Source organism: Aethalodelphis obliquidens, unplaced genomic scaffold, assembly GCF_003676395.1.
Source record: "Aethalodelphis obliquidens isolate GAN/ISIS:26980383/991018 unplaced genomic scaffold, ASM367639v1 scaffold52, whole genome shotgun sequence".
NCBI classification, from domain to species: Eukaryota; Metazoa; Chordata; class Mammalia; order Artiodactyla; family Delphinidae; genus Aethalodelphis; species Aethalodelphis obliquidens.
In genome coordinates this window covers 13,285,285-13,429,463 of record NW_020837996.1, presented here as the reverse complement: position 1 = coordinate 13,429,463, position 144,179 = coordinate 13,285,285, and the positions used below count along the sequence as shown (strand labels likewise).

Below are 144,179 nucleotides of genomic sequence, written 5' to 3'. Positions count from 1 at the left end.
AGAGCTTAACAAGATATAAACAGATAAAGGGATTTTTAACAGGGAATTAGCCGTAAGCAATTGTGGAAGCTGGTTAAGCAGTCTCTGTGAAGACTGTTGTTTCTATGTTTGGCTGGAAGGGAAGATGGATGTAAAGCAGGGGGATCAAGAGCAACCTTGAAGACACAAGCTCAGCCTGAAACCCCACTGAAACCCTGTCAGTTTGTGCCTCTGAACTTGTTGACAACAGTGCCCTGTAGAAGCCAGTGTCCTTCATCACAAAAGTAATTACACATACCTCGCCCAGAAGCTGCAGAAGTTAAAAAGGATTCATGAAAAGGTAGAGCAATTTCAGATCCAACTCCTGCTTCATGAAAACAAAGTGTCCTCAGATCAGCAAATATGTACATGAACTAAATAATGGATGTTGCTTCCCTTTCATCCTCCAAATCTCTCAAGAATCTTCCCTGTAGCACAACCTAACCAGAAACGTACCAGAAAGTGAGTACTGAAAATGTACTTCGGTCTAGTAAAGTTGACTCACTACACAGTTATCACAGTCGGTTTATTTTTTAAAATAGGCTCATAGGACCATATTACTTTTTTTAGAGTATTTATCTTAGAACTTGGAAATATATTTCTCCTTCATTAGTCAATGAGGCTCATTAAAGCAGAAGATGTACTTGGTTTTGCCTGTCACTAAATTCATAGTGACCAGCCTAAAACACCACAATTAATAGACCCTCCTTTTTACTCAGGAATGAATGAATGAATGCATGGATGAATAAAAGGCAATAAAAATGTAGGAATAAAAATATATTTGGCTTATGTCAAGTTTCTGAAATGTGGAGGCCCTGGGCCCATGGGATGTTTGAAATAATATCCAAAAGGAATTCTTTTCAGATGTAAACTGATTCCAGTCAATATGGCATAGCAGGAATCATATTTACCCTCTTCCATGAAACATTTAAAAATAACCACAGAAATATATGAAACAGCAGTGTTCAAAACACTGAACAACAGTCAATGAGGAACAGTGATCCTTGGGAAACAAGAAACGAATGAGATGAACCAATAATTGCCTTAGCTTGTTGCCTTGGGAAAGTTTCTAGGCCATGGTGCAGTGGGGGAAAATACAAGCAGAACACAACAGATTCCCTGAGTTGAGGGAACAGAGCTGAGAGTCCAAGGAAACCAAGACAATTAGAGTTCACAGGACAGAGTACTGGAGAGGAGAAAACCTACAGAGAGATAATCACAGAGATTCGCATAGGGTCTTCATAGAGTATACAGCAGAGGACTGATCAGAGCATGAACATGAGAAAATTACCTGAGATGAGAGAAGGAACCATACAGAAGGATTAAAGTGCCTGGCACTCACACAGGGAGGGTAGTATTGACACAGAACTGACACAGATTTTTAAATTAGCAGACAAAGACATTAAAACAATAATTATAGTATAAAATTTCAAAAAGTTAAGCAGACATATAAGATACAAAAATCAATCAAATTAAATTTCTAGAAATAAAAACAATAGTAACTAAGATGAAAAATATGCTGAATTGATTTCACATCAGATCAAATAGATCAGTATGGGGTACAGAAATTGAAGATGTATCAATAGAACCTATCCACAATGAAACACAGTAAGAATAAAAAAATAGACTAGAAACAAAAAGAGTATTCGTGAGCAGTGGGAATACGTCAAGCAGCCTAATGTACTTGTAAGAGTATCCAAAGGAGATAAGGCACAGAAAAATTATACCAAGAAACAATGACTAACAACTTTCCAAATTTGATGGCAACTATAAACCAATGGATCTAAGAAACGACAAGAGATCTCAATTACAGGAAACATGATGAAAACTATACTGAGGCACATTATAATCAAATTGCTCAAAACTAATAATTGAGAAAAATCTTATGTACAAGGTAATAAAATTAAAGATAATAGCAGAATTCTCACCAGAAACAATAAAACTGTGCAAGTGAAAACATCTTTAAAGTACTGGAAGTAGGGCTTCCCTGGTGGTGCAGTGGTTGAGAGTCTGCCTGCTGATGCAGGGGATGCGGGTTCGTGCCCCGGTCTGGGAGGATCCCATGTGCCGCAGAGCGGCTGGGCCCGTGGGCCATGGCCACTGGGCCTGCGTGTCCAGAGCCTGTGCTCCGTGGCAGGAGAGGCCACAGCAGTGAGAGGCCCACATACCGCAAAAAAAAAAAAAAAAAAAAAAAAGTACTGGAAGTAAAAAGTGTCAGCTGATAAATTTACACCCAATGAAACTATCTTTCAAAAATGAAGGTGAGGGACTTCCCTGGTGGTTCAGTGGTTGAGACTTTGCCTTCCCATGCAGCGGGTGCAGGTTTGATCTCTGTTCAGGGAGCTAAGATCTCACATGCCTCGGGGCCAAAAAATCAAAACATAAAACAGAAGCAATATTGTAACAAACTCAATAAAGACTTCAAAAATGGTTCGCATCAAAAAATCTATTATAAGGGAGTACTAAGGATGACTGCATATCAACAAATTAAGTAACTTACAGAAAATGGACAAATTCTTAGAAAGACACAAACTATTAAAAAATAGTAAAGAAAAAAATCTGAATAGACCTATAATAAGAGACTGAATTGGTAATCAAATATTTTTCCACAAAGAAAAGCCTACAAATAGATGATTTCAATGGTAAATTCTGCCAAATATTGAAAAATGAATTAACAGTAGTCTATCACAAACTCATCCAAAAAAAATTTAAGAGAAGGAAACCTCCTTCCCACTTCCTTCTATGAAAAATTTCTACCCTGATACCAAAAGTAGACAATGACATTACAAGAAAACTACAGACCAATATCTCTCATGAATACAAACTCAAAAATAATAGAAACAGAATTTGGTAACATATACAAAAAACAAGAGCATATACCACCACCAAATGAGATTTATCCCAGAAATGCAAGATTGGATCAATATATGTAAATCGATCAATGTAATACAACATATTAATAAAAGACAAAAATGACATGATCATATCATTTGATGAAGAATAAGCATTTGAAAAAATACAACTCCCTTTCCTGATAAAGAACACTCAACAAACTAGGAATAGGAGTAAACTTCCTCAACCTGATAAAGGGCCCCTATTTTTAAAAAAAACCCAAAGACTGATAGCATCATTCTTAAAGGAGAAAGATTGAAAGCTTTCTCCCTTAGATCAGGAATACAGCAAGGATGCCCACTCTTGCCTCTTACACTTAAAACTGCAGTGGAGGTTCTAGCCACTGTAATTAGGAAACAAAAAGAAAAAAAGCATCAAGACTGGAAAGGAAGAAATAAAATGATTTCCATATAAAAGACCTGAGGAATAAACACAAAAATACTATTACATCTAATAAACAAGTTCAGCAAGTTTACAGAATACAAGATCAATACACAAAAATCAATTGTATATCTATACACTAGCAATAAGCTCTGAAAATAAAATTATGAAATAATTCCACTTAAATTCAAAAAGAATAAAATATTTAGGAATAAATTTAACTGAAGATGTGTACTGTGAAGACTTGTGCACTGAAAACTACAAAACATCACTGAGAGATACTAAAGAAAAACTGAATAAATTGAAAGACAGCCCATGTTCACAGATTGGCAGACCTAATATTGTTACAATGGCAATACTGCCCAAATTAATCTACAGATTTAACAAAATCCCTATCAAAATTTCTGGCTTTTTTGCAGAAAGTGACAAATTGATCCTAAAATTTGTATGGAAATTAAAGAGACCCAGAATAGCCAAACAATCTTGAAAAAGAAGAACAAAGTTGGAGGACTCAAACTTCACACTTTCAAAATTTACTACAAAGTTACAGTAATCGAGACTGCAGGGTACTGCCATAAGGCTAGACATACAGGTCAATGGAAGAGAAATAAGAGTACAGAAGTAACCTATTCATTTATAGTCAAATGATTTTTGAAAAGGATTCCAAATCAATTCAATTGGAAAAGAATATTCTTTTCAACACATGATGTTAGGACAAATGGATGGTGGCATGACAAATGGTTACTATGGACCTCCTTACCTCACATCACATTTAAAAATTACCTCAAAATGGAACGAAGACCTAAAAGTAAGTGCTAAAACTATGAAAGTCTCAGAAGAAAACATATAGGGATAAATCTTTGTGACCTTGGTATAGGTTTTGGTTTCTTAGATATGACACCCAAAGCACAAGCAATCAAAGAAAAAACAGGTAAATTGGACTTCATCAGGATTAAATAATGTATGCTTTAGAATGTATTATTAAAATAAAAAGGCAGCCCAAATAACAGGAGAAAATATTTGCAAACCATGTATCTATATATCTAAGGATTTAGCATCCAATATTCTTTTTTTGTTGTTTTTTTGTTTGTTGTTGTGTTCCAGGAATCTTGTGTGCACCATGAAGTTACTGTCCTCCACGTGGTAGGGAACTTTGTTCCTGCAGAAGTCAAAGATACATTGTTTTATATATCCCTTGAGGAGGAGGCAGGACCCTGCTTTATCACTGCACTATTGTTTCTTGATTGCTCTTTTGTTTCTGCATTCTTTCCTTTCCAGAATTAGAAACCGAATCTACCCTTTTGAACTCAGGGGAGGTCTAAGAGGCTGAAGACTTTTTCTTACAAACAAGAAATGGGGGGATACGGAAAGGCTTTTGTACTCAGGAGGGCCCCACAGGGTCCTGCTTGGTTCGAATTCCCCACTTTTCTTCAATATTCCTCAATCTTGAGGAGAACAAATGTTGGACAAGAAAGGGAATAATGTTTTGGGTAGACAGGTTAGTCATAAACCCTGCAGAGGAATTTGGTTTTAGGGGGACTCAGTTTCAGTCCCCAATCCTGTTTCAATCTTCTCCAAATCTTTCAGGGAATGGTATGATGCCCACTCTGGCTACGCCCTGCTGAAACAGGGGATAGTGCTGCCTCAATTTGGGGAATGGACACCAAGTTCGAGATATTCCAGAATTCCAAGACTTGGATCCACATCTTGTATGATTAAGATCTCAGTCCCTTAGTCCACCATTTTGGTGCAACAGACCCAATCAGAAGTAGTTCGAGTGAAAGCAGTTCTTTTGCCCCTTTCCTGTTTTCCCATTTCTGTTTCCCTCTAATGTTAAAAGAACCTGATTACAGGAATGAGATCATTAGGCAATTTAACCTAACTCCTGACTTACGCACACCCTGCCTTGCATAACCTGTTGATTCTTTTCCTAGATTAAAAGAAGTAAGAATGAAGAATTAAGTAGTTAAAGAATGACTAGCTCTCTACCCACAACAGCCCCCTTAGGAATCCTGCAGGCAGATCATGCAGGCAAGATAACTTCTGAAGCGAGAGTCAGCCAGTCTGCAGACAATGGAGAATGATGCAGAATCCAACTTCCTGCCTTGAGTATTCACTGAGATTCTTCCCCCCTTTTCCCCTTTAAAAACTGTCATGGCTGAGCAGAATCTTTGAAGCTGGTCTCGGGACATGAGTCTACCTTCTCCCCAGAAGGCTGGCTTTTCTGAATAAAGGATCTTTCCTTTCTACTGACACTTGCCTCTCAATTATTGGCTTTTGAGTGGGGAGCAGCCAAACTTGAGTTCAGTAACAAGAGAAGTGACAACCTGAACTTTAATAGACAAAACAGATCTCATTCCCTGCAGAATTCAGGAGAATAAACCTGAAAACCTGTCTGGATCTGGCACTTCGCGGGAGACTTGCTGTAGCCAGGTAACCAGAGGTCTAATTTTATCTAAGTAGGTTTTAACCTCAGATAGCTTCCAGTATTCTTACACCTCAACAATAAAAAGACAAATAACCATAAAAATGAGTGAATAATTTGAATAGACATTATTCCCAAGAATATATACAAATGATCAATAAGCACATCAGAAGTGCTCAAAATCAGTATCCAGTAGGGAAATGTAATTCCAAATCACAATGAGATACTACTTTATATTCACTAGGATGGCTATTAAAAAAAAAAGTCAAAAGCAAGTGTTAGTAAGGACATGGAGAGATTGGAAATGTCATACACCGCTGGTGGGATTACATAATGATGAAGCCACTGTGAAAACCAGTTTGATAGTTTTTCAAAATATTAAACATGGAGATACCTATAATGATGAACATAATTCTACTCTTATGTATATATCCAAAATAATTGAAACCATATATACACAAATGTTTGTGTGTTATTCATAATAACCTAGTAGTAGAAAGAAAAAATAAATGTCCATCAACTAATGAATGGATGAACAAAATATAGTATATTCATATAATGGTAGATTCTTCAGCCATAAAAAAGAATTAAATACTGCTACATGGAATGACCTTGATAACATTAAGCCAAGTGAAGGAAGCAAAAACAAAATGCCACATATTATAAAATTCCATTTATGTGTAAAGTCTAGAATAGGCAAACCTACAGGGGTAGGAAGTAGATCAGTAGGGACCTGGAACTGGGTGGAGGGGATAGTGGGCAGTTACTATTAATGGGAATGGATATTCTTTTCAAGGTGATGTAAATATTCTAACACCAAATACCTCTACCCAATGACCATCAATATTATTGGCGAAGTATTCTATGTATACATGAAAATATATGAATGTGTACCCTCTAATGTTTCACACAAATATTAACATGTTATAAACTTTGTTGATGACAAAAAAGCACAAGAAAAGATGTCAACATATTAGGCATTGGGGAATTGTAAATTAAAACCGTAATGATATATCTCTCCACACCTATTAGAATGACTAAAATTAGAAAAGACTTGACTATACCAATTGGCGGGGAAATTGTGGAGGAAATAAACTCTCATACGTTGCTGCTGGGATTGTAATATCATGCACACACCTTAGAAGAGATTTTGTCAGTGTTTTAAAGTGTTACAAACATGCTTACGATCTTGTATAACCATTTCACTCTCAGATATGAACCCAAGAGGAAAGAAAATACATATGTTTATGCAAAAATTTGTATATGAGTGCTCATAGCATGTTTGTTTGCAATAGCCAAAACCTGAACCCAAACCAGATGCCCATCAATAGGGGAAGAGATAAACAAATTGTGGTTATCCACACAATGGAATACTATTCCACAGTCCAAAGGAAAAAGATTACTGTTGTACACGTCAGATTACTCTCAAAATTACTATGCTAAGTTAAAGAAGCCAGACAAAAGTTCCATATAGTGGAATTCTAAATATATAGAACTCTAGAAAATATAAACTAATCCATTTTGATAGAAAGTGTGTGATGGGTTGCTTGGGGAATGAGGAGATATAGTGGTAAAGAGGATTAACTGGGGAGATGAGGAAACTTTTGAGGGTGACGGTTATGGTCAATATCATGATTGTGGTGGTGGTTTCCTGTGTGTATACATATGTCAAAATTTATTACACTGCATACCTTAAATTTATGTAGTTTATTGTAGGTCAGTTATTTACTAATGATAATAAATTATATAAATAATTTTTTATTTTAATGAAATACAAATTAAACAGTATAAAATGACAAACATAAACAGTTCACTTTGATGTTTTTTCAAAACTAATATTTTGAATGATTTGATGACAATAATTGATATTAAGTGTGTGAATTACTGAGATAAATCAATGATTAAAAAATCTTTGAATAAATATGAACAAATATGGTATCTTCTGCTTTATTTAAGCAGAAAAATAAATTTACACAGACATGCACACACACACACACTGAGTAGTGAATCTGAGGGTCAGTATTTTTGTAAGTAGGAGGAAAAAAATGAATAAATTTCTTGACATTTTGCTCTAAGTCCTGAGTGATCATGGATGACTAATATATACATATATTAATTACTAGCTCTTTTTGACTATTCATTTACTTGAATAAGTCCTCGATAAACATACTTTATAAATCAAAAGTTTCAAAAAGGCACCCAGTAAAAATTGTCTCCCTCCTAATCCCGGTCCCTGGTATCTACTACATCTACCTAATGATCATCAATGTTACTGGTAAGTTTGTCTATGTATAAAGAAAATAACCCTTTAATATTTAACATGAATTTTAATATAACTATAAACATTGCTCTTCACTTTGCTTTTCTTATTTATCATGAAGGTCATATATCAATACATGAAGATTGCTCAGTTCTTTTGTTTAAATTAGAAATATTGTGAAGTTTTCCTACATGTAGGTTGAACCAGTTTACCATCTCACCAGAGAAGAATGTCACTGTTGACCCATAACTTCACTAACAGTAATTTATTAACTCTGGTTTTTGTTAGTGTGACAAGTGAAGATGGTAGTTCATAGAATTAAATTCATTTCTTATATGATGAATATGGGTAAAAATTGTTTGAAATATTATATTTCTTTTCTGTGAACTGTATTCATGCCATTTCTTCATTTTTTTTTAAACCAGGATTTTATACAAAATTAGCTAGGAAATCAAAGAGGAGGCACTACTTCCCAACTCATTCTGTGAGACCAGTTACTAAAATCAGACAAAGACCTTTTTAAAAAAGAAACCTGGCAGTCCTGCCTCTGGGTCAAGACTGCGGCAGTTCAGGCTGTACTGAGGCTCTGGTTTTGCTGAGACTGGCATCATACAGGTGACCCCTTCGACCTGTTTTCCCCACTTGAATTCTCGATAACTTGCAAGAGCCAGGTGAGAAGAGGGCAGTGCTACAGGAGGAGAGACCACTGGAGTTATGCCAGCATTTAAAGTTATGTTCACCTTGGAGACCTTCAAGATGGTGGAGGAGTGAGACGTGGAGATTACGTACCTCCCCACAAATACATCAGAAATACATCTACATGTGGAACAACTACAGAACACCTACTGAATGCTGGCAGAAGACCTCAGACGTTCCAAAAAGAAAGAAACTCCCCACGTACCTGGGTATGGCAAAAGAAAAAAGAACAGAGACAAAAGAATAGGGATGGAACCTGCACCTCTGGGAGGGAGCTGTGAAGGAGGAAAAGTTTCCACACACTAGGAAGCCCCTTCACTGGTGGAGATGGAGGGGAGGGGTAGGCAGGGGGGAAGCTTTGGAGTCATGGGGGAGAGCAAAGCAACAGGGGTGCAGAGGGCAAAGTGGAGACACTCCTGCACGGAGGATCGGTGCTGACCAGCACTCACCAGCCTAAGAGGCTTGTCTGCTCACCCGCTGGTGCGGGTGGAGGCTGGGAGCTGAGGCTCTGGCTTCAGAGGTCAGACCCCAGGGAGAGGACTGGGGTTGGCTGCGTGAACACAGCCTGAAGGGGCCTAGTGTGACACAGCTAGCCTGGGGAGAGTCCAGGAAAAAGTCTGGAACTGCCTAAGAGGCAAGAGAACATTGTTTCGGGGTGCGTGAGGAGAGGGATTCAGAGCACCACCTAAATGAGCTCCAGAGACGGGCGTGAGCTGCAGCTTTCAGCGTGGACCCCAGAGATGGGCAGGAAATGCTAACGCTGCTGCTGCAGCCACCAAGAAGCCTGTGTGCAAGCACAGGTCACTATCTACAACTCCCCTCCCAGGATCCTGTGCAGCCCGCCACTGCCAGGGTCCACTGATACAGGGACAACTTCCCCAGGAGAACACATGGCATGCCACAGGCTGTTGCAACATCCCACTGGCCTCTGCGGCAGCAGGCTCACCCTACATTCCATACCCCTCCCAACCCCCCGCCTGAGTGACCAGAGCCCCCTAATCAGCTGCTACTTTAACCCCATCTTGTTTGAGAGAAGAACAGATGCCCTCAGGCGACCTACACACAGAGGCAGGGCCAAATCCAAACCTGAACCCCAGGTGCTGTGCGAACAAAGAATAGAAAGGGAAACGTCTCCCAGCAGCCTCAGGAGCAGTGGATTAAATATCCACAATCAACTTGATGTATCCTGCATCTTGGAATACTTGAATAGAAAACGAATCTTCCCAAAATTCAGGTGGTGGACTTTGGGAACAATGATATATATATATTTTTTTCCTTTTTCTCTTTCTGTGAGGGTGTATGTGTATGATTCTTTGTGTGATTTTGTCTCTATAGCTCTGCTTTTACCATTTGTCCTAGGGTTCTGTCTGTCCATTTTTTAAAATTACTTTTTAATTTTTTTTATTTTTAATAGTTAAAAAGAATTTATTTTAATAATTTTCTTTTCTTTTTTCTTTCTTTATTTCTTTTTTTCTCCCTTTCTTCTGAGCTGTGTGGTTGACAGTGTCTTGGTGCTCCGGCTGGGTATCAGGCCTGGGCCTCTCAGGTGGAAGAGCTGAGTTCAGGATATTGGTTCACCAGAGACCTCCCGGCTCCATGTAACATTAAACAGTGAAAGCTCTCCCAGAGATCTCTATCTCAATGTTAAGACCCAGCTCCACTCAACAACCAGCAAGCTAAAGTGATGGACACCCTATGCCAAACAACAAGCAAGACAGGAACACAACCTCACCCATTAGCAAAGAGGCTGCCTAAAATCATAACAAGGTCAAAGACACCCCAAAACACACCACTGAAAGTGGTCATGCCCATCAGAAAGACAACATCCAGCCTCGCTGTCCAGAAAACAGGCACCAGTCCCCTCCACCAGGAAGCTGACACAACCCACTGAACCAACCTTACCCACTGGGGCCAGACACTAAAAACAACAGCAAAGAAAAACCTGCAGCCTGTGAAAAGCAGACCCCAAATACAGTAACTTAAGCAAAATAAGAAGACAGAGAAACACACAGCACATGAAGGAGCAAGGTAAAAACCCACCAGACCAAACAAATAAGAGGAAATAGGCAGTCTACCTGTAAAAGAATTCAGAGTAATGATAGTAAAGATGATCCAAAAACTTGAAAATAGAATGGAGAAAATACAGGAAGCATTTAACGAGTACCTAGAAGAACTAAAGAGTAAACAAACAATGATGAACAAAACAATAAATGAAAATAAAAATTCTCTAGAAGGAATTAATAGAATAACTGAGGCAGAAGAATGGAAAAGTGACCTGGAAGATAAAAGAGTGGAAATAACTACTGTAGAGCAGAATAAAGAAAAAAGAAGGAAAAGATTTGAGGACAGTTTCAGAGACTACTGGGACAACAATAAATGCACCAACATTTGAATCATAGGGTTCCCAGAAGAAGAAGAGGAAAAGAAAGGGACTGAGAAAATATTTGAAGAGATTATAGTTGAAAACTTCCCTAATATGGGAAAGAAAAGAGTTAATCACATCCAGGAAGCGCAAAGAGTCCCATACAGGATAAATCCAAGGAGAAACATGCCAAGACACATATTAATCAAACTATCAAAAATTAAATACAAAGGAAAAATATTAAAAGAAGCAAGTGAAAACCAGAAAATAACATACAAGAGAATCCCCTTAAAGTAAATAGCTGATCTTTCAGCAGAAACTCTGTAGGCCAGAAGGGAGTGGCAGGACATATTGAAAGTGATGAAAGGGAAAAACCTACAACCAAGATTACTCTACCCAGCAAGGATCTCATTCAGATTCGACAGAGAAATTAAAACCTTTACAGATAAGCAAAAGCTAAGAGAATTCAGCACCACCAAACTAGCTTTACAACAAATGCTAAAGGAACTTCTCTAGGCTGGAAACACAAGAGAGGAAAAGACCTACAATAACAAACCCAAAACAATTAAGAAAATGGTAATAGGAACATACATATCAATAACTACCTTAAATGTAAATGGATTAAATGTTCCAACCAAAAGACATAGCCTGGCTGAATGGATACAACAACAAGACCCGTATATATGTTGTCTACAAGAGAACAACTTCAGATCCAGGGACACATACAGACTGAAAGTGAGGGGGTGGAAAAAGATATTCTATGCAAATGGAAATCAAAGGAAAGCTGGAGTAGCAATTCTCATATCAGACAAAATAGACTTTAAAACAAAGACTATTACAAGAGACAAAGAGGGACACTACATAATGATCAATGGATCAGTCCAAGAAGAAGAAAAAGCAATTTTAAATATTTATGCATTCAACATAGGAGCATCTCAATACATAAGGCAAATTCTAGCAGCCATCAAAGGGGAAATTGACAATAACACTATCCTAGTAGGGAACTTTAACACCCCACTTTCACCAATGGACAGATCATCCAAAATGAAAATAAATAAGGAAACACATGCTTTAAATGATACATTAAACAAGATGGACTTAATTGATACTTATGGGACATTCCATATGAAAACAACAGAGTACACTTTCTTCACAAGTGCTCATGGAACATTCTCTAGGAAGGATCATATCTTTGGAACAAATTAAGCCTTAGTAAATTTAAGAAAATTGAAATCATATCAAGTATCTTTTCTGACCACAACGCTATGAGACTAGGTATCAATTACAGGAAAAAAATACAAATACATGGAGGCTAAACAATACACTACTTAATAACCAAGAGATCACTGAAGAAGTAAAAGAGGAAATCAAAAAATACCTAGAAACAAATGACAAAGAAAACACAATGACCCAAAACCTACGGGATGCAGCAAAAGCAGTTCTAAGAGGGAAGTTTATAGCAATACAATCCTACTTCAAGAAACAAGAAACATCTCAAATAAACAAGCTAATATTAAACCTACAGCAATCAGAGAAAGAAGAACAAAAAACCCCAAAGTTAGCAGAAGGAAAGAAATCATAAAGATCAGGTCAAAAATAAAGAAATGAAGGAAACAATAGCAAAGATCAAAAAAACCTAAAAGCTGGTTCTTTAAGAAGATCAGGCTTCCCTGGTGACACAGTTGTTGAGAGTCTGCCTGCCAATGCAGGGGACTCAGGTTCGTGCCCCAGTCCGGGAAGATCCCACATGCTGTGGAGTGGCTGGGCCCGTGAGCCATGGCTGCTGAGCCTGCGCATCCGGAGCCTGTGATCCGCAATGGCAGAGGCCACAACAGTGAGAGGTCTGCATACAGCAAAAAAAAAAAAAAAAAAAGAAGAAGATAAACAAAATTGATAAGCCATTAGCCTGACTTATCAAGAAAAAAAGGGAGAAGACTCAAATCAATAGAATAAGAAATGAAAAAGGAGAAGTAACAACTGACACTGCAGAAATACAAAGGATCGTGAGAGATTACTACAAGGAACTATATTCCAATAAAATGGACAACCTGGAAGAAATGGACACATTCTTAGAAAAGCACAACCTTCTGAGACTGAACCAGGAAGAAATAGAAAATAGAAACAGACCAATCACAAGCAGTGAAATTGAGACTGTGATTGAAAATCTTCCAACAAAGAAAAGCCCAGGACCAGATGGCTTCACAGGCGAATTCTATCAAACATTTAGAGAGGAGCTAACACCTATCCTTCTCAAACTCTTCGAAAATACAGCAGAGGGAGGAACACTCCCAAACTCACTCTACGATGCCACCATCACCCCAATACCAAAACCAGACAAAGATGTCACAAAGAAAGAAAACTACAGGCCAATATCACTGATGAACATACATGCAAAAATCCTCAACAAAATACTAGCAAACAGAATCCAACACCACATTAAAAGGATCATACACCATGTTCAAGTGGAGTTTATCCCAGAAATGCAAGCATTCTTCAATATACACAAATCAATCAATGTGATACACCATATTAACAAAATGAAGGATAAAAACCATATGATCATCTCAATAGATGCAGAAAAAGCTTTCGACAAAATTCAACACTGATTTATGATAAAAACCCTGCAGAAAGTAGGCATAAAGCAAACTTACCTCAATATAATAAAGGCCATAAATGACAAACCCATAGCCAACATGGTTCTCAAAGTTGAAAAGCTGAAACTGTTTCCTTTAAGATCAAGAACAAGACAATGTTGCCCACTCTCACCGCTATTATTCAACATAGTTTTGGAAGTTGTAGCCACAGAAGTCAGAGAAGAAAAAGAAATAAAAGGAGTCCAAATTGGAAAAGAAGAAGTTATGCTGTCACTGTTTGCAGATGACATGATACTATACATAGAGAATCCTAAAGACACTACCAGAAAACTACTAGAGCTAATCAATGAATTTGGTAAAATAGTAGGATACTAAATTAATGCACAGAAATCTCTTGCATTCCTATACACTAATGATGAAAAATCTGAAAGAGAAATTAAGGAAACACTCTCATTTACCATTGCAACAAAAAGAATAAACTACCTAGGAATAAACCTACCTAAGGAGACAAAAGACCTGTATGCAGATAACTATAAGACACTGATGAAAGAAATTAAAGTTGACACGAACAGATGGTGAGATATACCATGTTCTTGCATTGGAAGAATAAACATTTTGAAAATGACTATACTACCCAAAGCAATCTACAGATTCAATGCAATCCCTATCAAACTACCAATGGCATTTTTCACAGAACTAGAACAAAAATATTCACAACTTGTATGGAAATATAAAAGATTGAACAGCCAAAGCAATCTTGAGAAAGAAATATGGAGCTGGAGGAATCCTGCTCCCTGATTTCAGACTATACTACAAAACTACAGTAATCAAGACAGTATGTCAAAATTTATGAAATCATACACTTTAAATATGTGTAGTGTATTGCATACAATTATCCCTCAATAAATCTGTTTCTTTTATTTTTAAGGATCAATTTCATCTTTCCAGGTACTGAACATTTTGAATGATTCTGTATTTGTCAGTCACAAAACTTCTAAATCAGCACTAGGACTGACACTATGGAAACAAAGGAGCTCAAAATGTTTGTGATGTCCCATAAATGCTCTACAGAAGCTATATGGCAGCTTCTCTTAGAGGTTTTTTATTCAGTTAAATGAATTTCCCTTACCTGATACAAGGAGTAAAACCTGGCAAGGATTTGAAAAGTTGTTAAATGTATTTCTGCAACTTCATTTGCAGTCGTCATGCTTATATGAAGTTCTTTCCCAGTTTACATTTAAATCCAAAGCTTTCAATATCAAAATTTGCACAATACCTATTAATTTCTCATATGCTATTATTTGAATGATTGGAGCATTACAAATATCATTAAAATAATGGAAAAAGTTGTCACTGCACAAGATTTGTATTTATATATATTTCAAACTTGGGCTTCTCATATTACTAAGCCAGTCTCAAACTTTTGTGATTTCAAAAATAATAATAATAAAGCAAAAACAACAAAATAAGCCATAATGATTCTGTTTTCTACAACAGCACATGTTCAACGAAGAGATGAACAGGTTGCTCGCTATAGAAATGACCGCAATGGTACCATTAGTCAACGTGCCAGCCTTTTATTTGATCTATGTTTATTACTTCCATACCTGGTCAAAATGATTTATTGTACAAGCTTCACTACTTATTATCTTGTCTCATACATTTTTCAATAAGGGATTGATCGTAATTCCTTCAGTTGTACTAAAAATAAAATAAAATAAAGGTATTAAAATAGTTTTCTCTGGAGACCATTTAAAGTTCATAATACATGGATAACTTAAGTGATTTGTGGATTGCAAGTTACGGAGGAAAACCTGAAGGTAAGTTCCCAATTTGAAATTTCAGTTGTGTGTGAGATTGTCTTGTTACCACACCATAAAATCAGCTAATTCACTGAGGCTTTGAAATAGGGATTGAAGGTAAGTTTGAAGCAGAGCAAGAAAAGTCCGTTTTGTAGTTGTACCAGTCTTATAGTTCAAGGCTTTATCTACTCTTTGTATCTTTATATGATTAAAATAAAAACAAGTCAGTAATTTCTTTACATATATAATTTTCATGATATGTACTCATTAATTCATCAAATAGTTACAAAGAATCTACATTGTACTAAGTGCTAGAGACATAGCAATGGACAAATCGGATAAAGTCCCTGTCAAGAAGTCACCAGAGTAAGACTGCTCAAGTATTTCTGTCTTGGAGAACAATTAAGAGAGTTATAGAGTAGTATGATTTTCAATATCTGTCTGTCTATCTCTCCATCTATTCTTCCTTCATTTTTCTTTCTTTCCTTCTCTTCCAGATAAATGGGAATCTCTTCTCAGTTCACATTCCCAATTGGATGTTATCTTTTTCTTCAATAAATCATGGAAATCAACCTTCCCTGTGAGAATCACAACATAGTTACTAGTTCTTCATATCAACAGGAAAAAGTTGCAGCATCAACCTGGAATCATTCCTGGGTAAGGAGGAATTAAACAGGGTTTTGCACAACAGATAGATAGGGAAAACCAAACAAAAATATTTGCCATATCCATGATAAAGAATATTACCTAAAGAGATTTTAAGCAATGTCATGAGTGTATGAACTTGGAGCAATATAGAATTGGATTCCAGTACTGGTTTGATCACTGACCCCATCCCACCACACTCCCCAAGCTGTGGGGCTATGGGCAATTACTTAACCTCTTAGAGTCTTGGTTTCCCTTCTATAATTTCATAGAATTATTGTAAGTATTGAATCAAATGACCCATGAAAACTGCTTAACACTGTGCCTAATAGTAAGACTCAGTAAATATTTACTGAATGAATGGTATCTGTTAGAATAATCACACAAAAATGAGTAATAAATATAGAATATCTGAACACCAATACTTTTGATTCTCACTGTCTCTCTCTCTCCATATATATATATACACACACACATACATACATACACACACACACACATCTATGTAGATAGATTTAACTGTTTTACTTTCAGGCTAAATGACCCAATAGTATTATAGATGTTCTTTTTTTCTTTCTTTATTTTGAATATCTTTCTACCTATTTTCATTTTAAATACCATTTAAAAAACACACAGCATCCTACTTGCTAACATTCAAAGTAATTTATGGGTAAGACCAAAAATCCCAGCCTAGTGTCAAGGTTTATCAAAAAGAAGCACTGAATTCAAACACAATACAGATAAGGAATAGAACCAGTGCTCAATGTGGAATGCCAAAGAAACTAAAGATGACCAGCAGGGCTCAACTCTTCTATTCAGAGAAAAGAAGGTGATTATTTCAAAAAGACAAGAGTAAACACTCAGCCAGGTATTCAATAGTGGGCTTACATGAAACCAAACAAATTTCTTACACTCAACAAATATTTACTGATCAATAACTCTTTGTCCAGGATTGAATTAGTCATTGTGAATTTGGCAGTGACCAAAACAAAACAGTTTGTTTTTGAAGCTTGTATTTTAGTGAGAAAGTAAAACAATACGCAATTAAACACACACATGTGTGTGAGTATGTGTGTGTATATATACATATATATGACATCAAATATAAGTGCAATAAAGAAGAAGAAAGCAGGGTGTTGGGTAGAGAGTGAATGTAGAATGATGTTAATTTACAAAGGTCAGTGAATGCTTCTCTGATACACCTGGGAATGCTTTTGCACAGCAAAGGAAACTACCAACAAAATGAAAAGGTAGCCTACTGAATGGGAGAAGATATTTGAAAATGATACACCCAATAAAAGATTAATATCCAAAATACAGAAGAAACTTATACAACTCAACATAAAACAAAACAAAACAAACGAACAGCCTAAAAATGGGCATAGGACTTAAATAGACATTTTCCAAAAACGACATACAGATGGCCAACAGACGCATGAAAAGGTGCTTAATGTCACTAATCATCAGGGAGATGCAAACTAAAACTACAATGCGATACCTGTCAGATGGCTATCATCAAAAAGACAAGAAATAACAAGTGTTGGTTAGAGTGTGGAGAAAAGGGAACCCTTGTGCACTGTTGGTGGGATTGTAGACTGGTGCATCCACTATGGAAAACAGTATGGAGGGTCCTCAAAAAGTTAAAAATAGAACTGCCATATGATCCAGAAATTTCACTTTGAGGTGTTTACCCAAAGAAAACAAAAGCACTGATTCTAAAAGATACATGCACTCCAATGTTCATTGCAGTATTTATCTACAATAGTCAAGATATGGAAGCATCAATAGATGAATGGATAAAGACTAAAGAATATTACTCAGCCATGTAAAGGAAATCTTGTCATTTGTGACAACATGGATGGATCTAGTGGATACTATGCTAAATGAAATAATTCAGACAGAAAGACAAATACCACATAATCTCACTTATATGTGTAATCTAAAAGACAAAATAAACAAACAAAACCAAATGAAAACAGATTTATAGATATAAGAGAACAAACCAGTGGTTGCCAGATGGGAAGGAGTTGAGGGGGGTGGGTGAAATAGGTGAATGGGATTAAGAGATACAAATTTCCAGTTATATAAATAAACAAGATAAATAAGTCATGGGACTATAATATACAGCACAAAAAATATGATCAATAATATTGTAATAACTTTGTGTGGAGACAGATGTTTACTAGATTTATTGTGATCATTTCATAATGCATGCAAATATCAAATCATTATTTAGTATACCTAAAACGAACATAATATTGTACATCAACTACATTTCAATAAAAACTGTAATTTTTTTCCTAAAGGAAAACTGTCTGACATTTGAATGGAAGCATCAGTGAAGTGAGGAAACTAGCCACATGGATATCAAGGGGAATATTGTTTAAGCAGAGGAAAGAGAAAGTGCAAAGACCCTGAGGCAGAAGCTGGGTTGACATATTCAAGGAACACTGAGAAAGCCAGTGTGGTTGGAATGGGGTAAACTCGGTGGAGAGTTGTAGGAAATAAGATAGGAGAGGTCGCGGGGAGAGGACTTAAGTCAACTCTAAGGTCTGAGCCTGTTACTACATGGATTTGGATGGAAGACTTCCAAATGCTATTTAAACACAGTAATACTTTTAATAAATAATAGCAAATACAGAATATTAAAAAATGAATTGAAGTGAGATTTTTAGGTTCATGGAGAAATTTTGAGTTATTTGCAATCTTTCACTATTATAAATTAATGCTTCCATGAGCCTAGCCCTATGGATACATTTTCTTTTTCTTGTTAACAGCTTAATATTACATTTTTTTTCTTTTGTAGGAGTTCACATATTAGCCTTAAATATTACTTTCTAATGGGGACAAAATAAAGGAGGTGTTTTTCAGGGAAGCCAAGCTTCTATATATTGAAGAGAAAAAAAATCTACATATGTCAACAGTATACCGTTTTTAAAGCTGAGGGATAGGATATCACTTGATTCAATTTATCACCTGAACAAGTATTTAATGAAAGTCTATTAGGCTCACAGATCTTTTGGAGATACAAATATGATCGAAAAACAGATGGCTCCTGAATCCTCAGTGTTTTACATAGTAGTAACCATTACTAAAGTGATCCCTGACTAGAAAGGGGAGCAAAATTATTTTAGGATTTTTACTAGGGTGATAAAATTAGGATCACATTAGAGTCTGAAGATCTGGGTTCCATCCCTGTCTCCATCACCTCCTAACTGCACGTGACCTTGAGCAACTCAGGTATCTTCTAAGTTTTCTCATCTGTAAAATGAGGCTAACGATACCTTCCATGATTAATTCACGAGGACTGGAAACACTGATCTAGCACTAGGATAGCATAAGGTAAAATGATTAGAAATAATAAAGTTTGTTAAGGAGTGAGGAAGTAGAGTAATATAATCAATGATGCTACTATTATTAATGGAAACAGTACAGTATGAGAATTAAAAGTGCTTGAATTGAGATCCTAGCGTTCATGCTTATTAACTTTGGCCAAATTCCTTAACTGCTTCAAGGTTCAGTTTTGTCAAAAGTAAAATGAGGACAATTATGGTACCTACCTCTCAGAACAGTTGAAAGACCATTTTTGTTGAAAGTGTTGTTTGGGATAATGCCCATGTAGTGTTTAGCAGAGTACCTGGGCACATCTTAAATGAACAGTAACCTTTAGCTATTCAGGATGAGGAAGATGATAACGGTGATGGTGACTGCCCTGCTCATGAGCCATAATTGTAAACAAGAGAAACAACTTCTGGCTGACTGAAGCTGGAAAGGAACTTATTGAAACAATACTGGTAGCTCACAAAGGCACAAGGTAAAAGACTGGAAAATCAGGTTCTGAAAACAGGCAAGAATCACCAGAATCCAGGTAGCTAACATCAAACTCATCATACAGAACCAGGTGGTAGGGACTGCAGTGAACATACAATGCCATGCCTTGCACTGAAGCTAAAAAGCAGAGTTAATGGTAATTTTGCCACCGGTGCCCATAGAAACCTGTTACTGCTACAGCTCCCTTGTCCCTCTTTCTTTGAGACACTAGTTTCTGTTTCAGGTTATTGCTTTTGCCAGACAAAGCCTACATCACCTTTATACCTAAGCTTCAAGGGGCCTGGGAAAGTCCTCACCTAGACCTTTTTTCTCCCACAAAGCCTCACAGGATGGAAAATCTCCTGTAACACAGGACAGGGTTTCCAATTATGGACAGCCCAAAGAGAAAATGACCAGTAAAATGCTGAGGTTTTGAAATAGCGAAGAGGACATTCAGAGATGGCCCTGAATGAGAGCATAAGTGAACCACTTGTTTGAACCTTGCTTGCTATTGTTTGTTCCACTGCCTGGCTGACGCTTTTAGCTCCCTGCTTCCCTCAGGACCATGTTGTAAATATTCAGCAGAGAGGCTTTTGGATACTGGGTGAACCCCGTACTATTTTCTTGTGGCAGCAGGTGGCATAGAAGGGGCTCCTCAATATAAATCGTAGTTTATGAAGAGTACAATCATTTGACAGAATTCAGGAGCAGCAGTCCAAATGGCACATCTATGTTTCATAGTTAATATTGATAGGAAATGACTTTAAATCAAATATTTAAAAAGTTAAAGATACTGCTTTAGCGTAATCTGAAGCAATAATTTTTGAAATCTTGGGTAAATTATTATATTTCCCACAAAATTCTCGTCTGGATCCGAGCACATAAACATTCCTTTTGTGGCTGCCTACAGTATTCCCTAGCCTTCAATTTCCACTTTTTGGAAGAGCAATACACAGTGGGTAACTCATCATTACCATTCAGAGGTGGCCATGGAGACCTCTTAGTTTCTGAATGAGTAAGCAGCAAAGTCTGTCACTCAGGGGAAAAAAAATGCCCGATAGCGTACAAATATCTTACTTGTCTAGAAAGAGAAAGACAAACTCAAGTCACACTTACCAAGAACATATCCTTAAAAAAACATACTTTACATACCCCAAATATATATGGTTTAAGTAATTAAAAGAATTTCAGGGGAATTCCCTGTTGGTCCAGTGATTAGGACTCCATGCTTTCACTGCCAAGGGCTGGGTTCAATCCCTGGTCAGGGAACTAAGACCCCACAGGTCATGTGGCATGGCCAATAAATAAATAAACAAACAACAAACATTTAAAAAAAATTTCAGAAGTTTTATTTGAACCGTGTTAACGCTTTTGCTACCAACATGTTTCCTCTATTAATCAGACTGGTGTTTGGGCCATTCTTCGTCTGTTTTGTTTTGTTTGGCTTTTTAAAATAAAAGTTGTTGTTTTTGAATTTGGTTTGCTTTGTTTTTCTGATTCCAGGGATGCCACTGAGATCCTAAAAACTGCTTCCTGATAGTCTAATAGGCTAGGAGAACAGTATCTGGAGTCCAAGGTCTCCCTAGTGTACACAGCTCTGCTGAACCCCCTCACTTTGAGTAGGGTCTCCAGAAGTCGGCAGACTTTCATAGCTTTTATAGATATTGCATCTCAAAATAGAATGATCTCAATTCCTGAAGTTAGATTGAGGTGAGCCCAGGGTGCCAATGCCCCTAGGCATCCTGGAGTATTAGTTCTCATAGGTCAAATGTAAGTCCTTCCTAGAGGAAGATAATATATTTCTAGAACTCAACACATTTGTACACATACTTTCTCAATACAATGCCAAGTACACATTAAAAAACAACAAAGCACACTAATAGACCATACAACATTAATGACATGACAGAAAAAAAGACAGACACACATTCTCCAGTTACGGGAGTCTTGAAATACAGACATTTAAGTAATCATGCTTTCTCTGTAGGAAAAAAAAAGAAAGAAAGGCAGGAAGAAAGAAAAGGAGGGAGGGAGGGAGAGAAAGGAAGGGAGGGAGAGAGAGAAAGGAAGAAAGGAAGAAAGGAAGGAAGGAAGGAAGGAAGGAAGAGGCAGTTTTCGCAGAGAACTAGAAACCATAAAGCATAAAAATTCAAGAACTAAAAAAATTAACTATGTGAAATACAGGATTCAAAGGGTAGGTTAAAATCAGAATTAAGAGAGAACCAAAAAAGAAATCAGTATACCAGAAGATATGTAAAAATAAATAAATAAAATAACCAGAATTAAACACAGAAATAAATGATTAATAAAATTGAAAAAGGGTAAGAGAAGGTCATTTGCATGCTATGAATGTCCCCAGAGAGAAGAAAATCGGACAAAAACATTATTTGTGAAGATAATGGCTGAAGATGGATGGATATTAAGCCACAGAACAGGATAAAGATTAAAAAGTTTTTACCCAAGCTATTAACTCAAGAGAAATAAAGAATATGTGTATACAAACACTTGTACTCAAACGTCCATGGGACTTTGTAATAGTTCCAAACTGAAGAGGAAAAAAACCCTAAAAATCCATAAATTAAGTGAATGGATAAACAAATTATGATATATTCTTGCAGTGGAATACTACTGAGCAATAAAAAGGAGTGGACCATAGATACACATAAGATGAATTAATCCCAATATTATATTTTGAACCAGAAAAAGTGGCTAAAAATTTTTATTTTATTTATATAAAATTGTAGAAAATTAAAACATTTGTGGAGACAGCACATCAGTAGTTGCTTGCAGACAGAGCTGTAGAGCTTACAAAAGGGCATAAGAAGACTTTTGTGAGTGGTAGAAACAATCATGCTCCTCATTATGGTGTTGTATATTTTATGTGTATTTGTGACATGTAATATACTTTTCAATAAATTTCTCTCTCTCTCTATATATATACAGATATATGTCAGATATAGATCAGAAGTAACTAAAAGTTAATATAGCTGTATTATATCAGAAAGTAAATTTTAAAGCAGAAAGCATTGTCAAAGAGAGATATTTCCTAATGACAAAAGTTTCAATTCACCAGGACAATATCGCAATTCAAAACTGTATTCGAATTCTGACGTAAGTAAAATAAGAAATAGCCAAATCCACAATCACTGTGGGAAATTTTAATCACTTGTATCAATAATATAGAGAAAAAGTAGACAAAATATCAGTAAGAACACAGACTATTTGAACAGCACAATCAGTAAACTCAACCAACAGAACACAGCAACATATGCACATTCATTCCAAAAACAAAAGTATAATTTCAATAACTGACCAAATGCTCAGCCAAAAAGCAAGTCTTAAAAAATTTCAAGGGATTAAAATTTATACTAATGTTTTCTGTTCATACTGCAATGCAAACTTAAAACTACAAATATGGGGTTTCCCTGGTGGTGCAGTGGTTGAGAGTCCACCTGCCGATGCAGGGGACACGGGTTCGTGCCCCAGTCTGGGAAGATCCCACGTGCTGCGGAGCGGCTAGGCCCGTGAGCCATGGCCTCTGAGCCTGTGCTCCGCAACGGGAAAGGCCACAACAGTGAGAGGGCCGCGTACCGCAAAACAAAAAAACAAAAAAACAACTGCAAATACCTCATATGCTGGAAACTAAAATATTCTTTTTTTCTAAATAAATTTTTTTTTTTCCTTTTTTTTTTTTTTTTTTTGCAGTACGCGGGCTTCTTACTGCTGTGGCTTCTCCCGCTGCGGAGCACAGGCTCCGGACACGCAGGCTAACCGGCCATGGCTCATGGGCCTAGCCGCTCCACGGCATGTGGGATCCTCCCGGACCGGGGCACGAACCCATGTCCCCTGCATCGGCAGGCGGACTCTCAACCACTGCGCCACAAGGGAAGCCCAAAATAAATTTATTTATTATTTTATTTTAGCCTGCGTTGGGTCCTCATGCTGCATGTGGGCTTTCTCTAGTTGTGGCAAGCGGGGGCTTCTCTTCGTCGTGCGGGCTTCTCATTGCAGTGGCTTTTCTTGTTGCAGAGCACAGGCTCTAGGTGCGCAAGCTTCAGTAGTTGTGGCACATGGGCTTAGTTGCTCCACGGCATGTGGGACCTTCCCAGACCAGGGCTTGAACCCGTGTCCCCTACTTTGGCAGGCGGATAGTTAACCACTGTGCCACCAGGGAAGCCCAGAAATATTCTTCTTAATAAGCCCAAGTGTTAAACAGAAATAACAATGGAAATTAAAATACATCTTGGAATCAATGAGAATGGATATATGACAAATCAAAACTTGTGGGGTACAGCTAAAGCCAGGATTACAAGGAAAATTATGAATATATGAGCATATGAATATAGGATAAAATCAACAAGCTAAACATCCATCCCAAGAAGTAAAATACAAAACAAACGAAAACAAGTTAAAACTAAAATAACTAGAAAGAGGAAAATGATAGAAGAAACTACTAAACATAAAATAGATTGGATTAGCACAGTTAAAACTTGATTATTTAAAAGGACCAACAACATTGGTAAATTCCAGATCACAGTAAATGAAAGGAAAAAAAAAAGTCTTCCTGTATTTTGGATTTTCACTTTAATCAGAGGTGTTTTAATAGATATTTTATTTTTGTTTTATGTTGGATTTTGTTTGTCCGATTCTAGGTGGGAAGTCCTCTTGTGATTTGTTCTGATTTTAATCCTGTTATTAAATTCTAACTTTATTGCATTATGATTATACAATTTTTGTTTGCATTACAAACAAATGTAATGGGGAAATGTATCAAAATTAATTTGTGGCAAAATATGCAATCAATTTTCACAAATATTCTGCTTGTAGTTAAAAAGTTATAATTTCTATTATTAAGGTTCATATTCTTATTTACATCTATTATGTACACTCATTGATTATGCTGATTAGGTCTTGTATATTATTAGTGATATTTTCCTTACTTGATCTTAGACCAATGGATATGTTAAATTATTAGTAGTATCTTTTGTCTATTTATCTTCACATTGCCTATAGTCCTCTTTATGAAATTTGTGGCTGTATTATTTGGTGCATAGGTATTAATAATTAATATATCTTCTGCATATTGTGATTTTCAGTATTATAAAGTAGTCTTTCTTGCCTGATTTTATTTTTAGGCCTGATTTATCTATTGTTCTTTATCAAGATAATAACCACAGTTTTCTTTTCATATGATTTTCCCTAGTATATCTTCGCTCTTCTTTTATTTTTATCTTTTGGGATACTCTTTAAGTTGTGCATCTTCTACCCAACATCGAATTGTATTTTGCTTTGTTAGTCAATGTTTTTATTTTAATGAAAAAATAAGCCCACTAACTGTACTCATGTGACATAATATTTGTTCTTGGTTCCACATTTTTTAAATGATTTAGAATTTATATAGTCTTTTACTGTGGTCTATTTTCCTTTCTATTTTTTTTTGAATTTTAAATTTTTAAAATTTTCTTATACAGCAGGTTCTTATTAGTTATCCATTTTATACATATTAGTGTATATACATCAATGCCAATCTCTCAATTTATCACACCACCACTCCCCCACCGTCACTTTCCCCCCTTGGTGTCCATACGTTTGTTCTCTACATCTGTGCCTATATTTCTGCCCTACAAACCGGCTCATCTGTACCATTTTTCTAGGTTCCACATATATGCATTAATATATGACATTTGTTATTTTCTTTCTGACTTACTTCACTCTGTATGACAGTCTCTAGGTCCATCCACGTCTCTACAAATGACCCAATTTCATTCCTATTTATGGCTGAGTAATATCCCATTGTATATATGTACCACGTCTTCTTTATCCATTCATCTGTCGATGGGCATTTAGATTGTTTCCATGACCTGGCTATTGTAAATAGTGCTGCAATGAACATTTGGGTGCATGTGTCTTTATGAATTATGGTTTTCTCAGAGTATATGCCCAGTAGTGGGATTGCTGGGTCGTATGGTAGTTCATTTTTAGTTTTTTAAGGAACCTCCATACTGTTCTCCATAGTGGCTATATCAATTTACATTCCCACCAACAGTGCAAGAGGGTTCCCTTTTCTCCACACCCTCTCCAGCATTTGTTGTTTGTACGTTTTCTGATGATGCTCATTCTAACTGGTGTGAGTTGATACCTCGTTGTAGTTTTGATTTGCATTTCTCTAATAATTAGTGATGCTGAGCAGCTTTTCATGTGCTTCTTGGCCATCTGTATGTCTTCTTTGGAGAAATGTCTATTTATGACTTCCCAATTTTTTGATTGGGTTTTTGTTGTTTAATACTGAGCTGCATGAGCTGTTTATATATTTTGGAGATTAATCCTTTGTCCGTTGATTTGTTTGCAAATATTTCCTCCCATTCTGAGAGTTCTCTTTTCGTCTTGTTTATGGTTTCCTTTGCTGCGCAAAAGCTTTTAAGTTTCATTAGGTCCTATTTTTTTATTTTTGTTTTTATTTCCATTACTCTAGGATGTGGATCAAAAAAGATCTTGCTGTGATTCATGTCAAAGAGTGTTCTTCCTATGTTTTACTCTAAGAGTTTTACAGTGTCCAGTCTTACACTTACATCTCTAAGCCATTTATTTTTGTGTATGGTGTTAGGGAGTGTTCTAATTTCATTCTTTTACATATAGCTGTCCAATTTTCCCAGCACCATCTATTGAGGAGACTGTCTTTTCTGCATTGTATATCCTTGCCTCCTTTGTCATAGATTAGTTGACCATAGGTGCGTGGGTTTATCTCTGGGCTTTCTATCCTGTTCCATAGATCTATATTTCTGTTTTTGTGCCAGTACCATATTATCTTGATTACTGTAGCTCTGTAGTATAGTCTGAAGTCAGGGAGTATGATTCCTCCAGCTCCGTTTTTTCCCCTCAAGACTGCTTTGGCTATTCGGGGTCTTTTGTGTCTCCATACAAATGTTAAGATTTTTTGTTCTAGTTCTGTAAAAAATGCCATTGGTAATTTGATAGGTATTCCATTGAATCAGTAGATTCCTCTGTGTAGTATAGTCATTTTCACAATATTGATTCCTCCAATCCAAGAACATGGTATATCTCTCCATCTTTTTGCATCATCTTTAATTACGTTCATCAGTGTCTTATAGTTTTCTGCATAAAGGTCTTTTGTCTCCCTAGGTAGGTTTATTCCTAGGTATTTTATTCTTTTTGTTGCAATGGTAAATGGGAGCGTTTCCTTAATTTCTCTTTCACATTTTTCATCTTTAGTGTATAGGAATGCAAGAGATTTCTGGGCATTAATTTTGTATCCTGCAACTTTACCAAATTCATTGATTATAGTTTTCTGGTGGCATCTTTAGGATTCTCTATGTATAGTATCATGTCATCTGCAAACAGTGAGAGTTTTACTTCTTTTCCAATTTGTATTCCTTTTCTTCTCTGATTGCTATGGCTAAAACTTCCAAAACTGTGTTGAATAATACTGGTGAGAGTGGATATCCTTGTCTTGTTCTTGATCTTAGAGGAAATGCTTTCAGGTTTTCACCATTGAGAATGATGTTTGCGGCGGGTTTGTGGTATATGGTCTTTATTATTTTGAGGTAGGTTCCCTCTATGCCCACTTTCTGGAAAGTTTTTATCATAAATGGGTGTTGAATTTTGTCAGAAGCTTTTTCTGTATCTATTGAGATGATCATATGGTTTTTATTCTTCAGTTTTTTAATATGGTGTATCACATTGATTGATTTGTGTATATTGAAGAATCCTTGAATCCCTGGGGGAAATTCTACTTGATCATGGTTTATGATCCTTTTAATGTGTTGTTGGATTCTGTTTGCTAGTTTTTTTTCAAGGATTTTTGCATCATATTCATCAGTGATATTGGTCTGTAATTTTCTTTTTTTGTAGTATCTTCGTCTGGTTTTGGTATCAGGGTGATGGTGGCTTCATGGAATGAGTTTGGGAGTGTTCCTTCCTCTGCAATTTTTTGGAAGATTTTGAGAAGGATAGTGTTAGCTCTTCTCTAAATGTTTGATAGAATTCACCTGTGAAGCCATCTGGTCCTGGACTTTTGTTTGTTGGAAGATTTTTAATCACAGTTTCAATTTCATTACTTGTGATTGGCCTGTTCATATTTTCTATTTCTTCCTGGTTCAGTCTTGGAAGGTTATACCTTTCTAAGAATTTGTGAATTTCTTCCAGGTTGTCCATTTTATTGGCATAGAGTTGCTTGTAGTAGTCTCTTAGGATGCTTTGTATTTCTGCAGTGTCTGTTGTAACTTCTCCTTTTTCATTTCTAATTTTATTCATTTGAGTCCTCTCCCTCTTTTTCTTGATGAGTCTGGCTAATGGTTTAACAATTTTGTTTATCTTCTCAAAGAACCAGCTTTAATTTTATTGATCTTTGCTATTGTTTTCTTTGTTTCTATTTCATTTACTTCTGCTTTGATCTTTATGATTTCTTTCCTCCTACTAACTTTCGGTTTTGTTTATTCTTTTCTCTAGTTCCTTTAGGTGTAAGGTTAGGTTGTTTATTTGAGATTCTTCTTGTTTCTTGAGGTAGGCTTGTGGAGCTATAAACTTCCCTCTTAGAACTGCTTTTGTTGCATCACCTAGGTTTTGGATGGTCGTGTTTTCATTGTCATTTGTCTCTAGGTATTTTTTGATTTTCCTGTTTGATTTCTTCAGTGATCTCTTGGTTATTTAGTAACGTATTGGTTAGCCTCCATGTTTTTTTTTTTTTTTTTTGCAGTACACAGGCCTCTCTCTGTTGTGGCCTCTCCCATTGTGGAGCACAGCCTCTGGACGCGCAGGCTCAGTGGCCAAGGCTCACAGGCCTAGCCGCTCCGCGGCATGTGGGTTCTTCCCAATCTGGGGCACAAACCCGTGTCCCCTGCATTGGCAGGCGGACTCTCAACCACTGCACCACCAGGGAAGCCCTGTTTTTGTGTTTTTTATGTTTCTTTCCCTGTAATTGATTTGTAATCTCATAGCGCTGTGAAAAGATGCTTGATATGATTTCAATTTTCTTAAATTTACTGAGGCTTGATTTGTGAGCCAAGATGTGATCTATCCTGGAGAATGTCCCGTGCGCACTTGAGAAGAAAGTGCAATCTGCTGTTTTTGGATGGAATGTCCTATAAATATCAATTAAATCTATCTGTTATATTGTGTAATTTAAAGCTTGTGTTTCCTTATTAATTTTCTCTTTGGATGATCTGTCCATTGGTGTAAGTGAGGTGCTAAAGTCCCCCACGATTATTGTGTTATTCTCAATTTCCTATTTTATAGTTGGTAGCAGTTGCCTTATGTATTGTGGTGCTCTTATGTTGGGCGCATATATTTTTATAATTTGTATATCTTCTTCTTGGATTGATCCTTTGATCATTATGTAGTGTCCTTCCTTGTCTCTTGTAACATTGTTTATTTGAAAGTCTATTTTATCTGATATGAGTATTGCTACTCCAGCTTTCTTTTGATTTCCATTTGCATGGAATATCCTTTTCCATTCCCTCACTTTCAGTCTGTATGTGCCCCAAAGTCTGAAGTGGGTCTCTTGTAGACAGCATACATATGGGGTTTTTTTTGTATCCATTCAGCAAGTCTGTGTCTTTTGGTTGGAGTATTTAATCCATTCATGTTTAAAGTAATTATTGGTATGTATGTTCCTATTACCATTTTCATAATTGTTATGGGTTTGTTTCTGTAGGTCATTTTCTTCTCTTGTGTGTTTCCCACTTAGAGAAGTTCCTTAAGCATTTGTTGCAGAGTTGGTTTGGTGGTGCTGAATTCTCTTAGCTTTTGCTTGTCTGTAAAGCTTTTGATTTCTCTGTCAAATCTGAAGGAGATCCTTGCTGGGTAGAGTAATCTTGGTTGTAGTTTCTTCCCTTTCCTCACTTTAAATATATCATGCTACTCCCTTCTGGCTTGTAGAGTTTCTGCTGAGAAATCAGCTGTTAACCTTATGAGAATTCCATTGTATGTTATTTGTCATTTTTCCCTTGTTGCTCTCAATAATTTTTGTTTGTCTTTAATTTTTGTCAATTTGATTACTATGTGTCTCACCATGTTTCTCCTTGGGTTTATCCTGCCTGGCACTCTCTGCACTTCCTGGACTTGGGTGGCTATTTCCTTTCCCATGTTAGCAAAATTTTCAACTGTAGTCTCTTCAAATATTTTCTCAGATCCTTTCTCTCTCTCTTCTCCTTCTGTGACCCCTATAATGTGAATGTTGATGCATTTAATGTTTTCCCAGATGTCTCTTAGGCTGTCTTCATTTCTTTTCATTCTTTTTTCTTTTTTCTGTTCTGTGGCAGTGAATTCCACAATTCTTTCTTCCAGATCACTTATCTATTCTTCTGCCTCAGTTATTCTGCTATCAATTCCTTCTAGTGTGTTTTTCATTTCAGTTTTTGTACTGTTCATCTCTGTTTATTTGTTCTTTAATTCTTCTAGGTCTTTGTTAAGCATTCCTTGCATATTCTCGATTTTTGCCTCCATTCTTTTTCTGAGGTCCTGGATCATCTTCACTATCATTATTCTGAATTCTTTTTCTGGAAGGTTTCATAGCTCCACTTCATTTAGTTGTTTTTCTGGGGTTTTATCTTGTTCCTTCATCTGGTACATAGCCCTCTGTGTTTTCATCTTGTCTGTCTTTCTGTGCATGTGGGGTTTTTTTCCCACAGGCTGCAGGATTGTAGTTCTTCTTGCTTCTGCTGTCTTCCCTCTGGTCCTTCTTTCTATTTTAATAGTTTGGAAAGTTTGAATTTTTTTTCTATTTCTTTAATTTGTCTTTAATTTTAATACTTTCTATACTTTTCTCTTATAAGAAATAATGAAATTAATTAATAACCACTTCTTTCTTCCACTGGCTAAAGATGGGATAACCTGAGCACTAGAAAGAATGATGGTTGAAATTCTGTTCTGTAGCTGATTAATAGTAATCAAGTCAGAAAATTCCAAGCTGCGGGGAAATCTACAGGAATTAAAAGCTAAATTCTGCAATTAAAAAAAAAAAGCAGGGCTTCTCTGGCGGCGCAGTGGTTGAGAGTCTGCCTGCTGATGCAGGGGACACGGGTTCGTGCCCCGGTCTGGGAGGATCCACATGCCATGGAGTGGCTGGGCCTGTGAGGCATGGCCGCTGAGCCTGCATGTCCGGAGCCTGTGCTCCACAACAGGAGAGGCCACAGCAGTGGGAGGCCCACATACCGCAAAAAAAAAAAAAAAAAAAAAAAATAGCAAAGAAAGAAAGAGATGAAGGAGGAACCTCACAATTAAAAGAGAATTAGGAGACACGTCAAGCAATTCAATATATTGGACTTATTTGGATCTTGACTCAAACAAACAGAATGTAAACACACATAACATACATTTGTAAGAGAATAGGGAAATGTGAATACTGACTGGTTATCTGATGATTTTGAGAAACTGTAATGATGGTTTTAACAGTGTTATTATGGACATGATTTGATTTTTGAATGAGTCTCTTTTCATCAGAGATACATAGTAAATATTTATAGAAGAAATATATATCAAGATTTTATTTCTAAATAATGTGGATTCGGGGTATAGATTGTGTACCCATAGATTAAAAAGAAGATTTGCCATAAATTTTTAATTATTGAAGCTGGATGATAGATACATGAATTTATTATTTACTATCCTCTCAATAATTGTATATATTTGAAGTTGTCAATGTGAAACAGTTACAAAAAGGATTATGGCTATAATTCATTAGAGGACATTAAATATATTTTAAAATACCATGAATTCATAAGAAAACATACCCCTTCCACCCCCAAAATGAGCAGATTACACACACATGCACACACACAGAAAATACAAATTATTGGGCAGCACTAAGACTCTAGGATAGTAACCATTACTCTGAACATTGATAATTAAAAGGAAATAAATATTTATATTGCTTTTGCCTAACGAACCCTACCTCAGGGAAATTAAATAGCCCTGGTAAACAAGAGAAATTTCTTTTATAAAGAATTCCAGCTAATAAGTGCAAAGGAGGTGACAGAATTAGAAAATCCACCATTTTGCAATCCATAATAAAAGAGCTGATTCAAGTAAATGGTCATCAAATAATGGTAAACTACTCAGTGAAATTCAATGAAGGGCTTTATAATCAAAGAATCACACGGTCATGACCTATAATCACTGATCTATCTTATTGTCACTAAAAGTGAGATATGTTCCCTCATATGATACAACAACAATGGATTCTCAGAAATGCAAATTTTTCCTGAACTTAATCAGAGTTTTAGGTCCACATTCCAGTCTACAGATAATACACTCATGATAAACAAGTTCAACTACACCATGAAGAAACAAAGTGCCAAATCCAGAATGCAGAGCAGCACATCTTATCTGGGTTCTTTAACAAATCAGTGACATAAAAAATGGGAGTAGGGAGGGGGCACTCTTCTATCTTAAAAAAGACTTAAATGGCAACTTCATTGTTAACAACCTAAGTATCAATACTTAGTACTTAAGTATTAACAACTTAATATTATGAGTGGACACTGCTTAAATACTAATTTGAACAAAACAAATGTAAATGAATTCCATTAGAGGGATTTGAATATAGATTTGGTATTAGACCAAAGAATTGGAGTTGATTTTGTTTTGTGTTGGTAATGGCATTGTATCATGTAAGAAAATGTCTCATTTTAAAGATGTTTATTAAAATACCTTGGTGTTAAATGATAGTATATCTGACGTTTGCTATAAAATATTTCAGTAAAAACTCAGAGAATTAGATGAAATAAGAATACAAAAATATTGATGGTTATTAGAGTTGGGTAACTGGTACATGGAGGTAGTTTGTATCTTTTATTTTGGGGTATGTTTAGAAATTTCCATAATAAAGTTTAAAAAATGACTGAAATACAAACTCTGTCTGATATGATTTACAAACCAACCAAAATAGCTGAGACATATCAAATCAGTCCACCACACTTTGTTAATGAATCCATTAATCCTTATATCCAACCACTAAAACATATATACACACATATAAATCCAGGGCTGTATGTTCTTTTTTAGATGTATTTCTCACTTCTAATTTTACTAGTTCACCAAAGTTAAGGAGGAGAGTAAATTGCCACTGACCTGTGGCAAGAAGTTTGAAATTTGACATTTGTGATAAAGAATAGGCAAGAAGTCAGAAAATATATGCCCTAAAAGAATTCTCTTTTTTCCTAAATAAACACAATTCATACAAGCAAAAACAAAAAGGAATTACTCAATGACCTAGAATATACAAGTGAAAACCAGTGCCAATACTGAATATGTGCAACCCAGGTAATGTCTTTGTAAGGCAAGTATTCCTTTTCACTGGAGTCAAGTCAAGACTGTTCTGAGTAATCAATTGACTTTTTTTTCTTATTTTTTTATTTCTTATTTATTTCTTCTTATTTCATCTTATTTTTTAAGTAATAGAATTATTTTTCTCTCTCCACCAAACAGAATTTTTTGACACAGAATAATGTGAGAGAGAGCTCAGACTATGGAGCCATAAATCATGAGTTTGATATGCTTCTCTGCCTCATTAGCTGGGTGAGCATTAAATGCTTTATCTATGAAATGGGTATAATAATAAATACTTTATTGTTTTATGAGGGTTAAATCATAAGCCCAGTACCTGACACATCATAAGCCTTCAATGACAGAGCGCTGTTAAAAATAACTTCTTTAGCACACATCTGTTTAGATTTTGCCTGCATGGAACACATTTCTCCTTCCTCTAGTGGCAGCATCCTGATTTTCCTCTGGAAGCCTCCCTTTCTATACTTTTTATTGTTGGATCCTCTTATCTCATTCCAGGGATAGGCATGAGTTCCAGGCCTGATCAATTAGTCTTCCACTGTGTTTCCTACAGTAGGGTTTCCCAACTTCAGCACTATCAAACGTGGAGCTGAATAATTCTCTACTGTGGGGGATTGACTTGTGCATTGTATGTTTAGCAGCATCACTGTCCTCCCCCTATTCGATTCCAGTAGCATGCTTGAACTGTGACAACCAAAACTGTCTTCAGGCATTCCCAAATGTGCAAAATTGAAATCCACTGGGCAGTAGTGATTGGCTCAGGGGTAGGATATGTAACTCATATTGGTCCAATCAGAGTCAGTCATCGGAATTACCAGGTAGGAGATGCACTATTTCCCTGGTTTTGCTCAGCTGGCGTAGGGGAAGGCAGGGGAGGTTGTAAGATTGAAACTACAATGGACTTCTTGCCAGGATGCGGCAAGGCCTTTCTTGAAACTGAAAAAGAGTGAGTCAAGAGATGAAGAGAGAAACGAAAAAAAATTAGTCTTGGTGATCTTTAAAGGCCTGTATCCAGCCATTTCTGAAGCAAGATGTCCCTGCACTTTTTTAATAACAGGAAACTATGTACTTTCCTTACTTCCTAAGTCAGCTTGAACTGGGTTTGAAGGACTTGCAAACTCAAGGCTAGCTATATTATAACTACAGCGCTGGAGTAGGAACTCAGATTATTACGTGAGGCACATTGAGATGAGCAGGTCTTAACATTTTTGTTATATAGATCCTTATTAAAATTTGAGATGTTTTGGAGACTTTCTCCTAAGACATGTAGATATAAACATAATTTTGTGCCTGATTTCAGTGGACTCAGGGACAGCTCCCCAAAGTCCTAAAGATTCTAAATTTTAGGTGTGCATTAGAGAGTTTTATGTTCTAAGAAACTGGTTCTGATGCCAGCAGATGGCTTAATAGATTCAGATGCATTTAATTATGTCTCTAATATTTCTTTCTCAAAGACGCAGAGCGAACATACAAAGCCATTTTTGGCCATCTCCAGAGTCCCCATTCTCAGAGTCAATGTCTGAAGATGATCAGGACGAAAGAGAGAGATCATCTATCTCCGTTGTATTAAAAAGAAAGAAACAGTCTTACGCCTGGCAGTGATAATTATTCCCTCCCATACTATAAAAGCTTTAACAATCAAAGAGAGTCTCACTAAGCATTTTTTGGACTCCTGACAGAGACCACACTGCACGACCCCGTGCAGCTGGGAACAGCACAGGTGAATAAATACAGCTGCCTGGGAGCAGTACGTGGTGTGCCCTATTTTGGCTCACCTTGAGCAATGATGAAGCCTAGAGATTTTCTTTTTTTTTTCCAGTAAAGAACTGGAGCATCAAATAGGAGCCTGCCTCAGCTTCCCACTCTGGGAAGAGCCTGGGGATTTACAGAACAGCTTGAAGTCACCCTCTGCTTCACCTTTGAAATGGGTCCTTGGCCTCATGCCCTGCTAACTCCAGCAGACACTCTTACCCTTTGGTTTTTGTGAAAACAATTGTCAGTTGTTTCAGGCACAGGTAGCACACCCTGCCTTAGTGCTGGGCTTCTAAGTTCCTTATTGCCACTGCACATAGTTCCATTATGTAGCTTACGTGACCTCTTTGTGACATAAGGTTAGAACACCTTGTTTAAGCACTAGCTCACTAGAAATATCCTCAGTTTTCCCATCTCTACAATGGGAACTGGTTGGATTGGATAACCTCCACATACCTTCTGTACCACAGGGCCCAGGGCTGAGTGGTGATGCCGCCATGGAGCTCTAACTATGCCAGCAACTCAGTAAATGCTGCCTATGCATCATCCCGTTTGACTCTCACCACAACCCAATGTTGTAGGTGATGCTGTTATGCCCTTTTTAGAGGAAACTGAGGCACATCGATGGTAAATGACTTGTTTGCAGCTACATAATGATGGGATAGGGAGCCAAGCCCTCAAGCTAGCCTCAGACCACTTTTTCACCCTCTTGGCAACATCACTGGCATGAATCTAGATCCTCCTCTCCTCTGTTCCTGACAACCGCCTTTAAGGTTTGCCGTGAAAATCAGCCTGACTTTAGGCAGCATCTTTAGCTAAACACTCCAAAGGAAGGCTCTCTGCCAGGAGGGCCTGTAACCCTAACATCAGGCACCTGGAGGACCAAAGCCTTTTAGCCTGCTGAGCTTATCATGATCACTGGTTTTTATTTATTTATTTTGGTTTAGTTATAATTAACATACATTATATTAGTTTCAGGTGTCTAACATAGTGATTTTATATTTTTATACACTGTGAAATGATCACCATAATAAGTTCAGTTACCATCCATCACCATACAAAATTGTTACAATATTACTGACTATATTCCCTAAGTGTACATTACATCCCTCTCACTTACTTATTTTACAGCTGGGAGTCCGTACCTGTTAATCCCTTTCACCTATTTCATCTGTCCTCCCACCCCTCTCCCTTCTAGCAACCACAGCTTGTTCTTTGTATCTAAGAGTCTGGTTCTGTTTCATTTTGTTTGATTGGGTTTTTTTAGATTCCATAAAAGTGAAATCATATGGTATTTGGTTTTCTCGGTCTGACTTACTCCACTTAGCATAATACCCTTTAGGTCCATTCATGTTACTGCAAATGACAAAATTTCATTCTTTTTTATGACAATAATACTGCGTTGTATATACATAGTACATCTTTATCCTTTCATCAACTGACAGACACTTAGGTTGCTTCCATATCTTGGCTATTGTAAATAGTGATGCAATAAACACAGGGGTACATATATCTTTTCAAATTATTGTTTTTACTTTCTTTGGATAAATACCCAGAAGTGGAATTGCTAGATTGTATGGTAGTTCTATTTTTAGTTTTTTGAGGAACCTCCATACTGTTTTCTATAGTGGCTGCACCAATTTACATTCACATCAACAGTGTATGAGGTTTCCCTTTTCTCCACATCCTCGCCAAAACTTGTTTATTACTGGCTTTTAAAATGTGGTTTGAATCCCAAGTATGGTGGGAAACCCAGAATCTTCCTCATGATCTCTGGTTTCTTGTAAAGACCATGTTTCTCCTGGTAATTTCTCATTCAGAATCTCTGCTTCCACTTACCATTGTCTTTTGTATGTCTCTTTTTGTGGTTATTTTCTTTTCTGTAATCTTCATTAAACAAATGTGGAACACAGCTGTTTTCCTTAATATCCCCATATGTTATCTATACACTTTATATGATAGACTTTATTTTTTAAGATTCAGGATAAAAGTAGAGGAACTTGTAGCAGCTTATTAACTTTTCGGTCCCTTTAGTTTTAAGTGCTAATGATGTGGCAGGAGATGGCATAGTTTTCAAAGTAATCCATCCTGTAAGATAGACACTGATAACCTGACACACTGTACCATGTTCCTTATTGCTGCTCTGCTAAAACACCAAAACAACACAATGACAAAGCTAGGCCAATCCACACCTGCCCAATGGAAAGGGAAAAAAATTCTAATTACTTAAACCATGTCTACCCTCTTCAATCTTCTGACTAAAAGCTTTGGGAGAATTGTCTGGATATGGAAATGGAGCTAAATAAAATACACAGAAGTTACTGATTTTCTCTGGGGCAACACTGAATTTGCAAGAATGCTTTCTAGAAATTCAGCTGGTCAAAATCAAAGGCAATGATCTATATGCAGAATTTATTATTTCTTTCTTCAACTTCCAAACCTGCTAAAAATATGACAGCCTCTTTATCTGTTGTTTTGTCAAATTTGCATCTCTCCAGTGCAATAAATACTAATTTCACTTATTTATATAAATGATAAAAGGTAAATGTGGCATTCTATGAGTTGTTGGTGGGGGAGGGGAGTGTATTAGGTGGCAATTTGGTCAAGGGAGCCTAGAATACCATAATTCTGCCCCAAATCATAGCCTGCATTCCTCTTTATGAGGTTCTTAATAGAACTGAAAATGGCAAAAAATGAAATCCAAGTATCCCTTTGAGAGATGGTGCTGAAACTCAAGAAGTGGAGATTTCTGGAGAACCACCCATAGCACCTGGCTTCTACTAAAGGCATAAGATGACACCACCTTGTGAATGATGCCCAACAAATGGTTTAGAATCTGACCAAATTATCTTCCCTTCTTGATTTAGAGAGGAAGGGTTTGAGAAAGGATTCCCCTCAGGTATAAGAGGAAAATGTTTCTTCTCAGCCTCTCTCCTCACCTCTGCTATTGTCCTTCCTACAGTCCTTCCCAAATAAGGAATATGAAACACACGTGTGTGACTTAAGATAAATCCATCTTAATTTATTCTCATCGTCTTCTTTTTCAGTCACTTTTCATACTAGTGAAAAAGGAATTAGGTTGATAAGAACACAGCTCTTACAAAATATCTCAAGCAGTTATACATAAATTTTGAAATACCTTACATAACAGGCAAGCATGGAGGAATAGTTTCTCATGCTGTATTTTAATACTGAATAATGTATTCTGGGCAGCTGTGAACAAGCCACTCTCTGGGAGGCAATGTTATTTTGAGGTTCCATTCTCAATATTGTATGTGATTAATAAGCACAGAAAAATTCAATTCAAAGTGCTCTGCATACTAAAAACGAGGCCTACACAAATACCATGGAAATGAGATTTAAATGAGACAGTACCACCAACTACTTTTGTAAATGAATTATTTTGTAAATGAATTATTACCATCAATTTGAAGCTTTTTAAAAGCTTTTCTATTCCGTTTCTTTGGCTTTAAAAGGTATATTAAGGATATAAAAATATGTTCATGCAACATAGCCATGACCAACAGATGCTACTGAATTTTATTTCTACTTTATGCATACATTCATGGAGATAAAATTTGGTTACCAAACTGGCCCAGGGCAGAGCAGAGAAGTAGAGGAAATTAAGTTTGGTGAGCTCTCAACCTCTTCTTTTTGAACTTTTTGCCGTTTTTGTGGCATTGCACTATTGTCTTTCTTCTTGCTCCTGGAAGAAGCTCTGAAATAAGTCATTTTCAGGTAGTGTAAGTTTTGGTCCCTATATTTCCTATCCAGGGGGGATTTTTACATCTTTTGAGATTTTGCCTTTGTAGCTTGTTAAACAACTTCCAGCACCAAAAAGCAGATGGAGAAGTTTTTCTTAGAGAGAAGGATCTTCTTACTACCCAAGATATTTAAATAAAATTTAGGGACTTTTTACTTCACCCAGTGTTAGTTCCGTTGGTATACCCAAAGAATTTTCATATTGCAGCTCAAAACAATACATCACCCCAGAGTGACAAGATATTATCTTCCCACTTTATATCCTTATTTGAGAAATAACAAGTAGATCAAACACGAAAAGAACAGATTTTTTTATAGCCTTATAAATACAGCATTTACTCTTGGACCCTTCTGGCAAATGATTTTATTCAGAGTTCAGGGGCACTGAGTGGAAGAAAGGGATTAACTATGATGTTGAAATGTATCAGTAAGTCCAATCACAACTCATTTTTTTTTGATCCTGACAAGATTTCCATTAAGTCTTTTAGACCGAAGTTCTAGAATAAAAGGGTTGTGTCATCTCATCTGGATAATGATTTTTATTATTCTCAATTATCATGAATGCACCCAAAACAGGACTTTATTTTCCATTTATCTTGCCAAATTCCAATGCACGTTTAAATTCCTAGGTTCTGTAGTGACAGATGACAAATAATAGCTTGTGTTTAGTCAGTGAAGTCCAAATAATTTATGTTTCTTGGGTGCAGTTGTTAAAAATGATCTTAATCAAAGAAACCATTAAATCAGTAAGTAAGTTGTTATAAATAAACAAGCAGCCATTGTCATTGCCCCATTTTGTAATCCATTAGGCATATCATATTTTCTATGATTCTGAATTCCTAGAGGGGGAAAAATGCAACTTATGGATGGAACCAGCACTGAGCTTGAGGCTTGGGAAATATTTTGCAAATGGTTCAGATAATTAGTTTCCAAATAGTTTCCCCATTACAACAATGCCAGTGGCAACATATTGGAGACGTACTGTCTGACAGCAGAGAAGTGTTGAAGAGCACATGCTTTGGGACAAGGAATACCTTTATTCATTTTTTTTTTTCCCTTCAGGACGTAGCTGCATGCATTGGTTAGGGTAACACTAGCTGCTGTAATAAACAAATCCCCAGATCTTAGTGGTTTAATACAACACAAGTCTATTGCTCTCTTATCAAAAGACCAAAACTAGTACTCCCGATTGGTTAGTGGCCATCCTCCAAGTAGTGATTCAAGTTCCCAGGCTCACCCATCTTGTGATTTTACATTCTCAAAGATGGCTTCCAGAATTTATGGTAGAAGGAGGAAGATGCATGGAGGACTGAGTACGGGATATTAATTACAAGTCCAGCCTGGAAGTGGTACTCTTCACTTCTCTCAAAGTGCATTGTCTAGAACCCAATACCATGGCCACAGTCAACGGGAAAGGAAAGCTGGAAAATCTACTCTGAGTGTGTTTTCAGAAAAAAAGGCAAAATGGATTGGGTTATGAGGTAGCCCGGCTCTGCCACTCAGCGACCTATGTAATATGTAATAATCTCTCTCCGTATGATTGTCCTCATCTACAAATGAAGTTAAAAATGCCTGTATTCACTGAATTGTTCTAAGTTTATCACAGTGTTCGGCAAATAGTAGTGGTTATTGTGACTAATAATAACCCTTCATTGAACATTTCCTCTACATTGAGAAAGGTTTTATTAATTCTCATTTTTGACTATTGAACATCAAACATGTATTCAAAATGTATCATGAGAATGAATGACTCCTCCACCCTTACCCTAGCTAGATTCAAGAAAAGCAAGATATCTGAAAATGGTACAATGGCAAAGAACATATAACTTATCCATGTTCAAGTGAAATGCAGAAGAATGGGAAAAAGTTTTAAGATTGACTAAAGTACCATACTCTTTTTAGCATCCTAAGAATGAAAAACAGGCTTGAACAATTTTGTTGGACATTTCTATCATCTACTTACAATAGGCATTGTGAAAATTCTGTCTAAAGAAAATCATAATGCTTTTGTCAGAATTTCTTTCTCCACCTCTAACTTTCTTTGTATCCTTTGGATAAGCTATAAAAATTTGATTTTCCTAGTTGCTGATCTCAGAATAACTAAAATGCAAGAAAGACAGTTTTTTCAAAATTACAATCAGGTAATTGAGCCCTCATATTATGTCTACGTACACAAAGAGTTGGCATAATTTGATTGGTTGAAAACAGCCCCACAATATCATACTTTTAACTAAATTCTACAGTGGCTACTGGTGAAACTGGTTTATAAATCATGAAGGGATATAAATGTAAGTTTTTCTCCACTAGGGAAGAATTCTACCCCCTGATGGTTATGAGATCAGTTATGCTTTCATTAGTCATGATTTCTTTAGGTTTACATCAGAAAAGAGTTAATTCTTCGCTTGTTTTTATGGATGATTTGCACTGGTTCTTGGGACAGAATCTTCCAGCGAGACTGACATATCCATGAGTTAGCAATAATTTATCAACCTAAAGTCAGTATAACACAACCAGGGAAGACGTGGTTACCCCAATGGATCAAAAATGAAAAACACTGGAAGACCATGTTGACACACTTGAGAGGAAAAGTTCTTGTTGGGGTATGGAGATGCTAAGACAAACTTCTATTGCTAAGGAAGTTTGATAGTATGGCTCTGGGCAAGATGTAAGGATGGCTTTGAAAATTATATCTGAAACCTAAATACTCAGCTCAAATAATCCACAAGGAGGCTAGGAGGCAGAGACTTGAATGTGTAGAATCATGTCTGTGAACCCACCCTTAAAACTTAGTAGAGGGACCAGTCACTCGGATATAGTTAATACTTATCCCTTCAACCTTATCATTTTCCTCTCCTTCCATTGAGCTCTAAACTCCGTTAAACTGAAATACTTGCAGCTCCACAGTTTTCTCTTTTTTCTACACTATTGCATTGATATTCCTCTAAGCCCAGACCCAGTCCTTCCTTCTTCCCCTGGTTAACTCCTATTCATCCCTCAGAACTTTGTTTAGCTGATGCTTTCTATAAGTGGCCTTCCCTGACTCTCTAAGAGTGAATTATATGTTCTTTTTATGTGTTTCCACTTTATCCAGTGGTTATCAGTAGGTTATCATAGTGGTTATCACTATCCAGTGGTTATCATAGTAGGTATGAGTTGCCTGTATGCTTTTGTTAACATTTATCCTCTTGGAGTTTAGAAAAGAGCTTAACTTGCCACTGTGTTCTCCCACTATCTCGTAAAGTGCTAGGTACATACTAAATAGGTCTTAATTTTGTTGAGTAAATAAATGAATAAAAAATGAAGTCTGCTCCTCCGTTTGCCTTAGAAGGGTATATCAATTGCTATGTCTTGCTGAGGCTATGCTATGCGTCAGACCCATTGCCTTGGCTGAAGTCTAGTTTATTTCAAATAAAATCTGATCTGTTTTGAGATCTCCCAAGAGGTGACAGGTAAATTAGTCTGAAACACCAAGAACTGTGCAATGGTTTGGTGGTTATTTGACTTGAGAAAAAAGAGTTATTCTTTTCCCTGTCCCTTGCTTAGAGGAATATTTATGTCTCTTTATATGATATATTTCTCATTTCTCAAAATCTATTCCTTCATACCCCAGTCACGCAGAGCATAAATAAATTATGTTTACAAAAATATTCTGCAATCTAGAGATGAAAACTTCTACGTAAATGGAAAAACCTGCACTATTATCTTCAGTTACCTTTGGAAATTTTGCATCTGAAAAGCATCAGTTTTAAAATCAAATTATGCTCCATTTCATATTCTAACTCATGATTAGAACAGTGTTGGACCAGCAGGTTTTCCACTAACACCACACTTGTATACAAGATGCTACCCTGCGTTGCTGTCTAAATAATCCTTTACAGAGATGAAAGGTTAATTACCAGCTGTTCTAATGATTTGTTGTTATTGATTTAAATGCTCCATTTGTTTCAATCATAGTTGTACGATTTTATGCTACAAAAACTCCCATTAACTCTCTAAAGAAATTACAGTTCCCCTTTAAAATAATGTTTTCTGAAGGTCTAAGGCAAAGTAGGAAAAAAGAAAGCAAAACAACTGGAAAACCCCCTTAATAGAAAGTGTCCCATGGTTTGTGAATGATCATCACTCCCTGTGGGAGAAAATATCAACAAGATTAAGCATATAATACCACTACCTTGCATTTCCATTCTCCAAATAAGACCATGCATATTTAAATTTCAACGTTACAACTGAGAAAAATGGGGAAATGGAAGTTAAGTGATTGTCCAGGGATATCTAGAGAATTATAGTCAAAATGTAGGACTCTAATTTAGATCTCTTTAAGTTTTTGTGTTGTTTTCTCATCTAGAATACTCACACACACACAAACACACACACGAGAGGACCCTTGCAAGCACTGGGAGAGACAAATATTGTAAGCACTTTGCATATAAATGATATATTTTGCTTATTAGCAAAGTAGAAAATTTTAAACTTAGAGTAATTTAGGGGGATTCATGAACAAAATTCTTCCTTTTTAAAAAAAATTGAAATGTAAAGTAAGCTTTGAAGGACTCTATGAAATACTCAATGGTATATTTTTTCAAGAAAAAATGACTGAAGTACGAGGAGACCCTGAAAATTCATTAGTTCTTAATAGATGTGGGATTTTAGACTTTGAAATTCTTTTTTTTTTTTTCCTACAATTGCTCAAGATTTGCCATCAGGGTTGTAACTAAAACCTGTTTATATGTACCAGATGCCACCAATGTTCATAGCAGCACTATTCACAATAGCCAAGACATGGAAACAACCTAAACATCCATCGACAGATGAATGGATAAAGAAGATGTGAGATTATATATATATATATATATATATATATATATATAAAGGCATACATACACACACACACACAATGGGAATATTACTCAGCCATAAAAAAGAATGAAACAATGCCATTTGCAGCAACATGAATGAACTTAGACATTATCATATTAAGTGAATTAAGCCAGACTGAGAAGACAAATAACAGATGATATCACTTTTATGTGGAATCTAAAAAAAAATGATACAAATGAACTTATATATAAACTAGAAATAGACCCACAGACATAGAAAACAAACTTATGGTTACCAAAGGAGAAAGGGGTGGGGGGGGGAATTAATTAGGAGTTTGGGATTAACATATACACACTACTATATATAAAATAGATAACCAACAAGGACCTACTGTATACCACAGAGAGCTATACTCAATATTTTGTAATAACCTGTAAGGGAAGAGAATCTGAGAAACAATATGTATATATTTCATATATATATGACACAATCACTTTGCTGTACACCTGAAACTAACACAGCATTGTAAATCAACTGTACTTCAATTAAAAAAAATGTACCAGATGCCACTTTACTTCTTAGTCTTACATGTATTTTATGTATTGTAATGATTTTTTAAGAATAAAGGCTGGTTTAAATCTACATGTATTTGTAGATTATTTAAATATAACCTCTCCTCTTATTTATGCACTATTTTTTTTATAAAAAATTATGTTCATCATAGGGTTATTGAGTGCCCCAAATTAACTATTCATGAAGATCTTTGCACAGTGCCTAGCATACAGTAAACTCTCCACAAATGGTAGCTGCTATGTGTCATTACCAGCATTAACTACTAACAGTTGGGGCTAACAGACCCTCACAGGAAAATGTCTGCATTGCAAGGTTAACTATAAAGTATTGCAATTACATTGTATCTTATTTAAATTTATGGCGTGGATAGATTTCAAGGATAACTCTTTTTAAAATAGTACCTTGGTTCTACACTTATTCCAATGATTCTGCTATTCCTCAAAATGTTACAACCCAGCATTGAAATCAAGCTTCAGAGCCAGCTAATAAACCAGTTGAAAGAGGCAGCCTTAACATTTCACAATTATGTTTTTTACATCCACGTGATATTGTAGTTTATTTCTGAGGGTACAAGCATGTTCACATCTCATTTACTGCAAGCCATTGTGTCCTCAATTGACTTTGGAGCCTAAAAACAAAAATCCTTTGTGACTCAAAAATAGTGAGGATTAGCTAGGAAAACTGCATTTGGGTCTGGGACACAAGAACTTCTTCCAGTAATTAGCAAACAATTTGATTTTCTGCACAATTTGGAGCATTGCTTTCTATCACTTGCTGACTTCTCTATGACAATGTAGAGAAACAAATACCATGCCAGACAGTCTCTGCACTTTGATTCTCTTTCTTGCCTAGAGGAGGATAGAAAATTCCCATAGCAGTTCAGTTGAATCCAGATCACCACCTTTCAGTCCAGTTTCCGCTTCCCTTCACTTTCCTATAGGTCTCAGTTCCTTAGTTTTATGTGCTTTTTCTGTTTACATTTTTTTAAAAGTCACTTTTTCAGTGACTTGAGACTCAATATTGCTATAAAATCCTTGCCTTGGTCGAGTACTTTTGGTTTCGAGTAAAGAAAATCCACTTAAACTATATTAAGTCAACAAAGCAACTTAGAAGCAAGAGCATATCACATATCACAGGCAGCATGGGCAGTCCAATCTTAAAAAGGATGGAAACAAGAAAACATGCCAACATATGTTAAACTCTCCAGTAACTGACCTTAGTCCTACACCAAGGCAGCTAACCCCCAGCCCCCTCTGTGTAGTTGTCTCCGTCTCTCTGGAGCCACATCATTTTTCATCGCTGCTGCTTTCCTTCGTCTCTTTCCGTCTTTCCTCTTGGCAGAACTGTTTCCTCTTCCTCCCCAGCCCATGATGCAAAATGCCTGCCCTGTAGTCTTTCAGCTTATGTCTCCTCGACTCAAGGAAGAAGAAAGATGACCAGCGTTTGGAAATGCTACTTCCAAACTTCTAGCAGAGGCATTGGAATTAACCTACACAGGGGTCAAACACATCCTTGGTCCAATAACTTCCATGTGGGAGAAGGGATTTTTACAACATAAACAGGACATCAGCATGACCCTGCACGTCCGTCTGTACTCCAGGGGTACAGGGCATATAGGCTGTGGTATGGACTAAGAAAACACCCTCTATGGTGTCTACTATGCTGTTCTCCCTTTTGAAAAGATCATTTCCCATCCACATTCTTTCCTAAAACGGTTTTCCCATTTTTATTACCTCAGGGAGAATGTGAAGAGTGTAACTCCTGCCAAGCAATGCCAAAGCTATTCATACTTTCAAAAGCTAATGAAGACACCATAGCTAATCTCTGGGAGGTATCCTGCATAACTAGGTGATGTCAAATGAATAAATCAATTCAGTTCAAACAAAGCCATCCAGAAGAGCACCTTATAGACAGGCTGAGCAGCCTTCTACTGCCTTTGCCTCTTTAAACAGTTGTGCTGATGCCATGGAAAACATCAAGGACACATTCCAATCAATATCAGCTTTTTTTTCTGACACAGACGCAAACACCCCACATACCCACATACACGAAGGCATTTTTTTTAAGAAGCAGAGCTTAGAATGTTTTTAAAAACAACAGACCTACTAGAGAATGGACTTGAGGATATGGGGAGGGGGAAGGGCAAGCTGTGACAAAGCGAGAGAGAGGCATGGACATATATACACTACCAAAGGTAAGGTAGATAGCTAGTGGGAAGCAGCCGCATAGCACAGGGAGATCAGCTTGGTGCTTTGTGACCTCCTGGAGGGGTGGGATAGGGAGGGTGGGAGGGAGGGAGACGCAAGAGGGAAGAGATATGGGAACATATGTATATGTATAACTGATTCACTTTGTTATAAAGCAGAAACTAACACACCATTGTAAAGCAATTATACTCCAATAAAGATTTAAAAAAAAAAAACAACAACTGGCATGCTAGCTACTAACCACTAGACAGCACTGTACTCTATACGTCAAACATTTGTTAAATTTTTGAGGTTCTGCTAGTGCCAGATGTTCTGATGATAGAGAAATGAACAAAGTATGGTTCATATCCTTAGAGAGATCAGAATTTAGTGGAAGGGATGGTTAAGCAAACAGGAAAATATTAAGACGCAGGAAATAAGTTTTAGGATGGGAGAAGGACAGATGACTTTGGAAGAATGTTCTCTGGGATAAGACCTGAAGGATGTTTGGGAGGTTAAGGTAGAGAGGAGAGAGTAAAGGAGGTAAAAGCAGTTAATCGAGGGTATATATTTATTAAACAAATGATTATATGCCAGGCTTTGGGCGATGCCCTGGGGACACAGTGGAGACTAATTCACACAGCCTCTGAATTTTCAACTGAATGGGAAGCCCAAGAATAATCAAAGTATCAGAAAAAAACAGTGTTGAATGCCAGGAAGGAAAAGTATAAGGGAAAATCACCTCTTCAGAAGATAAAAATAGCATGTCTTATTTCTACTTATTTAGCCACAGGAGGACTAGACCTAGGAGACACAGAGTGAGGAAGGAGAGACACTTGAGAGATTCGTGTGAGTGGAGCAGGGAGCTCTGGAGTCATGATGGAAGAAAAGGGGAAAGGTAGGAAGCAAACCGACCTTGCAGGGTCCAGAGGCTCAGTTGAAAGATTTTGGCTTGAACCTAAGTGCAGTAATGTTCCAGTGAGGGTCAGGCAGAGCAGGAATATACTTGCATTTGATTTTTAAAATGATCACACTGACTACTGTGGAGAGCATATCCGTGGTTGGGAGTGAGGAAGACAAAAGTATGGATCTAAGGAACTAAAAATAATTCTGTCTGATTGGAAGTCAAGAACTGAAGTAAGTCGGACAGAGAAAGACAAATTTCATATGATCACTCATATGTGGAATCTAATTTTAAAAAATGATATAAGTGAACCTATTTACAAAACAGACTCACAGATTTCAAAAGTCGACTTATGCTTACCAAAGGGCAAACATGGAGGGGAGGGATAAATTAGGAGCTTGGGATTAACATACACACACTACTATTTATATATAGAACAGATAATCAACAAGGACCTATTGTATAGCACAGGGAACTCTACTCAGTATTCTGTAATAACCTATATGGGAAAAGAATCTGAAAAAGAATGAATGTATGTATATGTATAACTGAATCAATTTGCTGTACACCTGAAACTAACATGACATTGTAAATCAACTATACTACAATAAAATTAAAAAGAAAAAAATCTACCAAGGCAGGAGGGGGAAAAATTGTGTAGATCGAGAATGGAAAGATGTGAGGCCAAAGGGGTAAACAGGAGGAGATCATAGACTATATTGAAATTACATAGGAAAATATATAATCTATGATGAACTGTGATACCCTGCTTGGGCTGCCATAACGAAATATCATAGACTACATGGCTTCTACAACAGAAATTAATTTTCTCATGGTTCTAGAAGCTGGGAAGTCCAAGATCAAGGTCTGGCAGGGTTCAGTTTTTCATGAGGGTTCTCTTCTCTTGGGGTGCTCACATGGCCTTTCCTCAGTGTGCGTGTTAGGGGTGGGAGCAACCTCACTGATGGGTTTTTTTTTTTTTTTTTGCAGTACGCGGGCCTCTCACTGTTGTGGCCTCTCCCGTTGCGGAGTACAGGCTCCAGACGCGCAGGCCCAGCGGCCATGGCTCACGGGCCCAGCCGCTCCGCGGCATGTGGGATCTTCCCGGACTGGGGCACGAACCCATGACCCCTGCATCGGCAGGCGGACTCTCAACCACTGCGCCACCAGGGAAGCCCTGCTGGCTCTTTTTATACACATAGTAATACCATCAGATCAGTGCTCCACCCTTATGACCTCATTTTGCTTTAATTATCTCCTAAAGGTCCTATTTCCAAACAGAGTCACATTGTGGGTAAGACTTAAACATGTGAATTTTGAGGGGGCACAATTCAGTTCATGGCATTCAGGAAATTCATTCCTTCTACATTTCCCAAGTACTTTTTGTCGAGGTGAGTAGCCATTTGATTACATATAATGCGGTTTTTCCACCAAACCAATTCATCCAAGAAAAGGTGGCCTTATAAAAAAGCTAGAGTCTAAAAAGAATACCTTTGATTATAAATCTTATGAGAGTGCTAACCCCAAGTAATTGGCCTAAATCCTATTGAGAAAAAAAAATTTTGTAAAAAGACTTTTTGTCCCTTTCTTTTGATGCCAACCTTTGACATTGTAATTACGATTCATTTTGTAAGGTAAATGTAACCAGAAACTAATATCACATTTCCACTTGCATTAATTATTCTGATTACACATTATCTTGAAAACATTCCACCAAACTGTTTGAGCCTTTTCTCCTCTTTATTTCAGCTTGTTTGTCAGGAGTCCAGAGACAGTGCCAAATGAATACCACTGCTCAACTAAAATGAATTATTTAGGCACTATATTGTCTATGTTTTATCATGGCAGAGACTTGAGCTCAATGCAAGAATTTTTCAGAAATGTTGTGTTCCATTTTTCTGACCATGTTTAAGTACAGCCTGGAAGATTACCTGGGGGCATGAAGGTGAAGTAGATGCACTAGAATAAATGACCTTAAAAACTCCCTCCCAACCATTCCTCTCCGTGATTTATCATCAGGCCTCTACACCCAAAGATCTATCTCTATTTTAGTTCTAAGGCTTCATAAATCTCAGGAAACGGAAACTTACTTTTCTACTTATAGTTATTTATCTGCACTTGCAGAAGCTTGCATGGCTCTTGTGCTTATCTTGTTTATCCTGTTTATTCAAGGAAGATTTTACTTACTGAGAATTAGATGAGGTTTCTTTTGAATTATTATAATGTGTGCTTTGCCAACGCAGATGTCAAAGGGTGTTAAGCTTTGGTTTGTCCAAAATTATGCTTCTAGATGGGACCTAAATCTCGTTGTTTTACAGAGGAGGAAACTGAGGTTTTTGAGTTTTGAATACAGGCAGTAACTGATATAAATATTGTCAACTTTCTATATCCTTTCATAGCCATATCTCAGCATAGCATGTATAAAGTGAATAGATTTTAGAGACAGACAGATATGAGTATAAATCTAAGCTCTGACAGTTACTGTTTAGCCTTGGGTAAGTTAATTAACCTCTCTGAGTCTCTACTTCCTCATCATTAGAATACAGATGTCAGGCTTCCATGGTGGTGCAGTGGTTGAGAGTCCGCCTGCCGATGCAGGGGACACGGGTTCGTGCCCCAGTCCGGGAAGATCCCACATGCCGCAGAGCGGCTGGGCCCGTGAGCCATGGCCACTGAGCCTGCGCGTCTGGAGCTTGTGCTCCGCAATGGGAGAGGCCACAACAGTGAGAGGCCCGCGTACCCCAAAAAATAAATAAATAAACAAACAGAATACAGATGTCATACTTCACTTGTTGCAAGTATTAGAAACAACTTAAAAACAATGTTTGGCATAGGGTGGGCACTCAAAATGGGAGCTGCTCTTATTACTACCACGGATCTCTCACCTCTGAGACAGTATGCTCTGTCACATTTCCACTTCTCCTCCCTTCTCTTTCAGCCTTTGTTATCTAGGGTCATCTTCCTCAACTTTGTCTCTGCTTCTCATCTCATTCTAAGACTGGCCAGGAAAAGACCTGCGGTGCCAGAACTGGAAGTGATGACAAGAGAGAGAAAAGCTCCTCTCTGCTGATTTACTCCTGAAGCTGGGAAGGCACTGGCCACTTGTTCTGCTCCTTTCCTCAGAATCCAAACCCCTGCGTTCCATTAACATCTAGGAAGTCTGAGAAACAGTATCTTCCCAGTGGATATGGGTGAGTCCTCTTCCATTCTTTGGGTATAAAGACTCTCTATTAAGTGGTGATTCCTCCAAGAACTAAGAATAAAATAAAAATAAAAATAATATAGTATAAAGACGGTGCCAGCAGGAAAGCCAGCAATATAAACATCCTGGCTTACTTTTCATTCCCCACCTCCCCAGCCAGCCCCTCCCCACATGCACATAATCCCATTTGTACCAGAAATAAAAACCTGCTCATTCAATGTAGGAAGCAATGTAACTACGAGCAACGTGGACTAGAACCAAGTTTTCTAAACTCTTGGTCTAAGACTTTTTAAATTGAGGTCTAAATGATATTCTCAAGTAGAATTTAAATCAACTCTTTTTCTAACTTAAACACAGTCAACACCCAATTTCCTGCACTGATGGAGAGAATAATTTATAGTTGATGTTGGAATACATTGTGTAATGGGTATTAGTTTTCTAAAGATATACTTTCCTAATTACACTCAGCTGAAGGCAGGTTGGGTGGAATGGAATGGGTAGCAGCTTAGGCGTCAGCGTGTCTGACGCTAAACAGCTAAAATTTCTAGAGCACGTACTTTAGGTCAGGCATAAGTCTACAAACAATTTTTCTTGCTTCATCTCATTTATTCCACACAACAGTTTTATGCGGTAGGCACTGTATCTGCTTCATTTTTACAGATGAGGAAATAGAGGCCCAAAGGATTTAAATAAATTGCTCCATCTGAAGAACGATTGTATTGAGAAGGAGTTCTGACAGCGTCCTTAGGTTTCCAGATTTCAGATCTACTAACGAGGCTTTTCATTCTCTGAGCACATCACCACTGATGAGAGATGGAAGATGGGCAGACGCCCACCGAGTGGCACCCAGAGCCCTTCAGAGGGAAAATCCCAGCAGGATAAAGTTCAGATGTGAATAATTGCCCTGCTTCAGCCACTCAAGGTAGGCAGCAATACTAAAAAATTAGAGTCACCTGAGGTGAGTAAAGCACATGCAAGGGAATTAAGAGAAAGAGAAAGGTAAGAGATTGCAGATGGGGAAACAGAAAGCCTGGCAGGAGACAGAAAGCTTGGAGCACGGTGGTTAGCAGTACAGGCTGGGTGCCAGTCCCCACTCTTTACCATATTATTTGAACAAGTTTCAGAATCTCTCTAAACCTTGAGTTTCTCATTTAAAATATGGATAATTATAGCACCGACCTCTCTCAGTGGTTGTAGGTGGGAGGAGATGAGGCAGGTCAAGCACGGAGCCCAAGGCTGGGTGCTAAGCAAATGCTCAGTACATATTAGCTTTTATTAGATGGTGGAGTGATGGAGTTAGGACCATGTGGCTGTGCGTGACCTGTGACTGTGCTTAGACATGGAAAGTGAAGGCACAGTTCACTATATCCATCTGTGTGTGTGTCCTTTGTCTAACAGTGATATGACTCTTTGGAGAGGTATTTTGAATCAGTCCCCACCGATTTCTGAATAGTGATGCAGCCCAATATAAAGGTTGTCTCTCAAGATCACATCACTGCCGTGTGATAACTGGTTACAGTGGATTAAATTAGGTGATGGTGCTGGCTTGTCTCAACTCCAGAGATGCTAAGAAAATCAGTGCTGCACAGTTCAGCCTCAGCAATAGTTCAACCTACTACTTTCCTCCACCTTCCCATCCTCCCTCTCTTTCCCCCTTTATTTTCCTTTATTTTTTTTCCACCCCTTCTCCTTCTCTCCTTTCAATTTCTCCTTGAGGGATTCAACTGACTGGACCTTGAATCCAAACATGTATTATGGAAACACACACAGAAACAGATACAAATTCTGTTAGAGGTGAGACTGCAAAGAAAATAAAGCAGATATGCAGAATTATCAAGAGAGTAAAGAAGGAAGAGTAATATATCTCCAGATCTGAGAGTAAGATCAGCTAAAGAAACCCACTGCCTTACAAATAAAAGCACTTATGAGTACAATCTAAAAGTCCTCATGTCTCCGGCATCAAGTGCATTGTTCAAGAGTTGACTAAGTCTGAACCCCCAGCCTACGCAGCTGCAGAGAATCTGTCAGTTTCTCTCCCCCATTACTTGCAAGCATTTCTACAAATCCTCTGGGAATGACAATATATACTGTTAAAAATCCATCCTGTCTCCTACCCCTCTGTGCACCACTCCGGTGAGGACTGCCTCTCTCTGCATTGTGGGCCCCCCACCTCCAAGCCTGCTTCATTTCATCCAAGAACCAAACATCATTTCCCCATAAGCATGGCTGAAACCAGGTTATGGTGATTAATGGAACTTTACTAAAGACGTAGGGATAACATATAGAAATTTAAATGCAGAAATGGGAAACTTCAACCTTCCCAGCTGGTTGTCAAGTATCACTGTTCCTGGGGTCCATTGACCAGCTAGTCTAAGGGGTACACAGTTAGACCTCTTTTTTTTTTTACCTTGACCTGCCACATTTTTGCAGATGTGTACCTACTGCTCCCTTTTTTTCTCTTGGCCTTGCCCATGGCCTGTAGACAGAGGAAATAAACCTGAAAATCAAATTATGTTCTACTCTGTCATCAGTGAAGGTGGACCTTCAAACCCTCATACCTCCATCTCTTCATCCCAGTACAGGCTCTAAGCTTGTCTTTGAAAAAACAAGATGTTTTCAATGGCATATCTTTCTCCCCAAACAAGAGAAATATGACCTTTAACATCAAGTTTAAGACTCTATGGAGTCATACAAAGACTTAGTAAAATTTGACATTTAATTTCTTTTTTTTTTTTTTAAGGCATCTGAGATTCATTTCCCAGGTCGGGCTCAAGGTCCACATAACTGGCATTTCTTCCCAGGGCAAACTCAAACAGTGGGAAGCTTTTTTCAAGTCTATTGTGTTGGTGAGTGGCGGCATTGATATCAGAACTGAGATCTTTCTATCCCTTTCAGAACAAAACTCTGGAAGTCTCAGATTTATCTTTCTAAAAAATAATATGACACTACAACTCTACTTTTTTCTTTTTGGGAGGGGATAATGCAGCCCTAGTAAGAAATCAAGAGAACAGGTTAAGTAGAAGACCTCATTTACCCTTTCCTGACGTTCATTAATTCCTTCATAAGGGTTTGGGGAAATAAAACAAGAGACCTGAAGAGACTAAGCACTTTCCCACATACACACCCCTCAGCTGAATGCTGCTGTGCCCTTCACGGGCATACCATTCAACTTATCTAGGGTTTCCTACACAAAATATTTCAAATGTTTTACAGTGAGACTCCTAAGAAAATGAAGGTGGCTGACAAACTGGGAGCAGTTACTGCTGCAAAAAACAGAACAAAAATGGCAAAGCAACTGGTAGAGAGCAAGAGAAAAAAAAGACTAAATAACGGGCAGGTTTGGAATGCTTTCCTAGTGTAAGTTTGCTCATACAGTAGGGGAGATAAAAGGGAAAATGTCTAAAAATGTCAAGACAAATACCCATGATACCAATGTGGTTTGGGTGGGATTGAAAGTGATCAGAATATGCCTTCACAAAATAAAGATTAGAAGGTGCTTTGAGAAAGGTAATAGTTGAGTAGGAATAGAAATATGTGCATGAAAGTGACTCCCTTAACGAGCAGAGTCAGTGAAAATACCCAGTGAAGAATTTGGACAGGTCGGGAATAAGAGTCCTGCTTGGTCTTTCCAGACAAAAATTCAACTAGGACAGGGGGGTCACACCAAAGTCAAGCCACGCACGACAAGCCGAAGCAGAAACTAGGAACTTCTGTCATTTACCAGCCAGGACGCAAAAAGAAACATTGCTAAGATAAGATCTCAAAGTAAGGCAAACAATTCCGGAGCTTGGGGAGGCATAAACCCCACTCACTAGATAGAGAGGCGGCTCTTTCTGAAGGTCGTAAGCACTTACCTGGTCTTGCTACTGCAAGGCATTTCAGGGTTGAACAGCAGAAGGCAGATGCTACTGGACACACCTCCCCCTTGCTTCATTTACCAGGAGAAAGTTCTCTGCTGTGATGGTAGTGTACTGGGTAAAATTTTTTGGATGCCAGGTACTGCGCTGGGTCCTTTTCACTCATCTCTCATCTGCACCGCCATCTTGCCTGCATTTTACAGCCGAGGACTGAGACAGCGAACAGGTAACCACCTGAATCCACAGAGGCTAGTGATTGGTTCAGCTGGGAACAATTAGGACATCGTTGGAGGCCCTGGTTAACAATTATAGCTAATAAGATATCAGGAATTCCTTTTCTGCAACTGGAGTTTGGTCATCGAATTTGTCTTTACCTGGAGATAACACGCCATGGAAAATGCAGGAGTGTGAAAGTCAGAAGACTTCAGTCTAGCCGTGTTTCTGTCACACATGATTTATGCAGTTTTGGAGAAGTTATTTAATCTTTCTGAGGTTCCTTTTTCTTATCTGCGAAATGAGTTTTGCTTCTTTAGAATGTATGGAGGTTAAATTTTGCAGTGACAGTGAAAACCCTTTGACTCTGATTACCAGTTCTGTTTGTAGTTATTTTAAACGATGGGGCTTGATTTGGCCGATAATGCATCTCGTTCTCCTTTTGTTCTAATGAATCTCCAGTTAATATAATATTTCAATTAAGACGCAGAAATAGGAAATGCTCAAGCTCACAGTAGCAAGAGCTAGAAACTGATTCAGCTAACTTAATACAGCGAGGTATATTGTAAAGATCCTGGGTATCTCAGAAAACTTCATAAATAGAGCCATGCCTCCTGAGGACAGCTGCCGAGAGCCCAGGAATTTTCTTTCCCTTTTTTCCTTTTCCCTCAATACATGTATCTTCTAGACATCTGCTTAATTCTTTTCTCTAAAAAAACAGCTTTTCTGTCCACTCATCCACATGCACATAGCTGTCCCTTAAGGTGCCTTAAGCCCCTGCCGTCTATGTGACTTTCCATTTTGGCTATCCTAGAGGAACTGCATCTGCCTCTGTGTTGCAATTCCCCTTTCTCAAGAGAAAGCATGTGATGGACTCAGGTTAGTGCAGGGGTGAACCTCAGTGTTCAGTGAGCTGTAGACAGAGGCTGTGAGTCAGAGGTGTCTAAGGCTGGCTTTTCTAGGCCGTGATGAGACATTTTTTATAAGAAGGAAGTATAGGGTGAGGAAGAGAGGATTGCCATCTCTACTCTAGGTGCCCACAGAACATTTCTTGAAAGAAACTCAACATTTTTTATATTTGGTACCTCTGTATAGTCAAATGTCCTTTGAGAGTCAAGAATAAAGAATAGGGAGGGCTTCCCTGGTGGTGCAGTGGTGGAGAGCCTGCCTGCCATGCACGGGTTCATGCCCCGGTCCGGGAAGATCCCACATGCTGCGGAGCGGCTGGGCCCGTGAGCCGCTGAGCTCACGTGTCCGGAGCTCATGGCCGCTGAGCCTGCGCGTCCGGAGCCTGTGCTCCGTGATGGTAGAGGCCACAACAGTGAGAGGCCCGTGTACCGCAACAACAAAAAAAAGAATAGGGAAGGGTTAGTGACTTTTCCCAATATTACTCAGATATAATTAGATATAATTAGGCCATTGAGTAGAGACCTAACATCATTAGAAGACACAATAAGGTATTTAGAATAACAGATATTATCCTTTTACTGTACATTACATGCTCCCTCCGTGCCTCACAAACATATCCACCCCTGCCCCCCCAGGTAACTTCCACAGCAATAATCTTCTATTATGCTGAAAATTTTCCTTTTGGGTTATTGGAACCTCATAAACAAGTGAGCTCAAAAGGCAAAAATGTGGTTCACTTTCTTTTGACACCTGTAGAGAAATCACTGCCCTGGCTTTGATTTAATCAACCCAGATCATTAAACCCTTAACATTTAAAATAGACAAGTGAATGATTCTTTAAGGGTCATAAAATTCCTTTGTCTTCATTGGCAAATCCATTATTTAAAATAGGACAATCACTACAGTGTTTAAAAATAGAGTTCTGCTCCAGGACATGGGCTTCTTTCCAGGACTGAGCAAAGTGCAATAACTTAGAAAAGGCTAATAATTGTGAAATGTTAACATTCATTTTATGTAATGTTATTATATTATTTGGACACTGCTCTGAGAGACAGTAATTGCAGTGACTTTTTCTGAACTGCCAGGCTACAGAAATGGATGGAACTGGATTTCTGTCCATCAGTAACTCCATGGGATAGCAGACCTCACTCAATTGCCCTGTGTATGAGCCCCATCATAGTCTGTAGGCTCTTGGAATGCCCCTAAAACTGCTAGAGACTCTTTCCCATCCCACCACTTTCTTTGGAAGAAGGCCTGACTCTTTATGACTGATGGGATTGATTTTTTGGAATTGTTTAGAGAAAAAAAGTTTGGGCTACCATTCTGAAGAAGAAAGATAAGAATGAGAAACCATCAAGGAGTGTGACCTTTTGGGTCAACAACTCAACCCCATTCTCTCTGACAATTGCTTGTCCCGATCCTCTGACCAAATCTGTCTGGGCCATGACAGAAAACCTGACCAAGCTGGGCCATCATGTTCTCTCTCTTGAGAATTTGGAATCAGTATTAAAAGATATTAGTCAGATTCTTTTAGTATTTGAACTCAGAGGACATTTGACCTTGGCAGCTACGATGGGGTAGTTCTTTTAAATTACGCTCACAGAACAGCAGATAGTGTGAGGAAGAGAGAGAGAAAAATGAGGCAGAAATACGAAAGGAGAAGCAGAGAAGTGAGTTTATAAACATCCAGAGAAAGAGAGTGAGAGTGGCTGTACTACTTCCGGGTGGCTTTCCCAGTTCTAATTCATTATAAAGCATTTTTGCCTTTGGGTTCTGAGAGATAACCCTGAACCCTTAACAAGAGCAAACCCTAAGCTATTTACATGTGAGTTAGTTTAAATGGGTTTCTATTACTGGCAGACAGTTGAGAGCAAGTTTATAAGCCAGTGAGAATGGAGAAAAGAAAAAAAGAGAATTAGAAAACTGGTTGAAAAGACCTTTTACAAGGTTTCAAGATTTAGTACTTACATGTATTTGTTTTGAAGGACAAGGTGTAAAAGTCCCCCTTTTAGAAAACAGAAAGTTCAACGAGATAACTCTTTGAGATTCCCTTTACTGATATGATCCTAGTCAAGATATTAGTTTGGGGGGATAGCATTCTTAAACTGACTTAAAAATTTGTTTTAGAATCAATACTTGAATAGAGCAGATCTCTTCCTTGGCATTGGCAACCACTGCAAGTCAGAATGTGAGAAACTATCTCAAAACAGAGCCTATGCTCTTAACCCCAGCAACCATGACCCCAGGAAGGTACTCATTTCACATAGCGTGGCTGCTTTTGCTTTTGCTCTAATGCTTATTTTCTTTAATAAGTATAAGGAGGTCATCTGGCATATCCACTACCTACGAAGAGAATACACAGAATCTTAAGAGTATGCATTGGAGCAGATACATTTAGACGGAGCCATTGTTCCTAAATCATAAATAGAAGGAACATTAATGGCTGTTGTGGTTTCTCATGAAAACTCAGACAGTTCTCAGGGGGGGTGAGAAAGAGCCCAAAGCTTCTCAACACCAAAATGGAGGAATGGTGTGACTGGGGAAGGCTACTGTTTCCAGGTCTTTTTGTTTTTTTGGGTTTTTTTTGTTAAGGGGAAGTTGATGAAAATGTTTTAAAATTAGATAGTGGTGATGGTTTTTCAATTCTGAATTTGCAAAAATCTACTAAGTTGTATACTTCAAAACGGTGAATTTTATGGTAACTGATTTATATCTCAATAAAGCTTTTTTTAAAGAACATGCAATAATTTCACAAAATAGCATAAATATCAATAGTTGAAAATGTCACTGATAATGACACAATAAAAATTGACTAGAATGTTAAAATGAGATGAACTTTTTCAGGCTATAGACAAGAATTTTTATAATAACTCATACTTAATTTGACCTGGAACTTGTCCCAGACTTCACTAGGCTTCTGCGACAGTTTTCGGAGGCCTGAGGGAGAGAACAGACCAGCTTATTCCTTCATGAAATAACTTCATGACATCTACAATCTCCTTGCAGTCAATATCCAACATTCAGTGAGGTAAATTGGGTACTATATATGACCAGAGGAGCAATGCCTCATAGATTAAGTAGCATGGGGAAAAGGAATTTGGTTCCTCTATGCCTTCCTATAAAAATATTTCTGAGGCACTGGGAGAAGACATTGGTATTGTGGTTTAGTTTCCCCAGTGATTATGTCCATCGTAAACTACAGAGGGATATGTTTTACCTCCAAGGGAAAAAAAAAAAAAAAAAGATTAATTTCCCTGTTTGTTAGGGAACTCACCTAACTTCATCTACATCCTCTTTCTCCTAATCCTTGGGTGGAGGTAGAACTTTTTCTGTGTTAGTTGAGCTACATTCTGTGCAAACCAAGACAGGTGAGACCTGTAGCAAATCTCAGAGGATGTCCTAGGAAAACTAAACTTGTGAATGTCTTATTTAGCTCCTTAAAATCTCACAGAGGGGATGGTAGATTAATAAGTCACAATATTCAACCCACAGTACTTTTTATTGCTGAATGCATGTACATGTAACAAAAAAAATCCAGAAAATAAATCTCAAGAGATGTCATGGGCTAATAAACTTTGGAGATCTAGTAGATCATTTTAACAATTATGAGTTTTCTAGATGAATGGTTTTCTTAAAAAATAGTTTTCCCTCTCTTTATTTTCTTCAGAAGTAAGTTAACATCCAGAGTTTCTGGAAATGTTTAAACTTTTTCAGCCATAAACATATTAAATAAGTTCTATTGCTAAAGAATTAGTGTTACAGCTTTATTATCTGGGGCACAATTCAAGAAGAAATAGATTTAGTGTGTAAGCATTCTACCAGCATGCCCCTCTGAAACTCTGGAATTTTAAAAAGAAATATGACTTAATGGGTTAGATAAATGGCAGAACCAGCAGAATTTTTTCCTCCTACATTTATGTTAGTAAAACATAGGCTTTTCACAGCACTGCTGTTTAGTACATATTGTTACATGTTAAGGTTCAATTGGGAACAAAGAAAATTCCATGTCATAAGTCTTCTTTCTTTACACAAAATATCTCTCCAATATCTAGTTTATCTCCTGTAGTACCAATATTTTCAATAGTAATATATTATATCCAAACACTATACTGAGGTCTGAAATTATTAGTCTCCCTCCTAATATTCCCATTGCCTATCCCTTCTGAACAGTCATTGCTTAAATCTTCTCCATTATTCCAGCTTCCTTCCCATCTATCGAATACTTTTAGCTTTCCAAAATTCACCCATAACAACTTTATTATTTGATTACCACAAGGTTTCTACTGTAAACTAAAATTTTAGAAATGGAGACCTGAGTGAAATAAAAAGGTATTTATTTGAGTTATGTTAGGATTGCAGCCCTGGAGAAACAGATTCATAAAGCAGTTGAATTGTGTTCCACCTGACTACAAAATGGGGCAGGCAAAAGGCAAAAGCAAAAGCCACAGGGTTACAGTTTGCTACATGAGTTGTTTATCAAAAATTATAATTGGAGCTGGCAAGAAGTAAGGATGTTTGTTAAGTAAAGATTAGTAGGGGTCTGAAATGGTTGCATAGTTACAATGGAAGACCTTGAGACCACAAGGTTGCAGCTGGCAAGTATTGTTCTGAATATGGCTGGTAATGTCTTTGGGTCTGGTACAGTTCAAAGAAAATTCAGGTTCTCAGTGGTGCAGAGATACGTCTGAGACCAGATCCTTAATAGCTGCCAGACTCCATTTTTGTATGCCTAAACTGTGATTCCACCATTATAATTTTAATTTGTCATCACTATGAAGTAGGTGTTTAGGTATTTCAGGTTGCAATCTCATCGTTTAAGGGGTGAGAAAACTGAGACCCAGAGTTGTTAAGTGATTTGTTAAATGGTAATGACTTACTTAGGGCTTTGGTGGGTCTCCTTCCTACAAATCTAAATAAACTTGATTCAACCCCCAATTTCTGGCCTGTGAGGATATAGACCCTCTGCTATAATTTCAAAAATTCCTCAAATACTTACTACTTCATAGTCCTTACTGCCTGGAACTCTTCTATCTTACACATGTCATGTCTACTCTGTCGTGCATCCATTGGATGAGAAATGCAGTTTTTTCTTTGATTCCTCCTAAATTCCTTTACACTGAGATTTAAAATTTCTAATTAAGGCCTGATTACATTCTGCTAAAAACTGAAAAGTTTTTGAGAAAACCTTCCATTCACAGTCCAGAGTAATACTTCTTAGAGCTCTTTGTTCTCCACTGAATTTTTAAAATTTCAGTATGTCACAAAAACCATAGCTGTCCCCATACTCCCTTTTCTTTCCACACAATTCTTCCCCAAACTGCTCTACCCATCTCAACTGAGGCAGAGACTGTTTTCTCCAACTCTACTTTTAATCTCTGAATCAGCTCTTTTTTTTTTTTTTTTTTGCGGTACGCGGGCCTCTCACTGTTGCGGCCTCTCCCGTTGCGGAGCACAGGCTCCAGACGCGCAGGCTCAGCGGCCATGGTTCACAGGCCCAGCCGCTCTGCGGCATGTGGGATCTTCCCGGACCGGGGCACGAACCCGTGTCCCCTGCATCGGCAGGCGGACTCTCAACCACTGTGCCACCAGGGAAGCCCCTGAATCAGCTCTTTTTTTAATACTAGATTTTAAACTTTAATTTTCTTTTCACCTATTTCCTGGAATGGGTACAAATATGGAGGGTCCTATAGCTGACTTCTGAAGACAAGATTTGTTGTTACCTTTTGGACATACAGATGGAGAAGGCGAGAATATCCTGAAGGATGGGCATGGTACTAGGAAATAAAGAAAATAGATTTAAATGGAAGTATTAAAAATACACATATAACTTCCTATTGTTCTTTTAGGGCAATAGTTTTTCCACCTCTCAGATGGGGTGGCCAAGTTTTCAGAAGGGCAATGACTTACCCATGATGCATGGCCAGAATAGTCTTTGGTGCACACTAAGAGGCTTATTGGGAGACTGCATACACTTACCCTAAAAAGGACATGACCCTTTCTTTTGTTCCTGATTAGTACTATGGAGGCATGCCTTCACCCAAATGCACACACATGAAAAAGATGGAAATATTCCCCATGTACCATAATATTATAGCTTCTATATGCCAGACTCTTTACTGCAAGGTATTTATTATTTCCCCCAGTTACAGGTAATAAAACTGAGGCTCAAAGACCTATCCAAATCCTCATATGTAATATGAAGAAGAACTTGTCTGTGATACAAGATTCAAAATTCTATGCTTATTATACTAGTGATTATAATTGATGAAATGCTAGTGTTGGATCAGCCTTCAGAACTGTCTAGTCCATTTTTAATGCTAAGTTTAGCAGCCAAGGGACAGTAAGTGGCTTGTCCATGGTCATATGACAAGCCAACAGCAGATCTGGAAGAATTATCATCTGACTTCCTTTCAAGAATTTTACATTGAGGTATAAGATGTCTTTATTTTGTTCTATAAATTATTTTCCTGTGTGAGTTTTCTTTCCTCAATGACTCTTCAAGATCTTTGAGGGCAGTGTTGCTTCTTAGACTTTGCCAGTTCTCCCCTTTTTGTCCACGTCGTCCCCCACCATGTTTGCCTACAAACATCCAGGCCTACCTGAAATAATATTAATTTGCATTTGCATAGCACTTTACAGCTCATGTTCTCGACCTTGACATGACGTATTGGTCCCAATCATTTATTGTTGCGTGTGCGGGGGGAAGTGTGTGTGTGGGGTGGGTGGGTGGGTGGGGGTGTCCTGTGCATTGTAGGACATTTAGGCACCATCCCTGGCCTCTACCAGCTGGATGCTAGTAACACCTTCCTCTCTTCCTCCACCAGTTATGACAATCAAACAACACCTTTGAAACTGTCAGACGTAAACAACCTAACTTTAACCTCAAGGAACTAAAAATACAAGAACAAACTAAGCCCAAAGTTAGCAGTAGGAAGAAAATAACAATGATCAGAATGGGAATAAATGAAATAGAGGCTAAAAAGATAATAGAAAAGATCAATGAAACTAAGAGCTGGTTGTTTGAAAAGAAACAAAATAGACAAACTGCTAGCTAGACTTACCAGAAAAAAAGAGAGAGGACTCAAATATAAAATTAGAAATGAAAGATGAGACATTACAACTGATAATGCAAACGCTCATAAGAGACTACTATGAATGATTATAAACCAACAAATTGGATAACCTAGAAACAATGGATAAATTCCTAGAAACATACAATCCAGCAAGACTGAATCATGAAGAAATAGAACCTCTGAACAGACCAATTACTAGGAAGGAAATTAAATCAGTAATCAAATCCTTTGAGGATTTGATTACTCCCGGACCAGATGGCTTCCCTGTTGAATTCTACCAAATATTTAAAGAATAACTAGTACTAATACTTCTCAAACTTTTCCAAAAAACAGAAGAGGAGGAAACACTTCCAAACTCATTTTATGATATCAGTATTACTCTGATCCCAAAGCCAGACAAGGACACTACAAGAAAAGAAATTGTACCAATATCCCTGAACATATTTTTGCATGAACATACATGCAAAAATCCTCAACAAAATATTAGCAAACTGAATTCAATGATACATTAAAAGGATCATACACCATGATCTAGTGGGATATATTCCAGGGATAGAAGGATGGTTCAACAACCTCAAATCAATTACTGTAACAAACCACATTAATAAAATAAAGAATAAAAATCATATGATTGGGCTTCCCTGGTGGTGCAGTGGTTGAGAGTCCACCTGCCAATGCAGGGGACATGGGTTCGTGCCCCGGTCCGGGAATATCCCGCATGTCGCAGAGCGGCTGGGCCCGTGAGCCATGGCTGCTGAGCCTGCGCGTCCGGAGCCTGTGCTCCACAACGGGAGAGGCCACAACAGTGAGAGGCCTGCGTACCACACACACACACAAAAAAAACAAAAAAACTCATATGATCATCTCCACAGATGCAAAAAAACTGACAAAATTCAACATTCTTTCATGATAAAGACTCTCAACAAACTGGGCATAGAGGAAACGTACCTCAACATAATAAAAGCCATATGTGACAAGCCCATAGTTAACGTTACACTCAGTGGTGAAATGGCTGACAGCTTTTCCACTGAGCCAAGTATGCTCAGCCTTACCACTTTTATTAACATAGTACAGGAAATTGTAGCTAGAGCAATTAGTCAGGAGAAAGAATAAAAGGTATCTGAATAGGAAAGGAAGAGGTAAAACTGTCTCTATTTGCAGATGATGTAATATTATGTATAGAAAACTAAAGACTCCACCAAAAAACATTAGAACTAATAAATAATTTCAATAAATTTGCAGGATAAAAAATCAGTATACAAAAATCAGTTGCATTTCTATACACACAACTATGAACTATCAGAAAGAGAAATAAAGAAAACAATCCTATTTATAAAAACATCAAAAAGAATAAAACATTTAGGGATGAATTTAACCAAGGAGGTGAAATACCTGTACACTGAAAACTATAAGACATTGATGAAATAAATTGAAAAGGAAAAAAATAAATGAAAAATATTCTGTGCTTATTGATTAGAAGAATTAATATTGTAAAACAGCCATACTACCCAAAGTGATCTACAGTTTTAATGTAATCCTAATGTCATTTTTCACAAAAATAGATAGAACAATTTTTAAATTTGTGTGGAACTAGAAAACACCCCTAATAGCCAAAGCAATCTTGAGAAAGAAGAACAAAACTGAAGGTATCACACTTTCTGATTTCAACCTATATTACAAAGCTATAGTAATCAAAACAGCCATGCAAGGTAGGCATTTTCCTATCCGTATTACATATGAGGAAACTGAGGCCAAGTAGAGGAAATGACTTGGCCCCAACAAGCTATTTAAGGTATTTACCATTAAATGTCCCTCTGTATTTCAAGAAAGCAGAGACTTTTTTTAGTTAATCTCTGCATCTCTAGTATCTGATACAGTGTCTGGCATATGATATATACTCCTTAAATGATGAAGAAAGGAAAAGAGAGAGCAAAGAATGAAAATCGAGATTGAAACCCAGGTCTATCTAATTTCAAAAGTTGCTCCCTCTGTTGTAATCCTGTCTTGCAATGCAAATTCCTCTGAGGACTATTGGCTAAATCCCAGTGACCTAGGAGGTCACTTCTGATTGGAACAGGTTCAAGAATAAAGGAGGTGGAGGCAGGAGGAAAGAAGCAATCTGGAAGCCCGCCTCTTGGCTGGGTAGCCAAAAAGGTTGCATAGACTGTTTAGTGGAGGAGGTCCAACTACAGAGTGAATCATCTTTTGAGTTTAGAATAAGATAAGTTCCACTCAGGTTGTAGACGGGCTTTACAGTAAATCCCTGACCCCCTTTCATTGGATGAATGGGTTGAGGCTTCTCTCTTGAGGGTCCCATTCTAAAGGCAGTGGATACATGTACAAGCTATGCTCTCTGGACCCCCTTGATCCCTAAATATTGCTTATAAACCTATTTGTCCATTTTATTTATTTATTTATTTTTTGGTAGATTCTCACTGCTGCTGAGGCCAGCTGCTCACACAATATGCTTGTAGCAGCATTCCTGGCAGGCTCTTTCTCAGAAAGCCAGTCTTGTTTATGGTCTTTCCAGCTGACTGAATGCTCTAAAGCTCACCCATGCTGTAGAATCAGGAGAATATGTACACCTGTAGGTATGTATCTTCTAGGGCCAGGTCAAAACTAGTGAAATAAAAAGCAGAGTTATGACATTCATTGTTTCATATTAACACAAGAATGACAATAGCAGCAGCAATAACAACATCTTGGACCATTTACTTAAAATGCTTAAAAACAGAAAACTATTGCTGAAGACCACTGAGTTAGCTGGCAGAATCAAGGGGTGTGGGAGGACACAGTTGTTTCCAGTTTTTTCTCACCCAAACTCTCAGACCAATGAAATTAGACTCTTAATAGATCAAGTCAAATCAGCTCAATCACAAGAGAAGAATTTATTGACTCATGCTGAAAAGTCTTGGGTTTTTTTAAACAGCCTCATCAGAAATCTCTTTTTCTCTCCCCCACTCTCTTTCTCTTTCCTCTGATTGAGGAAAAAAAAAAAAAAATCTCTCTTCAAATTTCATATCAGTCTCTCCAAAACGACTCCTCATGGCCTGAGGGTGACATGCCTACCCCAGTACAAATCACTGAGTTTAGGAGAATTGTCTGATTGCTTCACAAAGCTCACTCTGGAAGTGGGGAATGTGGGTAACGTCCTTGGTAGTCCCACCTGGGAACATGGAATAGGGCCCCTGATGGGCCCATTTAGATGCTTCCTCAAAAGCAGAAAGCCAAGGAGTTGAGTTGGGTTTCACAGCTACGTAAGAATAGGATGTACACTGCAGGGTCTCCATCCAGAACTAGAGCTCAATCTTCTTAGAATATTTTCTTCTACTCCTGTCATGTAAAGCAAGGTATTTCCCTGCTCTCTCCTGTGCTTGTTACAGCAGAGGTGGGAGCTTCTTATTGGTTTATCTCCTCTTAGGGCCCGCTCATTAGAAATGGTGGATTCCTTTTTATTGGATTAACTGATTTATCTTTCCCCGTGAAAGCAAGTTTAGTAACACAAAAAATTAAAACAACTGGCAGCTAAAAGTTTGCTTCTTCTGTTTCTTATATTATCTGAGATGAGGGAGAAGAATTGAGGTCTATTCTTGTTTTTTAATCCTTCAGGTCAATAAAACCATAAACAGACTATTCAGATAGTCCTATATTAAATAAAAGCTACCAGTTATAAGACCCAGCAACTCCATGTTCTAACACGTTCTTTGGCATTGGTCATAGTCTACATTTTTGATTAATCATCATTTCTTATCTTGGGTCTTACTGAGTATCTACTAAATTCTAGGAACTTTGAAAATATTCACAAATTTATAAAGAAGAGTAAGTATCAGCCTCAATTTATAGATAATGAAACTGAAGGTAAGAACATTTAAATTGTTATAGCAAGGCCACGGAGCTAATAAGGAGAGGAGCTGGGATTCATAGCCAGACCTGTCTGGCTCCAAGCCCAACTGTCTTACAGGATACCATATTGTTTATGCATGAGACACCATGTTCTTTATCATTTGTTCAAAGATGTCTTTCAGTTGACTAGCCCTTATCAAAACAGCTAAGTGAAGGCCCTCTTAAATAAGGAATGCTCTGTTTTTGGTGAGACTGGGGAACACCATTCATCCAAACCTTCTGGAGCATTAATAGTTAATTTGTTTCTGCATCCCGAGTCTCTCACATCATTGTTTCCTTTCTTTCTAGCTGGCCTCATATTAATAAGTGAGTTTAAATGATCAATGCATAAATACCACAACAAAAATCTATAAGAAGCTGAAATCAAATTTGAGTCTATTCTAATGCCTTCTCCTAAAAGGAAGAGAGGCAAGAATGAATTATCAGAGGGAACAGTATGCAACAGAAGCTCTGGGAGCTTGTTAACAAATGGAGCTGCTTTAAGTTTCAATCACAGAGTCCATGCTTTGGTAGATGTGGAATGGGACCAGCCTGGGTGATTTTTTTTTTTTTTTAAATTTTTATTGGAGTCTAGTTGCTTTACAATGTTATGTTAGTTTCTGCTCTACAGCAAAGTGAATCAGCTATACATATATATATATATATATATATATATATATATATATATATATATATATTCACTCTTTTTTAGATTTCCTTCCCATTTAGGTCACCACAGATCATTCAGTAGGGTTCCCTGCGCTAAACATTAGGTTCTCATTAGTTATCTTTTTTTTTTTTTCCCAGTACGTGGGATTCTCACTGTTGTGGCCTCTCCCGTTGCGGAGCACAGGCTCCGGACGCGTAGGCCCAGCGGCCACGGCTCACGGGCTTAGCCACTCTGCGGCATGTGGGATCTTCCCGGACCAGGGCACGAACCCATGTCCCCTGCATCGGCAGGCGGACTCTCAACCACTGCGCCACCAGGGAAGCCCTAGTTATCTCTTTTATACATAACGGTGTGTATATGTCAATCCCAATCTCCCAATTTAACCCCGGGTGATTTAGATACAAGTGATTCACCAACAGGCAAACAATTTGGAAAATGTTGGTGTAGTAACTCAAAAATTAACTTGATTCTTGTTAGATGTGGTCCCATCCCTCTTGCCCTATTGCTAGATCAAAGTTTGGTGATTATAACCTATAATTGTTAGATTATATTGGAAAGGACACACTGTAATGATAGCAGACTGGATTAAGTGCCAGGAGTCCTGGGTTCTACTCCTCTCTTGGTCTTAGTTTTGTGTATTGATAAACATTCTGTAAGAGCATTTGGAAAAGTTAAAAATTAAACTATGCAAATTCAGAGGTTTTCTTGAGGGATTTCCGAGATATAGCTTCTAGAGGCTGTACAACTGACAAAAGGGTTTTGAATATAATATTTATTCTACATTGAGACATTTGTGAACCTTGCAGTTTATTTCCCTCAAGGATCAATAGAGTTCTGAGGCATATATGAATTTCTTCTGAAAGAATTTTCAGTAACCTGAGTCTATTTCCCCAGCTTCTTCCATTATTCAGAAACCCTGGATGGGAATTTCAGGGTCCTAAATTTATATACCTATAATATGTACATAATAATCACTGGTAGAAGAACAATAAAGGACATTCCCTAACAAAGATAGGCAAGCTGCATTGTGATCATATACTAGTAAGACAAGAAAAGCAAAAAAACGGATCCAGAGGTACTTAGAAATAATACAAATTTTCTTATATCCTTTAGGAAAGATTATTTGCGATTCTTGGTTCCATTGTAAGCTGCTTGTCATTTCACTGAATTCAACTCTGTTTAACCTGGTAGCCCAGAAATGTGTCTATTTTCTAACTTGCCATTTCCAATCAGCTCACAAAAGAAGTAAAAATGGTCAACAGACATATGAAAATATTTGATCTCACTAACCACCAAAGAAACGCAAAAGGAAATGGTTATTTTTTCATGACTAACAAACTTGAAAACATTTTAAGTTGAGCAAAAATTATAACAGTGTGGAGAGAATTGGGAAAACAGGTCCTCTCATTTAGCTCCGATAAGAAACACAATGTGTACATCCATCAATCCCAATCTCCCAGTCCATCCCACCCACCCCCTTGGTGTCCATACGTTTGTTCTCTACACCTGTGTCTCTAGTTCTGCTTTGTGCAGGGCATAATGCTAGGCACCGAGGATACACAGAGAACCAGCGCTTTTTCATTGTTGCTACGGTTATTCCTGCCAAAGTTCTTAGTCTTTGGGAGAAATGCCTTCCCATGAAAAAAAAGAGAAGACATTTACAAGAAATTGTCTCATGAGACATATTGACCTACAGCTTCAGGAAAAATTCTTTTCATCCTAGATTATGAACCGTTAAGTGTCTACAATAGAACGTTGAATCACCAGGTAAAGAGAAAAAGTTGGCTATCATATAAAGCTGCTGCTTCTGGGAATGTCAGAGAAAAAGAAGCTGGGGTGGCAAAAGCAGCTAAAAAGCAAGAGGAAATACTAGGTTAATGGTTTTTTTTCTTTTTTTTCATGAAATAATGCAACATTGCAAACAACTTCTAAATCTCAGTGCCAACCATTTGTTCGTTGCTCATGGGTCTTTGCTCGTCTGCTGAGGTCACTCTACTGGGAAAGGGTGTTGATATCAGACCTACTTCTTTTGCCTTTCTGTTTTTGGGTTCAGTAACCAGGAGCATCCCCTTCCCATGGTGGACAGCCGGGCCATGCTCTATCTGAAGGCTTTAGGAGAGGATCCTTCCTTTCTTCCTGTCTTCTAGTGGTCACCAGCAATCCCTGGCATTCCTTACCTTGCAATATTATAACTTCAGCTTCTATCTCTGTCTTAACATGACCATCTTCCTCTGTGTCGCTGTGTCCAAATTTCTTCTCATAAAGACAGCATTCATTGGATTAGGGCCTATCCTTTACCCAGTATGACCTCATCTTGACTTGATTTCATTTCCACATGTAATCTCTCTTCTTCCACCTCCCAGACTTCATGGTCACTCAGGCCACTCCTTGTGCATGAAGTATGCTCTCCTTTCTCTGTTAGTCACATGCTGCTTCAAGGCCTAACTCATGCATTTGCAATCTCCATTACATCCTAAATCTATTGTGGACAGGTTTAAAGACTTGCTCACGTACACATTTTAAAATACTATTTGGCATTTGGTGGGTACTCAGAACAGTTTGTTGAATTTATTTTAATTGAGAAAAAAATTTTTTTAGTGATTTCTCTGGTGGAGGATCTGTTATGCTCAATTCCAGTCATAGAATTTTACCCGCAGCCATAATGCACGGGAAACCATGCCCTTCTCTAGGAAAACAGATTAAAGGGAGATGGCACTGAAATAAAGAGCTCCTATTTAGAATTCTAATAAATGATGCTATTAGGTGTCATTTTCTGAAGATATCTCTAATTGGAGTCGTGTCTTATTCAGAAGTGATTAAAGGTGTCATTTAGGCAAAAAAAATCAAACTTTTATGTTTGATTACATCTGTAATTATAATGCATTAACAGAACAACTGTAAATACAGAAACCTCATGTGCTTTTGATATCAGCTGCTGTGGAAGCCAAAGGCTTGTTAATTACCTTAGGTATTCCATGTCATCAATCCAGTGTCTTAGTTTTATACGGTTAATTTATGTTTTGGCAGGTGATTCAAAATCTTTCTATTTTCATATGTGGACCAGTTTCCAAAATTTCCATCATGTACCAGGGTATGTCTGAGCTTTGCTAAGAAACTTTTGGAATTAGGAGAATTTGAATTATCCAGCAATCATCTCTTCTACTTTTCCATTTCTCACTTTGTAGGTGGTATAACTGAGGTCCTTTCATAGACTACGTGACACCGCACGCTTTACTTCTGACATGACCTAACCTTCCACTCACGTGCCTCCCAGTGTAAATCAATCTCCTTTAACAAAGTCTTTGATCTTGGTGATTTTCAGGATGTAAGTTGTCAAAACCCAAATCAAACTAGCACGGGACTGTGAATCTAGAAAGTGCAGGCACAGGTGTCTCTGAGTGATGTAATGACAACATCTAGCTATGATCTCAGTCTTCCCATTTCTTGTCTCTGCTTTCATTTGTGTTGGCTCAATTCCCAGGCAGACTCTTCTTGTGCTGGAAGGATGGCTACCAGAAGCTGCCACACTTGTGTCCTGACGCATCCTCAAATCTTGCTGAAATAAAGAGGTATCTTACCCATCCCACAGAGAAGTCCCGCGGTTGCATGGCATTGACTGGACTGACTTGGTCACTCATTTATCTTCCAACAGATCACTGTGGCCAGGAGGGATATAATAAAATAATTGGTCAGGTCTGGGTCATGTGTTTACTCTGGAGTCTGCAGGGGTGTAAGTCCTAGTAGATCACAAGGATTATGTGTGGAAGAGGGAGGAGCCTAAGGTGGAGGTGGGGGCAATGGAAGCAGTCTGACCCAGTCGGGGGTAGCATTTTATCACTGACTTTTGTTTAGCCTGTGGGCTTAAGGTGCTAATAAAATACAGACCAAATTTCAGTCAATTTTATTATTGTTTTAAAATTCTTTTCAGACAATTGCCTATACCTAGAGAGAACTACTCATGTCTAATCCTCCCTGTTTTTGGTAAGCCACTGTCCCGAGGAAAATATGGACAGAAAAATATTTCAGATGTCCATTATTGTTGTGGATCCAGAAAATGGAGGACTGTTATTAATAATATTAAAAGTGTCTTAGTGCATGCTGCACTTTGCACTTTACAGAGTGCTTTCCCATACACATCAAAAGATTATGCCAGATGAGTCCTTCATTCATAGATGATGAAACTGAGCTTGAGAGAGTTGAAATGTAGTTCCTGAGATCATACAGCAAGTTAAGGGCTGTATCCATTTTTTAAAATGTTGGGCTTTTGTATTTATAACCTGGATCAAACATCACAGTCTCATTTTCATTGTTAGCCCTTTTCTTCTAATAGGTGTCAGGGTCAGGAGAAGAGGAAATCACGAGTTAGAAATAAATATGATACCTGGAAAGGTGAGGCACGGGGTCAATAAGTATCTGGATAAAAGACTTCATAATGGAAATATTTCCATTTGCAGAAAGAGATTAGGAATATCTCTATTCTAGCAAATGCATACTTATTTTTTCCCATTAAGCTCTGCACATACCCAAGCATATTTATTATTATTATTACTCAAGAGGAGAATGGGTCAAGAATCTTTTTTTTTTTCTCCACGTCGGATACCCTTTGGATCAACTGATCATGTATTGATAAAATAAAATCTTTAGCCACACCCCACCCTAACGTGCAAACTCAGAAAGTTTTAAGAGGAACTGCCGCTGTCAAGCCAAATCAAGACCCTGTGGTTTTCAGCAGTGTTCAAAAACTCTGATGGTCATGACAAGACCTAGGCTGCTTATGAAAAATACAGTTCACCTGGTCCCACGCCCAAACTTACTAATCTAGAATCTTTGGCTGTGGTCAAGGTAAATATTCTTTTAATAAGTTCCCCAATACGGGTATTTGATTGTTGAAGTTGTTCATTTGTTCATCCAATAAATATTTATCAAATACCTACTATGTATATTTTTCTACATTGGGATACATCAATTAAAAAAAAAGGCTAGAATGTACACCCTTAAGCAGGAGACACAGATGCCAAATGAAGAGCATAATAAATAAGTCAACTCTATGACATGATGGATGGAGAAATAAAAAGCAGAGCAGGTATGGGGTCAAGTGTACCTGGGTGGGTGTGGTTAGGGAGTAGAGGGCAGTACCAAATTGGGTAGTAAGGCTAGGACTTATTGAAAGACTGGAAGAGGATGAGGGAATTACTCAAGCAGATTCTTGGGAGGATGGTTCCAGGCAGAAGGAACAGAGTGTAAGCTCTGGTCAGAAGCATGTCTAGTTCATCTGAAGTGGAGCAAGAAGGTCAGTGTGGCTGGAGCTCAGAGAACCAGGGGAGAATAATAAGATCCAGCATCAGCTAGGCCCATGCGGGGATTTGGGCTATGTATAGACTTTCAGGCCATTTTAAGAAAGTTGGTTTTTACTCTGATTGAAATACAGAGGCATCATAGCCTTTTGAGCAGAACAATTCTATGATCTGTCTTGCCTTTAAAAAAGATCAGTCTGGCTGTTGTGTTGAAAACAGTCTGTAGGGCAGCAAGGGTAGCTACAGGAAGACCAGCTAGAAGCCTTGTTGAAATAATCCAGATAAAAGATTGTGGTGACTCAGACAAGGCTGGTAACAGGGAAGAGGATGAGAAGTAGTCAGATTCTGGATATATTTTGAAGTTATAGCCAGCATGATTTTCAGATGAATTAGAAGTAAGGTGAGCAGAAAAGAGGAATAAAAAATGACTACAGGTGTCTTGGCGAGACTAACTGAAGTTGCCACCAACTTTGGAAGAAAGATCAGTCTTGAACATTTGAGATGTCCATTAGACATTCAAAATATAATGTCAAGAAACTAGACAAGAAACTCCCCTGGAGTTTAGGGGAGGAGTATGGAATGAAGATATTAATTTGAGGCACTCCAGCATGAAGTGGCTGGGGAGCAGATGAGAAACCAGCAAAGGGCTCTGAGGAAGGGCAATCAGTGAAGCAGAAGCAAAACCCAGAGAGGGCTAAGAAGGCTGGTTTCATGAGCCAGTGTCCACTATTAAATAGCTTGTGCTGTCACCTAATACTATGCTTACCCATACTTGGGGTTACTTTTGGTTCGGCAGAACACATGGATTTTATTCAGTTATTTAACAAATAGTTAAGCAGGATGCTGTGTGCTGGGAATTAATCATCAGTCTTTGGAGCCAAGAAATCTCCCCAGATAAAGTGATGTTTAAGTTTTTACCTGGAAAGTGTGAATAGGAATTCATGAAAGACGGAGTTTTAGGGATGAGAAAAAATGTTTCAGGAAGAAGAAACAGTAAGAGCAAAGGCTTAGAAAGGCAAGAGAATGAATACTGTCTCTGTGGAATTGAAAGTAATTCAGCCTGGTGGGAGCCTGGGACTCAAGGACAGGATGAAAAAGCAAGATCTAGAAATGAGCAATAAACCGATCACAAAGGACTTTGAGTACCATGATAAATTTAAAGGTTTTCCTTAGGTTAAAGCAGAAAGTTTGAAGGTTTATAAGAAGGGAAGTGACAATTAGACTTTATAATATGTTTTGATACCTGGTAAAGTGAGTGCCTATGCTTTTATTTTCATTTTTATAGCATGTAATTATTTGCTCTTTATTATTAAATATCTTCTTCCTTACTAAAAAAAAAAAAAAAAAAAACCCCAAACCATAAAAACAACATAGGCTATTGTGATGGTTAATTTTATGTGTCAACTCCGCTGGGCTATGACGCTCAGATAGTCAAGCGTTATTTTGGATGTTTCTGTGAGGGTGTTTTTTGGATGATGTTAACATTGAAACTGGTGACTCTGAGTAAAGCAGATTGCCCTCCATATTGTGGATGGGTCTCATCCAATCAGTTGAAGGCCTGAATAGAAAAAAAGATTGACTTCCTTGAGCAAGAAGAAATTCTGCCAGCAGATGGCCTTTGGACTTGAACTACAACATCAGGTCGTTCCCAGCTTCCAGACTGAGGGCCTTTGCATTTGAATAGCAACTTTAGCCCTTCCCTGAGTCTCCAGTCTGCTAGTCTACCTTTCAAATTTTAGATGTGCCAGCCTCCATAATTGCACGAGCAAATTCCTTAAAATAAATTTCTCTCTCTATATACACACATCCTATCGGCTCTGTCTCTCTGTAAAACCCTGACTAACATAGCTGAGAAGGGGAGATTGGAAGCAGGAGGACTCACCAGGCTCTGCATATGCCACGTAGGCTTGGGTAGCTCCCTGAGCATTTGTTTTTCCCTGCCTACTCCACACCAGGGATCTCAGAGAGGCTGTCCTGAGTGCTCCAAGACTGCTCCTGGCATGAGAGTCAGAGCCAGGAGCCAGCGTCCTTACTACATGCCAATGCTGGACCAGGAAAAACTCACTTCAAACTGGCAAGATCCCACCTGTAATTTAATTTTAGATAAAGATTCGTAAACATTTAAAAGTTTTCATATATTAATCTTCTTGTACTTTGTATGCATCCATAGTTTTGTCTTATCGAGAGAGATTCTTTAAATGTTCAAACGACTTCCTGACAAGTCGAATGAGAAATGAGAATGAATAAATAAAGAGCTGGCAAGCCACTTCTGAAACGTGCCAACCTCAAATGGATCTCTGATCCATCCAAGGGTGTTTTGAAGCATGGAGAGAAAACTAGGTGTAAAAAGAATCCTTCCAATTTTTTGTCGGGTTGATCCACTCAGAGAATGAGAAACGTGAACCCTACCCTGGGCCACTCCTGTACTGATGTTCCAAGAGCCCTGATATTTCCCTGCCATGAATCTCACACAATTTCAGGAGCATTTATTAGCCTGCACGTTCAGAAACTCTCTTATCTCCTGGGAAACTTCTCCTGGCCAGGTTTCCTAACGTCCAGTTGACCAGTTGACAAGAGAGGCGGGCTTTCTCTCTCTGTGTTGTCTTAGCTATGAAGAAAGTCCAGCCTTTACTGCTGAGACATAAATAACAACAGCAACATAATCTTCCACACTGAAAAGTATGGCTTTTGTAATTCATAATTTTAAAAAGAAGACAGAGAAAAGATAATGATATTTAAAGAGAAAGAAAGTAGATTTTCAAAATCCTTTGAAAGATGTGTTTAAGTTACTTGATTTATTTCAACAGCTCTCTGCTCTAACCCAAATAAATTAAGGGGAACATCAAAATATCTAGAATTTGACAATTCTCAGCTTTTAAAAATAACATTTAAAAAATGTAAACCTATAAACATAAAATGGAAATTTAGGAGTAAACACTTCTCTCTTCTTTTTGATCCCCTAAAGATTTTGGACTTGTTTCTAATTTCACTGTCAAAGATGCTGTATCTCCAAAAGCTAAACTGAGGCTGTGGAATATATCGGGTAGCAGCTAAGTAAAGGGGTTAAGGGCGTGGGATTTGCAGTTGGCCAGCTCTGGGATGCAATACCAATCGTTGCCATTTTGTGTCCTCTGCAACATAGATATGGCAAGAGTTCACACCTCACAGAGTTGTTTAGAGAATTGAATTCATAACACATTCTGGGAGGGGAGAGTGTCAGGTACTGGAAGTATTTCTCAGGTTCTTCTTTCCTTCCTCCCTTTATTTTGTCTTGTCCTCTTCACTTTCTTCCTCCTTCTCTCCTTTCCCAGGACACCAAGGTGGGAGCAGGTTCTTCTGCTCATCACTATGGATTAGTGATTTTCAAACTCTTTTGTTTATCAACCAATAATAACACATTTTATTATTGTGATTAGGATGAAATTTCTTCTTTGCATTTCCCCTCTCCAACCGCTGCAGCTTCATCTCAGAAATTTCTGGATACTTTCTTTTATTAGTTCTTTTTTTTTTAATCATCTGTAAACTACATTTATTGTGCTTATTGGGCACTGGGCACATCAGATACAAAAGAGTTGGGATGGGGGCAGGTAAGAACTTAAGAAATTAAATATACACATTAATTTTACCACAAATTCTAACTAGGGAAGTACAAAATTTGTACAAATTATACTTTATAATGAAATTTTGATGTCTGTCAAAAGGATAAGCTATACATACAATGTAATAAAAATGTTTTAAAATTGTGCTTAATATCACAGAACTACCCTGAAATGGGTTGATAAAATGCCTATACAGCATTATACACATATATTTCACATTGAAGATTTGACCCCATTGTTGAGAAGTCTATGGTTGACAACTATACATGCAGTTCCTCTAAGAAACACTGCAGCATTTGTAGTCCATCTCTCCTTTAAACTCTACCTTATTTTAGTTTCACTTACTATCGAGTTCTCTTCAGACCCGTTTATATTTCTTTTGTCTCATCATCTTCTTCGAGTTTCCTGATTTCATTTTTTAAACAATTTATAGTTTCACGACTTGCTTTTAATCTCTCCTTAAGCTCTGCAATTTCAAAGCTTTTTTTTTTTTTTCCGCAGCTTCTAATTTTTCTCTGGTCTTCACTTCAAGTTCTGCAAATTCTGTTTCATGCTTATAGGATCCTAAGGTAAGCTGACGAGATGTTAATAATTGTTGTATCATCGCTGTTGCGTCTTGAAATATCATTTCATCATAGAGCTCTGAAACCACTGTCTTTTTTCCCAGCATTGCATTGGTGTCTGATTGAAATAGCTTTAATAAATGATATAGGGTTACAGGTCTTTCATTAGGATCAATGAAAAATACTTTGATGACTATTTCGAATTCACCCCAGCCTGCTTCAGTAATTCCATAGGGAGGCTTAGTAACAACTCTTAAAGGACTGCCATAGCTTTCATGTAATTTAAATTGGATTTTCTTCACATATGCTGACATATCCTCATTTCGATATGGTTTTACATATACTGTCCACGGATGGGTGTGCCCATCCTCTTTTCTTTCCAAAATATCGAGCAACATTACCATAAATGATTGGTTTAACGGTAGTAACCCCCTTCACTCTCCCGCCGGAGTCAGGCCCAGATTCTGCCATTCTCTTGAACATATCATCCTACGGAAGAAGCCGGCACCACCAGGGAAAGAGACCGGGGCCGGCGGACTCGCCGCTCCGCTCAGAGGCCCCACACCTCCCACGCGGTACCAGGAGGAGGGTTTCTAGCCGAAGGAGGACGGGTCAGCAGGACTCGGGGTGCTGAGGGATCACCAACGCCTCACCGCGGGGGGCGTCGCGGAGAGGAGAGCGGTGGAAAGCGGGACCTTTTATTAGTTCTTCACTTTCAGGTTCATTCGCTAAATTCCAGTCTACACAGGGTCTTTGGGGAGGTGGAAATGTGTGGGTAGCTTCCCTTGCCCACTGAATTTGTGCCCTTGCTTCATCCCCAGAGTTGACATAGTGGAGAATCTTAGGGCTCATGACCCCCCTCCACCCCATCAGTGACAAAGTGCCCCAGAGCCTCCACCCTCGCCTCCCTTTTCTCCCTTGGGTGCTCTCCCAGCAGTTCTTTGCCCCTTCAGGATTCTTTGCTCCTCTCCCAAATCCTTGCTCTGGTGGCTCTGTCTTATTCTCCGTCAGGGCCATGTGCCTGCTGAGTGGGCCCAGGAGGTGTTGTAGGAGAGTAAGGGGCTTCTGCTCTACCGGTAGGAGAGAGACAAAAGCCCTCCGAGTGAGTGATCTAAAAGCCAACCAGACTGTTTACATTGTGAAAACTTCTGCTGGCAATTTTCTGTACCTATTTCTACTAAAAAAGTTTCTCTATTTTTTGTTTTGAGAGTACACGGAAGTATTTTACTTTCTTACATTTATAAGGTGTCAGCTTCCAGGAAAGGGAAGAAAACTGATCATTCCACAACTATAATGGCATAGAAGCTTGTTCACTCTACACACACTCTCATGGAGCTTGTCATATGCTCCTTCCTCAACCTCGGTTTGAGGATTACGACTCTAAAACCTCAGCATGGATTTTTGGCACAAGAAAGATGAAAGTTTCTGTGTCTCTCTGGCCTTACTGTACCTGCCCATAAAGTAAAAGACTCAGTGCCGTGGGGGCTTCTTGCATTCTCAGATTAATCTGGCATCACTGGGCTTGCAATTCCTCAAGACGACAACTGGATGGTGCTCAGTAGTGACCGCCTCTTTAGATAGAGCTTGTTTCTCCCCAGTTACCCACAGTCCCCACCACTCGCTATGTATTACACCAGGCCTGTGTTATTTGTCTACAATTTCATTAAGCCCTGTGTCCACATTTGAGCTTCCAAGACATAAGATATATCAATCCTTTAAATTTTAAATTTTGTATCTCATTAGCCTTTTGACCTTCAGAACTGGAACCAATTATTCCCCACCTGCTTTGGACATCTATTACTAGAAATACTGTATCACTGATCCAATATCAAATTCATGCTTTTGAGTCTCAGCACTTTCCGAGGTGGAGTGACCAAGGACCTACTAGGTCACGGATGGGAGTGCAGTGATGAATCTAACATCTTAAATGAAGCTGTAGAGGAAAAAAAAAAACACATTTCTTTCCTACTCCGTGTTCCAGCCTGTTTGATTCTTTCATGGGTCAAAGACTGCCACTCTAGCGGCACACCTGGGCCAGTGCCACGGGCTGGCTTCCTAAGCTTCATTGTGCCATCTGCTCCGAGGTCTGCCATTTCCCCAGGTCACTACCGCTGAATGGTATGCAGGTCTCCACTTGCCTGGAACCTGCTGCTTTTCTCCTTCCCAGTCTCAGAGAAAGCATCCCTCCCTCTCTCCTTACCCTGAAAGACACTGATGTGCCTCAGTACTTGTGGGGTGCTAAGCATCATCTCTGAGTATCTTCCAGCAGTGTCTCCTTTCTATCCAATACAAATCTCTGAAATGAAAAGATATATATATATAAATACTAATAACCTAGTTGGCTACCTGAAACAAAAGGAAAGATCAGAACATGCACAAATCAACATATTGATAAGAAGACCACCTAAGAAGCCTAATCGTTTGGGGCTTGTCTGCAACTTGTCATCCCATGATCACTCCTTGGTTCTAGGCCATGTGGTGGGGTGATGCTGTAGTGGGTAATGTGCACATTTGGCTAATGCTCTGATACAGAGATCTGAAGAGACAAGAATGTGTTTATTTTGTTGCTGTCTGCTTTAGGAAATCAAGGACTGTGGACTGATTGTGTCTCCTGCCATCCCTGAGAATTTTTCTCACTAAACTGGTATTATTCTGGGAGGTGGATCTAAAGGTTTAGAAAAAGACTCTGTATGGGAAATGTCATATGATATTTCATAATTAGAACAAGTTTCAGAAGAGAGCAAGGGTAGTTCCACTTTAGGATATTATAGTAGTTAGAATATGAGTGGGGGAATTTTCTCATTGCCAATTGATTAGCTTTTTTGGGGGGAAATATCTGGGAATGTTCTCCTCCCAAGGTAAGTAATAGACCATGACCCCACCTACAGTACCATTTCCTATTGGCCCTCTCAGCATACCCCGCCCACACAGGCTCATGAACACACACGCACACACATGCACGCACGCACCACCAGTTATGTGAACGTGTTCATGGATTTGAGCATACATGTGTTCTCTCTGCTGGACAGAAATGTAGAAAGTTAGCATGAAGGATAGCAAATGCAAATGGAAGAACTGTACATTTCTAGATGATATGATGTGCAATTTGCAGTGTAAGCTGGCAGGAACTGGGTCTTCACTATAGGTGAGTTATTTTCAGTAGTGTCATTCCTTGGTAGCTATAGCTCCTTTTAATCATGACTTCATTGGACAATTTTGCCCTGACAGTCGGCCTTGCTCAGGTGGACAGAGTCTATGAGGTGCTATTTGGACATTCGAAAGTCAATAAGAGTGAGAGACACTAGGCTTGTCCCCAGCTAATTCGCTGGCCTCAGGAGACTTCCCATGCATTTGAGAGCTTCCATATAATCCAAGAGGGTAGGGACCTTGTGAGCCTAAGCATTAATTTTCTAGTAGCATTACAAGGTCTGGCAGATGGCAGGCTCTCAGCAAATGTTTCTTGGGAAATGACCAAAATGAATGAGAACTGAACATGCCTGGTCACCCACTTTTAATGATGAGGTGGAAAGAATTTGCAAGGAATTGCGGGTGAGTCCAGGCTGGGTAGGAATCCAAGTTCTTCTACTCTCACGGGCAAGGTACTTATTCCTTCCGATCTTGAATTTCTGCTACTCTTAGGAATGTGGTAAGGATTAAGTAAGTATTCAATTCTCAAAGTATTTAGTGTAACGTCTTCAGAGAATATATGTAGAATGTTAAATGAATGACATGTTTGTCATATGATTTTTATGATTGAAGCCAAGTTCTTAATTAATTACCCATAAGTATATAACCTAAGAGAACATTTAATAATTACTATGACGTTTTAGGTATCATGATAGAATTCGTGATAAAACATGCTGAATATTCTAGTAACGATTATAATTAATAAAAGCAATAATACTACTGTTGTTGCTATTATCTACTGTCATCTACTGTTTACAAACCACTTAACGTGTTTGTACCATGCTAAGGACTTCTTACGGGTTATTTCATTTCAACTATACAGCAGCTCTATGAAGGAGGTACAATTATATTTTTTTCTTCAGATAAGAAAAATGAGAGGCGGATGGATTAGATAGCTACACAATCATACACCTAATATGTGACAAATCAGAGCTCAAACTCAAGTCTGCCCTAGAGCCCATCCCAAGTTCCCAAATTTTTATTGCTTTTTAGAAGTTATAATTCTACATTCTAACTCATATTCATAGATCAAAAAAAATTCTGAACTCAATGAAACCACTTATACACACATCGTTTTAAGTTTTATTTATACTTCTTAGTTCAAGAATTACACACTAGCCAACATTATTATATATTTACATGCTGAAAGTGGCTGTAATGTTTAAATCCAAGAAAATAATTCTTATGTGCTACTCATTTATAATCCTCATTTGTTACTATCTCATGTATCCCAGAGATTGTAGTAATCCTGTTTTTTAGAAAGACATGAAAATAGATGCAATGATATCCACTTGTGTTTTGCATTTTCTAGCCATTGGAAAATGTGCATTATGTGCATATTAAGAAAGGCTACAAGGTAATTAGTAAGGCTGATAATCACTACATTGTGAAGAAACTAGAATATCACTTTTTATAAAAGGACAATTCAGAACTGTGCAGGGACAATATTCATAACAGAACTATTTAAACACCCATGCAAATAAAAACTTTAAAATGTTATGGAATTTAAATTATTTTCAACTTTGAATTAATATGTTTAAAATGAACACTGAACTCAAATTATTGAACTAAAAAGAGAAAGATACAAGCTGATGAAACTGTCAACTTGCTTCAGATGGTGCCAGGACACACATATGGGCATCAGAATAATGACGTGTGACAGGAAAGAGACATTTGGTTTTAAAGTTAAAAAAACACAAAGATTTGTTCTTCAGTTTGGATCGCATTTACCTTTTTCACAAAACAAATTCTCAAAGCAAATTAAAACCCGATGTCAGCGTTTTGCATTCATCTATGGATTTACAGAAATGTTTTACTTCAATTTGCAAATAACTAATAGATATTTAAGTGTTTTTTTTTCTTAAATGACTTCTTTAGTGTGGTGTCTTAATTAGCATTCTGTTGGCTCCTTACTACTTTTTACAATGTTCCTAGTGTATTTGGAAAATATTTTTTAAACCTTTGGTGTGAAGCAGTGTCTTTTTTTCCCACTTTCCCTCATTTTTTCTTTTTCGTTTTCTTTTTTCTTTTTTAATAATTCTGGAGTCTTTGGTTAAAAGGAACAATACTACCTAAGGACAAAATGCTATTATTAAAAAAAAGGTCTTCTCTATGTATTATGTGTAACACATTTCTGGAGCAGGTATGAATAAAAAGCATTTTTATTTCCTGAAGTGCCATCAATATAAACCTTTACTCTTTGAAAATTGAGATTTAAGTTATGATCTTTGATTTCTTAAACTCTTACATATAAAAAATTCTATCAAGTAATCAATGATCATTTCTGCTTTTCCCAGTTGACATTTCTAAGGCTATCTCTTGGTTGTTTCATCGACTACATAAACACTATAGCATTTCCCATAGAGGGGGCAGGAGTGGGAATGACTGAGCGGGCAAGTGAAAGCGTACGTGTGTTTGAATGTGTGTGTGTGTGTGTGTGTGTTTGTGTGATAGCAAATTGAAACCCTTCTGTCTGGGATCCCAAACCATTTATGCAAAAGGGTATTTAAATTTCTCTGCTGGGGCTGCAGCAACTGTACTTAGTAAAAAAATAAATAAAAATTAAGGGAAAAAAACCTAAACAATTATTTGTATCTATCGACTATTCATTTACAGCATGTTTAATTATTTACATAATAACACATCAACTTAAGCCATAAACAGAATTAGCATGTTGCCTTACCATAAAATACAAATTAGAAGTTAAAAATATTTAAGAAATCTGTTTTAATATTTACACACGTTCAGTGAAAGTTATGGTTGCTCACATTACATGGACTCTGTATACTCAGCAAAATGTCATGATTGCTACAGTTGAGAATATCTGCCCTAACCAACATGGTGGGATTTAGTTATTTTTTTTCCTCCTCCTAGGAGGAATTTTTTTTTTTCTTTTATCATTTTGTGTTTTCTTAAGACATTTTTCTTTTTAAATCACCAATGGACAATGTTATTTGTTTCCTTGAAAAAGAGAATAGACAAGCAATGTGAAAACTAGTTAATTTCTATGTTCTGAGGTACAGTACTATTGTAGTGTCAAACTGTGCAGTGGTTCATAAGAACTGTAGGCATTGATTCGCTGATAGAGAAATGCTCAGTACCCTGTATTACTTGTTTCAATATGTTGATTTGTCAGTTGCCAAATAAAAAATATTCATACACTGATTTAATGAAGGAAATAAACATATTAGCTTATTCCTTTTGTTTTCCAACGTATGAATGCATATATATGTATGTATGTTTACATGGATCTATATATACACATATATACATGTAGATATGTTGTAGACCTGCTTGTTGGCTGTTTTTGTTATTGAGTATGACTTTACTCATCAAATTGGACAACAGTTACCTATAGAAAATGGAAATTTGTCTTAGTTGCCAATTTAATGCGGGTCTTGCTTAAAATAAACGTGACTCATTTCCTCATTATGCATTCCACTGAACTTTCTCTATGCATTGTGCTTTTGTAAGCTGACAGATTTTTTGTGTTCCTAATGCTAGAATGTAAAGTCTTTTGGTTCCTAAACCATTTTTATTATTATTATTTTTTTTTCCACTTAGCACTGCTTTTGAAGAAATGAGAAAAGGTCTAGATGGCACTGCTTAAGTCTTTTCCCGTTATTGAATTGCAGTAGAAAGAATTGTAACATTCCTTATGCAAACACATGATTATGTTGCATGAGTTTTCAGTTCTGAAAATGCATTTCATACCTACTAGCAGTCATGTACAATATATATACAGATTGAGATCAAAGATTGCATTTAGACTGTGCATTTGAGAGTCAGAATTTGCCTATGAATTTCACAAAGATGAAAAACACCTTAATTGCTGGCTATCTGGCTATTTTATTACCAAAAGAAAAACTATACATATATATATAAACTGATAGTAATACCATATCAGAATTGCCAAAACATACTTTTGTGGTCCTTAAATTTAAACACTGGATGTCAAGCTGACTGGTCTTTTTGAAGACTTAAAGATCTAGCACCCCTCCCTGGCCCTCCCCCAATTTGGTGACTAAAATCCAATTCAAACACAATAAATATACACTTTAAGAATAAATTCTATATCTACTGTTATCTCTGGGCAGGATGAGGCAGTTTTTTCTACCTACATGGTTACTGAATGCCAATATATGGATTTCGCTCTAGGGCTTCTGTTTCAAGGTCCCATCTTCTCCTTTCCCTAGATTTTTCTTATCTCTGCAGGCGGAAATGAATCCCTGGTCATATGCTTTTGAGGCTCATGTTGCAAAGCTGCTTCTGTCCACTTTGATCTAGATTTCTCTGTTGACTTCCCTGGACATCAAAATTTTGTTGTAACCATAAATGACAATTTGAAGGATTTTTATGGCTTTTATGATAATTGCAATTAAGAGCCCATTTTTAGGTTGGAGCTCTGAGTTGTCTCTAGAAAAACCTTTCCAGAATGGCATTTTGGAGTTGTACACCTGAGTTATCAATATGCTCCTTCCTGATATATGCTACTCAAACTTTAAGCCCTAGTGACAAGGGGCAGGCACTTTTATTAGCGTGATGTCCCAAAATGATTGCCCAGGGGAAAGTGTGTCCCCGGAGAAACTTGAGGAATCTCTGCTCTGAGCCCAGGGGCAGCATGAAGGTTGGATTCTGCCCAAAGATCATACTCAGAGGTGTTCAAGTATATAATCAAAAAAATAAGGGCCAGAGTTCCCTATGCTGGTGAAAAAAAATATCATCCCATTTGGGGGGGCAAATTCAGAAAGCTGGATGTTAAACCTTTTTTTTCTCTAATAGTGGGAATAGAAGGGCAGCAAGACTCCATCATATTTGAAGCTGCTGAATCATCAGAGAAAGAAAACATACATTTTATCCACAGGCAGATACTGGCCTTGGCTACTATGCACAATTAGGGATGTTACTCTGAAAAGAAGTGTTTATTTTTTAAATAGAAATAGCAAAGTCACCCTCCAAGAAAAAGTTCAGTCAAAGCAAACTCTAAGGAAAAATGAGCAATTCACTATTTTCTCCAAGAAAGGCAAAATATGAACCGCACATTGACCGAATAAAATATATTAGCTTATTCTCTTGCCTGTCCAACATATGAATGCATATATCCAATTAGTATAGAAAGAAGCACAATGACATAATTTAAAAATTGAATAAAAACAGTACATCGTGCCTGCCTGATTATGTTATATATTTTTCTACAGTATCAACTGAGGCTCATAACATTCACCATGTTAATGTTATTCTGTTTTCCATGACTTTTCCTATTTTCTTTGATTAGGCAGATTGCAACATACACAATGAAATCACCCTTAAAAAAATCAAACCCAGCAAAACTACAAAGTAACCCTACTTGTGCACATAATCTTTGAAGTACTGTTTGCTATGAAAGATACAAAGGTGAACTTCACTGCACATAAGGAAACATAGTTCTCTCAAAATCTCTCCAAAGCCTTACTTTGTCTGTCTCTTAAGAATATAATCAGAATTTCAGAAGCAAGAAAAGTTAGAAAAGACCATTAATCCTCTAAAGAAATAAACAAATCCTTCCTTTGAAATAACCTAAATTCAGAAATAAACTGTAGGAAAATGTTGTAGAGACAGCTGACACTGTCTGAGAAAAGCATCCTGTTTGCTAGCTCTGTCTGTGCTTTATATTCATATATTGGAATGACTCCCAGCGTAACCTAAGATGATTCTAATTCCACTATCTTTTCTATTTGGGGGGTGTCTTTTTATTAGATAAACTATAAAAACCTCTCTAGGTATGCTGTCAAAAGCTTGTGAGGTTGGAGGAAAAAAATCTCTCTCACTCTACCTTTCGCCACTGAACACAGTATGTGTGGACCAGATGCTACAAGGGGCTGATAAGGGTCATGCTGCTCACTTGCTTTAATTTTGTTACAACAGCTGTTTCTGGATTTTCCACTCTGCTCTGGGTTATTAACTCTTAGTTTAACGACCTCGGAAATAGCCTCTTAGAAAAATTTCTTTGGCCCCCATGCATGAAAACGTTCAGAAGTCTCCCCTTCTCTAAATGTCAAAGTAGAATATGTTGGAGTTGATTCTTATGCTCAAGCAAACAGAGCCTGGCCAAACTGGTTTCCTGAGTCTCTGTCTTCACTCTCCCTATCCTGTTTGAACTACATGAGAACCTTCTACAATCCAGTGGGAATCAACTTCCCATGGCACCATTATCACCTTAATAAGACAGGCATAGACCATCTTCAGTTAGCATGTTTGCGTGGCACAGCAGACCGGATGCCAACCTTAGGAAGGAAGACGGGGGGTATCTGGGTACGACCGCTTCTCTGCGAAATGACTGATGACGCTATTGACCCTTCTAGAATATCTTCTAAATTACTGCCCTCCATATAGGCTGTGTACTAAGCAGAAAAAGTGGGACACTCAGACTCAGTTTTGCCAGCATGTGTACAAATCACTTGCATTTTAACTGGAAAACCACAGGGACCTTAGTGTATTCATGACTTAGCAGAAGCAACCCAAATGGTATGAAATGGACCACAGGATAGGCCAGCAACTAAGGTATTTTAGCATCACTTTTGTCCTGGAGTGATGTGTTTTCCAAGTTCTACGTCAGGCTGTACAACTGGTTTGAGGAGGGATCTAGTCCTTGCTTCCCATGGGAGGCTATGTTTTAGTTCACATAGTAAAGCCAATAGACGATGTTGAAGAAGGAAAAAACCACTGGGAAGAATATGCGGGACCACCGATCTATGGCATTCACATCAGTCAAGTCGGGGATGGTGATTTTCAGTTGGGAGGCGCGTCTCCGCAGGCGGCTTTTCTTCTGTGCCACGTGCCGTTCCAGGGCATTTCGGCCAAAACTATGCCTGGGTAACCCGGCTTTCCGATACTGGATGCTGGAGGCATCGCAGGCCAGCATTGTGCTCCTGGGGTCTCCAAGTCCCAGCACAGCCTCGGAAGTGGCCATTTCATTTTTTATCTCAAGAGTGCTCAGTAATATGTTCTCATGGGGGTCCATCTGGAAAGGAGAAGAACCAAACAAGACTTTCAAAATAATAAGCCTTTAATGGTGATTATTACACAAGGCACTATGATATGTAGTTTAGAAATTTATCATAGTGGTTAAGAGAACTGGATTTGCAGTGACATGATCTAAATTTGAATTGTGGCTCTGCAACTATCACCTATGTGAGTTTCAGCTTCTTCATTTATTAAATGGTATAATAATCCAACCCTAGAGGATGGCTGTAATGACGTAAAGGTATAATAGATTGTTGCGAGTATCATTTTCATGATTTCTACTTAGAGCACACAGATAAATGGAAAGCATGACACCCCCCTTTAAAGAATTTACAGTCTTAATTACAACTACCTAAAAAATTAAACTGAACTAGGTATGAAATAGCATTAGAGGATGAATTATTGAATTGTGCTCAAAATAGAAGACTAACTACAGATGAATTCATGATAAAACTAGAACTAAAAACAGTAGGTAAGGAGAGGTCTTCAAGATGGCAGAGGAGAAAGACATGCAGATCACCTTCCTCCCCACAAATACATCAGAAATACATCTATGCGTGGAACAACTCCTACAGAACACCTACTGAATGCTGGCAGAAGACCGCAGACTTCCCAAAAGGGTCTTTGTGCTCCAGCCGGGTGTCAGGACTGTGTCTCTGAGGTGGGAGAGCTGAGATCAGGACATTGGTCCACCAAAGACCTCCTGGCTCCACGTAATATCAAATGGCAAAAGCTCTCCCAGAGATCTCCATCTCAATACTAAGACCCAGATCCACTCAATGACCAGCAAGCTACAGTGCTGGACACCCTATGCCAAACACCTAGCAAGACAGGAACACAACCCCATCCATTAGCAGAGAGGCTGCCTAAAATCATAATAAGGTCAGAGACACCCCAAAACACATCACCGGATGCGGTCCTGCCCACCAGAAAGACAAGATCCAGCCTTATCCACCAGAACACAGGCACCAGTCTCCTCCACCAGGAAGCCTACACAACCCACTGAACCTACCTTAGATACCGGGGGCAGACACCAAAAACAACGGGAACTAAGAACCTGCAGCCTGTGAAAAGGAGACCCCAAACACACTAAGATAAGCAAAATGAGAAGACAGAGAAACACACAGCAGATGAAGGAGTAAGGTAAAAACCCACCAGACCAAACAAATGAAGAGGAAATAGGCAGTCTACCTGAAAAAGAATTCAGAGTAATGATACTAAAGATGATCCAAAATCTTGGAAATAGACTGCAGAAAATACAAGAAACGTTTAACAAGGACCTAGAAGAAGTAAAGAGCAAATAAACAATGATGAACAACACAATACATGAAATTAAAAATTCTCTAGAAGGAATCAATAACAGAATAACTGAGGCAGAAGAACGGATAAGTGACCTGGAAGATAAAATAGTGGAAATAACTACTGCAGATCAGAATAAAGAAAAAAGAATGAAAAGAATTGAGGACAGTCTCAGAAACCACTGGGACAACATTAAACACACCAATATTCAAAATACAGGGGTCCTAGAGGACGAAGAGAAAAAGAAAGGGACTGAGAAAATATTTGAAGAGATTATAGTTGAAAACTTCCCTAATATGGGAAAAGAAATAGTTAATCCTGTCCAGGAAGCGCTGAGAGTCCTATTCCAGATAAATCCAAGGAGAAACATGCCAAGACACATATTAATCAAACTATCAGAAATTAAGTACAAAGAAAAAATATTAAAAGCAGCAAGGGAAAAACAACAAATAATATACAAGGGAATCCTCATGAGGTTAACAGCTGATCTTTCAGCAGAAACCCTACAAGCCAGAAGGGAGTGGCAGGACATATTTAAAGTGATGAAAGGGAAAAACCTACAACCAATACTACTCTACCCAGCAAGAATCTCCTTCGGATTTGACGGAGAAATTAAAACCTTTACAGACAAGCAAAAGCTAAGAGAATTCAGCACCACAAAACCAGCTTTACAACAAATGCTAAAGGAACTTCCCTAGACAGGAAACACAGGAGAAGGAAATATCTACAATAACAAACCCAAAACAATTAAGAAAATGGTAATAGGAACATACATATCAATAACTACCTTAAATGTAAATGGATTAAATGCTCCAACCAAAAGACATAGACTGGCTGAATGGATACAAAAACAACACCTGTATATATGCTGTCTACAAGAGACCCACTTCAGACCTAGGGACACATACAGACTGAAAGTGAGGGGATGGAAAAAGATATTCCACGCAAATGGAAATCAAAATAAAGCTGGAGTAGCAATTCTTGTATCAGACAAAATAGACTTTAAAATAAAGACTATTACAAGAGACAAAGAATGACACTACATAATGATCAAGGGATCAATCTAAGAAGAAGATATAACAATTGTAAATATTTATGCACCCAACATAGGAGCACCTCAATACATAGGCAAATGCGAACAGCCATAAAAGGGGAAATTGACAGTAACACATTCATAGAAGGGGACTTTAACACCCCACTTTCACCAATGCACACATCATCCAAAATTAAAATAAATAAGAAAACACAAGATTTAAATGATACATTAAACAAGATGGACTTAATTGATATTTATAGGACATTCCATACAAAAATAACAGAATCCACTTTCTTCTCAAGTGCTCATGGAACATTCTCCAGGATAGATCATATCATGGGTCACATATCAAGCCTTGGTAAATTTAAGAAAATTGAAATCGTATCAAGTATCTTTTCGACCACAACGCTATGAGACTAGATACCCATGAGAGAAAAAAATCAGTAAATATACAAACACATAAAAGCTAAACAATACACTACTAAATAACCAAGAGATCACTGAAGAACTCAAAGAGGAAATAAAAAAATACATAGAAACAAAAGACAATGAAAACACGAAAACCCCAAATCTATGGGATGCAGCAAAAACAGTTCAAAGAAGGAAGTTTATAGAAATACAATCCTACCTCAAGAAACAAGAAACATCTCAAATAAACAACCTAACCTTACACCTAAAGGTACAAGGGAAAGAACAAACAAAACCCAAAGTTAGTAGAAGGGAAGAAATCATAAAATCAGAGCAGAAATAAATGAAATAGAAACAAAGAAAACAATAGCAAAGATCAATAAAACTAAAAGCTGGTTCTTTGAGAAGACAAACAAAATTGATAAACCATTAGCCAGACTCATCAAGAAAAAGAGGGTGAGGACTCAAATCAACAAAATTAGAAATGAAAAAGGAGAAGTAACAACTGACACTGCAGAAATACAAAGGATCATGAGAGATTACTACAAGCAACTATATTCCAATAAAATGGACAACCTGGAAGAAATGGACAAATTCTTAGAAAAGCACAACCTTCTGAGACTGAACCAGGAAGAAATAGAAAATAGAAACAGACGAATCACAAGCACTGAAATTGAGACTGTGACTAAAAATCTTCCAACAAATGGAAGCCCAGGACCAGATGGCTTCACAGTCGAATTCTATCAAACATTTAGAGAAGAGCTAACACCTATCCTTCTCAAACTCTTCGAAAAGATAGCAGAGGGAGAAACACTCCCAAACTCACTTTATGAGGCCACCATCACCCTGATACCAAAACAAGACAAAGATGTCACAAAGAAAGAAAACTACAGGCCAATATCACTGATGAACATCGATGTAAAAATCCTCAACAAAATACTAGCAAACAGAATCCCACAGCACATTAAAAGGATCATACACCATGATCAAGTGGGGTTTATCCCAGGAATGCAAGCATTCTTCAATATACACAAATCAAGCAATGATACACCATATTAACAAACTGAAGGAGAAAAACCATATGATCATCTCAATAGATGCAGAAAAAGCTTTTGACAAAATTCAACACCCATTTATGATAAAAACCCTCCAGAAAGTAGGCGTAAAAGGAACTTACCTCAACATAATAAAGGCCATATATGACAAACCTACAGCCAACATCATTCTTAATGGTGAAAAACTGAAACCATTTCCTGTAAGATCAGGAACAAGACAAGGTTGTTCACTCTTACCACTATTATTCGACATAGTTTTGGAAGTTTTAGCCACAGCAATCAGAGAAGATAAAGAAATAAAAGGAATCAAAATCGGAAAAGAAGAAGTAAAGGTGTCACTGTTTGTAGATGACATGATACTATACATAGAGAATCCAAAAGATGCTACTAGAAAACTACTACAGCTAATCAATGAACGTGGTAAAGTAGTAGGATACTACATTAATGCACAGAAATCTCTTGCATTCCTATACAGTAATGTTGAAAAATGTGAAAGAGAATTAAGGAAACACTCCCATTTACCATTGCAGCAAAAAGAATAAAATACCTAGGAATAAACCTACCTAAGGAGACAAAAGACCTATATGCAGAAAACTATATATTTCTGTATGCAGAAAACTATATAAGACACTGATGAAAGAAATGAAAGATGATACAAACAGATGGAGAGATATATCATGTTCTTGGATTGGAAGAATCAACGTTGTGAAAATGACTACACTACCCAAAGCAATCTACAGATTCAATGCAATCCCTATCAAACTACCAATGGCATTTTTCACAGAGCTAGAACAAAATATTTCACAATGTGTATGGAAACACAAAAGACTCCAAATAGCCAAAGCAATCTTGAGAAAGAAAAACGGAGGTGGAGGAATCAGGTTCCCGGACTTCAGACTATACTACAAAGCTACAGTCATCAAAACAGTATGGTACTGGCAGAAAAACAGAAATATAGATCAATGGAACCAGATAGAAAGCCCAGAGATAAACCCACACACATATGGTCACCTTATCCTTGATAAAAGAGGCGAGAATATACAATGGAGGAAAGACAGACTCTTCAAGTAGTGGCGCTAGGAAAACTGCACAGCTACAAGTAAAAGAATGAAATTAGAACAGTTCCTAACACCACATACAAAAATAAACTCAAAATGGATTAAAGACCTAAATGTAAGGGCAGACACTATAAAACTCTTAGAGAAAAACATAGGCAGAACACTCTATGACATACATCACAGCAAGAACCTTTTTGACCCATGTCCTAGAGAAATGGAAATAAAAACAAAAATAAACAAATGGGACCTAATGAAACTTAAAAGCTTTTGCACAGCAAAGGAAACCATAAACAAGATGAAAAGACAACCCTCAGAATGGTAGAAAGTATTTGCAAATGAAGCAACTGACAAAGGATTAATCTCCAAAATTTACAAGCAGCTCATGCAGCTCAATATCAAGAAAACAAATAACCCAATCCAACAATGGGCAGAAGACCTAAATAGATAGTGCTCCAAAGAAGATATACAGATTGCCAACAAACATATGAAAGGATGCTCAAAGTCACCAATCATTAGAGAAATGCAAATCCAAACTATAATGAGGTATCACCTCACACCTGTCAGAATGGCCATCATCAAAAAATCTACAAACAATAAATGCTGGAGAGGGTGTGGAGAAAAGGGAACCCTCTTGCAGTGTTGCTGGGAATGTAGATTGATACAGCCACTAGGAGAACAGTATGGAGGTTCCTTAAAAAACTAAAAATAGAACTACCATATGACCCAGCAATCCCACTACTGGGCATATATCCTGAGAAAACCATAATTCAAAAAGAGTCATGTACCACAATGTTCATTGCAGCTCTGTTTACAATAGCCAGGACATGGAAGCAATCTAAGTGTCCATCCACAGACGAATGGATAAGGAAGATGTGGCACATATATATACAATGGAATATTACTCAGCCATAATAAGAAACGAAATTGAGTTATTCGTAGAGTGCTGGATGGACCTAGAGTCTGTTATACAGAGTGAAGTAAGTGAGAAAGACAAAAAAAAAATACTGTATGCTAACATATGAATGTAAAAAAAAAAAGTGGTTGTGAAGAACCTAGGGCCAGGACCGGAATAAAGACGCAGATGTACAGAATGGACTTGAGGACATGGGGAGGGGGAAGGGTAAGCTGTGACAAAGCGAGAGAGTGGCATGGACATATATACACTACCAAACGTAAACAGATAGCTAGTGGGAAGCAGCCACATATCACAGAGAGACAGCTGAGTCCTTTGTGACCACCTAGAGGGGTGGGATAGGGAGGGTGGGAGGGAGACGCAAGAGGGAGGAGATATGGGGATATGTGTGTTGGTATAGGTGATTCACTTTATTATAAAGCAGAAACTAACACACCATTGTCAAGCAATTATACTCCAATAAAGATGTTAAAAGAAAGAAAAAGAAATAAATCTTTTATTCATTGCCAAGAAAAAGAAAAAAAAAAGAAAAAGAAAAACCACAGGTAACATATATTAAGCACCTGATATACACGCCAGAAACATTTTTGTATAACTTCATTTAATTGATGTATCTTAATGCCCAGTTACAAGATGTCACCTTAAATTTGCAGTGTCATTGTAAATAGGGTAAAGGAAGAATTCTGAACAATAAAAATGCAGGCAACATGTGACTTGCCAAAATGCAACAGAATTCAGAACAACAAGGAACTTGAAAATAAGAGCTGAACAGACTGCGGGTGGTGGAGGGATGAAAGGGGTGAGGAATTGACTTGCAATGGAAGGGAAGCAGGCAGGACTTAAGAGTTAGCCCAGAGTTATCTATACTGAGTTGAATTCTGGGCCCAGGGAGTAGAATTAAGGTGGCTATGTAGATACAGTGACCCTTTTTTCTCTTGGATTATTTCTTCTTGGCAAAGCTAAAGTAAAGGATGAATACTGACATCATGAATCCCCCAAATTAAATGATTATGTAATGCTTTTTGTTCTGTAAGCAGGGAAGATTTTTGTGTCTTATTTTTAAGAGGCCTCCATCGCTCTGGATAATAAAACTTAACTGCAACAAGCTATTATTAACAATATAGTATATTTATTTTGGTGATGACTCAGAATGTATCTATTGCCAATAATTTAAAAAAAAATTTTTAAATCAATGTTTGTGTATTTTACTTTTTCTGTTTCCAGTTTTACTGAGAAATAATTGACATATATCACTGTATAATTTTAAGGCACACAGCATGATGGTTTGATTTACATATATTGTGAAATGATTACCATAATAGGTTAAGCTAACATCCATCTTCTCATGTAGATACAATACAAAGAAAAGAAAAAAAAAAGGAAAAAAAATTTCTGATGAGAACTCTTAGGATTTACTCTCTTAACTTTCCTATGTATCATACAGCTGTGTTCACTATAGTCATCATGCTGTACAGTATATCCCTAGTAACTATTTATCTCATAACTAAAATTTGTACCTAGTGCCTGGAACCTAGCAGATGCTCAAGAAATAAATGCTGATTGAATGAAATTAATTTTGTGACACTTAACATCTCACTTAACGTCTTCATGCTTCAACAATACGATGGATTTAATTTGGCAACACCATTCTGAAGACTGGAACTGCATGGGACTACCCCTTGAGTTCCTTTTCTACTCTAAGGCTTCTGCCTCTATTCATACAGGTCTCTTGCTAGAGCAGCAGGCTCAGGCACCCGAGATCTGGAAACAACATTTCCAATGATACCCTGGACCACTTATATGGCAGATGCCCCATTTTTATGCACGAGAATGGAATTTAGTGAGTAGTATCTAGTAACTAAGACTAAGCATTTTACATACTGACCTTTCAGTTTCCCATTAGTCCTCTGGGATCAGCACAGATCTCATGCTCAGGAGATAAGGCACAGAGAGGTTAAGAAACTTAACACAAGTTCACCCAGTGAATAGGTGGCAGAGCAGGAACTGTAATCAGGTCTCTTTCACTGTGCCATGCTAAGGCACAGCCACAGCACCGAACCCCTAGAGCACTCTACAACTCATAAAAAGAAGACGGTCTCAGTGCATGGTAGGGGCAGTCACTTGGAGGCTTGCAAAATTTCCTTAATGAGGGGGTAGATAAAGAGTGTCTTGATTTAAATACATCACTAAAGATGAGAGCTCATGTAAAGTCCTGTTAACTATAACACTTGCAAGTAAGTAAACATCTGTGGTTTGAATGTCCATCAGCCCCACTAGCAAAAATTCTATTTAAGGAACCACCACTTTCCCCACTCTCAGTTTCTGTGCTTCAGGTGTGGCCATAGCCAATCAGAGCAATCCTGACACAGTGCTTGTTTCAGTGATGGATACATGCCCATTTCAGAACCAACGGCATGTCATGAGCCTTCAGATAGGCATACCGGAGTAAAGACTCTCAAACTTTTCCACTGGATTTGTACCTAGAAGTATGTGGCCCTGAATCTACTGAATCTGTTGAGATGCTTCAACTGTAAGAGGAGATCCTAACTTGAAAAGGAGCAAACATAAGGAGACATGGAGAATCCATGACCTGATGACACTGCGTCTGTATCTGGACATGCCTGACTTGCTGATGCTAAGCAAGATAATACATGTCTCTCTCTTCGAGTCTCAACTGAGACACAATTCATCCTGTTTATGGGTCTCAACAACCCTATTACATAGGCAGGGCAGGAAAGACATCAGAGACAGTTTCCACCTATAATAAGAATTTTTCACAACTCCAACTGAAATTAAGGAACTCTGCTAGAGTAATACAATCTTCAGTATGCAGAACAGTGCTGGTTTCAATCCTTCTGGCTGGGACCAAAAGCATCTAGCAGCTGCTGGGTTTGGTGGCTAGCTGGTTAACTAGCTGCATTTTCCTTTTTCCCCCTTGTCTTTTTACTGCTCTCTTCCCTTCAAAGGATGTGAATGAACTGTGTTGGGAGCAAAGATCAAGGGTAAAAGCTTTGTATATGTGTTTCAACAGGCTCTTTTATATGTACCTCAAGCGGTAAAAGGGGAGAGCCTTTTAAATTTATTATGTTGAGCTTGTAATAGTAAATTATCTGTAGAGTTTATTTACTTTTAATCACCTTTATTGTTTAAATAAAATAAAAATAAATAAAAATAACTTTTATGCATGTGAAATTGAACAACTATTATCTTTCCTTCTTTCCCCTTTGAAATGTTTGTTTTTGGAAGGTGGTTGCTGATGTGAGGGTTTTTTTTTGAAGGACGTACCTACTGCACCACTGCAGAATACGCTGTATTTCCATTTTACAGGTCAGGAAACCGAAGTTCAGAAAAATGAAGTGAGTTAATTAAGAGTAATAAAACAGTGTAATAGCTCCTGTCTGTTGATGATTATTTCAATGCAATAAGATTCCATGCTGCCTTCAGCATCTCCTAAAATTAGCCAAGGAAGCCTGACTCAGGTAGTGGTTTGGTGGGGGGAGAGTCTATTTCAGTGGCTCCCAAACTTTAATGTGCACCAGAGTTCCCTGGGAAGCCTTGTTAAGACACAGATCTCTGGGCCCCCTCCCAGAATTCCTCAGTTAGTAAGTCTGGGAGGCTCAGTAATCTGCATTTCTAAAAAGTTCCCAGGTGATGCTGGGCTAGGGTTCATATTTGGAAAACTACTGGTCTGTTGTACAGTAGGAGAAGGACATGACTAAATAAAGCAGCAGCAGAGGCCTTGAGGAACAATGAAAAAGCTGAAGTTCTGACCACTGTCCACACCATCAAGGTGAAAAGCAGTTTTCATAGAGAGAGAACACATGTAACTTCCATTTATCATTTACTAGAGACAGGCATTGTGTTAAAGTCTTTACACAACTGTAATATTTAATCTTTTTAAAGAATTTTTTAATTTTAATTTTTTCTACAATTTTGAAAGGTTACTTGCCATTTATAGTTATTCCAAAATATTAGCTATATTCCCTGTGTTGATACATCCTCGTATTCCCTGTGTTGATACATCCTCGTATTCCCTGTGTTGTATACATCCTTGAGCCTATCTTATACCCAGTACTTCGTACCTTCCACTTCCCCATCCCTATGTTGCCCCTCCTCCCCCTCCCCTCTGGTAATCACTAGTTTGTTCTCTGTATCTGTGAGTCTGCTTCTTTTTTTGGTATATTCACCAGTTTGTTGTATTTTTAATATTCCACATATAAGTGATAACATACAGTATTTGTCTTTCTCTGTCTGACTTATTTCACTTAGCATAATACCCTCCAAGTCCATCCATGTTGCTGCAAATGGCAAAATTTCATTCTTTTTTATGGCTGAGTAGTATTCCATTGTCTGTATATACCACATCTTCTTTATCCATTCATTTGTTGATGGACACTTAGGTTGTTTCCATATCTTGGCTATTGTAAATAATGCTGTTATGAACACTGGGGTGGCATTTATCTTTTCAAATTAGAGTTTTTTGGGGTTTTTTTTGGAGATATATATATATATCTCCAGGAGTGGAATTGCTAGGTTGTAATGTTTAATCTTGACAATAACATATGAGGAAGTTATTATTATTAATAGTCTCATTTTAAAAATAAGGAGATTGAGAATTAAGGATAGTTAGTGATCTGCCCAGAGCTGCAGTTAATAAGTAGTACAGCTGGCATTTAATCTGTTTGTTCCATGGTTCCTGCTCCTAAGGATGAAATGATACAATTGCATATCTTGACACTTTCTTCAATTATAAGTTCTTTCTTGGAATGCCTTCTCAGTATCAGGCTGTACTTAGGTGATGAAATTTCAGAAAATGGAAGGAATAGCAACTGTCACATGAATTTAGCTAATCTGTTTTAAAAATGAGTCTCTATCCCACCCTTTCCAGACTTGCCCAAGTGGCCTTCCTAATTGCCTTTCTCTTCACTTGTCTTGTAGAGACACAGGAGAAACCACTAAACTGTCCCTTTTTTTGGTAAGAACATTAACAAGAGATGGTTCCTCTTTAACTTATCAGAAAGAGCATGGAGCAATCTCTAGTGCCCTGGAAAACATAACAAAATACTGATCAATATTTTTTGTCTTGTAATTTTCACCTATTTAAACACCCATGAGATTATTGTTGACAGTAATTAAAATGAGAGAGAAGGAAACCAAAAATACATGAAGGGAAACAGATGAAAGGGAGAGACTAATGAATAAATTGTCATTCTCTGTAGATAAATTGCCTTTGCAAGAAGCTTGCTGCAGGCCTTGCTTTTGTCTAAGGGTCTACACTACTTACTGGCTTTCTACAGTTGACTTTTAACTCACAAGTGTCCATTCCCGACAAGGGTTTTTGGAGAGGCCCTACTAAGCAAGCCAATGCCAATAAAAGAAAGTCCTCTGTTCCCCGTTCAACAATCTGCTGTTGAAATTATGCTTTACCTGGAATTACTGTGCTTATCAATCAAGAATGAAATGCTGAAATTTGGGGAAACAGACTGATTTATTTGCACCAGCATTCTGAACCTTCCACAAATGATCCTCTGCGAAGGAGGGCAGTTTTCACATAGATTGTTCAGCTGTTCTGTTAGGTAGTGGGATGGATTCCTTTTCCAGACTGACCCATGCACTGATGGTTCTAACAGTGGCAACTTCATGCTAAACATTTGGATTAAGAGGTTTTCTTTTCCTTCTTCCCATTCCCATCCCAACATCTTTCTCCAAAAAGAAAAGAAACACATTTGGTTAACCGAGTTCCACTTTGCTTAAAAGATACTGCATTAAACAATGAAGCGTGGACCTTATTTTTATATAATAAATAGCTAATTCCAGGACTGATTTCAGGTGTGCTGCTTCTTTTCATGAAACTTTTTCAGTGATAGGTATATGTTCTGGAGAGATGTCCTTGTCCTATTGTCTTATATGGAGAAACAAATCGCATCCGTCAGTGACCCAGCAGCATCACACGCTTATCTTGGGAAGGGACAACAGGGCTATTTTAAATCCCAGTTCACCACTCATATCATCCAGAGAAGAGTGAGAAATTGCAAAAAAAATCCAAGAAATTCTCACTCTGCAATTTTCAATTACTGTGACTAGTGTGTGGGTAGGAGACCTTGTTTTATTGCCCATGAAATGACATTGTGCCCTGAGTAACTTTAAATGTTAAGGCAATGAACTGTTAACCGTCTGGGAATATCCAAAACACTCTTTCCAAGAGAAAAACACTCTGAAACTACCTAGCGTGCACTCAGCGTTCTAAGAGGTGAAAGCAAATTTTACCCAACTAGAATATGAAATGGAGATCCAAGAGAAGGCCAACATCTTTGACTTTTCGAATCCCTCTACCGAAGTAAATGGAGAAATAGTAAGCAGATATGGAGTTTAGAACTGGAATATAAATAATAGGAGAATATTGCTGAGATACCAGGTAGTTGCAGAAGGATGGCCATTTTTAATAAAAGCTAGTAGAAAAATAAAAGGGCTGAGGTTATTTTCACCCTGCTTCTATGAGGCTATTGTAAACTTCTATGAGGCTATTGTAAATGTTTGAAATCTCACAACCATATTGTGAGAAGTTAGTATTATCAGCATTTTGTAAATAACCCTTCCCACCAAAATCCCAAAGCTCTTGGGTAGTTAAGTGGTAAAACAATAATTTAAATTTATGTTTGCAGATTCAAACCTTGTACTTTTTCTACTAAGTATTTTCACTATGGGGTAAAATACTTATGAAGTGGACACTGGTGGCATTAAGATATGAGCGACTTAATTGTTTTGATTTTCAATTTTTAAATTCTCATGGGTAGATCATGTGAATACGTATCTTGAGGTTATCTTAGTGGACTGATTCCTTGTTAAGGAACCACATTAATGTATTATTTATGGATCAGTCACTTGTGTGGCTCTAACGTTGTCATAAGGTGGAAAGATTCTGCTTCAGTCATGCACCAAAATAATCCATCTGGACACGTGGATAAACCAAGTGAGCTTGGTGAGGTTTTAAGTTCTTGTTTCAAGTGACAGTGAAGCTTTTAGATGAAGTAAGAGGTAGACCTCAGGAGCAGAGAGAGTAAGGCTCTTCTCTCCAAAGGACCCCAGAAGAGAAGGCTTTTATAAAAGTTATGACTAATACAGGGTCAGTTGTAAAAAAGGCACTCAACAAGCCTGGCCTGTCCAGTGGACTGAGGCTCCTCATGTGGGTCTGAAAGGTAAAGGCTGAGAGGTAAAGGCTTTTTGGTCCCCTCAAATGGGTCTCTGCCCCTTCCAACACTCACAGCAGAGTGGAAAGAACACCAACTCTAGAGATGAGAGCCAGTTCTAATCCTGGCGGATTCTGGGCGCCGGTGTTCTTCTTCTAGAAAGTCTATGTGAATTTAGGGAAGTCTTTGCTAACTCCTTTTACCAGGGTCAGTCTTCTTGATACTGAATCTCGTTGAATCCTTGTTTCCCTCATGATGGCAAACATGTATCCTGTTGCTTATGTGTCCCTAATGCTGACCACTACCGTTGATACAAAATAAGTCCTCAGAATAAAACTTGCTAAATTGAGTTACTGAGAGGGTTAGACTAAGTCCAGGATCACACATTCAAATCCGACTAAGGGGGGCTTCACTGGTGGCACAGGGGTTAAGAATCCGCCTGCCAATGCAGGGGACATGGATGGGTTCGAGCCCTGGCCTGGGAGAATCCCACATGCCGCAGAGCAACTAAGCCCATGAGCCACAACTACTGAGCCTGCGCTCTAGAGCCCGTGAGCCACAACTACTGAAGCCTGCGTGCCTAGAGCCCGTGCTCCACAATAAGAGAAGCCACTGCAATGAGAAGCCCACGCACCAGAACGAAGAGTAGCCCCCGCTCGTTGCAACTAGAGAAAGCCCACATAGCAGCAACGAAGACCCAACGCAGCCAAAAATAAATAAATTAATTTTAAAAAAGGAAAAAAATATCTGGCGAAGGATATCATATAAAAGCATGAAGTAGGTGTAATGAAGAATACGAAGAGATTGTAGTTAACCAGACTATAAAAATACAGGCCTGCCTGGAGGGCATTTAAATTCAAATTTTTAGAGATCATTGCAATGGTCAAAATCACAACTAAGGGTTCAGACCACTGGCGGCTGCATCAAATTCCTTTCAGATTTAATTTATTAAAAGTTTGCCTTTCAGTTCCATTTAATCTATAATTACCAACTGCTTTAACTGCTTTTCAAAAAACTACATGGCATAAAATAGGAATAATGAATAAGGAAAATTTTCCCAGCAAAAAGCCTCAGGCTTGCATTTCCCTTGCAAACTGTGATCTTGATAGAGGGCTAGTGTGCTTTCCTAACAGTGTGAGGCCTCGCTATGGCAAATTCTGCAGTACTTCTTTGGGCTGGAACTTAAGTAGTGTTCCTCATTTTTGTGGCTTAATCTCTTCCATTGCTTTTATTCTCACAAAAGCAAATTCATTTCTCTTGAAAGATTATTACTCTCTAGTTATGTGTTAATTTGTGTGGAATTCATTGGGAATGACACATAAATCGCACATTACTGATTTTCCACATAACAGTTGGATGGAAATAGAAGGATAAATGCTACATTTGGGGGAAAGGCGAGTACATCTGTTTTTCTTCTTTTTTTAAAGCATCTGCTGGGGAGGCCACTTTATTATTATTTTTGGCTGTGCCACGTGGCTTGCGGGATCTTAGTTCCCTGACCAGGGATTGAACCCAGGCCCACGCAGTGAAAGCCCCGTCTTAACTACTGGACCACCAGGGAATTCCCGAGAACATCTGAAATGTTACATTTAATAATAATAAAGCACAATTAATAAAATATATGATGAAATGAATACTTTTAGAAGGTTGGTAGAATTCCTTTTGGGCTCCACTTCTCAATTTAACCAAGTACAAGCTACTACTTTCAAATAAAGTTGAAAGCCAGGAGTCACTGTAATTGCATGGAAAAAAAAAGATTGAGATCATACTGAAATCCCCGGAAGGAAGAAAAAGTGAAGGCAACTATATTAACAATCTATAATTTTAATGGATATTTCTTTCTTCCAAAGGAGGGACTCACTGGAAACTATTACAGATCCTCAGGAAGTGTGGAACGGAACCAGGTTTTACAATGAACTCACCTAGGCCCAAAGTCCTCTTCTGACACTTTTCAGAAATAGATGTGAGAATCTGTATACTCAATTCTGATAACTCAAAGAAGTTTTAACACCCGGGAGTTTGTATCCTGACAGGTAAAGGCTTGTTCTAGTTCAATTTTCATCTGAATTATTGACTTAAGTCCCAAGTTGGAGAGAGACGATTGAGCTAATCTTTTCATTAGCCGGTTCATACAACTCAAAGCATTATGTGTGATGACTTGCTAGAGATTTTTATACATACCCTGTAACTAATAATTCCTCATTTCCCAATCCATTTTTAAATAATACCACAGAGGACATTTGTTTTGGTTTCTTTCCTCAAGGCTGGAAACATTCCAGTCAAGTGTTTCCAGCGCACAGGGGTAGAGGGAGGGGAATTATGGGTAAACACTAGCAGAAGCAGAGCTACGTATTCCTGGGGCTTCCGCGTATTGTCAAGGGTGATGACAATGCACATCACTAAGAGGGAAAAGGGGTGCCTTTCCAGTCACACACCCCTCCTCTTCGTAATCTTCTAAAACCCAGGACAGTGAGTAATAAATGTGGTAGTTGATCAGGTCAAATTTCATGACTTAATGGCAGGTCATGACTGACTTAAAAGTTGTGATTCAAGTCATCCCAGGTCATTGGGAGACTCATGGTTTCCTCTTAGCCCTGGGTTTTGAAACTGACCCCAGCCTTGCCCCATGAGCTAATGAGGATGGGTTTGAACATACAAAACCTCCCACTGCTTCCGTTCCGGGCCAGAGGGAAATTACAATCTGCTTCTAGCTTTCAGCTAGGAAGCAAAGAAGTCAAGGTTTGGTTTCTGTCCTCCTTAGACAAGGTGCTAATGTTTTAATGCATCTAGGAGTCTTGATAGTTCCTTCCCCCAGAAGATATTGACTCAAAAAGAGAATTATCCTACAGACTTCAAAAAACCCCATCTAGGGTATAATCAGTTCCACTCACATGTATCAGAGATACCCCCTTCCACAGAATCTTACCCACTGTCTCTTATTGTTTTTTATTTAATTTGGCTAAGAACAGAAAGCTGACCTAATGCAGACCATATGGGCAGGATTCCCAGGAACAGGTAACAAAAGGGTAACAGAAAGAAGCAGCACATTCAACATTACAGAGATGCAGGAACACAGCCAGTGACCTTTGCTTTGGCGGATTTACAATTTTGTTGGGCTCTTGAATGGCAGGGGGCATGCGGGTGGTGCTGAGACGGATCTCTTGAACAGAGATAGGCTGATGGGGAGGGTGCATGGATTCATGCTGATTACTGAATCCTGTGAGTGGAAGTTTAGACACATGTTTACTCCTAACCAGCACTGGATTTAATAGCTATGTTTAAAAAAATGCACTGGTGAAAAGGGACTCAGCAGTAATTTAAAAAATTGATATAATTATGATAACTTAAAGCGTGTACTTGTAAGCATGTACCCAGTGTACACAACAAAGGCAAAATAAATGATGCTAAGAGCTGTCTGATTATAGAACAAATGCCTTTACAACGAATAGGAACAGCAAATATCTACTTACAACAAAAGTATAGGCACCAGGGCTTCCCTGGTGGCGCAGTGGTTGAGAGTCCACCTGCCGATGCAGGGGACACGGGTTCGTGCCCCGGTCCGGGAGGATCCCACATGCCGCGGAGTGGCTGGGCCCGTGAGCCATGGCCACTGAGCCTGCGCGTCCGGAGCCTGTGCTCCGCAATGGGAGACGCCACAGCAGTGAGAGGCCCGCGTACCACAAAAAAAAAAAAAAAAAAAAGTATAGGCACCAGACAATTTCCTAATAGAACGTTACTGATACTAAATAATATGCAGATGTTTAAATAGGACCAAGGAATTTCGAACATTTGCTTTCGAACAGATAATTGGGAATATCCATCAGATAATTGGAATTCCTTGCTCTTATGCACCTTGCAGACCTCAGTTCAAATGTCCCTTCCATGGAGGAGTCTTCCTTGATCATACCTCCGTCTCTCAAGTCCTCTGACATATGCTCTCAGAGCAATGTAGACACTTCCCTGACTGCCCTTATTTACATTTGTAATTATACATTATTTCCATAGGTGGTTGTTTAAAGTGCATCTTCTATTTAAGATGTGGTCTCTGTCAGGGCAAGGAGCATGTCTGGTAGGGACTCAAGAAGTATCTGTTGAATTAGTAGATAATCTCATTAGGCAGTATTTAGTGGGCCTATATATTACCGTCCAGGCACAGTTATGAGCACCCTACCTGGATCAGTGCATCTTTTCTTCACCACAATCTTTTGAGGTGGGTGCTCTGATTAACTCTCACTTCTCAGATGTGCAGGCTCAGGTTACTTTCAGTCACTTGCTGAAAGTATCACAATTTGTAAATAAGGGACTGAGACTTGAACCTGGACAGTCTTATTTCAGAGTCATCACACTTAAGATTGATGGTACATTAGGACCCATTATATGTCCCCTTGAAAGAGTGAAATCCCCTCTTGTTTTGAGGAGAAGACGTTTAGGGAATACGTACATGCACCATGGAAGTGAAGGAGCAGTGACAAGAACAAGGGCAGGGGCAGGGGCAGGTCAGAGATCGTGGCCTGAGCAAAGAGAGGAGAAGGATGAAAGAGGCAGCCCTGGGCCTTCGTAATGGTGGGGTCGGAGGGGACCCCCGCCTCTCATCCCCGAAGAAAGGCAGTGGGAAAGTAGAGAGGAGGCCCCTAGGTCTATACAGCATTCTATTCAGTAGGTACCAAGATAAACAACTTGAGGGATCTTACCTTTTCCCTCTGAACTGTTCTTTCTAACTCTGGTGTGACTGCATTTTAGGAAGAGCCATTTTGTGAAATGAGAGGTTAGATTTTAAAGTCAACTACCACAAATATCCGAACTCTCTACTTCTCAGCTGTAGGAACTCTCAGGGTAAACCTGTAAGCATTCACCTTTATTTGGGCTGAGGTAATAGGGGGCTCTGAAGCCAGGCTCCTTGGGTTAAAAACAGACCAAGTTAAAGGCGAGGTCACAAAGCTTTGTAATCTTGGACAAGATACTTAACCTTTCTGAGCCTCAGTTTTCTCCACTGTAAAAAAGGTAAAACAGTATCTGTCTTATTGGGTTGTTGTGAGGATTAAATGAGATAATTCATATAAAGCATCTAAAACAATGCCTATTTGAAAAATTCAAGGAATAGTAACTTTAATTATTACGAAAGTAAGCCGGGGAAGGAACTGAACTTGTGCGAGATCATGATCAGGAGAAGCTGGGGATGGTAAACCAGTTCCCAACTTAAACAGCCTTGGAAGTGCTGACAGAGGTGACACACAGCAGTTGCTCCACCACTCTTTACAAGACACGTGAGTGCATCGACACAGTTGTGCTTCTCTTTGCTACAGCCTGTTGGCAGGGAGCTTCCTGTGTGAATCTTCTAGTTTCAGTCTCCCAGGAAAGTATCTAAAAGCTGAGACCTCACTATTCACAGACTGAGAAAAACTTTGAATAATATTTCCTCCTAACGCTTAATCTGGAGACCTTGTTTGGTTCTTTACTCTTATAGTAGGAAGAGGCAAGGGGTAACTCAAATGTTCCATTTTTTAATTTGCCAATAGGATCAGTCAAAGTTGGGGAAGGGAGAGCTTTGCACCCATCAGCACAACTAAGTTTTCAGATTTATTTTCTGCTTCATGTATTTATGGGAAATAAATCTCTTTTTCTCTCAATTAAATGCATCTACAAAGACAGTTTCATTATGATGATAATGATAATATGAAATTACATTTTGGAGATCATCTTTGTACACTGTGTTTTAAATTCCAGTGTAGATAAGAATATCTATATTAATTAATTAAGTCCTAAAGACATGAGTATTGGAATCAACTTCGAATTCCAGCTTCTCTATAGATGCCCTAGGGCAAGTTCTGTAGCTTAGCTGAGCCTCAGTTCCCCTCACCTTTAAAATGAAGTTACATCACCTCATCTTTAAAATGAAGCTACATCATATGAAGATTTGTTTAAAGATCGCAGTAAGATATTTAAGGAGCTGACCATCATGTCTGGCACACAATCAGGTGTGTAACCAAAGATAACCACTGCTATGATACTTACAACTTTAAACTTCCACAAGTGGGAGAGGAGGTATAAATTCATGGAATTACATAGGCAGGTAAAGCTAATTCTTTCTATTTTTCCATCAGCCCCTTGCCATGGATGTAACGGTTGAATCTATCCTACCCCTTGTAACAAGAGTAGAGACTGTTCTCTTCCAGGTGTGGGCCTGACTGCTCTAAGCCACTCTTGGTATTTCCCCTCCCATTGCCAGGGATTGGTCCAGGAATGGGAGGCCTAAGTCAACTGAGCTAATGAAAAAAAAAGGAAAGGTTTGTTGGAGGCTTTGGATTAAAAAAGAAAATCCCCATCTCCCCTTCTGGATATGAATGAGGAAACAAGGAGCCTTGCTGTTCCTGGCAGCCTAGGACGAGAAGATATCTTAGACAAGATTTTGGCTGGATGGCTTGATACCTCTCTCTCTCTCCCCTTCTCCCCCCCTTCTTCCTTCCTTCCCTCCCTCCTCCATGCCTCTATGCATCCTTTGCACAAGCTGGATACATTAAAGTGGGTAGAAAATCAAAAAGGCCTCATTAATAAAATTCAAAATAGTAATTTTTAATCATTCCGAATAAAATACAACCTAGGACAAAGGTAAGTGCATGTATTATACATATATGTACATATATATATATATATTTTTTTCTACTTTTCCAAAATCGGCAACCTATAGAAAAGTTTATTGTTATCCTATAGCAATTTTAATAAAAATGTCTTCTATTTATTTAAGTCACTTATGTTTTGTCAAATGACTTTCATATCTTTTATCTCACTGCCTTCCACAGCATCAGAATAAACCTGAAAGATGAAGCAAGGACTTCCTCGTATCCTGGATAACAAAACTAAGGCCCAGAGAAATTCTTTTCCCAAAGTTGCAAAACTTTTCAGAAGTTAAGCCAGGCTGAGTGTCCTGGCTTCTTGAATCCAAATTGGACTCTGTGGCTGATTCTGCCAATGATAGAACTGAGGAACGACATTTTAAAACAGCTTCACATGCAATCTGCAATGAAAATGTGCAGCTCAGAGAGAGAAACCTAGGTTTACATTCCAGCTTAAGTTAGTCCCAGCTCTACCACTAACTGCTAATATTACCCTGAGCAAGTCACTGACATTTCTGGGTTTCAGCTTCTGCATATAAAAATGAGACTTCACAAAAAAAAAAATGTAGCTGTGTAGGGTGATGGATATTAACTGCACTTATGGTGGTGATCATTTTTCAGTATATGCAAGCATTGAATCATTGCACTGTACACCTGAAACTAATATAACGTTATGCCAAGTATATCTCAATAAAAACAAAAGACAAACAAACAAAAACTCAGGAATTCAAAACTGTTGTAAAAATGCAACTGCAAGTAAAAGGAAGTGCCAATAAAAAAACGAAAGAAATTTTTGAAGTGAGGTTTCCTACTCTTAAGCCTGTGATAGGCTCGGAGAATTGACCTGCTGGTCCCAGAGCCAACTGCAGAATCCTTAGTCTAGTTCTCAAGAATTACCCTGGTGAGAATCTGCCAGATGCACCATCCATCCTCACAACCCAACTCTTGTTAGGAGAACCGCTGTTAATATGACGCCACCTTGTCAAACATCTCTCTATTCCATTTTAACACCACATGACCCTCGGCTCTGAGATCTGCAGATGATGGTGAACAACGAAAGTGACTGAACATCACAAAACATAGGCTGCAGGCTGAGTTGACAAATGAAGAAAATTACGAGTTTGAGAAAATAGGGAAGAACATCAAGCCCAGCTGCCACTCTGGACGTTTCACTAAAAACTAAAGTCTTAGCTGGACTCCAAGTCAACTATTGAAAACTCTCAAAAAAAAAAAAAAAAAGAGAGAGACGTGGGTTCAAATCCCAGATTTGCTACTTATGAGCTGTGTGGCTGAATATGTTACTTCTCTCTGGGCCTCAGCTTTTGTCTTCAGTAAAATTTTAGAGGATTATAAGAGTACCTAGTATACAGAAAGCTTCAAACTTTCATGAGCATCAGAATCATCTGGGGAGCTGGCTACAACTTAAATTCTTAGGCCACCAGAATTTCTGATTTAGTAAATCTAGGGATGGGGATCTGTATTAGTGATTCCAATGTTGTGGTCTGTGGATGACCCCCTACGACATGCTGCTATGGGACAGTGTATGGTAAGGGATAATTCAAGTAGAGCACTTGTTAACTCTTGATAAATGTCAGCTTTGAAAAGACATTATTAGTAGTTCAGATTCATGAGTGCCTTGCTGCACGTTACACAGTGGGTAGGAGCAGGAAAAAAACGTTTTCCAATGGACCAGAATGGTTTCCTGTTTACTAACATTTCTCAGAATGCTTTGTTGGAACAATTAGTGAGATCGAAGAAGGGTGCTGGTCAAACTATCATGCATTGTCAAATCAAGGAATGAAAGGCACTGCTGCACAATGGGCAGGTTATTCTCAAGAACTGGGGTCTTTGTTATTAAATTGCTGTGTGTCCTTGGATTAGTCACTCCCCCTCTCTGGGTATCAGTTTCATCATTCATAAAATGAGAAAATCCTTTAATATTCTTTCAAGGGTTCAATTATTCTTGTTCTACCATAGCTGTGTACAACCTGCCTGGGAGAAACAACTCCTTACTCCCTTTTTTGAGATGGAATGCACCTTTCACTCTGTGAAGCTTTTCCTGAATGTGCATCTGAAGGTGACATCTCCCTCCTCTGAAACTTAGTAGCATGTATCATCTGTGCCATATTCTATTCATTCTGAAGAATATTACAGGGGCAGTGGACTCTTCCAGCAGACTAACAGAGAACAGGGCTTCTGAATTTAGATACAATCTTAAGAACCTGGAAATGTCAGAGTTATGTGCTTGTGATCCCTTTCATGGTCGACATCAACATCAGAGTTACCGCTCATTTAACACTTCCTACTGGCCAAGTACTTTACACATACTTCCTCCTGCAATCCTTAAAACCATCTTTTGAGGGTAGAACTGCAAGCCCCATTTTACAAATGAGGAAACTGAGGCTCAGAGAGCTTTCCCATGCTCCCATAGCTAATAAGTGACAGTCCTGGGGCTTGAACTCAGAACTGTCTCAAATCCAAAATCAAACATAAGTGATTAAGCTAGGTGTGCCTGTGCCCTTAACCATTAGGCTACTCTCCATGAGCAATACTTTGCTGAATGATCAGCACATTTGTGATGATCCTTCCAAATCTGTGTTCCTTGTGAGAAACTGAATGTTATCTTGCAGCTGCCTACAATGAGGGGAGCAAAGTATAGCTGAAAGCCATGGCTTTGACTTCAAGGGGGCCAACATCTGAAACTGCTAAACTAAAAAAATCCCCTGGTCCTGGGCCGAGGAAATTTGCAATGCTCTAAAGCAGTATTCACTGTTGAGGACTTGTTGCTGCAGTGCATTTTCATGGGTTAGCAGGCTTGCCCTGCACAACTCAGAGGTGCTTCCCTCCCTGTAAGCAGGCACTGCAAGTATCCTGTGACACTTTCTCAGTGGAGAAAGCCAGCTATGGTGCCCTTGAAGCCAGTGCAGCTTCCAGAGACTTTCTGCAGCAGAAGCTAGCAGAAGTGTCGAGAGGCAAAGAGACAGCTGGTTTATTGCTGGGGGAGTTTTCAAAATTATGTCAGCGTCCATTTTGGTTATGTTTGCTAGGTGCCCTTTGCCAAAATTAAACAGGCATCAAGCAATCCTGCAAACCTCTTCTCAGCAGAGGCCATAAAAAATTCCTAACTTCTTTAGGAACAGAGGGTTGATGGAGGTACTGTACTTGTTTTTCGTTTTTAACAAAATAATTTAATATTAATAGAGAGATGGTTATTAAAAATGTAATGCCAGTCCTTGATTCCCCAAGCTGCCCAAGGAACATTTGTTTTTTTTTCTTTCTTTACATTTCTCAACAATTCATAATCTTTCTAAAGTTTTTTCAGTAATAATTGTGTTCATGATACTAGGATTGTCACTTTATTTCCTAGAATCTGAGATTTTTATCAACTGCAAAATACACCACCATTTATTGACAGGGATTTATTAAGGAGAAAATAAATTAAGTGCTTATAGTATATTTAAATATCATACTAACTTCATGTGCTTTAATAAGTGAATATTTGCCCTAAAAATTGAAAACTAGGTGGAAGCGCAGGCTCAGCTTCCTGAGGCACCCCTTTCCCCTTCACGAGTAGAAAGTGGGTACAGAATGTCACCAACCTTTGCCTGATTTCATCAAACAAGCCTTCTGACAGGTCTCCCATCCTCTAGCTTTCTCCTGGCTTCAGGCCCTCTTCTCCAGGATGACCCAGGGTCTTGGTGCTCCGGCCAGGTGTCAGGCCTGAGCCTCTGAGGTGAGAGAGCCAAGTTCAGGACATTGGTCCACCAGAGACCTCCCGGCCCCTCATAATATCAATCAGTGAGAGCTCTCCCAGAGATCTCCATCCAACGCTAAGACACAGCTCTACTCTACGACCAGCAAGCTCCAGTGCTGGACAACCCATGCCAAACAAACAACTAGCAAGACAGGAACATAACCCCACCCATTAGTAGAGAGGCTGCCTAAAATCATAATAAGGTCACAGACACCCCAAAACACACCACCAGAGGCAGTCCTGCTCACCAGAAAGACAAGATCCAGCCTCATCCATCAGAACACAGGCACCAGTCCCCTACACGAGGAAGCCTACACAATCCACTGAACCAAATTTATCCATTGGGGGCAGACACCAAAGACAACGGGAACTAACAACTTGCAGCCTGCGATAAGGAAACCCCAAACACAGTAAGTTAAGCAGAATAACTGAGGCAGAAGAATGGATAAGTGACCGGGAAGATAAAATAGTGGAAATAACTATGGCAGAGGAGAATACAGAAAAAAGAATGAAAAGAATTCTGGACAGTCTCAGAGACTTCTGGGACAACATTAAACACACCAACATTTGAATTGTAGGGGTCCCAGAAAAAGAAAAGAAAAAGAAAGGAAGGAGAAAATATTTGAAGAGATTGTAGTTGAAAACTTACCTAACATGGGAAAGGAAACAGTCAATAGAGCCCAGGAAGCACAGAGAGTCCCATACAGGATAAATCCAAGGAGAAACACGCCAAGACACATATTATCAAACAATCAAAAATTAAATACAAAGAAAAATATTAAAAGCAGCAAAGGAAAATCAACAAATAACATACAAGGGAATCCCCATAAGGTTAACAGCTGATCTTTCAGCAGAAACTCTGCAAGCCAGAAGGCAGTGGCAGGACATATTTAAAGTGATGAAAGGGAAAAACCTACAACCAAGATTACTCTACCCGGCAAGGATCTCATTCAGATTTGACAGATCAATTAAAACCTTTACAGACAAGCAAGAGCTAAGAGAACTCAGCACCACCAAACCAGCTTTATAACAAATGCTAAAGGAACTTCTCTAGGCAGGAAACACAGGAGAGGGAAAAGGCCAAAATAACAAACCAAAAACAATTAAGAAAATGGTAATAGGAACATACATATCAATAAATACCTTAAATGTAAACGGAATAAATGCTCCAACCAAAAGACACAGACTTGCTGAATGGATACAAAATCAAGACTTGTATATATGCTGCCTACAAAAGACCCACTTCAGACCTAGGGACACGTACAGACTGAAAGTGAGGGGATGGAAAAAGATATTCCATGCAAATGGAAATCAAAACAAAGCTGGAGTAGCAATGCTCGTATCAGACAAAACAGACTTCAAAATAAAGACTATTACAGAAGACAAAGAAGTACACTACATAATGATCAAGGGATCAAACCAAGAAGAGGATATAACATTTATATTTATGCATCAAACATAGGAGCACCTCAATACATAAGGAAAATGTAAACAGCCATAAAAGGGGAAATCGACAGTAACACAATCATAGTGGGGGACTTTAACACCCAACTTTCACCAATGGACAGATAATGCAAAATGAAAGTAAATAGAGAAACACAAGCTTTAAATGACACTTTAAACAAGATGGACTTAATTGACATTTATAGGACATTCCATTCAAAAACAACAGAATACACTTTCTTCTCAAGTGCTCATGGAACATTCTCCAGGATAGACCATATCATGGGTCACAAATCAAGCCTTGGTAAATTTAAGAAAATTGAAATCACATAAAGTATCTTTTCTGACCACAGCACTATTAGATTAGATATCAACTACAGGAAAAAAACTGTAAAAAATACAAACACATGGAGGTTAAACAATAGACTACTAAGTAACCAAGAGATCACTGAAGAAATAAAAGAGAAAATCAAAAAATACCTAGAAACAAATGACAATGAAAACACCATGACCCAAAACCTATGGGATGCAGCAAAAGCAGTTCTAAGAGGGAAGTTTACAGCAATACAATCCAACCTCAAGAAACAAGAAACATCTCAAAAACACAACCTAACCTGACACTTAAAGCAATTAGAGAAAGAAGAACAAAAAAAAACCCCCAAAGTTAGAAGGAAAGAAATCATAAAGATCAGATCAAAAATAAATGAAAATGGGGCTTCCCTGGTGGCGCAGTGGTTGAGAATCTGCCTGCTAGTGCAGGGGACACGGGTTCGAGCCCTGGTCTGGGAAGATCCCACATGCCGCGGAGCAACTGGGCCCGTGAGCCACAACTACTGAGCCTGCACGTCTGGAGCCTGTGCTCCACAGGAGAGGCCGCGATGAAGAGTGGCCCCCGCTTGCCGCAACTAGAGAAAGCCCTCGCACAGAAATGAAGACCCAACACAGCCGAAAATAAATAAATAAAAAGAAAAAAAAATGAAAATGAATGAAGGAAATGACAGCAAAGATCAATAAAACTAAAAGCTGGTTCTTTGAGAAAATAAACAAAACTGATAAACCATTAGCCAGATTCATCAAGAAAAAAAGGGAAAAGACTCAAATCAATAGAGTAAGAAATGAAAAAGAAGAAGTAACAACTGACACTGCAGAAATAAAAAGAATCCTAAGAGACTACTACAAGCAACTCTATGCCAATAAAATGGAAAACCTGGAAGAAATGGACAAATTCTTAGAAAAGCACAACCTTCTGAGACTGAACCAGGAATAAACAGAAAATATAAAAAGACCAATCACAAGCACTGAAATTGAAACTGTGATTAAAAATCTTCCAACAAACAAACGCCCAGGACTAGAAGCCTTCACAGGCAAATTCTATCATACATTAAGAGAAGAGTTAACACCCATCGTTCTCAAAATCTTCCAAAATACTGCAGAGGGAGGAACACTCCCAAACTCATTCTATGAGGCCACCATCACCATGATACCAAAACTAGATAAAGATGACACATAAAAGAAAACTTCAGGCTAATATCACGGATGAACACAGATGAAAAAATCCTCAAGAAAATACAAGGAAACAGAATCCACCAGCACATTAAAAGGATCATACATCGGGCTTCCCTGGTGGCGCAGTGGTTGAGAGTCCGCCTGCCGATGCAGGGGATATGGGTTCATGCCCCAGTCCGGGAAGATCCCACGTGCCACAGAGTGGCTAGGCCCGTGAGCCATGGCCGTTGAGCCTGTGTGTCCGGAGCCTGTGCTCCGCAATGGGAAAGGCCACAACAGTGAGAGGCCTGAGTACCACAAAAAAAAAAAAAAAAGGATCATACATCATGTTCATGTGGGGGTTATCCCAGGAATGCAAGGATTCTTCAATATACACAAATCAATCCATGAAATAAACCATATTAACAAACTGAAGAATAAAAAATATATGATAATCTCAACAGATGCAGAAAAAGTTTTGACAAAATTCAACACCAATTTACGATAAAAACCCTCCAGAAAGTAGGCATAGAGGGAACTTATGTCAACATAATAAAGGCCATATATGACAAACCCACAGCAAACATCATTCTCAATGGTGAAAAACTGAAACCATTTCCACTAAGATCAGGAGCAAGACAAGGTTGCCCACTCTCACCACTATTATTCAACATAGTTTTGGAAGTTTTAGCCACAGCAATCAGAGAAGAAAAAGAAATAAAAGGAATACAAATTGGAAAAGAAGTAAAGCTGTCACTGTTTGCAGATGACATGATCCTATACATAGAGAATCCCAAAGATGCTACCAGAAAACTACTAGAGCTAATCAATGACTTTGGTAAAGTTGCAGGATACAAAATTAATGCACAGAAATCTCTGGCATTCCTATACACTAATGATGAAAAATCTGAAAGTGAAATCAAGAAAACACTCCCATTTACCACTGCAACAAAAAGAATAAAATATCTAGGAATAAACCTACCTAAGGAGACAAAAGACCTGTATGCAGAAAATTATAAGACACTGATGAAAGAAATTAAAGATGATACAAATAGATGAAGAGATATACCATGCTCTTGGATTGGAAGAATCAACATTGTGAAAATGACTATACTACCCAAAGCAAACTAGAGACTTAAAGCAATCCCTATGAAACTACCACTGACATTTTTCACAGAACTAGAACAAAAAATTTCACAATTTGTATGGAAACACAGAAGGCCCTGAAGAGCCAAAGCAATCTTAAGACAGAAAAACTGAGCTGGAAGAATCAGGCTCCCTGCCTTCAGACTATAGTACAAAGCTACAGTAATCAAGACAGTATGGTACTACCACAAAAAAACAAAATATATATCAATGGAACAGGATAGAAAGCCCACAGACAAACCCATGCACATATGGTCACCTTATCTTTGATAAAGGAGGCAAGAATATACAATGGAGAAAAGACAGCCTCTTCAATAAGTGGTGCTGGGAAAACTGAACATCTACATGTAAAAGAATGAAATTTAGAACATTTTTTAACACCATACACAAAAATAAACTCAAAATGGATTAAACACCTAAATGTAAGGCAAGACTCTATAAAACTCTTAGAAGAAAACATAGGCAGAACACTCTATGACATACATCACACCAAGATCCTTCTTGACCCACGTCCTAGAGAAATGGAAATAAAAACAAAAATAAACAAATGGGACCTAATGAAACTTAAAAGCTTTTGCACAGCAAAGGAAACCATAAACAAGACCAAAAGACAACCCTCAGAATGGGAGAAAATATTTGCAAATGAAGCAAGCGACAAAGGATTAATCTCCAAAATATACAAGCAGCTCATGGAGCTCAATATCAAAAAAAGAAACAACCCAATCCAAAAATGGGCAGAAGACATAAATAGATATTCTTCCAAAGATGACACACAGATTGCCAACAAACAGATGAAAAGCTGCTCATCATCACTAATCATTAGAGAAATGCAAATCAAAACTACAATGAGGTATCACCTCACACTGGTCAGGAGGGATATTATCAAAAAGTGTACAAACAATAAATGCTGGAGACGGTGTGGAGAAAAGGGAACCCTCTTGCACTGTTGGTGGGAATGTCAATTGATACAGCCACTACGGAGAACAGTATGGAGGTTCCTTAAAAAACTAAAAACAGAACTACCATATGACCCAGCAATCCCACTACTGGGCATATACCCTGAGAAAACCATAATTCAAAAAGAGTCATGTACCACAATGTTCATTGCATCTCTGTTTACAATAGCCAGGACATGTAAGCAACCTAAGTGTCCATCGACAGATGAATGGATAAAGAAGATGTGGCACATATATACAATGGAATATTACTCAGCCATAAAAAAAACGAAATTGAGTTATTTGTAGTGAGGTGGATGGACCTAGAGTCTGTCATACAGAGTGAAGTAAGTCAGAAAGAGAAAAAGAAATACCGTATGCTAACACATATATATGGAATCTACAAAAAAAAAAAAAGGTTCTGAAGAACTTAGGGGCAGGACAGGAATAAAGATTCAGACGTTTAGAACAGACTTGAAGACACAGGAAGGGGGAAGGGTAAACTGGGATGAATGAAAGAGTGGCATGGACACATATACACTACCAAATGTAAAATAGCTTATGGGAAGCAGCTGCATAGCACAGGGAGATCAGCTCGGTGCTTTGGTCCACCTAGAGGGGTGCGATAGGGAGGGTGGGAGGGAGATGCAAGAAAGGGGGCATATGGGGATATATTTAAATGTATAGCTGATTCCCTTTGTGGTACAGCAGAAAGTAACACACAATTGTAAAGCAATTATACTCCAATAAAGCTGTTAATAAAAAAAACTGAAAACTAGTGCATGTTGCTTCTGAAGGGCTATTAATAATTCACTGCACAGTGGGTTTGATTTCCAGTCCTGATATAACAACATGGTAATATATGTTAGGGGTGCCCTATTTCAAATTCTAGAGTGAGACTGAGCACCCAAAGAGAGAAAGTATTACTGTAAAATCTCTGAAAAACTGAAGTATTACATATGAACTTGAATTTTTTTGAATTGTTGAATTGTTTTTTTTTTTTTTTGCGGTACGCGGGCCTCTCACTGTTGTGGCCTCTCCCGCTGCGGAGCACAGGCTCCGGACGCGCAGGCTCACGGGCTTAGCCACTCTGCGGCATGTGGGATCTTCCCAGACCAGGGCACGAACCCGTGTCCCCTGCATGGGCAGGCGGGCTCTCAACCACTGTGCCACCAGGGAAGCCCTGTTTGAATATTTGAATCTTATTTATTTTTTTATACAGCAGTTCTTGTTATTCATTTTATACATATAAGTGTATATATGTCAATCCCAATCTCCCAATTCATCACACCACCACCACCACCACCCCTGTGCTGCTCTCCCCGCTTGTTGTCCATACGTTTGTTCTTTCCATCTGTGTCTCATTTTCTGCCCTGCAAACTGGTTCATCCATACCATTTTTCTAGGTTCCAAATATATGCGTTAATACATGATATTTGTTTTTCTCTTTCTGAGTTACTTCACTCTGTACAACAGTCTCTAGATTCATCCACTTCTCTACAAATGACACAATTTCATTCCTTTTTATGTCTGATTAATATTCCATTGTATATATGTACCACATCTTCTTGATCCATTTGTCTGTCGATGGGCATTTAGGTTGCTTCCATGACCTGGCTATTGTAAATAGTGCTTCAGTGCACATTGGGGTGCATGTGTCTTTTTGAATTATGGTTTTCGCTGGGTATATGCACAGTAGTGGGATTGCTGGGTCATATGGTAATTCTATTTGTAGTTTCGTAAGGAACCTCTATACTGTTCTCCATAGTGGCTGTATCAATTTCCATTCACAGCAACAGTGGAAGAGGGTTCCCTTTTCTTCACACCCTCTCCAGCATTTGTTGTTTGTAGATTTTTGATGATGCCCATTCTAACTGGTGTGAGGTGATACCTCATTGTAGTTTTGATTTGCATTTCTCTAATAATTTTTGATGTTGAGCAGCTTTTCATGTGCTTCTTGGCCATGTGTATATCTTCTTTGGAGCAATGTGTATTTAGGTCTTCTGCCCATTTTTGGATTGGGTTGTTTGTTTTTTTAATATTGAGATGCATGAGTTATTTATATATTTTGGAGATTAATCCTTTGTCTGTTGATTCATTTGCAAATATTTTTTCCCATTCTGAGGGTTGTCTTTTCGTCTTATGTTTTCCTTTGCTGTGCGAAAGCTTTTAACTTTCATTAGGTTCCATTTGTTTATTTTTATTTCCATTACTCAAGGAGGCGTATCAAAAAAGATCTTGCTGTAATTTATGTCAAAGGGTATTCTTCCTATGTTTTCCTCTACGAGTTTTAAAGTGTCTGGTTGTATATCTAGGTCTCTAATCCATTTTGAGTTTATTTTTGTGTATGGTGTTAGGGAGTGTTCTAATTTCATTGTTTTACATGTAGCTGTCCAGTTTTCCCAGCACAACTTATTGAAGAGATTGTCCTTTCTCCATTGTATACCCTTGCCCCCTTTGTCATAGTTTAATTGACCATAGGTGCATGGGTTTATCTCTGGGCTTTCTATCCTGTGCCATTGACCTATATTTCTGTTTTTCTGCCAGTACCATATTGTCTTGATTACTATACCTCTGTAGTATAGTCTGAAGTCAGGGAGTCTGATTACTCCAGCTCCATTATTCCCCCTCAAGACTGCTTTGGCTATTTGAGTTCTTTTGTATTTCCATACAAATTTTAAGATTTTTTTTCTAGTTCTGTGAAAAATGCCAGTGGTAGTGTGATAGGGATTGCATTGAATCCATAGATTGCTTTCGTTAGTATAGTCCTTTTCACAATATTCATTCTTCCAATCCAAGAACATGGTATATGTCTCCAACTGATGGTATCATCTTTAAGTTATTTCATCAGTGTCTTATGCTTTTCTGCATAGAGGTCTTTTGTCTCCCTAGGTAGTTTTATTCCTAGGTATTATATTCTTTTTGTTGCAGTGGTAAATGGGAGTGTTTCCTTAATTTCTCTTTCACATTTTTCAACATTACTGTATAGGAAGGCAAGAGATTCTGTGCATTAATTTTGTATCCAGCAACTTTACCAAATTCATTGATTAGCTCTAGTAGTTTTCTGGTGGCATCTTTAGGATTCTCTGTATAGTATCATGTCATCTGCAAACAGTGACAGTTTTACTTCTTCTTTTCCAATTTGTATTCCTTTTATTTCTTTTTCTTCTCTGATTTCTGTGGCTAAAATGTGCAAAACTAAGTTGAATAATAGTGGTGAGAGTGGACATCCTTGTCTTGTTCCTGATCTTAGAGGAAATGCTTTCAGTTTTTCACCATTGAGAATGATGTTTGCTGTGGGTTTGTCATACATGGCCTTTAATATGTTGAAGTAGGTTCCCTCTTTTCCCACTTTCTGCAGAGTTTTTATCATAAATGAGTGCTGAATTTTGTCAAAAGCTTTTTCTGCATCTATTGAGATGATCATATGGTTTTGTTCCTTCAATTTGTTAATATGGTGTATCACATTGATTTGCATATATTGAAGAATCCTTGCATCTCTGGGATAAATCCCACTTGATCATGGTGTAGAATCCTTTTAATGTGCTGTTGGAATCTGTTTGCTAGTATTTTGTTAAGGATTTTTGCATCTATATTCATCAGTGATATTGGTTTGTAATTTTCTTTTTTTGTAGTGTCTTTGTCTGGTTTTTGTATTAGGGTGGTAGTGGCCTCATAGAATGAGTGTGGGAGTGTTCCTTCCTCTGAAATTTTTTGGAAGAGTTTGAGAAGGATGGGTGTTAGCTCTTCACTAAATGTTTGATAGAATTCACCTGTGAAGCCATTTGGTCCTGGGCTTTTGTTTGTTGGAAGATTTTTAATCACAATTTAAATTTCATTACTTGTGATTGGTCTGTTCATATTTTCTGTTTCTTCCTGGTTGAGTCTTAGAAGGTTATACCTTTCTAAGAATTTGTCCATTTCTTCCAGGTTGTCCATTTTATTGGCATAGAGTTGCTTGTAGTAGCCTCTTAGGATGCTTTGTATTTTTGTGGTGTCTGTTGTAACTTCTCCTTTTTCATTTCTGATTTTGTTTTGAGTCCTCTCTCTCCTTTCTGTGATGAGTTTGGCTAATGGTCCTCAAAGAACCAGCTTTTAGTTTTATTGATCTTTGCTATTGTTTTCTTTGTTTCTATTTCATTTATTTCTGCTCTGATCTTTATGATTTCTTTCCTTCTGCTAACTTTGGCTTTTGCTTGTTCTTCCTTCTCTTGTTCCTTTAGGCGTAAGGTTAGATTGTTTATTGGGGATTTTTCTTGTTTCTTGAAGTAGGCTTGTATAGCTATAAACTTCCCTCTTAGAACTGCTTTTGCGGCATCCCATAGGTTTTGGATCGTCGTGTTTTCATTGTCATTTTTCTCTAAGTGTTTTTTGATTTCCTCTTTGATTTCTTCAGTTATCTCTTGGTCATTTAGTAAGGTATTGTTTAGCCTCCATGTGTTTGTGTTTTTTACGTTTTTTTCCCTCTAATTGATTTCTAATCTCATAGCGTTGTGGTTAGAAAAGATGCTTGATATGATTTCAATTTTCTTAAAATTGCTGAGGCTATTTGTGAGCCAAGATGTGAGCAATCCTGGAGAAAATTCTGTGCACACTTGAGGAGAAAGTGTAATCTGCTGTTTTTGGATGGAATGTACTATAAATATCACTTAAATCTATCTAGTCTATTGTGTCATTTAAAGCTTGTGTTTTGTTATTAATTTCCTGTTTGTATGATCTTCCATTGGTGTAAGTGAGTGGTTAATGTCCCCCACTATTATTGTGTTACTGTTGATTTCCTCTTTTACAGCTGTTAGCAGTTGCCTTATGTGTTGAGGTGTTCCTATGTTGGGTGCATATATATTTAAAATTGTTATATCTTCTCTGGTTGATTCCTTGATCATTATGTAGTGTCCTTCCTTGTCTTTTATAACCTTCTTTATTTTAAAGTGTATTTTGTCTGATATGAGGATTGCTACTCCAGCTTTCTTTTGATTTCCATTTGCATGGAATATCTTTCTCCATTCCCTTACTTTCAGTCTGTATGTGTCCCTAGGTCTGAAGTGGGTCTCTTGTAGACAGCATATATATGGGTCTTGTTTTTGTATCCATTCAGCAAGCCTGTGTTTTTTGGTTGGAGCATTTAATCCATTCACATTTAAGGTAATTATTGATATGTATGTTCCTATTACCATTTTCTTAATTGTTTTGGGTTTGGTTTTGTAGGTCCTTTTCTTCTCTTGTGTTTCCCACTGAGAGAAGTTCCTTTAGCATTTGTTGTAGAGCTGGTTTGGTAGTGCTGAATTCTCTTAGCTTTTGCTTGTCTGTTAAGCTTTTGATTTCTCCAGTGAATCGGAATGGGATCCTTACCAGGTAGAGTAATCTTGGTTGTAGATTATTCCTTTCATCACATTAAGTATATCATGCCACTCCCTTCTGGCTTGTAGAGTTTCTGCTGAGAAATCAGCTGTTAACCTTATGGGAGTTCCCTTGTATGTTATTTGTTGTTTTTCCCTTGCTGCTTTCAATAATTTTTCTTTGTCTTTAACTTCTGCCAGTTTGATTACTATGTGTCTCAGCGTGTTTCTCTTTGGGTTTATACTGTATGGGACTCTCTGCACTTCCTGGACTTGAGTGGCTATTACCTTTCCCATCTTAGAGAAGTTGTCGACTATAATCTCTTCAAATATTTTCTCAGGTCCTTTCTCTCTCTTCTCCTTGTGGGACCCCTATAATGAGAATGTTGTTAGGTTTAATGTTGTCCCAGAGGTCTCTTAGGCTGTCTTCATTTCTTTTCATTCTTTTTTCTTTATTCTGTTCCATGGCAATGAATTCCACCATTCTGTCTTCCAGGACACTTATCCGTTCTTCTGCCTCAGTTATTCTGCTACTGATTCCTTCTAGTGTATTTTTCATTTCAGTTATTGTATTGTTCATCTCTGTTTGTTTTTTAATTCTTCTAGGCCTTTGTTAAACATTTCTTGCATCTTCTTGATCTTTGCCTCCATTCTTTTTCCGAGGTCCTGGATCATCTTCACTATCAATATTCTGAATTCTTTTTCTGGACGGTTGCCTATCTCCACTTTATTTAGTTGTTTTCCTGGGGTTTTATCTTGTTCCTTCATCTGGTACATAGCCCTCTGCCTTTTCATCTTATCTATCTTTCTGTGAATAATGAACTTTTTATGCTGTTTATTAGTTTTGTTTAGTGGTGACTTGGGCACTCTGAGAGAATAAATTGTATTTCCAAAATTTATTTTTTTGTGTGTCATTCCCACCCTAGGAAAATGCCTAATTGAAGGGAAATAAGTCATAGTAAGTTTTTGCCTCCTTGCAGGACAGGAGATGTCCAGGTTCTCTGAATGAGAAGGAACTCACAGAGAAACTGATCATGCAGCAGCAAAGAACATGGCAGGAACACTTAAGGGGCTTTGGTCCTGGGAATTTTTTCACTGATGATGACTCACCAGGTGTCTGTTACATTTTCTCATCTATAAAATGGGGATTATATCTACCCTCTATGTTTCTGGTGATTTTTGAGATAATTAAATAAGGTATCACAGGAAGCACATTGAAAAAGTACAAATACTATACTGAGGAACAATATTATTATCATCTAATGGACCTGCCTGGTTGGTTATGTACTACTTACTTTAGATCTTACTAACTATTTAATTTATAATCCAATTTATTCAATATAAGAAGTATATCTTCTTAGATGAGTTATTTGTAGGATAGTAGTTGGATCTAAAGTACTTTTAGTTTTGCCTAATCCAGGAAATTGTTTTATCATATTTCTCTTTATCAATATTTTTCATTGTTTTTTAAAGGGAACTTGTTAAAGGAAATGGTTTTTAACCACAAAGTATGATATGTATTGCAAGTGTGTGTAAATTTTAAGTTAGCAAGCAATTGCTTGTAATGGAAATAAATGGTAGTAGGTTTAGTTGAAAGTAGGCTATGAGACTAATGACTTTTAGGCCAGAATGTTTGGTAAACATTCTAGAACAATATGATTTTAAGGTTGTTAAGATCTTAGAGATCATATCCTTATTTTACAAGACAGCTTTACATCTCTGATATTACAAATATGGCTTCAGTGTCAGAGTTGAAACTTGAATCCTGAGTCTCCTGAGGTTCAGTATACTGCACTATTGGAAAATTAATGGTTTTTGATGGGCAGCTGTATCTGTAGGAAGCTGTGAGTACTGTTGCTACAGGTACATGAAAGCTTGGAAAAAATATTCGAGGTCTCTGTCTAACTGAGTCAGTGGAATCTTGACTCTCTGGTGACAACACTGAGAAGAAAGCTGGACAGCATGGGCTTGGCTGGTCCCAGATCAGAGCAGTTACTGTGTAGTCCAGACCATTCTCTCCCTTTCTTTCTTTATTCCCCGCCTTTTCCTTTTTGCCAGCAATTATTATTGGACTATAATATAAGCAGTAGTAATTAGAAATGAGGATGTGCTATTTATATGTAATTACCTTGGGTTATTCTGATTAAGAAATACATGAAGCATTGGGAAAAGTAGGGATTGTGTGTGGTGTGTATGTGTATGGGTGTGGAAGGCATGGTAAGAGTATGTGTGTGTCTGAGAAAGAGAGAATGTAATAAAGGATCATAGGATTGTACTTGCAAATCAGATGGGAATATGTATACATACACACACATACACTTTCTTAAAATTTAAAAGTAATATATACTCATTGTAACAGTTTAAACACTATAGAAATATATAAAGTGAAAAACAGAAGTATTCCTACTATCCCATCCTCCAAATGTAGCCACTAGGGAAACAAATTTTAAAAATAAAATAATGCAATAATCTTGTGTTATCGGTTTTGTGACTGGAAAAATATAAAGTTGACCATTATCCTGTACTACTAATAACATAGTACTCAGGATGGATCAAATGTAAAACATGAAACAATGAATTAAGTATAAAAAGAAAAAAATTCAGAAAAATTTAGAAGACCACATGTCTAACCTAGAGTTTCAATAGGAATTTTTATCTATTCCAGAAGACCCAGAAATTATAAAAGTACACATAATTAGACAATACAAAAATTAAAAACAGTATGGCATGAATGAGAGCTGGGGAAAAATATCTGCAATGTAACATACTAATAAATGGTTAATTATTTATTATGCTTAGAACTCTAGAAACTGAAAACAAAGAAAATGGATAAGAATAATCATAGGCAATTCATAGGGAAGCCAATTCAAAGAGCACATAAATATATGAAAAGTTACTCAGTTGTTTAACAAATGTAAGAAATACAAGTTAAAATAAGACAGACCCATAATAAATTGTAAAGAGCAATCAATAATCAATATTGCTGAAGGGAAAGTGAGAAAGAGGATATGTTCATATAGAAGCACAAAGAGACATAAGAGATTTATAAAAGTTATTACAAAATATTGTTGTTTTGTTCCCCCAGGGAACAAAGTGAGATTCAGATGGGTTTTTACTTTCTGTTTTTAAGTATTATGCAAATGAATAATCATGTGCTTTAAAAATGTAATCAGAAAGAAGATTAAAAAAATTTTCCGGGGCTTCCCTGGTGGCGCAGTGGTTGAGAGTCCGCCTGCCGATGCAGGGGACGTGGGTTCGTGCCCTGGTCTGGGAAGATCCCACATGCCGCTGAGCGGCTGGGCCCGTGAGACATGGACGCTGAGCCTGCGTGTCCGGAGCCTGTGCTCCACACGGGAGAGGCCACAACAGTGAGAGGCCCGCATACCACAAAAAAAAAAAAAAAAAAATTTTCCTTGTGGAAAGAGGTTAACCTGATAGGAATGGTAAGAGAGAAAGAAAAGTATAAACATTAAACATTTTTACAAGGTCAAATATTAATTCTTTTCTGGAGTCTGGATTTTCTGCCTTGCTTTACCTTATATATGTTTATTAAAATGTTTATGTGTGATTTTCTGCCTTTTCCTCTTTAAAAAGAAAATTAGATCTTTGATGTATATAGAATTTAATCCAGAGGAAGGGGTGTGTTAGTTATATGGTACTATATTTAAATATACCCAAATGGTCATCCAGTTGTCATTGCTATTTATGAGATAATTCACATGTTCCCAAGATATGAAATGATACTTTTATTAAGAACTTAATTTTATTATATTTCCAAGTCAGCTTCTACTCGCTTTATTTAGAGAGTGCTGATGTAGTCCTATACTACATTAATCACTGTGGTTTTATAATTTATTTAAACTTCTTGTAGAGTTATTCATTTCTTTCTACTTTTCATTTTCCTGATTTTTCCTATAATTTTTGCCTTTCAAAGAAACTTTAGAATTACTGTTTCAAATTTCTAAAACAAACCACTAAAAAAAGAAACTCCAAAATGAGGCCCATTGAGATTACACTAAACTCATAGAATAGTTTAGAAATAACCAATTTCTTTAAAATGTTATCTTTTTTTAAAAATAAGGTTTTTTTTAAACAAAGATGGCTTTCATTAAAAACATTATTGGTAAAAGGGCTCTATTCCTCCTTTTCATTATAGTTTTCATTATTGTTTATATACTCCTTACATAGAAAAGCTACAAAAACTTCCCATACTTCTGATATGATTTTTAAAGCTTGCTTCCTCCCAGTTAATTCTCTTTGATTTTGCTTGAATAAAGTAATTCTTTTTGCTAAGGGTACAATTATTATTTCCTCCTTTTCTAATATTTCTTTTTTTCTCTCATATAATTTCACTGGCTAACAATTTTGAAAAAGTTAAATAATAGTGGTGATGGTGAGCATCCATTTCTTGTTCCTGTCTTTACTGTCCCAGCTTTAGACAAAAGGTAACAGATAAAGCCTCTGGTTACATAGATAAATAGAGAAACCACAGCAGGGAAATACCCATTGCTTCCCAATTTCCTAAGGGATTTTAAATTTATAACTAAAAATGAATACTGAATTCAATAGATACCTTTGAAAACCTTTTGGTATCTATTAAAAGGATGAAAAACTTTTCACCTTTTCAACTTATTAATATGGTAAATAATACTATATTTTTATTTTGAAATGATACTATGTGGTTATGTTGTAGTTTGCTTTGAGTATTCTGTGGATTCAAAGTGATAAGTTAATTTAAAGATTATTTTTTCCCCCACTGATATTCATTAGTGAAGTGGATCCATAGCGTCCTTTACGTACCTTTGTGTTTTTTTAGATATGGTTTTGGCACCTTATTTATGTTATATTACTTTCTAAATCATTTGGAAGTTCCTCTTTCTTTCCGCTACGATCTGCTAGAGTTTAAATACCAATGGAGGTATTTGCTTTTTTTAAAAAAATAAATTTATTCATTTTATTTTTTTTTTTTGGCTGCATTGGGTCTTCGTTGCTGTGCACAGGCTTTCTCTAGTTGCAGCGAGTGGGGGCTACTCTTCGTTGCAGTGCGTGGGCTTCTCATTGCAGTGGCTTATCTTGTGGTGGAGTACAGGCTCTAGGTGTGAAAGCTTCAGTAGTTGTGGCATGAGAGCTCAGTAGTTGTGGCTCACGGGCTTAATTGCTCCACGGCATGTGGGATCTTCCCAGACCAGGGATCGAACCTGTGTCCCTTGCATTGGCAGGTGGATTCTTAAACACTGAGCCACCAGGGAAGTCCCAGTACTTGCTTTTTAAAATTTGACAGGACTTATTGCTGAAACTTTCTAGGCCAGCTGACCCTTTGCAGTGGGAGTTAAATTTTTCTGTCAATTATCTTAGTTTTATCTTTGGTAATTAATCTGTTTTTGTTTTCTCTTTCTCCCAGGGTCAGTTTTGCTAATTTAGAATTTCTAAGGATATCATGTATTTTACCACATTTTCTAACATATCTGCATAATTTTCTTTTATTTGCACCTTTCTATGTAATTGTCATGTTTTAAAATTTTCTATTGTGGTTTACCACATTGGCTCCCTCTTTGCTTCTTTAATAAGCTTTTCCTTGGTCAATTATTTGCCTATTGTACTTAAATTTTTAAAAAATAACTGACTTACTTGTAAATTATTTTGTTTTAATTTTCTAATTTGTTAATTTACAATTTGTCTTAATTACTTCCTTCTACTTTTAGGTGTTTGGTTTGCTCTTTTTTTTAACTTCTTGAATTGAATATTATATTCACCTTTTAAAAGTACTTGCTAGAGATGTATTTGAAACTACAACTTTCTGACTGTTAACTATTTTAACCACATCCCTTAGGATTAATTATGTAGTATTTTAAGCTGCCATTATTTTCTAAATGTTCTTCAAATTAATTTTTATTGTACCTTTGATACATGGTTGTATAAAAATGAGTTTATACAACTAATAAACTTTATTAAATATACTGCTTAATGTTTCTTTCATTTTCTCTCTTTATTTCCAATCATTTAAGTTCATTTAGATGCTATTTCAATTTTAGTTTTATAAATTATGTATGAATTATTAACCAATCATTATATATTTGTTTTACATTATAATTATATCTCAGTCTTAATAAATTTTAACTTCAATTCATCCTTATAGAGTAATAATATTCAATCTTCTATTTTCTTTGGATTTGTATTTACCTCATTTGTTTTTGTCTGTGACTTTACTTAGAATATTTTCCCCATACTTTTACTTTAGAAGTATTTCTAATAAATAGCATTTTATTGGGTTTAGTTCTTGATTTAATTTGAGAATCTTATTCGTTTGATATGTGAGTTGATATATGTTCTAGTTAAAGCAGTTAAGATAACCGTGGTCTTAAGTCTATTATCTTAATTCCTGTTCTACATTTGCTTTTAAGTTGTCCTTATCCTTATTCTGATGTCTAACTTTACCTACATTATCTGCATCTTTTTTTTTACTGAAATATAGTTGACATATAATATTTTGTTAGCTTCAGGTACACTACATAATGATTTGACATTTGTATGCATTATGAAATAATCACCACATTAAGTCAAGTAACCATCTGTCCTCCTACAAGTTTATTACAATATCATTGACCATATCCCTTATGTTGTCTATATCCCCATAACTATTTATTATGTAACTGAAAGTTTGTACCTCTTAATACTCTTCATCTGTACTGCCCATGGGGTATGGGCACCCCTCTCCCTTTGACAAACAGCTGTTTATTCTCTGTATCTATGGGTCTGTTTTCATATTGTTTTGTTTAGTTTTGTGGATTCCACAAGTGAGATCATACAGTATTTGTCTTTCTCTGACTTATTTTACTTAGCATAATGCATTCTAGGTCCATCCGTATTGTCACAAATGGCAATATTTCATTTTTTATGGAGGAGTAACATTCCACTGTATATATACACTACATCTTTTTATCTATTTGCCTATTGATGGGCACTTAGGTTGATTTCGTATCTTGGCTATTGTAAATAATGCTGCTCTGCATCTCTCTTTAGTTTATTTCCACCTTCTTCTCTGAGGTTTTTATAAGATGAATTGTCAGTTCTTGATTCTTCTTCTACCATAACGACTCAGATTTTCATGCTTTAGTGTAATACCATAAAGATCTGAGAAAGCTGATCTCTTCCACTAAAGATTTTGATTTACATCTCAGGTGGAATCTACTTTTTAAGCAAGCATCCCAAATGACCTTAAGGAAGTCTATAGTAGAAACACTGTTGTATAGAAGTTATCTATGTTAATTTTAAACATATCCTTAATCTTCAAATTCTTGATTCATAAACTCAAGAATAAAAGGTAATTATTGAGTCCTTGCTGTGAATTAGAAAACAAATACTTCTCCCTCATCAACAATACCATCCTGATTTATTTTTATATATCTTCAGTATCTAATATTTAAAAATATTTCAGTTATCTTTTATTCTACAACTTTAATTTCTGGAGTTGTATAGTTTTAGTTCTACCTGTTATCTTTAGCTCTACATGCTAGCATACACTGACGTTTTCTGTTCTAAAGTTCTTACTTTGACTCTCTTTTGTTGGGGGCTAGATTTTTCTTTATACTAAGCTATAATATTTTTCTTTGAATAAGGACGCATGGATGCTATGTTCCCTTAGACTTTCCATATTGAGGATAGATTGTCTTTCTTTTGCATTAAAATAATATCAATAATATTCTTAGGTTAGGTTATATTTTCCCCCCTCAGAACCCTGTAATATTTTTCCATTGTCTTATAAAATTTAATATTGCCGTGGAGTAGTTTGAGATTTTTTTTTTCCTTACCTGTTGGTCACTTTTTCTGACTGGAAGTTTAATAATTTTAGAAGAGTATAATAAGGTGGCAATGGTATTATATAATTTTAATCTTAGAACCCAGTATATCCTTTTGGCTTACTGATTAATTTCATTACAGGTATGTATAAACACACAATGTACAGCAGAGTAGTCCTCTAGTCATATTTTCTGTTCAACCATTTTTTTAGCTGTTCAACCTTAAGAAAATTAATTACACGTTCTGGGTCTCTGTTCATCATTTATAAAATTATAACTGCTATAACACAGGGTAATAATGGCTAATGTTATGAGATAATATATATAGAGTGTTTAAGCATATACATGGCATTCAAGAAGTATTTATCATTATTATAATTAGCTATTGATGTCAGATTTAAATATTTTTTTCTATTTGCTTTTTGTTCCATTCTATATTTCATCAACATTATGGCTCTGCATGTTTGCTCTGCTGTACCTATCCTGTATATTATGTTTTCTCTAAGTGGTTTTTAACTGTACATCTCTTTTTTTCTGTATTTGGCATGATTTTCTATAGCCTGAACTTTGTGTTACTGCCTTGATTTTTTTGCCATATTGATTTTCTTTCTTAACTATTTTAGATGCAGTTATTAGTGTCTATGAAAATTGTTCATCCTTTATCTTTTGTTTCATATTCTCTTTCAATTTTTGCAAGAAAAACACTTTTTTAATGAAAGTTTTTAATATATCCTGAAATATTTTTTCCATTAACGGGTCATTATCTGTCTTTTGCGTGCTGAGTTCCTCTCTCTCTCCCTACGAACGAGTGAGAGAGAGAGAGAGAGAAAGAGAGCAGGGAGAGACAATGTCATTTGGTAGTTTTCCTGCACAGTTGCCATGCTGATTCTTTGTTTAGATGCTTCATTTATAGGCAGACCTTTCTATAGAGTTTTCCTATTTGCTCAAATATAGCTTGGGTAGATTCTTCTGGATTTTGCTTGCACTAACATTGGCCCTCCTTATGCATTTCTGTCTCTCTGCAGAGCTTCAGTTTTAGTTGGGTGTTGTTTTTGTTTTGCTTTTCCATTGCCATTTTATCCTTTACGGCTTTTGCACAGAGAAGAGAAAAACTGCACCTGGGTTTTTGGATTCTTATATCTCCATTTCTCTAACACTTTTCACAACAGAAAGCAGTTAGACATCAGTTTTCTGTTTCTTCATCATTTTAAGGGCTGGGTGATATGTATGTGTGTGTGTGTATGTGTGTGTGTGTACTGCCACACTCTCATAGTAGGTATGTAAACTATAGTAGAACTTTTCTAGGGAACAATTTGGCAAAATGTATCACCATTTTAAAGCATATACTTTTTGACTCAGAAATTTCACTTTAAGAAATATATTAGGAATCAATGGTGTGTAAACATGTCAGCAATGGGGTACTTATTTTAGTTGTTTATAATCAAAAACCACTTAGAGGGGCTTCCCTGGTGGCGCAGTGGTTGAGAGTCCACCTGCCGATGCAGGGGACACGGGTTCGTGCCCCGGTCCGGGAAGATCCCACATGCTGCGGAGCGGCTGGGCCCGTGAGCCATGGCCACTGAGCCTGCGTGTCTGGAGCCTGTGCTCCGCAACAGGAGAGGCCACAACAGTGAGAGGCCCGCGTACCGCAAAAAACCCAAAACAAAACAAAAAAACACTTAAAACAATGTAAATGTCTAACAATAGGTGTTTTTTATATAGATTATGGTATATACATTCAATAAAATATTTTGTAGTTATTAGAAATGATGTATACTTATACTGATGTTTAAAGGCACAAAAAAGGTAAGTAGAAAATAGCATACACACAATAGTAGAGCATAATTATTTGTATAAAAGTATGTCATTAAGTGTGAAAAAAGGACAATGCTAACAATGATTATATCTGGGTGTGGAGTACAGGTGGTTTTCATTGCCTTTGCACATTTTTTTTAAAAGACTGACCATAAATTAGTTTAACAATCATGAAACAGTAATAGAGATAAAAAAAGAAAAATTGAGAAAGATACACACTGCTACCATCTCCAGAATAATAGCAACAATTTATGGAGTGCTCTATGTCTGGTACTGTATAAGGCCCTTAACAAGTTATCTCATTTAATCCTCTCAGTAGCTCCATGAAGCAAAATTTTATTGTTTCAGTTTTCAGCTGAGGAACTTGAAGGATGGAAAAGTTAAACATGTGTAATGTTACACAGCTCATAGAAGACCATGCCTGAAGGTGAACCCAGTTCAGTCTGATTCTAACAGCTACCATCACCCCAGTGCACTCTATTGCCTCTGAGGATTGTCAAATATGTTTCAATGCTTTTGAAGGTTACAGGTTTAACAGCTCATCATTCAAACTTTTGAATATTGGCCCTTATTTCATACTCTAAATACGAACTTAAAAGAGAATTAAAAAGACAGAGTAAAGACACACCCAACAAAGAAAAGTATAAAGGCAGATGACATTAAGATTCATATTTCAATGTAAATCATTCTCTTTAACATAATGTTTTATGAAAGAGAAAGAGTTCTTGACAAATGAGGGTCCAAATCATGGCATCGGAGAGTATCATTAACTTTCAATCCATCGGCTGACAAGAACAACAGAGGCAAATTTTCTTTCAAATATTCTCATAATCTGAGGATTTTCCTGAATTTTCATGTAACTTTTACCCAGTCATAGACCAATCATGCAGTATACTCTGATTTTGATTTTGGAAAATACATTATTTTTCAACCATTTTCATCATAAACCCGAACTCCAACTGTCAGACATATTTTCTTCTAAATGATTAGCATTCTACCCAGAATACTGCCCAATCAAATCAGTCTACTTCCATTTCAACAATAGTGGCTTCAGTTAAAAACAAGAACCGCAGCAACATCACAAATGAGATAGCCTGAGAGAACAGACATAGTAGGGGATTGGGACTAAAATAGTGAGTAACAAAATTTCAAACACCTCTTCTCCTGGAATCTACCTAATATCATTTATCAGACTCATGCTACGTATAACACAACAAGTAATGAAGTTAAAAGAACAACTTAAAATAGTAAAACAAACTAGCAGTTTAAGAGGTTAACCATAACTGTTTCCCACCCCAAAGGTAATAACAATGAGGAATTAAGGAATTTGGGGTCAGAGCCACAAAACTAAGGTAGAACATGACACTTCAAGGTATAATAATGACAGCTTCTCTGGCATCAAGTCCTCATAGGAAAGATTCACAGCGTTCAATATCATTCACTGCCTCACCAAGAAACAGAACGAAAACAAATGAGAGGTAGGCAGTAGATGATAATGTGGAATGGTGACGATCACCATCTTCCTCCTCCAGTTTGGCGGGTAATGTGAATGACAATTTGCCAATTAAGAAATGTAAACACATGAGGATTCAGAAACTGAACTCTAAGTTTTAGCCCCAATGGGCTTTCTTCGGAGTTCATTTAAGTCAAGAGCATTGTCAAGAAACAATCTCAATTATTGCCTCTTATCTATCATTATAACAAACTGGGCCTGCTGAGATAATACTTATTTCTAAAATATAAATAACAATAAAGGAACAAGGACTTGATGCAAACATAACATTCTCACACACAAGTGAATGATCTAGGGCAGAAAATATAGGTTCCTGAATTCTAAGCCAACCTACGGAAGGACTGTATAATTCTCCACCTATTCCACCAACCCAAAGAAACACAACAAGAAAACTAAGAAATGCCAGAGTATATAATGATACTCTATACTCTCAATACAAATGACAAGAAGTCTCAAAATACGATCCGCTTGTTTTCTTTCTTTAGCACAACAATAATGTATGAGTGGAACACTGAAGCTTAGGTTCATCATAACTACATTTAAAAAAAACAAACCCAGGAAAACCCCATTATGGTCTCATGAAAACATTTAACGTATCCCCACGTCTCAGGATACAAGTCCATAGGTTATCCGCAAAAACGCCATACATTAATTTAAAGGGAACAGCTAAACATATTGGCTCCAACAGAAATACAAATAAATGGATTAAAAACTGGCTATCTAACCGTATACAGAGAGAAATCGTAATTGGTAGTCCGTCTAGTTGGGGAGAGGTTTCCAGTTGGGTCCCACAAGGATCGATATTGGGTCCCATTTTGTTTAATATCTTTATAAAAAATCTGGAAGACAAAGTAGAGAATGTGCTAATTAAGTCGACTGATGCCACTAGATTAGAATTGGTGGTTAAAGTAAATTGGCTATAGATAAATGCTACTGGTCTCTAGAAAGACCGATGCTAACAGAGACTAGAACTTCTAAATAGTTCTTTTTAAGGTATCACTTACAAAATCTAGTTTCAAGCACTAGAAATAAAAAAATTTAAAAGATCTTAGTGCTCTGCTTAACCAAAAATTTAGGTGTAATGGATAAAGACAACACAGAGACTCCAACACCCATGAATGCAGAATAAAGGATGCCACCCCCCCAGTAGATCTTTTCGGTGCAGCTTTATTGGGAAAACTGGTGGTTGTGGGTCTCTCGATACAGTAAGGATATTGGAGGCATTTCAGATATGCAAGAATCAGGGTGGTGAAAAGACAGAAGTAACTAAAGTCTCAAATATATATACACCTAGTTATTGGCAGAAAAATAAACAAGAAAACAACATAAAGCTTAAAAGAAAAAAAAGGGAGAGCTGAAAACTTGAAGGCATGAACAAGTGGGAAAATTGATCAAGAGAAAATCCTATAAGGAAACACACACACACACACACACACACAATAGAAGAATGCAAGGTATAACAGGAGAGCTTTCCTAACATTAGAAAAAGAGACTGTAGTTTTTTAGCTACTCCTGAAAACACTGAAGAAAAATATTCAGAACTCTTACTGTTTTGAGGTTTATTTTTAAAAATCTTAGTAGTTAACAACTTAATTTGTCGCATGGAGACAACTGTGAAAGTAACAAGGCTTGTCAGCTACGGACTCCTGTAGACAGACGGGTTTTTTTAGGTGATGTGAACTGAATATATAGACTAATCTGGAATCAGCTTTTAAATTTTATATTATTTTTTCACTTGCTTGCACAGAGGAATGTACACTGGATAACGACTAGAAAACCTAGATCATCTCAGAAATCTTGTTAACTTTGCTATGCAACCTTGGGTAGTTAACTTTCTTTCAGAGCCTTAGTTTTTCCATCAGTTAAACACCAGACTAAGAATTGTTTTAAGAGCTGCAGATAACTCTTGTTAAAATAAGAATCTACAGGAAACTTCATACAGGGAAGAGATTAGAAAAATGTGGAAGCATGCCTCTGAGTGACAGTGGGCTCCCACCTGGCTAGGCTTCCCATTTTCATCCCTCCTGCCCTCAGGACAGAGAAGAGTTTAAAAATCACTTTAGACCATATGACATGCTGCTTCTGTCTCTAGGAAACCATCAATGGAACCAGAAAAAGTCAATCCCTCTCCTAGTGACTGATTGCTCCGGAGCATCCAACAATACTTAGTTGATTATATGTGCCTGATCTTTAAAAAAAAAAAAAACTGTAAAATTACAGTTAAAAAGAAGGAACATTCTTGATAAGAAATAGAGTGACATTATTCATGATGCCGACACAAAAGAAAGCATTGTGCAATCAGAGCCCTCTGTGGGTCTCCTCTAACCCTTCATGCTGTGTTAAAAAAAAAAAAAAAAAGGGAGCCTGGAATGTTAGATGGCTACCTTTAAAAAATCTAATCAACATGGCTCTAAGTATTCTGACCTAAGAAATAATTGATAAAGTTTATAGTTGGCTTGCTATCGATTTTACAGCGAATACCTGTTGAAAAATGATTTCGTTGCTTTGACTTTAAAACTTCCAAAGTGAAACATTCCTCTGTAGGTAATACTTTTTTAGGGATAGGACTGCATCCTACATACCAGAGCATGCAGAACGCACAAGCAAGTATCGCCAATAGGTCTGGAGACTGTAAATTTTATTTTGAAAAGTAATAATGTTTATCATTTATAATATTTTGTTAATATTTATCACTTACCTAGTGCTTATCATATACTGGGGACTATGCTATTTTCTACATTTTATCATAACTTCATAACTTATGAGAGGAATTAACTCCATTTTACAGATGAGGAAACTAAAGGGTCAGAGAGACTTTTTTCCCCCCTATTATCACACAACTACTAAATAGAGGGTAAATATCAAACCTGACTGACTCTAAAATATCTGTTCAGAATTACTGTGCTGAATGATAACTCCTGATACCATGATGTTATTGCACACTGATCAAAGAAAGAAGAGACTCCACTTGTGCTCAAGAGTTTTAAGAATAGGACACGTATCTTACATTTTTCTCAAGTTTGAAGCCGGAGGATTGGACTAGCATAGAGTTTTTTAACCTCAGCAGTACTGACGTTTTGGGCTGGATAATTGTTATGGGGAGGCCGTCCAATGCACTGTAGAATGTTTAGCAGCACGGCTGGCCTCTACCCACTAGATACCAGTGGCAATCCCCTCCTCCTGGTTTTGATAATCCAAAACATCTACAGACATTGTCAATGATCCTCTGACGGGGGCGGGGGGGCGTGGTGGCAAAATGGCCTGAGATTTGAGAACCACTGTACTAGAAGAATTCTGGTATCTTTTTTATTCTCTCATTCTATGCTCTGAATTGTGGATCCAACTTCAGCCAAGAGGATGGATGGGTTTTGCATCACTATGGGGTACCTGCCCAGTGAACCATTCCCTACCTCCATCTCAGTACATGGAGTTTAAAACTACCTGAAGCTCTCCAGGTTCAGTCTGCTACAAAACTGCCACTCTCTGGTACTTAAATTTATTATGTAAATGCAAATTGGTATGAAAAAATAGGGTAGGTGAAAGTGAAGAGAGATCAGATGTTAAGCCAGCTTTGCTTTAGGCAATTTATTGAGACTCATTTCAAACTGCTGTCCTAGGAGATTGTTTTATTTGTTCATTTTCTTTACTAAAGGTACTCTATCAGGAAAATTGTAAAATGGGTTTAAAAAGCATTCTCTATTTGACAGCCCGAGAGAGTCATAATGCTACCTTGGAATCGATTAACAGATTCCAATAAATGAAACCCGGAGCACTGAAAAGAGATTGACAACTTCCTAGACCCTGTGGTTCACTGGCTTATAAGGGCCATACTTAAAATTTGCATCATTATGAATATCATCTCCTGGGAAGGAGTGCTTTTGATCAGAGAATAGTCCAAAATCGAATATCAGACCTATGGATATATGGAAAATATCAGTGAGTCAGAAGCTTTCATTGGGTTTGCGCCAAATAAAACTCAATGGCAGGGATTATTTATGGTGTGCCACCCTTGGAATTAAATTGAAGTTAGAAATATTAAAATGTAAATGCAATAATTATTGGATGGTTAACAATCCCAGATAGCTTAAAAGTATTACTATTTTCTTAGTTCCATCACTATGAACTATTTACCAAATCCAACATCATGCACTACTTTATAAACGCTATTTATGGCAGATATTAAAATAAGTCCTTGTGTTTTTTGTCTATTTTGAAGCGCCTAAATTTGCACTATGGGAAAATGCATATGTAAATATTCCGTTCAGTGCCGAAAGTTATATAACAGGAAGCCAGGTGAAGTCACATTTTGGGAGTAAAGATGGCTAGATCTATTGGAACTATTGTCGAAAGCCTCAAAATTGAGATTCTAAATCTTGAATGCAAATAAGAATAATATTTGGAGAATTAAAAAAAATTATGATGCCCAGGCATACCCCAGGAACAATCAAATCAGAATTTCTGGGGATGAAACCCAGGCTTCAGTATTTTTTAATGCTTTCCTAGTCATTTAATTGAGCACCCAAAGTTGAGAACCATTGCTTTCAAGAATAAATTAGATTTACAACTGTGTAGGAATTTTTCTTTGGCTATGCCTGACTTAAGCAACATGGTAGCCTCCTGTACTCAAATGCTTCAAGGATTTTAAGTAGTACATGTGCAAGGCATTAAGTAATTATCTGTCACTTAAAAAGTAAGTTATTCTTTTTTTCCCTTCCACTTCTTTTTCTATCCATCTGATGACTTCAAGAACACAGTCTCAGTTTGTTGCTGGTGGGTCTTTAGCACATGTCTGTACATGCTTATTTCCTTTTTAAATCAATGAGAATGCAGAGCTCAGGCCTAGAGCCTTTATCTAGTATAACCTAGAATTTAATAACACAGTTCCATTTTTATTTATACTTAAGATTATCTTCCAGCAAGTAATACTGATTTAAGTGATATGAAATTTCCTTTTTTAAAATAAATTTAAATAAAGTGAGTAAATTTAAATAAACATAAAGTAAATAATAGTACATATTATACTCATATATGGAATAAGTCACAAAGGTGGTTCTCAGATGACTATGGTTTGGGCCACCCTAGTGTTAAGGTAAAGGGCATGTAAATGTTGTACCATAAATTTGGGCCCTAATTGTGCCTCCATCACTAATTATCTCTTCCCTGGGCTTTGGTTTTCTCATTTGTTAACAAGGCCATGAACCTATATTGCAGGCATTCTTCTATGAGTTTAAGAAGCAAGGAGGGCTTTGCCCTTTGAACTTACCTTGTTGACATCCAGACGCATCTTCTCATTGTTGGCACTGGCAGCCTTTTCAGCTGCTTTCTTTTGGCGTTGAGGTCCCCTCCCAAAAAAGATGTAGTTGACCAAAGCATATTCCAGAAGGGCCATGAAAACAAAGACAAAGCACCCCATCAGGTACATGTCAATGGCCTTCACATAAGGGATTTTAGGGAGAGTTTCCCGGAGGTGGGTATTGATAGTGGTCATTGTTAGCACAGTTGTAATTCCTGTAAAAAATGAGAGAGTTAGAGTAATAGTGTTTGTATTTCCTTTCTGCTTTCATCATAGCTGGAAAGTTTAACTGTATTTTTTTACTTGTTTATAGATACTGCAAAATATATACCAGGCACTTATTATATAGCAGCCCTGTGATAGGCCCTGGCAATATGTATAAATCATTAATTTATAGCAAACATTAATCATTTGGGGGGCATTTCCTTTAATTACATTTTTATATTTATAGTTATGTATCTAGTGGGGGGCTAGAGATGTGAATTAAATGCTATGATAGACATCTGTGTAAGGTGAAAGTTGAGAATATGGAGAAGATCCTAGTTTAGCCCATGATGTGGCAGGGAAGAGATCAGGAAATATAGACTTCGGAGCTGAGTCTTGAAGAATGAGTCAGAGTTACCCAGGCAAACAAAACCTGGAGGTCAAAAGTGGTAGTAGACCTAAGGGCATTGGTGGTGGAGAGAGTTTATTTATTTATTTATTTTTAAAATAAATTTATTTATTTATTATTTTTTGCTGTGTTCAGTCTTTGTTGCTATGCACGGGCTTTCTCTAATTGTGGCGAGCAGGTGCTCCTCTGTTGCCATGTGCGGGCTCCTCATTGTGGTGGCTTCTCTTGTTGCGGAGCACGGGCTCTAGGCGCACGGGCTTCAGTAGTTATGCCTCGCGGGCTCTAGAGCACAGGATCAGTAATTGTGGTGCACGGGCTTGTGGGATCTTCCTGGACCAGGGCTCGAACCCGTGTCCCCTTCATTGGCAGGCAGATTCTTAACCACTGTGCCACCAGGGAAGCCCGAGAGAGTTTTTTAAAGGGGTGCTTTGTGGGGGTCAAAGTACACAGCCCATCAAAAGAATCTCAAGAAACTCAATGTGGGTACATTATAGGATATGATGGGAAGAATGATGAGCAAAGTAGAGATTAAGGGCTGCATAATGGAAAGTTACATACACAGTGCCTAATGCAGAACTTGAACTTAAAATTGAAGGCAATGTGAGGCTACTGACCAGCTTCCAGTAGGGAGGTATCAGGGACAAACTGTGTTTAGGACCATCATGAGGGTAAGCATGCAAGACAGGAAGCAGAATACCAGCTGAGAGTTTTTCAGAATAAGTAAGTGATGAAGGGAAAATAAATTAAAATCACTGTAAAAGTACTGAACTCAATGAATGCATTAAACAGATGATATGAACAATTATTGCAAAAAATATGGAAACTAGAGGTGGAGAGTAACAGAGAAGCAGCTGTCTAGCCTTCGTGTTTCTGGGTTGGGAATGTAGGCACATAATGCACAGATAAATAATATAGAAGTATTACAAGACTCTATGGGAAATGCCACACTATGTCAGGTTATTACCACTAGTCCAGCTGAGGGAACATCTCCAACAGTGGGGAGTAGTTTTCCCAAAGCTGTAATTGGAGGGATAGACAGAGATATGCTGGGTAAAAGCAGTGGGAGTCCAGAGCCCTGAGTTTCCTACAAAGGTCCAGCTTTGTAGGAAAAGAGTGATGTGAAAACAGAGCTCCTAGGTCAAGATCACACAGATGGGAAGTTGCAGAGTCAAAATTTGAACTGGGGTGTCTCTGACTCAGAAACCTGTGCCCTTAAACACTACCTGATAACACAGACCAAAAGTTAATTTTCAATTCTATTTTTTAAGAACATATGTTTTCTGATTTAATTTTTTCTCTCTAATAAGATAATTTTTGCCTTGCTTTTCTATATGCTCATGAAACAGATACAGAAAAAATAAATTTGAGCATCCAATTCTGAGCATGGCCAAAAAAATATGGTTATACTTTAGATCTAGGTATTTTATAGTTCTCACATCTTTTCTATGTTAGACATTTTGATACATTTTCCAATTTTACTTTTCATTATTTCATCTAGAGCTTATCTTGGATGACATGAATATTACATGTATATTATAAAACAGACAACACTAATTTTACTATTTATCTAAATCTCATGTTAAGGTGTTTCTGACCTAGTAATAAACTGCTCACATAAAAGACATTTGACAATTTTCTTTCAAAAAGTAAATAACTTATGTATTATTCCTGTAATAGGCATCAAATTGATAACAGATTTTCATTTTGGAATAACAGGATATTTACAAATTCCAGTCATTACTTTATTCAGCAGGTATTTACTGGACACCATTCGCTGTGTGAGACACTACAAATATAACGGAAGCAAAATTAGATATGGACCTTCCTCCAAGGTATCTTCAGTACCATGAGGAAAATGAACATCACAAACCAAATAAATATAAATTATAACTGTGGCTGGTCTCCAAGGTTGGTCTACAGTATTTTAAGAGAATATATCACAAGGGACTTGACTCAGTCCAGGAGGTAATTAATTCTCCTTCCATCCCTGAACCACCACAATCTAATCTCAACACAGCAGCCAAAGTTATCCCTTTGTATCTGAAATCATGTCAGTTCTTTGCTCAGTGTTGCTCTAATTTCACTCAGAATAAAAGCAAAACTTTTATTATGGCCCCTGGACCATTTCATCATCTTTTAGTCCCCTCTCCCTGACATTATCTCTACTCCTGAACTCACTCTGCATCTGCCTTACAGGCCGCCTTGCTCACTTGCTTGGCATGTTTCTACTTGAGGGCCTCTTCATCAAGCTGGAATATTCTCATCCAGACATTTATGTGACTTGATCTTCTTCAAGTCTTTATCCATTGGCAATCAATGAAGTCTACGCTGATTGTTCTAAACTGTACCCCTAGTATACCCACCCCCTTACCTTGCTTATTTCCACTCTACAGGTTTACCATATTATATAATTTGCATGTTAAATGCAAAATAAATTTACTTTTTTACCTTTTATTCCTAGAACATAACTTCCAGAAGGACACTGGCTTTATCTCCAGTGCCCAGTATGTTTGACACATAGTAGGTGCTCAAAAAATTTTTGTTGTATGAATAATGACTTTGCTAAGGAATTAATGATTTAATTGAGATATACTGGTGAAGCACTTAACTCAAAATTTAAAGGGATTAGTCAGAACTCAGAATAATAAAGATTGCATAAAAGGTCATAAATTTACTATATCTGGAGTTAGCAACATAAAAATGTTCACGAAATACAATTTATTCTCTTCCTCTGGTGTCATGATGGAAAAACGTCATGCATAAGATAAGTGATGCCATGGATGATTTCCCAATATTCTTACTTTGTTGTCTCCTGCCCTCTGCCATGCTATCCCAAAATCTTAGTTAAGACTTCAGAATTTTCTGCTCATTGATTAGTTGCACATTTCATTTCTTTGTTTCTTGTTCAGAATAATAATTAAAAAAAAGATGGAAGAGAGCTCTTCCCAGGTAAGGAAACACAGATAAAAACAACAATTATCTAGCAATATTACATGAACTATGCTTCAATAAAAATATCAAGCTGATGGGACTAATTTCATTACCGACAGCTACATAGTTAACTAATTTTGACATGAAAGAGTTTTAATTTGTGTTTAACTGATTTAACGCTGAATCAGATCACCCAACGTCTCATAGCCAAATTCTTATAATGTGCGCAGTCCGGTCTCGTCACGCATCGCAAATTCGAGGGTAAGGAAAGTGCACGTGCACTCACGCGCACACACAGGCACACTCCACAAGCAGTCAGATTGATGCCTACCTAATGCCACTCTTGCAGCTGAAGCATCGTAATTAATCCAGAAGGAGACCCAGGAGAGGATAGTGATCAAGATAGATGGCATGTATGTTTGCAGGATAAAGTAACCAATGTTTCTCTTAAGCTTAAAGCTGAGGGACAACCTGGGATAGGAACCTAGAAAGACAATTTTAAAACATCATCGTTATCAATCAATATTTATAGGATACTTTTCTTTAAAGGCCCACAAACAGTTTGTATATCTTTCCTAAACTCAATTTTAGCTCCTGGTGAAGGGCATTTTCTTCTGCAAAAGTGGTCTGAGAAAACAGGGCTTTTAATTAGCAGGACTTACTCAGTGTTAAATATATTCCACACTCATCAGTAATTGAAAGAATTCCAGCTCTTCCCTCCTCAGCCTCCTACACTGAATCAAACGTTCTCATTCTCTGCAACTGTGATGACAAGACAATTTGAGACAGTCCCTTGGTTCCCCCTTTAACTGTTTCTCAGCAAGTCCATCCTGTACATTTATGTATATAAGAATAAGGCTGCACACTCTGATTATAGGGAAAGAAATCTCTTCACAAGCCCCAGGATGCATTTTAAGGCGAGGATCAGTGGCAAGGCTGCAGTTAGTGCAGCAAATCCCTGAAATTTTGTGAAGGTTTTCATGTGTACGCAGTAATTTTTCTAATTTCATTGCTTCCATCAAAGTTTTAAAAGGATTCCTGACCCACCAAAAGGTGGAGAGTCACTTTTCCTGAGCAATGTTTGTGGGAGATATAACTAAGGATCAGATTCTTGAAGCTGGGTCTTTTGATGGTGTGGACCTGGGGAATTACATTTTAAATGAGATATGTAACAGAATACAGTCTTATAACCTAAAAGAGTCACATTGACAAATGGTGTGTGTGTGTGTGTGTGAGGGGGGGGGATATTCTTACTAACTGAAAGCCTTGTCTAGCCCTCTTGGACTGAAGCAAGTATATTAATATTAAAGTAAAAATATTTTAAGTAGAAACTCATTTCTATAGTGTCTCGGGGGTTCAAAGAACCTCAAACCTAAGAAAAGTTTCTGTTGTTTCTTTTGCAAAGCTGGAGGCTATTTTGTATTCTTGCTTGAAGTAGTTTTCAGGGACAGGAAGTGCCTGAGTCCTTAGCAGACAATTCAAAATCTACAGTTACTGTATTAGCTATTTCTGTGCTTGGGGAATTCATTTCAATAAGAAAAATATAAAGAGGGATATTCCTGTGGACTTATTTTTCTTTTAATGAGTATGGAGCAAATTACTGCATTCCTGGGCTTTTTTGTTAAAAATCTGTGCTGATGAAAACAAGTCTGACCTCAATACTGGAAGAATAAGAATGGTAAATGTATCAGGATAATCTCAACATCTGGAAAAGATTTTAGCTCCAAAACAGTAGGTAAGGCTACGTAAAGAAAGTCCTACCCTTTGAGAAAAATGTGAAGTCCTCCCACCCTACTGTGTTTAGAGAATTTCACTGTGGTCAGACTTGAGTGAACTATGACCTGGCTGTCCTCAGTATGTTTCAAGGAATTATGATAGTACATGAGAGACATTTGCTTTGCTGGGGGTGCCTTCTTGAAAGTAAATGGATGGGTTCCAAATGGGCTTGCTGGGGAACTGAGCATTTTCAGCAGATCTAAGTCTTCCAGAGTCCCCATCCTTCCCTGGGACCTGATCCTGATATAAGTGAACCCTTTTGGCAAAATATAATAAAGCCCCTTTTCTCTTAACTATTTGCCCTGATACAAACCTGTGGAAAAAACAACCTTCTTGGTGATAAGTTTATAATCTACAATAGAGAACTGTGGAAGTTCAATCTTGGTTACTCCTGTTACTGCATTATCATCCCCACGCCAGTAAAACTCAATGTCATCAGTTGTATATCCATCTGTAAAAGGAAACACACAAACACATATACAGATACACACAAAAAAGACAAACAAAATAGAAAAAAATAACTGTTTAGGAAATGAACTGTATAAACAATAATAGCTACAGCTAAAGGTTATTATGTGTTAGGTATCACGCCAAGCACCTTAAGTATATTACTACCTTTAATCCTCACAATAATCCCATTGGGGAAGTATAATTAGGCTCACATGAGGCAACAAAGGCTGAGAGAAATTATCAGCTTATATTAAGTCTTGTAACTAGGAAGTGGTATCGTTGGGACTTGAACCTAGGTTTATCTGATTATGAACCTCATTCTCTCAAACAGCATCACATTATCACATAACCCTGGGTTGTACTCTAAGAGAAGACAAAAGAAGAGAAAAATCATTTAAGTTATCAGTACAGTATTAAATGGTACCAAACCCTTCCCCGCCAATACAAAATATCTGAATTACAAAATATTTGGATTTTAAGTCGGAAGAGAAGTGATTATGAAGAAGTGAGTCATTAATTTTTTAACATTCATAGACATGATCTCCAAATTTGATTTTGCAGCATATCTAAACCCCCCAAAAAATGCCCTAAAAATTCAAAACAACATATAATTTCCAGCAGTTTTAAGCAGTAAGTACAAATGCAGAGTGTACACCGCAAATGCACAGTGCATTTAGGGGGTCTGGCTCCATTCATCCAACAATTACTTATTGAGCACCTACTATGCTTGTCAGTGCAGTTGCTGGGGATAGGACTCTGCACAATAAAAACATGACCTCTTTTATAATGATCCTTTCAATCCATGGGGTAGAGTGGGACAAACACACGTATTCTAATTAGTAAGCACACATATAACTGCAGTGAATAAACACATATTATATTGCAAACAATGCTGTACAGGGAAGCATGCAATGAAATCCAGTGAATACCAATATTTTACAAACTCACGCATCCCCCACAAGTCCCCCCAAAAGCATTCGTTATATTTGTATATCACATTTATCTCTTCAAAGAACATTTGCACCCAGATAGCTGAATCTTTACGAGTCTAGGAGGCAGGCAGCACAGAGAATCTCCTCCAATTTCAAAAGTAATAAAACCAATGAGAAAACTGCTTAAGTTTCTGTCTTTTGACATGTAACTAGTTAGTGTAACACTGAGGATGTGAACATCAATTCTTTGATTCTTAGCTCTTATGATTTCCAAAAAACCACATTTCTTCCAAAGAGAGAAAGTCAGATCTCCAAAAAAGTGGAAGCAAATTATTTTTCAAAGAACTACAATACCCTCAATTTGAGAATCTATATCAACCATAGCATAGCTCAGGCGTTGTCTTAACTTTTCTAGAAATCTGAAGTCTTCTTTATTCAAAAGAGTAGCCATCTTTATCTGATAATAGATATAGAGATTTTTTGGAAGAGTTTTTGAAAACTTGAACTTGCAGTTCCCTAACAATAGGCTTTTGGATAATAGCTAATGATTTTCAAAAGGGTTATTTACTTGCAAACATCATAAATTGTAATAAAGATGGTGGAGTTTAAATAGATTATAGACCACCAACATTTTTATTAGCATGATCTCACTTACAGCCTTTGTTTTGTTAGAGAATGTCTTTCTTCATAGAAAACTAGATTTAAAAGTAAATTACTCTTGGCTTTAAAGGAAACCCCAGGTATTAAGTGAATGACACAGCA

At 37.7% G+C, this 144,179-nt stretch overlaps 1 protein-coding gene and 1 pseudogene across 1 annotated transcript; both read right to left on the bottom strand.

Moving 5' to 3' along the window:
- Nucleotides 1-76,249: 76,249 nt before the first annotated feature.
- LOC113608310 (YEATS domain-containing protein 4 pseudogene) lies at nt 76,250-76,927 on the bottom strand (annotated as a pseudogene).
- Nucleotides 76,928-86,282: 9,355 nt separating this feature from the next.
- On the bottom strand, nt 86,283-143,868 carry LOC113608297 (gamma-aminobutyric acid receptor subunit beta-2). Its single transcript, XM_027084425.1, has 5 exons — nt 143,772-143,868; nt 142,349-142,486; nt 140,591-140,743; nt 136,686-136,930; nt 86,283-86,630 (listed from the first exon to the last, which is right to left on the bottom strand). Exons 1-5 carry the CDS (start codon nt 143,866-143,868, stop codon nt 86,283-86,285), a joined length of 981 nt encoding a protein of 326 aa, XP_026940226.1.
- Between the last annotated feature and the right edge of the window lie 311 nt (nt 143,869-144,179).

What these genes read in the sequence shown, in the direction of transcription:
- LOC113608297 (XM_027084425.1), bottom strand. Translation starts at nt 143,868, where the DNA reads ATGGCTACTCTTTTGAATAAAGAAGACTTCAGATTTCTAGAAAAGTTA. An exon ending in GAAGGTTGTTTTTTCCACAG is followed by an intron (nt 140,744 to 142,348) that starts GTTTGTATCAGG and finishes TTGTCTTTCTAG; the next exon opens with GTTCCTATCCCAGGTTGTCC. An exon ending in AGCTGCAAGAGTGGCATTAG is followed by an intron (nt 136,931 to 140,590) that starts GTAGGCATCAAT and finishes CATTTTTTACAG; the next exon opens with GAATTACAACTGTGCTAACA.